The sequence below is a fragment of the Dendrobates tinctorius genome, unplaced genomic scaffold (genome assembly GCF_039654945.1).
Source record: "Dendrobates tinctorius isolate UK_male_01 unplaced genomic scaffold, ASM3965494v1 ptg000014l, whole genome shotgun sequence".
Taxonomy (NCBI): Eukaryota; Metazoa; Chordata; class Amphibia; order Anura; family Dendrobatidae; genus Dendrobates; species Dendrobates tinctorius.
Window position 1 is genome coordinate 5,697,978 of NW_027361682.1, and position 121,896 is coordinate 5,819,873.

The 121,896-nt window shown below is 46.3% G+C and overlaps 1 pseudogene; it reads right to left on the minus strand.

Annotated features, from left to right (window-relative positions):
• Positions 1 to 41,291: 41,291 nt before the first annotated feature.
• On the minus strand, positions 41,292 to 110,079 carry LOC141073689 (uncharacterized; annotated as a pseudogene).
• Positions 110,080 to 121,896: the final 11,817 nt, after the last annotated feature.

A 121,896-nucleotide genomic window follows, 5' to 3' on the forward strand; every position in this document is an offset into this window, starting at 1 on the left:
GGGGAATAAAAGTCGGCAGTGAGAGGAGGACAGGAAACACACCTACAGTGCCCATTTGAATGCCAAAAGCATCAATTCTTCTTACTTAAGCTTGTCAACCTTAATTAACTTCATAATACAAGTTACGCACTGAAAAATGGGGGTTATTTGGCTAAAGTTGTGTGGGGGGGGGGCTGGCTGCAGGTTTTCATGTGCCCTGGGCGAAAGAGCGCCCCTTTAACACATACCACAACTCATCATGCTACGATACGGCAGAGAAATAGCGGTATAGTACAATGAAAAATACCTCACTTTTTACATCTCATGACGAGGCCCATCTATTTCTCCATACAAAATCATTGGTCCCATATAATGTTTGAAACAGTATATGATGAGCTCCACATAATGCTACAGTATATGTTGGTCCCCATGGATGAAGCTCCACTGTCTTATGGGCCCAAATAATGCTCCAAACATAATGGGCCCCATTTCTAATGCTCTAGTGTATAATGGGCCCTGTAAATGCTGCTCCAGTGTCTGATGTCCACCTTTGGAATGTTCCAGTGTATGGTGGGCCCCATCTATCATTCTCCAGAGTATAGTGCTCCCCAAAAATTGCTGTCCCAACATTGTAAACAATCAAATAAGTCTCCTCGCTAGGGAATCCCTGTACTTGTCTGGACTCCTCGTCGTCCCCATCTTCCATCTCACTGCACAGTATTTCAACTTTGCAAGTGCTGTGATCCTGAGCAAGCAGGGGGGGCCCACTCGTTGGCGACGGCACTGGCACAGGGCCCCTGATAGTACGGTGGTGTGTCTGATGGCGGGTGGGCCGAACCTGCACTTTCATCTGCAGCTTCCTCTTTGTCACCGTGTAAGATGGAACTGTATATGGGAAGGGTAACCTGAGTTTCATCAGGGTCAGATTCAGGTCGTGTAGCGTGCGAGGGGAATGTAGTGGTCTGGGTCAATGTACCAGCAGATTCATCGAGCAGTGGCTGGGCATCAGTGCACTTGTGTCGCCCCCAGGAGTACGGTCGCCACAGTGGCATTACCTTCTTCCTAGGGAGTGTGATGTCATGCTTGGGAGCAACGAACGATCTCTCTAGCAGGTTAACTGATTGGGCGGCGTTATTCCCACGAGTCATGACCCTCCAAACAGCGTTCATGAAGGCAAAGTGTTTTACGTGGGCAGTATTGTTGCAAAGCTGAACCTTAAAGGAATGTCCAGAAGGGCACCACCAGGAGTGGAGCCTACGGTTAAATTCGACTCCACCTGGGAAACCTTAACCATGCCAGCTACAGAACAGATGCACACATTGCAAGCTTAATTCCGTTAACGAAAGAGACTCCGTCATGCCCCGCGGTCCGAGTCCGGCTTACTAGAGGGACACGTGAGGCTCTGGCACATGAGATTGGCCAATAACTGGTGTTTCATGCCCTTACATGTCCGTGGCTGCATGTGCGCTACACTGAAAAGGCCAGCGTTTGTCGCTTACAGGTGCAGATAACCCGCTGAACAACGTTAGTGATGGGGATCACTGAATACAATTATTACCCGCGAACAATGATTTCCCAGTAAGTGCAGGTCAACCGCAGTTCCGGAATTAGGCCTAACCGTCATTCCTGAAAAAATGAAAAACTTACGTGTGCAAACCACAGGTGCTGTAGCTTGCTTAACAGCTCGCCAGCCGTTCTCACGCCCAGTATGGATTACACGTGATTGCACAAAGGTGAGAAAGGGTACCGTATCCCCAGATAACATGTATGGATAGCGTACACATTCAAGTGTCATGCAAGTATCATGTGATTTTCATACGAGTACAATGCGATTTTTAGCAACTATCAACTAGCAATTTTAGCATGAGCTTTTACATAGAGAAATTCTCTTATTAAAATAATAGACCCCCCCAAAATGACGTAGGGTCCCCTAGAATTAACTAAAAACATCAGCTCCCTCTGCTGGTTATTAAAATATGGGGGATCCCAAGCCATTTTTTTTTAGAAATTAATTTATTTAGTAATAAAATACATGTACAACAAGCTGCACAAGCACTGTAATGATTATGCATTTGACTGACATCTTTATATCTATTCTATGTGTATATATATATATATATATATACACACAGGTGCATCTCACAAAATGAGAATATCATCAAAAAGTTAATTTATTTCAATTCTTCAATACAAAAAGTGAAACTCATATTATATACAGTCATTACAAACAGAGTTATATATTTCAAGGGTTTATTTTTGTTAATGTTGATGATTATGGCTTACAGCCAATGAAAACCCAAAAGTCACTATCTCAGTGAACTAGGATACTTTATAACACCAGCTTGAAAAAAGGATTTTAAAATCCAAAATGTTGACCTGCTGAAATGTATGTTCAGTAAATGCACTCAATACTTGGTCGGGGCTCCTTTTGCATCAATTACTGCATCAATGCAGCGTGGCATGGAGGCGATCAGTCTGTGGTACTGCTGAGGTGTTATGCAAGCCCAGGTTGCTTTGATACCAGCCTTCACCTCGTCTGCATTGTTGAGTTTGGTGTCTCTCATTTCCCTCTTGACAAGACCCATGGGTTAAGGTCAGACGAGTTTGCTGATCTACACCAGCAGATGACATGGCTCCTGAAACCATCATTGATTGTGCATACTTAACACTAGACCTATGAAATCAAGGTCCTAAAGTCTGGAGGAAGAGTGGAGAGGCCCACAATCAAAGCTGCTTGAGGTCTAGTGTGAAGTTTCCACAATCAGTGATGGTTTGAGGAGCCATGTCATCTGCTGGTGTAGGTCCGCTGTGCATTATCAAGACCAAAGTCAGTGCAGCCATCTACCAGGAAATTTTAGAGCACGTCATGCTTCCCTCTGCCGACAAGCTTTTTGGAGATGGAAATTTAATTCTCCAGCAGGACTTGGCACCTGTCCACACTGCCAAAAGTACCAATTCCTTGTTTAAAAACAACAGTATCACTGTGCTTTATTGGCAGTAATTGATGCCAAAGGAGCCCTGACCAAGTACTGAGTGCATTTACTGAACATACATTTCAGTAGGCCAACATTTCAGATATTAAAATAATTTTTCAAGCTGGTGTTATAAAGTATGCACCGGTGTATATATAAATATATACTTTATATATATATATATATATATATATATATATATATATATACAGTACAGACCGAAAGTTTGGACACACCTTCTCATTCAAAGAGTTTTCTTTATTTTCATGACTATGAAAGTTGTAGATTCACTCTGAAGGCATCAAAACTATGAATTAACACATGTGGAATTATATAATTAACAAAAAAGTGTGAACCAACTGAAAATATGTCTTATATTGTTATGGTCCCGGCTGCTGCGCTCTCCTCCCGGCGCGTCCCTGGGTCCCGGCGCGTCCCCACACCCGGCTTCTGGGTTCCCCGGCGTCGGGCACCCGCGCACTGTGGAGATTCCGGCGCTCTGCCTCCTGGGAATTATGATGCGGTGGCGTCACCCCTAACATGGCGGCGTCCACGGCTATTTAGGATTGGGGTTTAATCAGGTAAGGTGCCTGACTGTCGACTTCGGTGACGCTGTCTCCTGCAGCGTTCACTCTGTCCCAGGCCGTACCTCTTGTCTGCGCCTCCAGAGCTGTTTCTTGTGTCTGCCGCTATCTCTCCTGCCTTCCCTTGCCTGGTTGTTCTTCTGTGTTCCCCTCTGTCCGCTTGCCTCCTGCTGTGTCTCCCTGTCTTTGCCTTATCCATTTTCCCTCTCTATTACAGCCTCCCGTCTGTGCCATCCTCTGAGTCTGCTCGCAGTCCCTCCTCCACTGTTCCAGGTCCATTGCTGCTCTGATTATCTGTGTATCCTCTCCAGGTTTACCCCAGTCGCCCCTTTGGTTCCGGCCGTCACGGTTCTACACTCCGTGGGCCTGCCCCTAACATTCCCTGTATAGGGGGTGGTCATCACCTGGGCCGCTCGGTCATCACCTGGGCCGCTCGCCCTCGGGGGCTCTGGAACTGTGACCCAGAGGGTCCACTCCCGGGTTGTTCTTTATCGCCCCTGTAACAGCAACCGTAACATATATTCTAGGTTCTTCAAAGTAGCCACCTTTTGCTTTGATTACTGCTTTGCACACTCTTGGCATTCTCTTGATGAGCTCCAAGAGGTAGTCACCGGAAATGGTTTTCACTTCACAGGTGTGCACTGTCAGGTTAAATAAGTGGGATTTCTTGCCTTATAAATGGGGTTGGGACCATCAGTTGTGTTGTGCAGAAGTCTGGTGGATACACAGCTGATAGTCCTATTGAATAGACTGTTAGAATTTGTAATTATGGCAAGAAAAAAGCAGCTAAGTAAAGAAAAACGAGTGGCTATCATTACTTTAAGAAATGAAGGTCAGTCAGTCCGAAAAATGGGGAAAACTTTGAAAGTGTCCCCAAGTGCAGTGGCAAAAAGCATCAAACGTTACAAAGAAACTGGCTCACATGAGGACTGCCCCAGGAAAGGAAGACCAAGAGTCACCTCTGCTGCGGAGGATAAGTTCATCCGAGTCACCAGCCACAGAAATCGCAGATTAACAGCAGCTCAGATTAGAGACCAGGTCAATGCCACACAGAGTTCTAGCAGCAGACATATCTCTACTAGTGTTGAGCGATACCACCCGATACTGAAAAATATCGGATCGTATCGGGTATCGCCGATTCCGATCCCGGAAGTCCCATTCAAGTCAATGGAACAGAAATATCGGAATTAAAAAAAAACCTTTTTTCCCTGTAGGTTAATTCTACATGAAGAAAAACAACTAATAATAATGTAGAATGCATTGTGGGAGGTGTAGGAGACATTAAAGCCATAGAGGTTTAGCCCAATCAAATGGAATAGCAGTAATTTGTTTTTTTTTAAAGACGTTCGTAGTTACAAAGATATTAACTATGTTAAAGTCTTTAATATTTTGTCAGATATGTATGTTTCAATACTTCCATGCTCTTCACCTTCTTTTTTACTTCTCCCACACTTTCTCCTTCATCATCCTCAGCAGCATCTTTTTCATCAACTTCTTCTTCACTTTATTCATCTTCTTCTTCTTCACCTTCTTCCATTTTTTTTTTTTTTTACATTCTTCATATTCTTCTTATTCAACTATTATTCTTCTTCATATTCTACTTCTTCATCTTCTTCCTATTCTTCTTCTTCATCATATTCTTGTGTCAGGCATTCCTGTAGTTGTAATCTATAAAAGTTTGAAGATTACACCTTCCATTCAGCCTGTCACAAAAGATTTACAACAGGATTTGTCCGCGTTCAGTTTGGCTTGCAGCAGCAGGCCTTTTCCAGGGGCACCACGAAGAGGAACGGACTCACCCCCATACACTGCTTAGTCTTCTTCTGCTTATAAATTAGATAATATCATTTGCTCAGATTTTAATCTTATGCTTAATGTTCTTCTGCTTTTGGTTTTTATGCTTCTTGTTCTTCTGTCTCTTATTGTTCTGCATCTTGGTGGTTGTCTTCATGTTCTTCGTCCTCTTGGTCATCTTCTTCAGGGTCATCTTTTAGGTATTCTTCTGTGTGGTCTTCAGGGTCGTCGTCTTCAGGGTCATTGTCAGGGAGATCCAGAGTGAGAATCAAAAACCATTTCCACAAGCTTGAACTTGGAAAAGTAGCAGAAGGAAAAGAAGGCTGAGGAACTGCCGAGAACCAGCTGACGGTGCTGGAACCCGGATGGGTAGCAGAAGGAACAATAGCAAATGGAACTAGCGAGGACCAGCTGACGGTGCTGGAACCCGGAGGGGCAGCAGAAGGAACAAGAGCCAATGGCACAACTGTGGACCAGCTGACGGTGCTGGAACATGGTTACGAAGCAGGAGGTACCTGTGCTACAAAGCACTACCAAGGACCAGCAGACGTTGCTGGAACTCGGATACCAAGAAGGAGGCACCTAGGCCAAAGGCTCTGCCGAGAACCAGCTGACGGAGCTGGAACCCGGATGGGTAGCAGAAGGAACAATAGCAAATGGAACTAGCGAGGACCACCTGACGGTGCTGGAACCCGGAGGGGCAGCAGAAGGAACAAGAGCCAATGGCACAACTGTGGACCAGCTGACGGTGCTGGAACACGGTTACTAAGCAGGAGGTACCTGTGCTACAAAGCACTACCAAGGACCAGCAGACGTTGCTGGAACTCGGATACCAAGAAGGAGGCACCTAGGCCAAAGGCTCTACCGAGAACCAGCTGACGGTGCTGGAACCCGGATGGGTAGCAGAAGGGACAATAGCAAATGGAACTAGCGAGGATCAGCTGATGGTGCTGGAACCCGGAGGGGCAGCAGAAGGAACAAGAGCCAATGGCACAACTGTGGACCAGCTGACGGTGCTGGAACACGGTTACTAAGCAGGAGGTACCTGTGCTACAAAGCACTACCAAGGACCAGCAGACGTTGCTGGAACTCGGATACCAAGAAGGAGGCACCTAGGCCAAAGGCACTGCCGAGAACCAGCTGATGGTGCTGGAACCCGGATGGGTAGTACAAGGTACCCAGGAAAAAAACAAAGTTGCAAGGCCGTGAGCCGGCCACAGTTACCGAAACCCACAGTCCTACAGAGGGTGCTTGTCCTATTGGCACTACGGAACCAGCCTTAATTACCAGAACCCGCAGCCCACATAGGAAGCACCGAAACTGCAGGCACCATAGACTCGGCTAACCCGACCGCAACACGACAGGACAACGTATTGGTGGCAAATAGAGTTGAGCGACTTTTGGTTTTTTAGGGTCGCGTTTCGTTTCGTGAAACCCGACTTTTCCAAAAGTCGGGTCGAGCAAGATCGTCCGATTATAGGGAAAAGTCAGGGTCGTCCCGAAACACGAAACCCAATGTAAGTCAATGGGGAATAAAAGTCGGCAGTGAGAGGAGGACAGGAAACACACCTACAGTGCCCATTTGAATGCCAAAAGCATCAATTCTTCTTACTTAAGCTTGTCAACCTTAATTAACTTCATAATACAAGTTACGCACTGAAAAATGGGGGTTATTTGGCTAAAGTTGTGTGGGGGGGGGCTGGCTGCAGGTTTTCATGTGCCCTGGGCGAAAGAGCGCCCCTTTAACACATACCACAACTCATCATGCTACGATACGGCAGAGAAATAGCGGTATAGTACAATGAAAAATACCTCACTTTTTACATCTCATGACGAGGCCCATCTATTTCTCCATACAAAATCATTGGTCCCATATAATGTTTGAAACAGTATATGATGAGCGCCACATAATGCTACAGTATATGTTGGTCCCCATGGATGAAGCTCCACTGTCTTATGGGCCCAAATAATGCTCCAAACATAATGGGCCCCATTTCTAATGCTCTAGTGTATAATGGGCCCTGTAAATGCTGCTCCAGTGTCTGATGTCCACCTTTGGAATGTTCCAGTGTATGGTGGGCCCCATCTATCATTCTCCAGAGTATAGTGCTCCCCAAAAATTGCTGTCCCAACATTGTAAACAATCAAATAAGTCTCCTCGCTAGGGAATCCCTGTACTTGTCTGGACTCCTCGTCGTCCCCATCTTCCATCTCACTGCACAGTATTTCAACTTTGCAAGTGCTGTGATCCTGAGCAAGCAGGGGGGGCCCACTCGTTGGCGACGGCACTGGCACAGGGCCCCTGATAGTACGGTGGTGTGTCTGATGGCGGGTGGGCCGAACCTGCACTTTCATCTGCAGCTTCCTCTTTGTCACCGTGTAAGATGGAACTGTATATGGGAAGGGTAACCTGAGTTTCATCAGGGTCAGATTCAGGTCGTGTAGCGTGCGAGGGGAATGTAGTGGTCTGGGTCAATGTACCAGCAGATTCATCGAGCAGTGGCTGGGCATCAGTGCACTTGTGTCGCCCCCAGGAGTACGGTCGCCACAGTGGCATTACCTTCTTCCTAGGGAGTGTGATGTCATGCTTGGGAGCAACGAACGATCTCTCTAGCAGGTTAACTGATTGGGCGGCGTTATTCCCACGAGTCATGACCCTCCAAACAGCGTTCATGAAGGCAAAGTGTTTTACGTGGGCAGTATTGTTGCAAAGCTGAACCTTAAAGGAATGTCCAGAAGGGCACCACCAGGAGTGGAGCCTACGGTTAAATTCGACTCCACCTGGGAAACCTCAACCATGCCAGCTACAGAACAGATGCACACATTGCAAGCTTAATTCCGTTAACGAAAGAGACTCCGTCATGCCCCGCGGTCCGAGTCCGGCTTACTAGAGGGACACGTGAGGCTCTGGCACATGAGATTGGCCAATAACTGGTGTTTCATGCCCTTACATGTCCGTGGCTGCATGTGCGCTACACTGAAAAGGCCAGCGTTTGTCGCTTACAGGTGCAGATAACCCGCTGAACAACGTTAGTGATGGGGATCACTGAATACAATTATTACCCGCGAACAATGATTTCCCAGTAAGTGCAGGTCAACCGCAGTTCCGGAATTAGGCCTAACCGTCATTCCTGAAAAAATGAAAAACTTACGTGTGCAAACCACAGGTGCTGTAGCTTGCTTAACAGCTCGCCAGCCGTTCTCACGCCCAGTATGGATTACACGTGATTGCACAAAGGTGAGAAAGGGTACCGTATCCCCAGATAACATGTATGGATAGCGTACACATTCAAAATATATGTCTATACATCAGGAGGCAGGCTCAGACGGTGTTAGGCCCAGTATGGATTGCACGTGATTGCACAAAGGTTAGAAAGGGTACCGTATCCCCGGATAACATGTATGGATAGCGTACACATTCAAAATATATGTCTATACATCAGGAGGCAGGCTCAGACGGTGTAAGGCCCAGTATGGCTTGCAAGTGATTGCACAAAGGTTAGAAAGGGTACCGTATCCCCAGATAACATGTATGGATAGCGTACACATTCAAAATATATGTCTATACATCAGGAGGCAGGCTCAGACGGTGTTAGGCCCAGTATGGATTGCACGTGATTGCACAAAGGTTAGAAAGGGTACCATATACCCGGATAACATGTATGGATAGCGTACACATTCAAAATATATGTCTATACATCAGGAGGCAGGCTCAGACGGTGTTAGGCCCAGTATGGATTGCACGTGATTGCACAAAGGTTAGAAAGGGTACCGTATCCCCAGATAACATGTATGGATAGCGTACACATTCAAAATATATGTCTATACATCAGGAGGCAGGCTCAGACGGTGTTAGGACCAGTATGGATTGCATGTGATTGCAGAAAGGTTAGAAAGGGTACCGTATCCCCAGATAACATGTATGGATAGCGTACACATTCAAAATATATGTCTATACATCAGGAGGCAGGAAGACGGTGTTAGGCCCAGTATGGATTGCACGTGATTGCACAAAGGTTAGAAAGGGTACCGTTTCCCCGGATAACATGTATGGATAGCGTACACATTCAAAATATATGTCTATACATCAGGAGGCAGGCTCAGATGGTGTTAGGCCCAGTATGGATTGCACGTGATTGCACAAAGGTTAGAAAGGGTACCGTATCCCCAGATAACATGTATGGATAGCGTACACATTCAAAATATATGTCTATACATCAGGAGGCAGGAAGACGGTGTTAGGCCCAGTATGGATTGCAGGTGATTGCACAAAGGTTAGAAAGGGTACCGTTTCCCCGGATAACATGTATGGATAGCGTACACATTCAAAATATATGTCTATACATCAGGAGGCAGGCTCAGACGGTGATAGGCCCAGTATGGATTGCACGTGATTGCACAAAGGTTAGAAAGGGTACCGTATCCCCAGATAACATGTATGGATAGAGTACACATTCAAAATATATGTCTATACATCAGGAGGCAGGAAGACGGTGTTAGGCCCAGTATGGATTGCACGTGATTGCACAAAGGTTAGAAAGGGTACCGTTTCCCCTGATAACATGTATGGATAGCGTACACATTCAAAATATATGTCTATACATCAGGAGGCAGGCTCAGACGGTGTAAGGCCCAGTATGGCTTGCAAGTGATTGCACAAAGGTTAGAAAGGGTACCGTATCCCCAGATAACATGTATGGATAGCGTACACATTCAAAATATATGTCTATACATCAGGAGGCAGGCTCAGACGGTGTTAGGCCCAGTATGGATTGCACGTGATTGCACAAAGGTTAGAAAGGGTACCGTATCCCCAGATAACATGTATGGATAGCGTACACATTCAAAATATATGTCTATACATCAGGAGGCAGGAAGACGGTGTTAGGCCCAGTATGGATTGCACGTGATTGCACAAAGGTTAGAAAGGGTACCGTTTCCCCGGATAACATGTATGGATAGCGTACACATTCAAAATATATGTCTATACATCAGGAGGCAGGCTCAGACGGTGTTAGGCCCAGTATGGATTGCACGTGATTGCACAAAGGTTAGAAAGGGTACCGTATCCCCGGATAACATGTATGGATAGCGTACACATTCAAAATATATGTCTATACATCAGGAGGCAGGCTCAGACGGTGTAAGGCCCAGTATGGCTTGCAAGTGATTGCACAAAGGTTAGAAAGGGTACCGTATCCCCAGATAACATGTATGGATAGCGTACACATTCAAAATATATGTCTATACATCAGGAGGCAGGCTCAGACGGTGTTAGGCCCAGTATGGATTGCACGTGATTGCACAAAGGTTAGAAAGGGTACCGTATCCCCAGATAACATGTATGGATAGCGTACACATTCAAAATATATGTCTATACATCAGGAGGCAGGCTCAGACGGTGTTAGGCCCAGTATGGATTGCACGTGATTGCACAAAGGTTAGAAAGGGTACCGTATCCCCAGATAACATGTATGGATAGCGTACACATTCAAAATATATGTCTATACATCAGGAGGCAGGAAGACGATGTTAGGCCCAGTATGGATTGCACGTGATTGCACAAAGGTTAGAAAGGGTACCGTTTCCCCGGATAACATGTATGGATAGCGTACACATTCAAAATATATGTCTATACATCAGGAGGCAGGCTCAGATGGGCTTAGGCCCAGTATGGATTGCACGTGATTGCACAAAGGTTAGAAAGGGTACCGTATCCCCGGATAACATGTATGGATAGCGTACACATTCAAAATATATGTCTATACATCAGGAGGCAGGCTCAGACGGTGTAAGGCCCAGTATGGCTTGCAAGTGATTGCACAAAGGTTAGAAAGGGTACCGTATCCCCAGATAACATGTATGGATAGCGTACACATTCAAAATATATGTCTATACATCAGAAGGCAGGCTCAGACGGTGTTAGGCCCAGTATGGATTGCACGTGATTGCACAAAGGTTAGAAAGGGTACCATATACCCGGATAACATGTATGGATAGCGTACACATTCAAAATATATGTCTATACATCAGGAGGCAGGCTCAGACGGTGTTAGGCCCAGTATGGATTGCACGTGATTGCACAAAGGTTAGAAAGGGTACCGTATCCCCAGATAACATGTATGGATAGCGTACACATTCAAAATATATGTCTATACATCAGGAGGCAGGCTCAGACGGTGTTAGGACCAGTATGGATTGCATGTGATTGCACAAAGGTTAGAAAGGGTACCGTATCCCCAGATAACATGTATGGATAGCGTACACATTCAAAATATATGTCTATACATCAGGAGGCAGGAAGACGGTGTTAGGCCCAGTATGGATTGCACGTGATTGCACAAAGGTTAGAAAGGGTACCGTTTCCCCGGATAACATGTATGGATAGCGTACACATTCAAAATATATGTCTATACATCAGGAGGCAGGCTCAGATGGTGTTAGGCCCAGTATGGATTGCACGTGATTGCACAAAGGTTAGAAAGGGTACCGTATCCCCAGATAACATGTATGGATAGCGTACACATTCAAAATATATGTCTATACATCAGGAGGCAGGAAGACGGTGTTAGGCCCAGTATGGATTGCAGGTGATTGCACAAAGGTTAGAAAGGGTACCGTTTCCCCGGATAACATGTATGGATAGCGTACACATTCAAAATATATGTCTATACATCAGGAGGCAGGCTCAGACGGTGATAGGCCCAGTATGGATTGCACGTGATTGCACAAAGGTTAGAAAGGGTACCGTATCCCCAGATAACATGTATGGATAGAGTACACATTCAAAATATATGTCTATACATCAGGAGGCAGGCTCAGACGGTGTAAGGCCCAGTATGGCTTGCAAGTGATTGCACAAAGGTTAGAAAGGGTACCGTATCCCCAGATAACATGTATGGATAGCGTACACATTCAAAATATATGTCTATACATCAGGAGGCAGGCTCAGACGGTGTTAGGCCCAGTATGGATTGCACGTGATTGCACAAAGGTTAGAAAGGGTACCGTATCCCCAGATAACATGTATGGATAGCGTACACATTCAAAATATATGTCTATACATCAGGAGGCAGGAAGACGGTGTTAGGCCCAGTATGGATTGCACGTGATTGCACAAAGGTTAGAAAGGGTACCGTTTCCCCGGATAACATGTATGGATAGCGTACACATTCAAAATATATGTCTATACATCAGGAGGCAGGCTCAGACGGTGTTAGGCCCAGTATGGATTGCACGTGATTGCACAAAGGTTAGAAAGGGTACCGTATCCCCGGATAACATGTATGGATAGCGTACACATTCAAAATATATGTCTATACATCAGGAGGCAGGCTCAGACGGTGTAAGGCCCAGTATGGCTTGCAAGTGATTGCACAAAGGTTAGAAAGGGTACCGTATCCCCAGATAACATGTATGGATAGCGTACACATTCAAAATATATGTCTATACATCAGGAGGCAGGCTCAGACGGTGTTAGGCCCAGTATGGATTGCACGTGATTGCACAAAGGTTAGAAAGGGTACCGTATCCCCAGATAACATGTATGGATAGCGTACACATTCAAAATATATGTCTATACATCAGGAGGCAGGCTCAGACGGTGTTAGGCCCAGTATGGATTGCACGTGATTGCACAAAGGTTAGAAAGGGTACCGTATCCCCAGATAACATGTATGGATAGCGTACACATTCAAAATATATGTCTATACATCAGGAGGCAGGAAGACGATGTTAGGCCCAGTATGGATTGCACGTGATTGCACAAAGGTTAGAAAGGGTACCGTTTCCCCGGATAACATGTATGGATAGCGTACACATTCAAAATATATGTCTATACATCAGGAGGCAGGCTCAGATGGGCTTAGGCCCAGTATGGATTGCACGTGATTGCACAAAGGTTAGAAAGGGTACCGTATCCCCGGATAACATGTATGGATAGCGTACACATTCAAAATATATGTCTATACATCAGGAGGCAGGCTCAGACGGTGTAAGGCCCAGTATGGCTTGCAAGAGATTGCACAAAGGTTAGAAAGGGTACCGTATCCCCAGATAACATGTATGGATAGCGTACACATTCAAAATATATGTCTATACATCAGGAGGCAGGCTCAGACGGTGTTAGGCCCAGTATGGATTGCACGTGATTGCACAAAGGTTAGAAAGGGTACCGTATCCCCAGATAACATGTATGGATAGCGTACACATTCAAAATATATGTCTATACATCAGGAGGCAGGAAGACGGTGTTAGGCCCAGTATGGATTGCACGTGATTGCACAAAGGTTAGAAAGGGTACCGTTTCCCCGGATAACATGTATGGATAGCGTACACATTCAAAATATATGTCTATACATCAGGAGGCAGGCTCAGACGGTGTTAGGCCCAGTATGGATTGCACGTGATTGCGCAAAGGTTAGAAAGGGTACCGTATCCCCAGATAACATGTATGGATAGCGTACACATTCAAAATATATGTCTATACATCATGAGGCAGGCTCAGACGGTGTTAGGCCCAGTATGGATTGCACGTGATTGCACAAAGGTTAGAAAGGGTACCGTATCCCCAGATAACATGTATGGATAGCGTACACATTCAAAATATATGTCTATACATCAGGAGGCAGGCTCAGACGGTGTCAGGCACAGTATGGATTTGACGGCCCAGACTACACAGCGGAGGAGCAGGGAGAGGTAAAGATTGCAAATGCTGGGGCCCTGCCCAAGCAAGGGGGGCCCACTCGTGGGCGTCGGTACTGGCACTGGGCCCCTCATAGTACGGCGGTGTGTCTGACGGCGGGTGTGCACCACCACCGTCAGAGACACTTGATTGCACTATGAAGGACCCTGTGCCTGTGCCCGCGCCCAAGAGTCGGCCTACCCACCTGTCCAGGGCAACGGCACTCGCACGGTGTCGTGCGCTAGGTGGTGACCCCGGCCATGGGGGGGAGGCAGCACAGTTAGGGAGTTTTAGAAAGTGGCATATGTTGATGTTCGACATTCAGCTGATGCAAAAGGTGAAATAGGTCAAGTCCCAGGAAGAGGTGGACCAAAGCAAGCCATTTTTCTGTCACCCTATGTGTCATCAGGGGAAGGTGGGACAAAATCCTTGGAAACCCATGCGTGGTTCATTTTAATGAAGGTTAGATCATCCACATTTTGGGTTGACAGACGGGTCCTTTTTTCTGTCAGGATTGATCCAGCTGCACTGAAGACTCTTTCCGATAGCACACTTGCAGCTGGGCAAGCGAGCTCCTGTAAGGCATATTGTGCCAATTCAGGCCAGGTGTCCAGTTTAGCGGCCCAATAGTCAAAGGGGAATGACCTGTGTGGGAGAACATCGATATGGGAGGAAAAGTAGTTTGTAACCATAGTTGACAACTGCTGTCTCCTGTCACTTTCCATCGATGCAGTATTACCAGTTGTGTGAGCGGTACTTGAAAAATCAGTCCACAACATTGTCATGAAACCCCTGTCTCCAACGCCACTTCTGCTGTGTGCACCACGAACACCTCTGCCAAGCTGCCCCCGGCCCGTACGGCTCGTGTGAGAACCATCACCGCTGCTGTGTGCTGGGAATGCCTCAAGCAACCGATTTAGCAGAGTTGCTTGTTTATTAGCCAATATTAGGTCAAGGTTCTCCTGTGGCATGATGTTTTGTAATTTGCCTTTATAGCGTGGATCCAGGATGCTGGCCAACCAGTAGTCGTCATTAGAGTTGAGCGATACCGTCCGATACTTCAAAGTATCGTATCGGATGGTATCGGCCGATCTTTAAAAAAAGTATCGGTATCGCCGATTCTGATACCGGAAGTCCCATTCAAGTCTATGGGACTTCCGGTATCGGAATAAGAAAAACCCTTTCCTGCCCTTGTACAGCCTCTCTGGGGTCTGTACGGGCCTTTCGGGGGGCTGTGCCGGCCTGCCAGGGGGTCTGTGCAGGCTCCGGTGGTCTGTGCCGGCCTGCCGGGGGGCTGTGCCGGCCTGCCGGTGGTCTGTGCAGGCTCCGGTGGGCTGTGCCGGCCTGCCGGGGGGCTGTGCAGGCTCCGGGGGGCTGTGCCGGCCTGCCGGTGGTCTGTGCAGGCTCCGGGGGGCTGTGCCGGCCTGCCGGAGGGCTGTGCCGGCCTGGCGGTGGTCTGTGCAGGCTTCGGGGGTCTGTGCAGGCATCGTCCGATGGGACTACAAGTCCCATCGGGCGATGCCTGCTACCATGACAGTGATTGACACATTAGCCAATGATGGGACAGTAATAGTCCTATCATCCGGCTAATGTGTTGAATGTAAAAAAAAAAAAAAAAAAAATTACATGCTACATACATACAACATGCATACTACATACATGCTACATTCATACTACATACTACATACATGCTACATACATGCTACATTCATACTACATAAATACTACATGCAACATACATACTACATATACACTACATACATACTACATATATACTACATGCATGCTACATACATACTGCATGCTACATACATACCACATATATACTACATACATACTACATACATACTACATGCATGCTACATGCATGCTACATGCTACATACATAACACATATATACTACATGCATGCTACATACATACTACATGCTACATACTACATATATACTACATGCATGCTACATACATACTACATGCTACATACTACATATATACTACATGCATGCTACATACATACTACATGCTACATACATACTACATATATACTACATGCATGCTACATACATACTACATGCTACATACATACTACATATATACTACATGCATGCTACATATATACTACATGCTACATACATACTACGTATATACTACATGCATGCTACATACATACTACATGCTACATACATACCACATACATACTACATGCATGCTACATGCTACATATATACTACATATATACTACATGCATGCTACATACATACTACATGCTACATACATACTACATATATACTACATACATACTACATGCTACATACATACCACATACATACTACATACATACTACATGCTACATACATTCATACATATATACTACATGCATGCTACATACATACTACATATATACTACATGCATGCTACATACATACTACATACATACTACATGCTACATACATACCACATATATACTACATACATACAATACATTCATACAATACATACATAGACATACAGTACATATAACATAGAGTAACATACTTACCAATACTTGTCACATTGTTCCCCGAAGCCATTGTCTTTTCCGGAATAAATATTAACATAACAAACCACAAAAATACTCACCCACGATCCGAAGCAGTCCACGAGTGTGTCCCACGACGATCTTGGGTAGAGAACTGCAGCATCAGCTGATGCTGCCGTTCTCTACGGGCTGCAGGAATCCAATGACGGAAGGTAGGTATCCTTCCGCACTGTATTCCTCCGCCACTTAAAAAAAAAAAAAGTCCCTAGTCTCACTTTATGCCATTGCTGTGCGGGAAATTCCCACACAGCAATGGCATAAAGTGAGACTAGGGACTTTTTTTTTTTTAAGTGGCGGAGGAATACAGTGCGGAAGGATACCTACCTTCCGTCATTGGATTCCTGCAGCCCATAGAGAACGGCAGCATCAGCTGATGCTGCAGTTCTCTACCCAAGATCGTCGTGGGACACACTCGTGGACTGCTTCGGATCGTGGGTGAGTATTTTTGTGGTTTGTTATGTTAATATTTATTCCTGAAAAGACAATGGCTTCGGGGAACAATGTGACAAGTATTGGTAAGTATGTTACTCTATGTTATATGTACTGTATGTCTATGTATGTATTGTATGAATGTATTGTATGTATGTAGTATATATGTGGTATGTATGTAGCATGTAGTATGTATGTAGTATGTATGTAGCATGCATGTAGCATGCAGTATGTATGTAGCATGCATGTAGTATATATGTAGTATGTATGTAGCATGCATGTAGTATATATGTAGTATGTATGTAGCATGTATGTAGTATGTATGTGGTATGTATGTAGCATGTAGTATGTATGTAGCATGCATGTAGTATATATGTAGTATGTATGTAGCATGTAGTATGTATGTAGTATGTATGTGGTATGTATGTAGCATGTAGTATGTATGTAGCATGCATGTAGTATGTATGTAGTATGTATGTAGTATGTATGTAGTATGTATGTAGTATATATGTAGCATGTATGTGGTATGTATGTAGCATGTAGTATGTATGTAGCATGTAGTATGTATGTAGCATGCATGTAGTATATATGTAGTATGTAGTATGTATGTAGTATGTATGTGGTATGTATGTAGCATGTAGTATGTATGTAGCATGCATGTAGTATGTATGTAGCATGCATGTAGTATGTATGTAGTATGCATGTAGTATGTATGTAGTATGTATGTAGTATGTATGTAGTATATATGTAGTATGTATGTAGCATGTATGTGGTATGTATGTAGCATGTAGTATGTATGTAGCATGCATGTAGTATATATGTAGTATGTAGTATGTATGTGGTATGTATGTAGCATGTAGTATGTATGTAGCATGCATGTAGTATATATGTAGCATGCATGTAGTATGTATGTAGCATGCATGTAGTATGTATGTAGCATGCATGTAGCATGCATGTAGTATGTATGTAGTATGTATGTAGTATGTATGTAGCATGTATGTGGTATGTATGTAGCATGTAGTATGTATGTAGCATGCATGTAGTATATATGTAGTATGTAGTATGTATGTGGTATGTATGTAGCATGTAGTATGTATGTAGCATGCATGTAGTATGTATGTAGCATGCATGTAGTATGTATTTAGCATGCATGTAGTATGTATGTAGCATGCATGTAGCATGCATGTAGTATGTATGTAGTATGTATGTAGCATGCAGCATGTATGTAGCATGTATGTAGTATGTATGTAGTATATATGTACTATGTATGTAGCATGTAGTATGTATGTAGCATGCATGTAGTATGTATGTAGTATTTTTTTTTTTTAACATTTAACACATTAGCCGGATGATGGGACTACTACTGTCCCATCATTGGCTAATGTGTCAATCACTGTCATGGTAGCAGGCATCGCCAGATGGGACTTGTAGTCCCATCGGACGATGCTTGCACAGACCCCCGGACATCAGCACAGCCCCCCGGCAGGCCGGCACAGCCCCCCGGCAGGCCGGTACAGACCCCCACAGGGTGCACAGACCACCGGCAGGCCGGCACAGCCCCCCGGCAGGCCGGTACAGACCCCCACAGGGTGCACAGACCACCGGCAGGCCGGCACAGCCCCCCGGCAGGCCGGTACAGACCCCGGGCAGTCCACACAGCCCCCCGGCAGGCCGGCACAGCCCCCCGGCAGGCCGGCAGAGACCCCCGGAAGGCCCGCAATGACGGCGCATCATGATGCGCACACACCGCGCATCATGATGACGTCAGGCTGTCAATCAACTGAACTTCCGATTCCGATGCCGAATTCCGATATTGAAAAAATATCGGAAGTCGGTATCGGAATTCCGGTACAGCAAGTATCGGCCGATACCCGATACTTGCGGTATCGGAATGCTCAACACTAGTCGTCATCGTTCATCATTTTGGCAATGCGTGGGTCCCTTTTTAGGATCTGCAAGGCATAATCTGACATGTGGGCCAATGTTCCCGGTGTCAATGATGCACTGCGAGTGCTGGTTGGAGGAGCACTTTCTGGCAAATCCACATCCCTCCAGTCACGCACAAACCCTGTACCAGACCTTGCCACTCCAACATTTTCACTTGCCCCACGAGATGCATCCTCCTCCCCGAAGTAATCATCCCCATCATCATCCTCCTCCTCCTCTTCTTCCTCCACCTCGTCCAGGAGAGGTCCCTGAGCAGACAATGGCTGAATGTCATCAAGGATTCCCTCCTCCTCTTCCTCCTCATCAACATTGGCTGCAGACGCCTGCTCCTTAAGGTGCGTCAAAGTTTGCATGAGCAGACGCATAAGTGGGATGCTCATGCTTAGGATGGCGTCGTCTGCGCTTACCAGCCGTGTGCATTCCTCAAAACACTGAAGGACTTTACAGAGGTCTTTCAGCTTCGACCACTGCACACCTGTCAACTCCATGTCTGCTCTCAAAGTGCCTGGCCGTGTATCCTCCCACAAATGCATTATGGCCTGCCTCTGCTCGCACAGCCGCTCCACCATGTGCAGGGTGGAGTTCCACCTTGTTGCAATGTCGATAATGAGGCGGTGGTTGGGAAGGTGGAGCAATCGCTGCAGCTTCTGCATATGAACGGAGTGTACAGGCGACCGGCGGATGTGCGCGCACAGTCTTCGCATCTTCTGGAGCAGGGCTGTTAACTCCGGATAATTTTTGAGGAAGCACTGCACCACCAGGTTCAAGGTGTGAGCCAAGCAAGGTATATGGCTGAGTTTTGAAAGGGCTATGGCTGCCACAAAATTACGGCCGTTATCACTAACTACCTTGCCTGCCTCAAGATGTACACTGCCCAGCCATGACTCAGTTTGTCGCTTCAAGTACTCGGCCAACACCTCGGCGGTGTGTCTGTTGCCCAAACACATCATCTGCAACACAGCCTGCTGACGCTTTCCACTAGCTGCTCGATAGGGGGACACATCGTGTGCAACAGTGGCAGCTGCAGATGGAGTGCTCGTACGACTGCGCTCTGTGGACGAGCTTTCGCTTCTGGAGGAGGAGGAGGAGGAGGGTCGAACGCCTACAGCCAACTGTTTCCTATACCGTGGGCTAGGCAGCACTGTCCCACCACCGCTGTCCCCTGTGGACCCTGCATCCACCACATTAACCCAGTGCGCAGTGATGGACACGTAACGGCCCTGGCCATGCCGACTGGACCATGCATCAGTTGTGAGGTGCACCTTTCCGCTCACTGACTGCTTGAGTGCATGGACAATGCGGTCTTTCACATGATGGTGGAGGGCTGGGATGGCTTTGCGAGAGAAGAAGTGGCGACTGGGTAGGTCATAGCGTGGTACTACATAGGCCATGAGTTCGCGGAAAGCTGTGCTTTCCACCAACCGAAAGGGCATCATCTCAACGAGATTAGTTTGGCAATGTGGGCGTTCAAACCCAGTGTACGCGGATGAGAGACTGAGTACTTTCTTGACCTACTCATTGTGTCTGGGAGGGTGAGCTGGACTTGAGAGCTGCATATGGTGGAAGTAGCGGTGGACAGGGCGGACTGAGAGAGGGTTGATGATGGTGATGGAGTTGGTGTTCTTTCTGATGGCCTAGAATCAGTCTTTTGTTGATATAACAGTGGGATTCCCTGACTGCTGTGGCCTTGCAACGACACCTCAACATTTGCTGCTGTGCTAACCGGTGGGCTTACAGTGGGGGAAACAATGTAGCGTTGCTGACTACCTTCGTTGTGATCAGTTGCACATGTGGCACTTGAGGTTTGGTGTTGTGTCCACGCTTGCAAGTGCATGCTGGTTAAATGTCTAAGCATGCAACTGGTATTCAAATTTTTCAGATTTTTCCCTCGGCTAAAGGTCTTTGCGCACTTCTTACAGATAACCTTGGCCTGATCATGAGGATTTTGTTCAAAAAAGTGCCACACTGCACTCTTCCTACTTTGGCAGACATTTTGCGGCCTAGCACGCTGTGATCTTTTGACCCTCTGGACAAGCTGTCCAGCAACTCTTTTGATGTTTGGAACCTGTCTTTGGAGTGCTCCGGGCCTGCCAGATAACAGCTGTTGCGATGTCGATGTCTGCTGTGGATGCTCCTCATCTGAGCTATTGGAAGCAGCACCCTCTTCCCCCAATGGATGCCAATCTGGGTCAACAACTGGGTCATCCATCACCTCCTCTTCTATGTCATGTGCACCTTCCTCTGTGTCACCGTGTATGGTGGTATAGTGTGCGGGAAGGGGCACCTGAGTCTCATCAGGGTCAGAATCTGGCTCTGTACACTGCGAGGACAATGTAGTGCTCTGAGTGAATGTACCAGCAGAATCATCCATCAGCGGCTTTGCATCAGTGCACTCCATGTCAGATTCATCTTGGCCTGGGTAATTCACCATTTCACTTGATAATCCAGGCATGGTATGTGAAAACAGCTCCATGGAGTAATCAGTAGTATGGCCTGCGTCATCCTTCAATCTTGGTTGGGGTGAAGGACACAAGGAAAGGTGTGGTTCATGAACATGAGCCTCCAATGACGACTCAGTGCTTTTACTTTTTACAACTGAAGAAGAGGAGGCGATAGAGATGGAGGCTGAGTCAGCAATGTAAGACAAAACTTTTTCCTGATGCTCTGGCTTTAAAAGCGGTTTGCCAACTCCTAGAAAACTAAGCGTTCGAGGCCTTATGTAGCCAGACGATGACGCAGGCTCAACACCTCCTGCATTCGGTCCTATTTTGCTCTTGCCACTACCATCAGATCCACCACCAACACCATCATTACCAGCTGCCAACCCCCGCCCAATTCCACGGCCTCTTCCACCAGCCTTCCTCATTTTTGGTAGAAATGTAGACAAAATCCAACAAACTATATAGTAATGTAAAACAAGGTACAAGGTGTCTATAGGACAGGGGAGATTTTGAATTTCTGCAGACACTTGTGGACACTGGACACTTTTGGATTGTGTGAGGCCCACTGATATCTGAGCGCTATGTCACAGGCTCGATGGCACAGCTGTGACAAAAGTGACGAGAGGATAAGGGAGATTTTGAATTTCTGCAGACACTTGTGGACACTGGACACTTTTGGATTGTGTGAGGGCCACTGATATCTGAGCGCTATGTCACAGGCTCGATGGCACAGCTGTGACAAAAGTGACGAGAGGATAAGGGAGATTTTGAATTTCTGCACACACTTGTGGACACTGGACACTTTTGGATTGTGTGAGGGCCACTGATATCTGAGCGCTATGTCACAGGCTCGATGGCACAGCTGTGACAAAAGTGACGAGAGGATAAGGGAGATTTTGAATTTCTGCAGACACTTGTGGACACTGAACACTTTTGGATTGTGTGAGGCCCAATGAATATCTGAGCGCTATGTGACAGGCTCGATGGCACAGCTGTGACCAAAGTGACTAGAGGATAAGGGAGATTTTGAATTTCTGCAGACACTTGTGGACACTGGACACTTTTGGATTGTGTGAGGGCCACTGATATCTGAGCGCTATGTCACAGGCTCGATGGCACAGCTGTGACAAAAGTGACGAGAGGATAAGGGAGATTTTGAATTTCTGCAGACACTTGTGGACACTGGACACTTTTGGATTGTGTGAGGCCCACTGATATCTGAGCGCTATGTCACAGGCTCGATGGCACAGCTGTGACAAAAGTGACGAGAGGATAAGGGAGATTTTGAATTTCTGCAGACACTTGTGGACACTGGACACTTTTGGATTGTGTGAGGGCCACTGATATCTGAGCGCTATGTCACAGGCTCGATGGCACAGCTGTGACAAAAGTGACGAGAGGATAAGGGAGATTTTGAATTTCTGCACACACTTGTGGACACTGGACACTTTTGGATTGTGTGAGGCCCAATGAATATCTGAGCGCTATGTGACAGGCTCGATGGCACAGCTGTGACCAAAGTGACTAGAGGATAAGGGAGATTTTGAATTTCTGCACACACTTGTGGACACTGGACACTTTTGGATTGTGTGAGACCCAATGAATATCTGAGCGCTATGTGACAGGCTCGATGGCACAGCTGTGACCAAAGTGACTAGAGGATAAGGGAGATTTTGAATTTCTGCACACACTTGTGGACACTGGACACTTTTGGATTGTGTGAGGGCCACTGATATCTGAGCGCTATGTCACAGGCTCGATGGCACAGCTGTGACAAAAGTGACGAGAGGATAAGGGAGATTTTGAATTTCTGCAGACACTTGTGGACACTGGACACTTTTGGATTGTGTGAGGCCCACTGATATCTGAGCGCTATGTCACAGGCTCGATGGCACAGCTGTGACAAAAGTGACTAGAGGATAAGGGAGATTGGATTGCTTTTTAAAAAGCAGTTTGCAGAGCAGTGGGTAAACAGCAATGCCAGCCTGTCAGGAAGCCTTAAAAGGCAGCCCAACAACCAACACCACTGATACACCACAATATAGCCTCCTCTTGCACTGCACACACAGTGACTGGTGTGTTGTGCAGGCCAAATCGCTAGCAGCAGAAGCAGTTTTTTTTTCTTCTCAGCAGGACAAAAAAAAAAAATTGGGATTGCTTTTAAAAAAGCAGTTTGCGGAGCAGTGGGTAAACAGCAATGCAGGAATGTCAGGAAGCCTTAGAAGGCAGCCCAACAACCAACACCACTGATACACCACTATATAGCCTCCCCTTGCACTGCACACACAGTGACTGGTGTGTTGTACAGGCCAAATCGCTAGCAGCAGAAGCAGTTTTTTTTTCTTCTCAGCAGGACAAAAAAAAAAAATTGGGATTGCTTTTAAAAAAGCAGTTTGCGGAGCAGTGGGTAAACAGCAATGCAGGAATGTCAGGAAGCCTTAGAAGGCAGCCCAACAACCAACACCACTGATACACCACTATATAGCCTCCCCTTGCACTGCACACACAGTGACTGGTGTGTTGTGCAGGCCAAATCGCTAGCAGCAGAAGCAGTTTTTTTGTCTTCTTCCCTGCCTAACGCTCTCCCTACAGAATCAGCAGCAACCTCTCCCTATACTGAGATCGGCAGAAGTAAGATGGCGGTCGGCGTGCACGCCCTTTTATACCCCCTGTGACGCCCACCAAAGCAAGCCAATCACTTGCATGCCCTTCTGAAAGATGGTGGTGACCCCTGCCTATGTCATCACGTTGCCCACAGTGTCCGTGGATCCTGATTGGCTGAAAAAGAGCGCAAAACAAACTTTTGAAACGCGACCTCGTGGCCGACCTCATCCTAGGGTCGGGTTTCGTTTCATGAAACCCGACTTTGCCAAAAGTCGGCCACTTTTGAAATTTTTCAACCCGTTTCGCTCAACTCTAGTGGCAAAGTGACGTTGACACTACCCGGAAACAGCAGGCGTGCTGGAACCAGGCTGGGCTGGAGGGAGTGCCTGTGCCAAAGACACTTCCGAGAACCAGCTGACGGTGCTGGAACCCGGATGGGTAGCATTAGCTACAAGTCAATGGAACTACCGAGAACCAGCTGACGGTGCTGGAACCCAGAGTGGCAGCAGAAGGAACAACAGCCAATGGCACAAACGTGGACCAGCTGACGGTGCTGGAACACGGTTACTAAGCAGGAGGTACCTGTGCTACAAAGCACTACCAAGGACCAGCAGACGTTGCTGGAACTCGGATACCAAGAAGGAGGCACCTAGGTCAAAGGCTCTGCCGAGAACCAGCTGACGGTGCTGGAACCCGGATGGGTAGCAGAAGGAACAATAGCAAATGGAACTAGTGAGGACCAGCTGACGGTGCTGGAACCCGGAGGGGCAGCAGAAGGAACAAGAGCCAATGACACAACTGTGGACCTGCTGACAGTGCTGGAACACGGTTACTAAGTAGGAGGTACCTGTGCTACAAAGCACTACCAAGGACCAGCAGACGTTGTGGAACTCAGATACCAAGAAGGAGGCACCTAGGCCAAAGGCACTGCAGAGAACCAGCTGACGGTGCTGGAACCCGGATGGGTAGCACAAGGTACCCAGGAAAAAACTAAGTTGCAAGGCCGTGAGCCGGCCGCAGTTACCGAAACCCACAGTCCTACAGGGGGTGCTTGTCCTATTGGCACTACGGAACCAGCCTTTATTACCAGAATCCGCAGCCCACATAGGAAGCACCGAAACTGCAGGCACCATAGACTCGGCTAACCCGATCGCAACACGACAGGACAACGTATTGGTGGCAAAGTGACGTTGACACTACCTGGAAACAGCAGGCTTGCTGGAACCAGGCTGGGCAGGAGGAAGTGCCCGTGCCAAAGACACTTCCGAGAACCAGCTGACGGTGCTGGAACCCGGATGGGTAGCATTAGCTACAAGAGTCAATGGAACTACCGAGAACCAGCTGACGGTGCTGGAACCCAGAGTGGCAGCAGAAGGAACAACAGCCAATGGCACAACCGTGGAGCAGCTGACGGTGCTGGAACACGGTTACTAAGCAGGAGGTACCTGTGCTACAAAGCACTACCATGGACCAGCAGAAGTTGCTGAAACTCAGATACCAAGAAGGAGGCACCTAGGCCAAAGGCACTGCCGAGAACCAGCTGACGGTGCTGGAACCCGGATGGGTTGCAGAAGGTACCCAGGAAAAAAACTAAGTTGCAAGGCCATAACCCGGCCGCAGTTACCGTCACCCACAGTCCTACAGGGGGTGCTTGTCCTATTGGCACTACGGAACCAGCCTTTATTACCAGAACCCGCAGCCCACATAGGAAGCAACGAAACTGCAGGCACCATAGACTCGGCTAACCCGACCGCAACACGACAGAGCAACGTATTGGTGGCAAAGTGATGTTGACACTACCCGAAAAAAGCAGGCGCGCTGGAACCAGGCTGGGCAGGAGGGAGTACCCGTGCCAAAGACCCTTCTGAGCAGCAACTGGCGATGTTGGAGCCCAGGATCAATCATGGAGCAGGCTGAGGCCTACTTGGAGCAAGTTTTAGATCGGTTGTACACTACAACTCATTGTAACCGTGCTCCACTTAGGCCTCTGGCTCTACTGTCTCTAGTATTTCCCCTGGCCTCCAACTCCGCAAGTTGATGCTCTGAAGTGGCGTCTGCCCAATCCACACTTGTTCCTGGGTTACAGGGGCTCAGTCACATCAGTGGATCCCCTGATGTGTGTCCAGCAAGGTTTCCTGCTCAGTCCTCATTCACACTACTAGTAATGGGAATGTGGACAGAGCAGGAGACATTGCCGGACACACATCAGGGGATCCACTGACGTGACTGAGCCCCTGTAACCCAGGAACAAGTGTGGATTGTGCAGACGCCACTTCAGAGCAGCAACTGGCGGGGTTGGAGGCCAGGGAAAATAATAGAGACAGTAGAGCCAGAGGCCTAAGTGGAGCATGGTTAAAAATCAGTAGCAGTGTGACTGTGTAGGCAGCAGGAGACTTTGCCATCCACACAGCAGGGGAGCAGCTGGCGTTACTGAACTCCACTGACACAGGAGCGAGTGTTTCTATCTGTGCGGACAGCAATTCCAAGCTACAACTGGCTGTGTTGGAGCCCAGGATCAATGCTTCGAGCAGGCTGAGGCCTACTTGGAGCAAGTAGAAAATAAGATGATGCGTGATTTTGGAGGCAGCAGGATACTTTGCCATCCGCACAGCAGGGGAGCAGCAGGCGTTACTGAACCCCACTGACACCGGAGCGAGTGTTTCTATCTGTCCGGACGGCACTTCCAAGCTACAACTGGCTGTGTTGGAGCCCAGGATGAAGCATGCAGCAGGCGGAGGCCAACTTGCAGCTGGTTTTATAGAGGTTGTAGACTACTACTGATTGTAACCTTGCTCCACTATGGCCTCCGGCTCCACTGTCTCTAGTATTTCCCCTGGCCTCCAACCACGCAAGTTGCTGCTCTGAAGTGGCGTCTGCACAATCCACACTTGTTCCTGGGTTACAGGGGCTCAGTCACGTCAGTTGATCCCCTGATGTGTGTCTGGCAAGGTTTCCTGCTCAGTCCTCATTCACACTACTAGTAATGGGAATGTGGACAGAGCAGGAGACCTTGCCGGACACACATCAGGGGATCAACTGACGTGACTGAGCCCCTGTAACTCAGGAACAAGTGTGGATTGTGCAGACGCCACTACAGAGCAGCAACTGGCGGGATTGGAGGCCAGGGGAAAAACTAGAGACAGTGGAGCCAGAGGCCTAAGTGGAGCACGGTTAAAAATCAGTAGTAGTTTGAATGTGGATGGAGCAGGAGACATTGCCGTCTACACAGCAGGGGAACAGCTGGCGTTTCTGAACCCCGCTAACACAGGAGCTAGTGTGTTGCTCTCTGGGAAGACGACACTGAACACCAACTGGCGCTGTTGGAGCCCAGGTTGAGGCATGGAGCAGGCTGAGGCCTGATGTTTTGGGCATGTGGAGGCAGCAGGAGACTTTGTCGTCTACACAGCAGGGGAACAGCTGGCATTACTGAACCCCACTCACACAGGAGCTAGTGTGTTTTTCTCTGTGAAGACGGCACTTCTTAACACCAACTGGTGTTGTTGGAGCCCAGGTTGAGGCATGGAGCAGGCTGAGGCCTGATGTTTTGGGCCTGTGGAGTCAACAGGAGACATTGCCGTCTACACAGCAGGGGAACAGCTGGCATTTCTGAACCCCACTAACACAGGAGCTAGTGTGTTGTTCTCTGGGAAGACGACACTTCTGAACACCAACTGGCGTTGTTGGAGCCCAGGATGAGGCATGGAGCAGGCTGAGGCCTGATGTTGTTGGCATGTGGAGGCAGCAGGAGACTTTGCCGTCTACACAGCAGGGGAACAGCTGGCGTTACTGAACCCCACTAACACAGGAGCTAGTGTGTTTTTCTCTGTGAAGACGGCACTTCTGAACACCAACTGGCGTTGTTGGAGCCCAGGATGAGGCATGCAGCAGGCGGAGGCCAACTTGCAGCTGGTTTTATAGAGGTTGTAGACAACTACTGATTGTAACCGTGCTCCACTTAGGCCTCTGGCTCCACTGTCTCTAGTATTTCCCCTGGCCTCCAACCCCGCCAGTTACAGCTCTGAAGTGGCGTCAGCACAATCCACACTTGTTCCTGGGTTACAGGGGCTCTGTCACGTCAGTGGATCCCCTGATGTGTGTCCAGCAAGGTCTCCTGCTCTGTCCACATTCCCACTACTAGTAATGGGAATGTGGACGGAGCAGGAGACCTTGCTGGACACACATTAGGGGATCAACTGACGTGAATGAGCCCCAGTATCTCAGGAACAAGTGTGGATAGTGCAGATGCCACTTCAGAGCAACAACTGGCGGGGTTGGAGGCCAGGGTAAATACTAGAGACAGTGGAGCCAGAGGCCTAAGTGGAGCACGATTAAAAATCAGTAGGAGTTTGAATGTGGATGGAGCAGGAGACTTTGTCGTCCACACAGCAGGGGAGCAGCTGGTGTTACTGAACCCCACTAACACAGGAGCTAGTGTGTTTTTCTCTGTGAAGACGGCACTTCTGAACACCAACTAGCGTTGTTGGAGCCCAGGTTGAGGCATGGAGCAGGCTGAGGCCTGATGTTGTTGGCATGTGGATGGAGCTAGAGACTTTGCCGTCTACACAGCAGGGGAACAGCTGGCATTTCTGAACCCCACTAACACAGGAGCTAGTGTGTTTTTCTCTGTGAAGACGGCACTTCTGAACACCAACTGGCGTTGTTGGAGCCCAGGTTGAGGCATGGAGCAGGCTGAGGCCTGATGTTGTTGGCATGTGGATGGAGCTGGAGACTTTGCCGTCTACACAGCAGGGGAACAGCTGGCGTTACTGAACCCCACTAACACAGGAGCTAGTGTGTTTTTCTCTGTGAAGACGGCACTTCTGAACACCAACTGGCGTTGTTGGAGCCCAGGATGAGGCATGCAGCAGGCGGAGGCCAACTTGCAGCTGGTTTTATAGAGGTTGTAGACAACTACTGATTGTAACCGTGCTCCACTTAGGCCTCTGGCTCCACTGTCTCTAGTATTTCCCCTGTCCTCCAACCCCGCCACTTACAGCTCTGAAGTGGCGTCAGCACAATCCACACTTGTTCCTGGGATACAGGGGCTCTGTCAGGTCAGTGGATCCCCTGATGTGTGTCCGGCAAGGTCTCCTGCTCTGTCCACATTCCCACTACTAGTAATGGCAATGTGAACAGAGCAGGAGACCTTGCCGGACACACATCAGGGGATCAACTGACGTGACTGAGCCCCAGTAACTCAGGAACAAGTGTGGATTGTGCAGACGCCACTTCAGAGCAGCAACTGGCGGGGTTGGAGGCCTGGGGAAATAATAGAGACAGTGGAGCTAGAGGTCTAAGTGGAGCACGGTTAAAAATCAGTAGGAGTTTGAATGTGGATGGAGCAGGAGACTTTGCCGTCCACACAGCAGGGGAGCAGCTGGCATTACTGAACCCCACTAACACAGGAGCTAGTGTGTTTTTCTCTGTGCAGACGACACATCTGAGCGACAACTGGCTGTGTTGAAGCCCAGGGATTATAGTTAAGGTGGTAGAAACATGAACACAACAGGAGACCTGTTGGTTGCCAACCAATTATTTAGTCGGGAAGAGGACTGGCAAATTCTGTAGAGATCCAGGCCTTGTTCATTTTCAGCAAAGTAAGCCGGTCAACATTATCGGAAGATAGTCGTGTGCGACGGTCTTTTAGTACACCACCTGCGGCACTAAAGATGCGTTCCGATAATACACTGGCAGCAGGGCAAGCCAGCACCTCCAATGCATACTGGCTAGCACTGGCCATGTATCCAGCTTAGAGACCCAAAACTTGAAGGGGGAAGAGCCATCTGGGAGTACACTGACAGGGCAAGACATGTAGTCTGTCACCATCTGACAGAAACATTGCCTCCTGCTTACTGGAGCCATCTGTGATGGTGTAGACAATTGTGACGGACACACAAAACTTTGCCACATTTGGGCCATCGTGGTCTTGCCTTGTGCTGAGGCGCTGCCTCTGCTGCCTCTTTGTGCCGAGTTTCCTCCACTGCCTCGACGCACAGAGCTGCTTTGTAAAGCACTAGCACCACTGCTGTCAGGTGGAATGGAAAACATGATGGACTGCACCAGTGTGTCTTGGTACTCCCGCAGTTTACGCTCCCAGTTTAACGTTGGTATGAGGCTTTGTAAGTTGTCCCGGTAGTGAGGATCTAGGAGGGTGTACACCCAATAATCAGCCGTGTAGAGAATGTGGGCGATGCAGCGGTCGTTTCTCAGTCACTGCAGCATGAAATCAACCATGTGCTGCAGACTCACAACTGCCAAAGAACCGCTGTCCCCTGCTTGAGACGTGATCTCTGCCTGCTCTGCATCACCCCACCCTCGCTGTATATACTGACTAGAGCTTTGTGTACCTCCCTCCTCTGGAGAGATGTCTTCCTCCTCCATCGACTCCTCCTCATCCTCCTCACAAAGTGTCCCCTGCCCAGGCCTTTTTGAGGAACCACGTAGTGCAGACTGTCCAGAAGCAGATGGCATTTGGGACTCCTCATCCTCCACCTCTTCCAAAACCTCATCCCTTAGTGCTTGCAGTGTTTTTTGAAGCAGGCAGATAAAGGGGACAGTCATGCTGACTAGTGCATCATCTGCACTCTCCATCCGCGTGGAATCATCGAAGGCACGCAAAACGAGGCAGTTGTCCTTCATAGAGGCCCACTCAGTGGTGCTGAAGTGTGACCGGCGCACAGTGCGACTTGTTTGCGCATGATGCAGCTGCTACTCCATGACTGCTGCCTGCTGCTCACACAACCGCTCCAACATATGTAACGTTGAATTCCACCTGGTGGGTAGGTCACATATGATGCAATGTTCCGGAAGGCGTGATCGGCGCTGCAGAGCAGCAAGGCGTGATGTTGCTGTGCTGGAACGCCGCAAGTGAGCGCACTCAATGCGGACCTTGTGCAGCAGTGCATCAAGATCCGGATAGTCCCTCAGAAAGCTCTGCATGACCAAGTTCGGCACATGTGCCAGACATGGGATGTGAGTGAGGTTGCCTAGGCCAAGAGCTGCCACCAGATTTCGGCCATTGTCACACACTACCAAGCCCGGCTGGAGATTCGCTGGAACAAACCACATGTCGCTCTCCTGCTTGATGGCATTCCAGAGCTCCTGCGCTGTGTGGCTTCGATTCCCCAAAGAAATTAATTTGAGTACGGCCTGTTGACGTTTGGCCACAGCTGTGCTCATATCGGTCGTAACAGGCTCCTGCTGCTCTGTTTCTGAGGAACTTGAGTAGGAGGAGGAGTCTATGTGTACAGACTGGATTCCTGCAATCTGTGGAGTTGGCAGAACACGTACAGCGCCACTCTCCAGATCTATAGAATCATAGAATCATAGAATCATAGAATCGTAGAGTTGGAAGGGACCTCCTGGGCCATCTGGTCCAACCCCCTGCTCAAAGCAGGATTCGCTAAATCATCCCAGTCAGATGTCTGTCCAGCCTCTGTTTGAAGACTTCCATTGAAGGAGAACTCACCACTTCTCGTGGCAGCCTGTTCGACTCATTGATCACTCTAACTGTCAAAAAGTTTTTTCTAATATCTAATCTGTGTCTCCTCCCATTCAGTTTCATCCCATTGCTTCTAGTCTTTCCTTGTGCAAATGAGAATAAAGTTGATCCTTCTACAATGTGACAGCCCTTAAGATATTTGTAGACAGCTATTAAGTCTCCTCTCAGTCTTCTCTTTTGCAAACTAAACATTCCCAAATCCTGCAACCTTTCCTGTACCAGGCTCCACAACATTGACCCAATGGGCAGTGAGGGAAAGGTATCGTCCCTGTCCATGGTTACTGGTCCACGCATCGGTGGTCAGGTGGACCTTGCTACTAACGGCGTTTAGTAGCGCATGTTTTATTTTTCCCTTCACATGTTTCTGCAGGGCATCTATGGGAATAACAGATGGACAGAACTGGAGAGGTGAGTTCTCTGGAAATGTCTGTAGTGAGATCTATTAATGTGTCTGTTAGGCGTCGGGTTCCTGCAACTGTACAGCAGGGATCCAGAGCCTCACATCCTCTGGATTCCAATTTTCCATCGACCGCAGAGGAGCTTGCTTAGCAGCCCCGTTGTTCCCAACACTCTGCTCAGACCAGCTCTATGGGTCTGGCTGTTGCTGCCACCTCTGGGCCAGCAATAGCAGCACAGGCTGATCAGCAGCAAGTCACTCCAGAGGTCCTTCAGTCGTTCCACTGAGCATGCTCACAAGACAATCTCCCATTGGAGATCAGGAGTCACATGCTCAGGACCTTCTCCAGATCTGATTGGTCCATCTCAGAGATCTGGAAGCTTCCGGAAGGTCCTGGCTATAAAAGGTTTGCAGGGCCGCTCGGCCATGCGCTAGTATAGATTCTAGTTGCTACCTGTGTGATGACGGATGCATGAACCTGCGAATGACTCATTAAGATTCCCCTCCCTCTGATATTATGTGTGTGGATAGGGACTTAGTCTTAGAGTCAGCGCCAGTCAGTGGCACGCTACAAGCCACAGTTCATATCTCCACAGAACTAGCATCCAACAGTGCGCCCTCTCCTGGGCATTGTCGTATAGCGGCGTCAATTGCCGCGCTGCAGTCAGCAGCACTTGTCGGCGTCCGCGGTAGCGACGCCGCATGCACGGTAGGTCTAGTCGGACACTGACCCTGTGTCTTGGGCCCTAGTCCTGTGACCATAAACCGTGCGTGCATTGCGCTGAGACCTGTGAGTCCAACAGGCTCGGTATTTATGTTTATTGCTTTGGCGCCTCTGTGAATCAACAGAGTACGCCCAGCGCACACCGGGTGACGTTCAACCCACGTGCGATATACCACCATATTGTCGGCCATTACCTAGCAGCAGAGTAACACCTTCTGTACGGTGGACCCCGGGCGGCGAACACACTTATTATTTAGTGTGTTACGCCGTCCCTAACAGTGTCTCTCCATAATCAGGATTACACAGTAGTGAAGAAGACCTCTAGTGAGCGCTGTCAGGCCCCTGTGTCTGAGGGATGGGGAAGACCCCTGAGCCCAATCACAGAGCCTCCACCTCACCCCCTGATACATGAGGACATCAATGCCCAGAAGAGAACTCACCTACAAGATGATTGAGCTGCTGACTGGAGAGGTGACACTGCTGGGAATGCTGGGACATTATGCAGTAACGCTATGGAGGGATCGGGAGATAACGGTATCATTGTATGTGTCAGGTTCCTATAAGGTGTCAGGATGTCACCGTCTATTTCTCCATGGAGTGGGAGTATTTAGAAGGACATAAAGATCTGTACAAGGACGTCATGATGGAGGTTCCCCAGCCCCTCACATCACCAGGTAATATGTAAGAAATCTATCTGAATGCCTCCGTGAAAATAAAAAAGCCTTTACTCATGCTGACCCATTGCAGCGGTGTTGGCACTCACATTTTTCCTATATCTTTTCTTATAAGCACTGTACATTTTATATTAAAGCTAAAAACTTTAAATAGTTTGGTCCTCGTATTCTCTGAAGAATCCATACCCTTTCAGAGAGTCTGACCTTTTTGATTGTCAGATAGTAGTATATCTCGCGGACTCATCACCCCATGTCTTTGATGAGTGGTGGCAGCGTGTTGTGTAGCCGGGGTGCGTTCACTTTGTCGGGGTGTGTTCACTTTGTCAGGGTGTGACTTATACTCACTTTATACTCTGACAGGTTGAGTGCTGAATTCAGTGAGGAGATAAACCCTTTCAGGCACACTGCACATCACGTGATGAGAAGTATGTACATGACACGTAGTGATGAAGAAATAAATCATTTATTTTTTTCTCTATAGTTATGTAAAAAAAGTAAAAAGAAGCAAAAACAGAGACAGCTCATTGCCACAGGTAATTACTTGAACAGTAAGAAACTAAAATATGATAGTGTTGGCCTCTCAAAAATAATTTGGAAGAAATGAGGGACTAGGATGAGGGAAAGGCCAATTTGCTGAACGCCTTCTTCTCTACAGTATCTATATAAGAAAATTCCTCGACAGATGACATGATCAGGGCTACCAGAAATCTCCATTAAATGTCACCTACTTCACCAAGAAGGAAATACAGCATCACCTCAAAAACACGAAAGCAGAAAATTCACCCATCCCAGGCTGGAGCGGCAGGTTGGTGGTGCGGGGGCTCCGCTGACATTTTGTGAAAGCCTGGGGTCCCCATACTTCCATTGCTGAAATATGGTGGCTTCCGGGAAAATGGCCGCCGGTGGCGGCACAAGAACATATTGAAATCTGAACAGATTGAAATCTCGGCAGACGTGATCTCAACCTGAATGTGTGGTGCCTCCGGCGGGCCATTTTCCCAGAGGCCACCATTGTAGCAATGGATCTGCAGGGGCTTTCACAAAATGTCGGAGGAGCCCCCGCACCGCCAAACCTGCCACACCAGCCTGGGAGTCAGATCACCGGACTACCGAACACCTCCTGTGACCCAGCTCCAACAGCGCTCTCAATCTCCACCCCCGGTAAGCTGACTCAGGACTCCAATACGGACCCCAATTCGACGGATTAATTTTTTTTCCCCTATTTTCCTTCTGAAAATTTGGGGCGAGTCTTATGGTCCGGTGCGTCTTATAGTCCGAAAAATACGGTAAGCACCACCACGATAGACAGACCATTATTTCTAATATTCAAATATTCTATGATAACAGGGTCTCTAACATAATAACAGGGTTTTCCATAAAACAAGGAGATAGTTATTTTAATAAAAAAGAATGAATTTTGGAGATTTTGCAGGAATTTGGTATTCATGGTGGTGTCCTTCCGTTTGGTATTATCAGTATTCAAACTGCAGGACACCATCAAGAATATCAAATTCCTGCAAAATCTCCAAACTTATAATAAATAACAAAGCAATCAAAATACACAAATATAAACCTTTATTCAGAGTACTGTCGATTATCACGACAAAGTGCATACTTTCAGGTCCATAAAAAGTATTTTACGAGTGTTATCTTTATATGATAACCAGAAAAATTATGTTTGCTCCCTTTCAGAGCACAGAGGCTCCTTCCTCAGGCCGGTTTATAAAAGGATTTACATTGAATTTTCTGTCTAAAACGGACCACAATACACTTTATTATTTCACAAACTGGACCCTGACTACATTTTTTGTTCCATAAATTTCTGTTATTCTCCAATTGTAATTTTTGGGAACATATAACTCAACGTATTGTTCATGATTGAGATGGTTATCAAGGCCACTACCAATGGTATCTGCATCTTCAGGACATAGATCCAATTGCAAACAATGGTGGAACAGGGATCCCTCAGCTTGTTGCTCCATCATTCAGCCAGCATGTCTAAGTTTTGGCACTGCAGGCAATATCATTGTGCCTTCTTTGTGGAGCCTCAGTCCTCACACAGCAGACTGGAGCAGCACATAATGGGGACAAGGCTAGGTGATTTATTGTGTCTGTACATTTTCCAGCATGAGGAGAAGGGACACAAATGTATTGAGGACTATCTTTTCCTTTGTCGCCTCATGATGTCTATGTACGGCCCTGGTCTCATCTAATTATAAGGTTATTCTATTAATTGGATGAGAAAAGTGGGGAATTAAATGGTTACTTTGGCAATTGTCCTAATTATGTATAGCATCATCCCTCCATGTTCAATGTCAAATAGGATGGAAGAAAGCATCAGACAGACAATCCTTTATACCAGGGGTCCTCAAACTTTTCAAACAGGGCGCCAGTTCACAGTCCCTTGGACCATTGGAGGGCCGGAATATAGTTTAAAAAAAACGATGAACAAATTCCTATGCACACTGCACATATCTTATTTTGAAGTAAAGAAGCAAAACAGTAACAAATACAATATTTAAAATAAAGAACAAGTAAGGTTAAATCAACAAACTTATAGGTATTTCAATGGGAACTATGGGCCTGCTTCTGGCTATTGAGATGGTCAATGTTCGGTTCCATATTTGTCACTGCTAGTCGTAACAAGTGAAGCAATTTTTCTCTTTCTTGATATAATTGTTTCTTAGGAATTCCAAATTGCTATTAGTAAAATACCAATATATATACAGCGCTTCAAAAAAAATATACCAGCAATAAAATTGCCCACACAGAGTCACACAGACTGCACTGCCCATCAATGCCATCTGATCAGTGCCCATCAATGCAGCCTTGCCAGTCCATATCATTTCAGCCTCACCAGTGCCTATATTGGTGGAACTCAGCTTTACCCTCGGGCTCAGACTGGTGTGGTGTGAGAGTTCCCAATAGGCAGGTAAATGTCCCCAATAGGCAGCATAGGTCTTCAATAGGCAGCATTAATAATAATAATTTTTATTTATATAGCGCCAACATATTCAGCCGCACTTTACAATTAATCGGGGACATGTACAGACAATAAATTCAATACAAGTTAAGACAATTTAAACAGTGACAGTTAGGAGTGAGGTCCCTGCTCGCAAGCTTACAATCTACAAGGAAATGGGGGGGACACAGTAGGTGAGAAGTGCTTGTTAATTCAGGTCTGGCAATTATAATAGGGATTTTTATATAAAGCTGCATGATCCGGTCATCAGCCCGTGTGTTTAAGTGCAATAGTCAAGTATCAAGTGCAGTTATCACGTGCATGGAGGGTGTGGAGACAGATGAATAGTAGGGTGCAGATTCAGAATATTTAGGAGGGAACAGGGCAAAGTTAGTTTACTGAGTAGTTGATGTGGTAGGCTTGTTTGAAGAGATGGGTTTTCAAAGCGCGCATGAATAGGTCGGGGCTAGGTATCAGTCTGATCGTCTGGGGAAGTGCATTCCAGAGAGCTGGAGCAGCACGACAGAAGTCTTGGAGACGGAGATGCAAGGTTCAGATTACGGGGGGATGTTAGTCTTAGGTCATTTGTAGAACGGAGGGCACGTGTAGGGCGATAGACAGATGAGAGAGGAGATATAAGGCGGTGCAGAACTGTGGAGAGCTTTGTGGGTGAGAGAGATGAGTTTATACTGTACCCTGTAGCGAATAGGTAGCCAGTGTAATGACTGGCACAAGATGGAGGCATCGGTGAAGCGGCTGGACAGAAATATGACCCTGACTGCCGCATTCAAGATGGATTGGAGAGGAGAAAGTTTGGTAAGAGGGAGACCGATCAGAAGAGAGTTGCAGTAGTCCAGAAGAGAATGAATAAGAGCGACAGTAAGAGTCTTAGCAGTTTCAAAGGTGAGAAAAGGTCAGATTCTGGAGATGTTTTTAAGATGCAGGTGACAAGAGCGAGTGAGTGATCGGATACAGGGAGTAAACGAAAGTTCAGTGTCGAATATGACCCCAATACAGCGGGCATGCTGCTTGGGAGTTATGGTTGAACCCTCCAGGGTTATTTTGATGTTAGGTAGAGTGAGGTTAGTAGAGGGGAGAAACACGAGAAGTTCAGTTTTGGCGAGATTTAGTTTCAGATAGAGGGAGGACATGATGTTAGAGACAGCAGACAATCCTTGGTATTTTGAATAAGGGTAGGGGTGGAAGTGTATAATTGGGTGTCATCAGCATAGAGATGATACTGGAACCCAAATCTGCTAATTGTTTGTCCAATAGGGGCAGTGTATAGAGAGAAGAGGAGGGGGCCTAGGACAGCCCTGTGGGGACCCCGATAGTAAGGTGACGAGGAGAGGAAGAGGATCCGGCAAAAGATACAGTGAAGGAGCGGTCAGAGAGGTAGGAGGAGAACCAGGAGAGGGCTGTGTCCTTGAAGCCTATAGAGCGGAGCATAGTGAGGAGCTGGTGATCCACAGTGTCAAATGCGGCAGAGAGATCCAGGAGAATCAGCAGGGAGCAATGACCTTTCGATTTAGCTGTTATTAGATGATTAGAGACTTTAGTGAGGGCAGTTTCAGTAGAGTGTAAAGAGCGGAAACCAGATTGTAAGGGGTCGAGAAGAGTTATCTGAGAGATAGCGGATTAGACGGGAGTGGACCAAGTGTTCCAGGAGTTTACCAAGTGTTCCAGGAGTTTAGAGATGAAGGAAAGGTTAGAGACAGGTCTGTAGTTAGCAGTGTAGTTCTGGTCCAGGGATGGCTTTTTAAGTAAAGGGGTTATGATGGCATGTTTAAATGAGGAGGGAAATATACCTGAAGAGAGAGGTTAAATATTTTAGTCAGGTGAGTGGTGACCACTGGTGAGAGACTGCAGGAGCTGTGAAGGAATGGGGTCACTGTTGCAGGTTGTAGGCCGAGCGGAAGCGAGGAGCTTGGAAACTTCTTCTGAAACAGGTTCAAAGATATCTAGTGAGCTTGAGGTGCGGCACGGAAGGGGATCCAGGCACTGAGGAGATTGGGCTGAGATATCCTGATGGATGTGGTTGATTTTTTTCTAGGAAATAAGTGGCCAGATCCTTACCGCTGAGGTTAGTGATGGGGGTCTGGACTTTAGGTTTCAGGAGGGAGTTAAAGGTTTCAAAAAGTCGTCTTGGGTTGTTGGATAGTGAGGTGATGAGGGTGGTGAAGTAGGATTGTTTGGCCAGATGAAGAGCAGAGTTATAGGTTTTGAGCATGAACTTATAGTGGATGAAGTCTTCTGCTAAGAGAGATTTTCTCCACTGCCGCTCTGCACACCTTGAGCAGCGCTGAAGAAAGCGTGTTTGCATTGTGTGCCAGGGCTGCCGTTGTCTGTATCGGGTCTTTCTGCATGTAGAAGGTGCTGCTTGATCTAGGGCATTCTTCAGTGTATTATTGAAGTGTGACAATGCTAAGTCTGGACAGGAGAGGGAGGAGATGGGGGATAAAGATGTGTGGAGATTGTCCATAAGTTGCTGGGTATTAATGGTATGTGTATTCCGATAAGTGTGGTAAGTGGGGGTGTCCCGGGTGAGGAGACAATTCTTGACTGAGAAGGAAAGAAGGTTGTGGTCCGAGAGCGGGAGAGGGGAGTTAGTAAAGTCGTGCAGTGAGCCGGAACGAGAGAAAACCAGGTCCAGAGTATTCCCGTCTTCATGCGTAGGAGAATTAGTAAACTGTGAGAGGCCGAATGAAGAAGTTAGAGAAAGAAGATGAGAGGCAGATTGGGAGAGGGGATCATTGATAGGGAGTTAAAGTCTCCCATGATGAGTGTGGGGATGTCACAGGATAGAAAGTGAGTAAGCCAGGTGGTGAAGTGGTCTAGAAACTGGTGGCAGGAGCCTGGGGGGGCGATAGACAACCGCCACCCATAAGGAGAAGGGCTTAAAGAGTCTGACGGCGTGGACTTCAAAGGAAGGAAATGTAAGTGAGGGAACCGGGGTATGACCTGGAAAGCACATTGTGATGAAAGGAGCAAACCAACACCTCCACCCTGTCTGTTCTCAGGTCAAGCAGTATGTGAAAATTTCAGCCCACCAAACGAGAGAGCGGCAGCAGCGGTGGTGTCTGAATGCTGGATCCAGGTTTCTGTAATAGCCAGAAGGTTAAGGGAATTAGAGAGAAAAAAAATCGTGAATGTAAGTCAGTTTGTTATACATAGACCGTGCATTCCAGAGAGCACATTGGAAAGCGATAGAAGGCATGCACTGAATGTTAATAAGATTAGCAGGGTTTCTATATGCAGCTGGAGGAGAGTAATGTATGCTGGTGGAGGGAGGCCCAGGGTTGGGGGAGATGTCGCCTGCAACTAGTAAAAGGAGAAAAAACAGAAAGAGCAGGTGGTGGTGTGAAGGGTTAATACTAAAATCAGAGCTTGAGTTTCACTTCTCCATTTCTCTGTAAGGTTTCGTTTCTCCGTTTTTGTTGTTGTAAGATAAATTTTTGTAATTGGCATGGGCTGTCATGAAACCAGACTGTTCTCATCTGTATAAGATAAGGGAGGCGGGGGTGTAAAACTCTGAAGAATATGCCATTATACTACTTTCTACGCTATTTAGGTACGGACATATATGTAGTTTCCGGTTTTCTTGCAATATTATTGGCTTACAAAGTTAAATGATTTTATTGGTACTTGAGAACCTTGCATAATTAAGCAAAAGATTATAAAAGATGTGACTAAAATAAAGGGGCTTAGTGATCTGCCTCGATCCTCCAGTACAGAGACCCCAGTCTCCGTGTGGTCATTTGAGTTGCTGGCAACACTGGAATAATTTGGAAATCACAGGCTCAACCGTGAAGGGTTAATTTAGCCCTCCCAAAATAGCTACCTCGACAGTGGGATGATTTGTATGAACGTTTTGAGTGCTGCATGGAGGTATTGGATGGTTTGGAGTGGGTAAGAAATGTTAGTAGAGCTTCAGAGTTATACATGGGAGAGGGGAGAAGGGAGGGGTGGATATGCAGAGAGTGCACAGAATGTGTAGAAGGGCGGGCGAGTTGTGAGAAAGCAGAAGTTAAGACAAACCAGCAGCAGGTTGATATGATCAATGCATAATGTAGTACGACTGACCAAGATGCATGTTTGCATGAAAAAGTTATGCACCTTACCTGTCTCCTGCCCTGTCCAACTGCATTTTCTAACTGCAAAGCACTTTATCCTGTTGCACTTAATATCTGTTGCATGCGTGAGCCCGCACACGTGCTATCCGAGCCAGAGCTAAATATATATGAAATTAAATGTCTGCTAGCTTCAGCCACCAAATGGCTCTAATGGCTCAGCATTCATCTCTAATAGGCAGGTAAATGTCCCAATAGGCAGCATAGGTCCCAAATAGGCAGCATTGGTCCCCAATAGACAGCATTGGTCCTCAATAAGCAGGTATATGTCCTTATAGGCAGCACTGGTCCCCAATAGGCAGCATAGGTTCCCAATCCCAATAGACAGGTAAATATCCCCAATAGGCAGCATAGTCTCCAATAGGCAGCATAAGTCCTCAGTAGGCAGCATAGTCCCAAATAGGCATGTAAATGTCTCCAATAGGCAGCATAGGTCCTCAATAGGCAGCATAGGACCCCAATAGATAGCATAGGTCCCCAATAGGCAGGTAAATGCCCCCAATAGGCAGGTAAATGTCCCCAATAGGACCCGGCGTTAAAAAAAAAAAAACAGTACTCCCCTATGTCCCCCGCTGCTCTGAAGGGGCACCGCTTGTCTCCGACTTTTTCAGGCACAGGCGGCATGACGTCATCAGGCCGCGCAGGCGGCGTGATGACAATCATGTCGTCTGTGTGTGCTCGCTGCATACGGAGGCCTGCGCAGCGCCTTTCCTCAGCGGCTCCATTCTTCGCCCGCGATTACAGGGTCCGCCGGCATTGAACTGAAATGAAGTTCAATGTCAGCCGGGCCCAGGGGGGGGCGAATAAAAGTCCTCAGTGGGCCGCATGTGGCAACGGGCCGTAGTTTGAGGACCCCTGCTTTATACTGTAGTTGTACAAATGTAAAATACATATTTTATTCAAATATAGGTGTTTTATTTTATACTTTTTCAATAACAAATGGTAATGGGTAATTGTATAATTTTCTAATTATCATTTAGTGCACTAAATTGCTTTCCCTTTCTTTTGTAGATGAGTGACTTTACCATAACTTATGTTTTTCTGCTACGTCAGTGAAACAATTTAAAAAATAGCTACTTCCCTGTGTGAATTCTCTGATGTGTGATAAGTATAGCTTTCCAACGAAAACATTTCCTGCAATTTGAGCATGAAAATGGCATTAACCCGTGTGAGTTCTTTGATGAATAGAAAGTTCTGATTTATTCCTAAAACATTTCCACATTCTGAACATGAATATGGTTTATCTCTTGTGTGACTTCTCTGATGTAGAGCAATTTACTAATGACATTTTCCCACATTCTGAACATGAAAATTATTTCTTGCCTGTGTGAGTTAACTGGTGTGTAACAAGATTTGATTTTGGCCTAAAACATTTCCCACACTCTGAACAGAAAATGGTTTCTCCCCTGTGTGAGTTAACAGATGTGTAACAAGATCTGCTTTCTGATGAAAACATTTCCCACATTCTGAGCATGAATATGGCTTCTGCCTTGAATGAATTTTCTGATGTCTACGAACATCTGATTTGTATGTAAAACATTTTCCACATTCGGAGCATGAAAATGGCTTCTCTCCTGTGTGAATTCTCTGATGTTTTACTAGAATGGATTTCTCAGTAAAAGTTTTCCCACATTCTGAGCATGAAAATGGCTTCTGCCTTGAATGAATTTTCTGATGTCTATGGAGATCTGGTTTGTATGTAAAACATTTTCCACATTCGGAGCATGAAAATGGCTTCTCTCCTGTGTGAATTCTCTGATGTATTTCAAGTTTTGCTTTCACATTAAAACATTTCTCACATTCTGAACATGAAAATGGCTTATGTCCTGTATGAATTCTCAGATGTACAGCAAGGTTTGTTTTCCGGTTAAAACATTTCCCACATTCCGAGCATGAAAATGGTTTTTCCCCTGTGTGAATTTTCTGATGTGTAACAAGGCTTGATTTACGACTGTAAAGTTTCCCACATTCTGAGCATGAAAATGACTTCTGCCTTGAATGAATTTTTTGATGTCTACCAAGATCTGATTTGTATGTAAAACATTTTCCACATTCGGAGCATGAAAATGGCTTCTCTCCTGTGTGAATTCTCTGATGTATTTCAAGTTTTGCTTTCACACTATAACATTTCCCACATTCGGAACATGAAAATGGCTTATGTCCTGTGTGAATTCTCAGATGTGTATCAAGATTTGTTTTCCGGTTAAAACATTTCCCACATTCTGAACATGAAAATGGTTTTTCCCCTGTGTGACTTCTCTGATGTAATACAAGTTGGCCTTTCAATCTAAAATATTTCCCACATTCTGAGCAAGAAAATGGCTTCTCTCCTGTGTGAATTCTCTGATGTTTTACAAGTATGGATTTCTCATTATAATTTTTCCCACATTCTGAGCAAGAAAATGAGTTTTCCCCTGTGTGAATTTTCTGATGTGTAACAAGACTTGATTTACGACTGTAATATTTTCCACATTCCGAACATGAAAATGATTTCTTCACTATATAAGCCATTTCATTTTCAACAGCACTTCTCTGACTTTCATTTTGCATTTTTGTCTTTGATGGAGCAGAAGAGAGAACCTGCTGAAAAGGATCAGGTGTCAGATTTTTTCTTAGATGACCTTGAGGTGTATCTGCAAAAATTACACGTTCTTCACATGTATCAGATGTGCTACTATGATTAGCAGCTGCAAAATCTGAGAATATCACATGTTCTTTGGAGCTCCTGCTACAGTCACCTGCCGAAAATAAAATGGATTTAATTATTTTTATATAACACTGAATTTAAATTATATTAATATGTATTTTGTTACATACTTTATAACAATTCCATACAAACTTTAATAAAAATTCAATTATGAACAAAATTGAGGTTGATAGTTCATGGTGTTAGGTCACCAGGTTTTGCTCTTTCAAATTTCCATTTCCGTATTGTTGCCATCTTCTCTGTAGGTTCATGTTTCACTGTGTTTGTCACCAATCATTTACAGTTACATTTTCTTTTCCAAAGATTTTATTGTTTAAACATTAAACAGAAGGGGGAGGGAAGAGATAATAGGGAATTAGGGAACAAGTATCAGTTGACAAGGGATGCAACCCTTGAATTGTAAACAAAGTCAGCATTATAATCTGAAGCATAATACAAGGGTATTAACTAAGGCAATGCAGATTAAACCGCATAAGGAGAGAAACAATTTTACAAGGTAATACAAAATAGCGGCTCTGTATAGCAATATGTAGTTTAGATTGTGTAACGGTGTAGAAATAAAGATATTGCAATATAACACTAATGGGTCTTAGGAGAGAAATAAATCCAGTAGGTAGATAGGACTGAATTCTAACATGGAGGGTTTAAGTGATGGGAGATGGGAAGACTTGGTCCCATTTTTGCCATTTACTAAAAAATGATTTGAACTGATTGTTAGACAAAGCGAACTTTAGTTCATGGGAGCGATGGCGAGAAACTAATTGTATAATATCATTAGAGTTAGGAAGTGTAGGTCCCTTCCAGTGGTACGCAATGGAGTTTTTTGCTACCATGCAAATATGTAAAAATAATGGTTTTAAAGAAGGTTCCCATTCTGCTATGTCTAAGGAAAGAAGTGCAGATTGTGGACTTACAGTCATAGTAGAGCCGGCAAGTTTGCTTAGAATAGAGAAAATCTGAGTCCAAAAGGAGTGTGCTATTGGGCAGCTCCAAAATATGTGAAATATGTCTCCTTTTTGCCCACAGTTTCTCCAACATTGAGCTGAGTTTGACAAACCAAAATGGGCCATTCTGGCCGGAGTATAATACCAACGGGAGGACACCTTGTAATGCGCCTCCTGCAAAGGCATGGATAAAGTGAAACTATAGGTTAGAGAAAGGGAGTCTTCCCAGTCTTCAATGGAGAATGTGTGATTTAGAGTTTTTCCCAGTTGAACATGTAAGGGTTTTTTTTTAAATTGAGTCACAGTTGAAACTGTCATATAAGAAGCTATGACTCCAAAATCTTGGATGACCGCAGTTACATAGTGTTATGCTGTAGAACTGAGGGGAACCAGAAGTGAACCCGCAGGACCGCGACGACGAACCTGCTCGAGGCGAGCTGGCCAAGTGGACCACCCCCTATACAGGGAGCGTCTGGGGCAAGCCTCGGAGAGACTATCGCCGCGGAAGCTGGTACCCGGGGACACAGTAGGGAGAGAACAGGGATAGCCACAAGGTTAGGTTAGGCAGATACGGATCCAGGCAGACAGAGGTAGACCCTGCGGCGGGAGCTGGAGACCGGTGACGAAGCAGACACTAGGGAAAAACAGAGGTAGCAATCACAAGAGGAGACTGGGCACAGAGAAAACAAGACAAGGCGCTAGGCTGGAGAAGTGCTGAGCAGAGGGGACCTGAATAAGCCGTGCTAGGCGCAATGGATAGTCAGGCACCGGGCAGGAGGCGGGACTGCTAGATATAGGGCGGCAAGCAGCGCTTCCGGGTCAGGAGGGGACAGGAGGTGGAGCAGTGGAAGCAGGATTAGTGGCGCGCAGTGCGCAGGCGCACCCGGCGGGCCCGGAAGGCCGGCAGCGGCGGTGGAGGAGAGGACGCAGGAGGATGCGCGCGCCTTCCGGGAGCGCGCCGGGAGAGGAGAGCGCTCCGGTGTTCGTGAGGCGGAGCAGAGGACGCGGCTGCGAACGGCACAGCGGGAGCAGCGGGGAGCGTGGCAGCAGGTGATGTAACAGTACCCCCCTCTTTACGCCCCCTCTTCTTGAGACTGGCAAGGAATCTGGCTAGAATGCGGGGAGCCTGGATGTTTTGCCGGGGTTCCCAAGACCTCTCCTCGGGACCAAAACCTTTCCAATCAACTAAGAAGAGGGTCTTCCCTCTAGATCTCTTTACGGCCAGGATGTCCTGGACCTCAAAGACATCCTGGCCAGAGACCGGCTGGGGAGAGTGACCAACAGAGGCATGAAACTGGTTAAAAATGACAGGTTTCAGGAGGGACACGTGAAAAGAATTGGGGATTCGCAGTGAGGCGGGAAGTTTTAGTTTGTAGGCAACGTTATTAATGCGGGCCATGACCTCAAAAGGCCCGAAATACCGAGGGCCTAGCTTATATGAGGGGACTTTGAGGCGGACAAACTTGGAGGACAGCCACACTTTATCTCCGGGATGGTACAACGGAGAATCCAGACGCCTTTTGTCTGCGTGTCTCTTCATTCTATCCTGTGCTAGCTCGAGTGCAGACTTGGTTTCCTGCCAGACCCTGGAGAACTTCTCGGTCAGAAGGTCGGCTGCCGACACACCCGAGACAGGGGGTACCGGCAGAGGTACACTGGGATGTTGCCCGTAGACGATGAAGAAAGGAGACTTAGACGAAGACTCGTTGATGTGGTTGTTGTAGGCAAATTCGGCCCACGGGAGCAGGTGGGACCAGTCGTTGTGGTGGGCGTTGGAGAAGTGGCGAAGATAGTTTATAAAAATCTGGTTCGTGTGCTCAGCCTGACCATTAGTTTGGGGATGGTAGGCCGAGGAGAAGTCCAAAGTGACATCCATGCGTTTACACAGGGCTCGCCAGAAGTGTGAAGTGAACTGAACTCCTCTATCCGAAACGATATGCTGAGGAAAACCGTGAATCCGGAAGACATGGGAAATGAAGATTCTCGCCAGTTCAGGAGCGGAGGGCAACCCAGGCAGGGAGATGAAATGTGCCATTTTGGAAAATCGATCTACAACCACGAGGATGACTGTGTGACCCGAAGACCGAGGTAGATCGGTAATAAAATCCAACGCGATGTGCTGCCAGGGAGCCGAAGGAACCGGGAGCGGGTGAAGAAGACCAGCGGGTAAGTGTCGAGGAACTTTATTCTTGGCACAAGACGGACAAGAGGCGACAAAACTTCGGATATCTTGAGCAAGAGAGGGCCACCAGTAATAACGAGAGACGAAGGCGAGGGTTTTCTTGAGACCACCGTGGCCAGCTAGTTTGGAGGTATGACCCCACTGTAAGACTCGCCTCCTATTGTTCTCTTGAACAAACGTCTTACCCGGAGGCAATGAAGTCAGGTTTACAGGAGCAACCACCATGACCTTGCTAGGATCCACGATGTGCGAAGGCTCTTCGTCACAGTCGGTAACCAAAAAGGACCTGGATAGGGCATCTGCCTTGAGGTTCTTATCGCCGGGGCGAAAATGGAGTTCGAAATCGAACCGAGCGAAGAACAGAGACCACCTGGCTTGACGGGGATTGAGTCTTTGCGCCGTCCGGATGTACGCCAGGTTCTTGTGGTCAGTGTAGATCCTGACGGGGTGGACCGCTCCCTCGAGGAGGTACCGCCATTCCTCCAAGGCCAACTTGATGGCGAGCAGTTCTCTATCGCCAATGGTATAGTTTCTCTCCGAGGTGGAGAAGGACTTTGAAAAGAAGCCACAGGTGACCAATCGACCAGAGGGTGCCGTCTGGGAGAGTACTGCACCGGCTCCGATGGCAGAGGCATCTACTTCCAGAGTGAAGGGTTTGTTGGCCTCTGGGCGATGGAGTACGGGAGCCGTTGCAAAAGCTTGTTTCAGGGAGCGGAATGCGTCTTCGGCCTCAGGTGACCAGAAGTGGGGATTAGCCCCCTTACGGATCAGAGCGGAGATAGGGCTGGTCAGGGAGGAAAAGTGTGGAATAAACTGCAGGTAGTAATTGGCGAACCCCAGGAATCGTTGGATGGCCTTCACTCCCTGGGGACGCGGCCAGTTTAGTACGGCCGACAATTTTCCCGGATCCATCCGTAGACCAGTATTAGAAATGATGTAGCCCAAAAACGGTAGAGAAGACTGTTCAAAGGCACATTTTTCAAGTTTGGCATAGAGACGATGCTCTCTTAGGCGCGACAAGACTTGACGGACGTCCTTTCTGTGAGAAGACAGGTCCGAGGAAAACACCAGAATATCATCCAGGTACACCACCACACAAGAATAGAGAAGGTCCCGGAAGACATCATTGACGAATTCTTGAAACACGGCGGGTGCGTTGCATAAACCAAAAGGCATAACCAGATATTCATAGTGGCCATCGCGGGTGTTGAAAGCCGTTTTCCACTCATCTCTGGAACGGATGCGGATTAGGTTGTAGGCTCCCCGCAAATCCAATTTGGTAAAGATTTGCGCCCCTCGGAGACGATCAAATAGCTCCGGGATGAGAGGAAGCGGATATTTGTTTTTAATTGTAATATCGTTGAGTCCCCGATAGTCAATGCAGGGACGCAGGGTTCCGTCCTTCTTCTTGACGAAGAAAAAACCCGCACCCGCGGGCGAGGAAGACGGGCGAATGAAGCCTTTGGCCAAGTTTTCTTGAACTAATTCGGACATGGCTTGGGTCTCTGATGGCGACAGCGGATAAATCCGACCTTGGGGAGGAGTAGAGTCGGGAACGAGATCGATGGGACAGTCGTAGGAACGGTGAGGGGGCAGAGCCTCTGCCTCTTTCTTATTGAAGACATCCGCATAGGCCCAATAGGCCGAAGGTAAATCTGGAGATACCGATGTTGGCCGAGAGGAGTCTCTTGGCTGGACAGAAAGCAAACACCCTCTGTGACAGAACTGTCCCCACCGTACGACGTCACCAGACCACCAGTCCAAGATTGGCTCGTGTTTTCTTAGCCAAGGAAGACCCAACAGGATAGTGTGTGATAGGGTCGGCAGCACATAGAAGGCAATCTTCTCCAGATGCAAGGCGCCGATCTGAAGGTCCAATTCTTCGGTGACCTGTGTAACGGACACCCGCAGGGGTTGGCCGTCAACCAACGCAATCTGCCGAGGAGTCTCCAGGGATCTGACCGGAATACAAAGCCTCCTGACTGCCTCAAGCTGAATGAAATTTCCAGCCGCACCTGAATCTATGTAAGCCCACTCGGAGAAACGCTTGGAACCAAGGTGCAAGAGAACAGAAAGAGTCAAGGGTAGAGAGGAGTCGTTGGTACCTAGGGAGACCTCTCTTACCTGTCCTAGGCGGAGGCGTTTCCCGGACGCACAGGGCAGGAACGCAAGAAGTGTGATGCACTCCCACAATACAGGCAAAGACCCTGAGTGAACCTCTCCTGGCGGCGTTGCTCCACTGGCTTGAGGCGATCTATTTGCATGGGCTCAGGTGCGGGGGATGCCGACGCCAGGGCAGGGCGTGAGCGAGGTGGGCTGCGGGCAGCGGTTGGAACACGAGGAAACCTCCTATCCCTGGCGGCCTCTCGAGAACGCTCCTGGAAGCGCAAGTCGATGCGTATAGCCAGGGAAATTAGATCCTCCAACGAGGTTGGAGTGTCCCGTCCTGCTAATTCGTCTTTAATTCGACCTGAGAGGCCCCGCCAAAAAGCTCCTACCAAGGCCTCATTGTTCCATCCAACCTCGGAGGCCAGGGTACGGAAGCGAATGGCGTATTGACCCACGGAGAGCGAGCCCTGTTGCAGGTTAAAAAGTGACTCGGTGGCAGAGGCTACGCGACCCGGCTCGTCGAACACCTTGCGAAAAGAGTCGAGGAAGGTGGAGAGTTGGGAGACCAAGGGGTCATCACGCTCCCAAAGGGGGTTTACCCAGGCTAAAGCCTCACCCTCCAAATGGGACACGACAAAGGCCACCTTGGCTCTGTCGGTGGGGTACTGTAGAGGCAATAGCTCAAAATGGAGCTGACACTGATTTAAAAAACCCCTGCACGACTTAGAATCGCCACTATAACGCGGGGGTTTTGCCAAACGGGGCGGCGGATGGGATACCGCTGCCTGGGCCGGGGTCGAGGCTACAGACTGCAGGGCAAGGAGACGATTATCTATGGAAGCCATATAATTCAATATATGGGCCTGGGTGTCTCGCTGCTGAGCCAGCTCCTGTTGGAGACTGCCCAGCTGGGAGGCGGTCCCAGGATCAGAGGCCTGTAGAGATGACAAGCGGGTCTCCATGGATTTAAGGAAGGACATTATCCTTGCCTGATTCTCCCTTAAGAATAGGAGCTCTTTTTGGGTTGGGGTCGGAGCACCAGCGGGGTCCATGGCCTGACTATACTGTTATGCTGTAGAACTGAGGGGAACCGGAAGTGAACCCGCAGGACCGCGACGACGAACCTCCTCGAGGCGAGCTGGCCAAGTGGACCACCCCCTATACAGGGAGCGTCTGGGGCAAGCCTCGGAGAGACTATCGCCGCGGAAGCTGGTACCCGGGGACACAGTAGGGAGAGAACAGGGATAGCCACAAGGTTAGGTTAGGCAGGTACGGATCCAGGCAGACAGAGGTAGACCCTGCGGCGGGAGCTGGAGACCGGTGACGAAGCAGACACTAGGGAAAAACAGAGGTAGCAATCACAAGAGGAGACTGGGCACAGAGAAAACAAGACAAGGCGCTAGGCTGGAGAAGTGCTGAGCAGAGGGGACCTGAATAAGCCGTGCTAGGCACAATGGATAGTCAGGCACCGGGCAGGAGGCGGGACTGCTAGATATAGGGCGGCAAGCAGCGCTTCCGGGTCAGGAGGGGACAGGAGGTGGAGCAGTGGAAGCAGGATTAGTGGCGCGCAGTGCGCAGGCGCACCCGGCGGGCCCGGAAGGCCGGCAGCGGCGGTGGAGGAGAGGACGCAGGAGGATGCGCGCGCCTTCCGGGAGCGCGCCGGGAGAGGAGAGCGCGCCGGTGTTCGTGAGGCGGAGCAGAGGACGCGGCTGCGAACGGCACAGCGGGAGCAGCGGGGAGCGTGGCAGCAGGTGATGTAACACATAGCAGTTTCAAAGAAGTCTCAGAGAGGGTAGGTTTCTTATTCAGGAACAGCCTTAAGTTGTTTTTTAGAATCAGGAAATCCATGAATAGTGACAAGGGGATATTGTACTTATTCTTGAGAGAGCTGAAGCTTAGAAAGTCTCTACCGTTGAAGATATCTCCTAATTTCTTGATATTCAAATCTGCCCAAGTAGGCGGAATAGAATGACCAATTATTGTATAGGATAAAGATAAAGGGATGTCTTGCAAAATTTTTGTTTTTGGAGTTTTATCATCAGGTTTTAAGATTTTTAGCCAGGCAGTAGTTATTGCTTGGAAGACGGGATATTTTTGTTGATTCTGTTGCCTACGGGTTACTTTATCCAGTATTAAAAATTTAAGGGGTTTGTTATTGTTAATAGCAGTTTCAAGATCAAGCCAAGCCGGGTCGAGTGAATTAGAAAGCCAAGACAAACTGTGTTTGAGTAGGAGGGTGAGGTAATGTGCATTGAGATTGGGAAAGCTAATTCCTCCATGAGATTTTTTCTTATACAGGGACCTGGTGTCAGTCCTTGATCTTTTATTACCCCAAATAATTGAGTTTATTTGTGTTTGAATGTTCGTAAGGTACATGGTGGGGATGTGTAGGGGTGAGCATCTCAGGATGTACAGAATTTTTGGCAAAGTAAATAATTTTACCGCAAGATTCCTTCCCCACCAGGTCAAGTCTTTGTCCTTGAAAGATCTGCTGTCTTTAAGTATTGATTCTTCTATTTTTTTAACGTTGGATTTGACTGTTTCCGATAGGTCTTTATTAATGATTACGCCTAAATAAGTGAACTCCTTTTCGCACCAATTCAATGTGGTTACAGCTTTGATGGTTGTGATTTGTTCTTTTTGAACATGAAGTGGAAGAATGTTTGATTTTTGGTGATTTATTTTGAAGTTGGAGAGAATTGAGAATCTATTTCTCTGGGGGCTTCAAGAGTGGAGAGTTCAGGCCTTGTAAGAGTGAGTATTAAATCATCGGCAAATAGACTCAATTTATGTTGGCGGGTATGGGTGGTAAGACCTGTTATGTTAGGATTTTGCCATAGGTATTCTGCTAATGGCTCCATGGCCATATTGAATAGTAAGGGGGAAAAGGGACAGCCTTGTCGGGTACCTTTGGAGATCTCAAAAGTCTCAGAAATATGGTTATTGCATATAATTTTTGCCTTAGGGCACTAATAAAGAGCCATAAAGGTAGTGATAAGGGCTTCATTAAAAACAAATTTGTTTAGGGTATATTTTAGGTAACACCAGTTCAAGCGATCGAACGCTTTCTCAGCGTCAACTGATATTAGAACTGTAGGCGTTGTTGTCATATTGGCTAATTTAATAGAGCCAATTATCCTCCTAGTAGCATCGGCCGGCTGTCTCCCCTTCGTAAACCCCATTTGGTAATTTTTTATTAATTTTGGCAGTAGTGGGCTAAGCCTGTTCGCTAGAGTCTTAGAGAATAATTTAACGTCTGTATTTAATAATGATATAGGGCGGAAATTATCTAAGGATTCAGGATCTCCCTTTTGCTTTGGAATAAGCGTAATTGCCGCTTCTAGCATCTCCGGGGGGAAGAAGCCTTTTTTTTCTAAATGTACTTAAATGTCTCAGCCAATTGTTGTGACAGGGTGTCGTCAAAAGCCTTGTAGTAGGCGTTGGTGAACCCGTCTGGTCCGGGGGATTTGTGCATTTTTAATTCCTTTATTGCTCCAGCTATTTCTAAGGGAATGGAGCTGACAAACTTATAAGGTCTTCATCATTCAGAGAGGGTAGGTTTATTTCTGAGAGATATTTGTTAATATCATTAGGATTAAGCTGTAGGGGAGAGGGGGCAGGTTTCAGATTGTATAGTCTGTTGTAGTATTTGGCAAATTCATTTGCTATCTCCTGTGGATGGGAGAGTTTGGAGGCTCCGTTAAGAGCTTTACTTCTGTTTATTTTATTATAAATTCTTTTATGTTTGATATGATTAGCCATGTCTGTTTATTAATAGAAGCGTATAGCTTATATTTCGAGGAACTCAATGCTGCTTCATATGGGGAATGCAGGATTGATCTTAGCTCCTGTCTTAATTGGGTTAGTTCTGACTGTATTTGGGGGGGAAGGGAGTGCCATGCCTAACAGGGAGTTCTCTAGACTGCGTATAGAAGATTGAATTTTTGCTATTTTTTCTCTTTTTTTAGTTTAGAGGACATGCCATTGAGAACGCCCCTGATGACTGCTTTATGGGCACACCAATTCAAAGCTGGATTTGTGGCTTCAAATTTGTTTTCAGCAAAAAAGTTGTCAATAGCAGTTTTCAAGGTCTCTTTATTGATGGGGTCGTGTAGTACATAAGAACTGTATTTCCACAGACCGGCTCTATTCAAGGGGAGACCTAGGGACAAATCTGCAAAGACCGGGGAGTGGTCCGAAATTGATCTATGTCCAATAGAAACTTTTGTGATTTAAGTGAGGGAAAAAATGTCAGCTATGATTAGATCGATCCTTGAAGCAGATTGGTGAACTGTGGAGAAATGTGTGTATTCTTTAGAATTTGAATTTAAACACCTGAAGGAGTCGAATAGCTCGTTTTTATCCAACCAGGGATTTAAGTTATCAGAGGGAGGTCTTTTGTTGCAGGAGGAGTCTAAGGAGCTGTCTGGGGTGATATTAAAGTCTCCCAACAGTAGCAGAGCCCCTCTTTTCACTTCTGATATTTTCTTCATCAGTTTGGACAAAAATCTGATTTGGTTTCTGTTTGGGGCATAGATGTTTACTAAAGTGCATTCTGTACCATTGATTTTACACACTAATATGTGGTATCTACCACTTTCATCCCCATATTCCTCCAGGGCTTCGAAAGGAGTAGATCCACTGATGGTCGCTACTCCTGCCTTTCGTTTCTTGTATACAAGCTATATCGGCTTTAGCATTTAAAAGTTCTCTCCAAAGGGTGTGTCTTTTTTGTGGGCTGTTCAAACCCCTAATGTTGTAAGAAACAAGTGTAAGACTCAACTTGCTAACATAATATTGACAAAAAGTTAACCAGTGAAAATATGTTAAGTTATACAACAGCTATAACTCGTCAATGCCTACATAAGCCCTAAAACCTTTGATGAGTCTAGAAAGGTAAACAGTTATGCAGAAATATGAATTATAAAACAAAGAAAATGTCAACTTTCAACAAATGAGTATAGAGTTGAGCATTAACGTTACAAGAAGGGAAACTGTTCAGGAAGTCCACGTTAAGAGGACTGCCTCTTATTACTGGGGGTATTCCGTGCCGAAGGGAATACGAGGAAAAACCTCAGAACTGTGGTGGAGGTCGAAGAGCCAGCCAACAAAGTAGAGGAACAAGATTAAGTTTAGGTTCATTTGCCATTGTGAGACGAAACTCCACCAAGTGATCTGATGAAATCAATTCCATCTTCCGGATGCAATATTGGGATTGTTCTCCCTTTATGAAAGGCCAATAATTTTGTGGGGTAACCCCACTTATAGGGAATGTTTCTGTCGCGAAGAGCTGCAGTAGTTTTGCCGAAGGACTACAGTTACATTTTCTAAAGAGACTCCTAAAGAGGCCTGTAATCAGTTGTGTTAGGTGATTCCATCTCATGCACTCTCTGACAGGTACAAGCACTCTATCATGGAGGAAAGCACGTGGGAAGAGTACTGACTGGTCATGAACACATTGTTATGTATGTCAGAGGCCGCAGGCTCAAATAAGCCACCTTGGCTGGACTTGATGCAAGCCACTTCATCTGGCACATTCCAGAGGAACTACGGCCTTCACCCTTATCTCCTGTACAGCAATCTGGTCTTACAGTTGAGTCAACTGGAAATCTTCTTGAGAAGAGATGCTATATGGAGAAGCGAACCAGATGCAAGAGAACGATTGGGTAGCCCGGTCAGAACCAGGAAGTTTGTGTAGTGACAAAATCATAAAGAAGAATAGTAAAAAGTCAGGAATTACAGCACCTGCTTTTCACCGACTGTCCGTAAATTTACGGACTGTTGGCAACCCAGTCTATATCTCCCAGCCTGGGTGGAACTGCAAGTCCCAGAGGACACAAAACTAGAACTGTTTCCCTGCACTGCCCGCAACTAGAGAGTGGTGCTGCCTGGGGATAGAAGCAGAAAGCAGGGCAGGCAACCCCAGCTCAATGCAACGCAGGATTCACTAAACCATCTCAGACAGATGTCTGCCCAGCCTCTGTTTCTCTGGCAATCATCGATCGTGTGAGCGAGCCCTTAATGTTATAACCGCATAAGGAAAAAGGTAAAGGTGTTGTCCAGTCAGGAGATACTAATGTTCATTCCACAGGATTAGTCATGAATGTAAGATTAGTGGGGTCCGACACTCAGCACCGCCACCAATCACCTGTTATTTTTATGGCAGCTGACAGAGGTAAGCACGCTTAATGGAGCTGCTTAAAACTACAGAAAGGCTTCTGATCCAGCGGCCAAAACATATTCATCAAATTTACCTCCAGCAGGTGCCATAACAAATAACATCTGATTACTGAGGTGTTGAGCGTCAGTCCCCCACGAATCTCATATTGATGACTTATCCGGGGGAGGGGGTTATCAATATTTCCTGACTGGACAACCCTTTTAATCCCTTAACGACCGCCAATACACCTTTTAATGGTGGTCGTTAAGGGAACTTATTCCTCAGAATCACTTTTTAACGGCGCTGAAGAATAAGAGTATAGCAGCGATTCCGCTACTGTCAGCTGTAAGTGAACACTGTAAAAACAAATATAAAACACGCCAAAAATGTTGCTTTTCATCATAGTGACTCACAAAAAAGTGAATAGAAAGCGATCAAAAAGTCATATGTAAAATGAAATGGTATAGATGAAACCACCAAACCATCCCAAAAAAAAGATTAAATATGGCGCTTTTGGCAAGAAAAAAAAAAATTTACAGCTCTCAGAATATGACAATGCAAAAACAAATTCATTTTGCTAAAATATTGGTTTTAGTGTGTAAAAACAACAAAGAATAATAAAAAAAAAAAATATAAATCTGGTATCGCTCTAATCGTACTGACCCAATAAACAAATCGGTCTTATGACTTTTATAGCACGGTGAACGCCACAAAAAAATATTTAAAAAAACCCTGAATTGCTGGGTTTTATTAATTTTGTGTCTGAAAGGTGTGAATAAAAAGCGATCAAAAAATATTATGTACCCCAAAATGGCACTAAAAATTCTGCAACTCGTCCGGCAAAATATAAGCCCTCACACAGCTCTGTTTGCAAAAAATAAAAAAAAATTATAGCTCTCAGAATATGGTGACAAAAAGATACTTTTTATAAAATTTTTACTGTGCGATAGCAGCAAAACCTAAAAAAAAATATATATAAATCTGGTATTGTTGTAATTTCACTGATCCGAAGAATAAATCCACTTATAAACGCACGGTGAACCACGCAAAAATAAAAAGAACTATTCTTCTATTACTGTCTATTTGTTCATTTTACCTCCCAAAAATCAGAATAAGGCTTGGCTCACATTTATCCTGCACTCTTCGCTGAGCGATTAAGTCGGGACTTCCGTGTAAATTCCCCCAAACCGTGATGGAACCACTTATGAGACAAATGGAGTCACTTTGGACTGGTCTGTGTTCCACCAGCGTCCCATCATTTTTGGTGTCTTTTTAGCGCACAAGTTTGGGCGACCACAGATCCGAAGCAGATGCCAAATGGAAGATGAAGCGTTTCCATCTGCCTCATGGTGGGTAGTTATGTCGGAGGTTGTGTCTGAATGGCAATTTTGTGGGATTTACATGGAAACCCTGAGGTAAGTGCACTGTGTATAAAACAAGAATGAGATCTAGCCTTATTCTGAAAGCAAATGAAAAATATTATGCACCCCAAAATGTTACCAAAAAAAATGATAACTTATCCCACATAAAACCAGCCCCCACTCAGATCCGTCATCTGTCACTGGAACTATAGGGTGTTCCCATGTTACTGGTAGAACAAATACTACAGGGGCTCTTCAAATGCGACATAGCATTCACAATCTATCCCAGGCAAATAGCTTTTTCCTTTCCTATCCTTGCCATGTGCCCAAGCATTTTTTGACCACAGAGGGTATACTTGCAGTCAGGACAAATTGCGCAACAAATTATGGGGTCAGGTTTCTCCTTTTATTCATTGTGAAAATTACAAATGTGGGGCTAAAACAACATTTTGTGGAAAAAAATGAAAATTCTCAATATAACAAACTAATATTATCAAATTCTGTGTAGTACCTGTGGGTTCAATATGCTCACTATACCCCTAGATAAAATCCTTGAGGGGTGTAGTTTTCAAAATGATGAAAAAGGTAGGGAGAGATCCAGCGGTAGGCGGAGGTAGTTAAAAAAAAAAACGGATTACTTAACGTTAATACTCTTTTATAGAGTCCACGACAGCACCCACTGAGAGAGGGGATCCGCTCCTAGGAACAGGAAACCCTATGGAGAGATAAAAGGGGCGGCCCCCCTCACTCCCGCAGTTGGATTACAGAGAATTAGAGGATCCGCCCACAATTAGAGGGCTATCCAAATATTACAGTGCTGTGCAAGGCACTCACACTTGTTCAAAGCAGTTAAAACTTGTTTGAATCACTGACTGGTAACCAACTTACGATTTTACTTAAAAAAATGCTTTGTACTAATTAATTTGCACAGCACTGTACTATGTACACTTATTTGTACCTTTATAACCTAGGTGTATGAAGCAACCACCATTACTAGTGAAATATGTGTCACCCTTATTAGGGAGGGAAGTGAGTGGGGTGCTGTTGTGGACTCTATAAAAGAATATTACCGGTAAGTAATCCATTTAATTCTCTTGGCGACGACAGCACCCACTGACAGAATTCCAGAGACCATCACCCGGGGGGGCCACCGTGTCAAGGATTGATCTACCAAAGCGCGAGTCAGTATTAGAAGATAGGACCAGTCTGTAATGACTGTAAAAGGTGGAAGGTGGAGACCAGGTTGCGGCCTTACGTATGTTTGATGGGATCATCCGCTCTTTCAGCCCAGGATGACGCTATAGCCCGAGTGGAATGTGCTTTAACATTCTGCGGTGCGTCTTCCCCTTTTGTTGAATACGCTGAGGCGATCGCGTCTCTAATCCATCAGGACAGTATACCTTTAGTGACTTTTGAACCTTTCTTGCAGCCCTGGGAAGAGATAAAGAGAGCCCTGCTCTGCCTCCAGGGTTTAGTCCTATCCAAATACGTAAGGATGGCCCTCTTCACATCTAATGTGTGAAGTCTTTCTTCCTCCTGATTTGTGGGGTTATCGCAGAAGGAGGGAAGAAATATCTCTTGAGACCTATGGAACCTAGTAGGCACTTTAGGAAGGTACGAAGGGTCTATTTTTAGAACTACTCTATCCTGAAGGATTGACAGAAAGGGGGGGGATCTATCGATAAGGCCTGGATGTCACTTACCCTTCTGGCCACTAAGGCCACCAATAGGGCTGTTTTAAAAGGCATACTTTATTGGGGCTGAGTGTAACGGCTCAAACGGGGCTTTTGTTAGCGCCTCTAGTACCAAGTCGAGATCCCAAGGTGGCGTCTGGGGAATATGCACTGGGTTTGTTCACTGACTTGCCGACACAAAGCGAGCTACCCATTTGTTTCCTGCAATGTTGTAATTATATAAGGCTCCTAGGGCCGAAATAAATCTGCACTTTTAAGGTGTTAACTGAAAGGCCTAACTCCCGCCGCTTCTGCAGGAACTCTAAAATAGCAGAAATGGGTATTTCTGTGGAAGGGGCTGCTGAACAGAATGTGAGGATTTTTTCCCATACGCGTGCATAAATTTTGGTGGTGGTTCTTTTCTGCTTTGTAAGAACGTATTGACTAGATTTTCAGAAAATTCTCTTAGCCTCAGTAATCGCTTCTCAAATTCCAGGCTGTGAGCCGTAAGCCCTTCACGTGAGGGTGGTAGAATGGCCCCTGAGATAGCAGGTGTTTATCTCAAGGAAGGATCCATGGGTCTGAGCCAGGAGAACCACGGCCTCCGGGGCCAAAATGGGGCTATTAGTATCACATTCGCCTTTTCCTCCGTTATCTTCCTGATGACTACTGGAAAGATTATCATTGGTGGAAATGCGTATGCCAGGCGGAAGGTCCATGGGGTCTGAAGAGAGTCGAAGACATCCGGATTGTTCCTCTTGTGTAACGAAGCGAACCTTCTGACCTGCCTGTTGCTTCTTGTTGCAAAAAGGTCTCTCTCTGGTACACCCCACATTTCTGATATCATTTCGAACACACGCCAGTTGAGCACCCACTCTCCTTGGTGCAGGGTGTGGCAGCTGAGGAAATCTACCCTCGCGTTGTCTATACCCTTGACATGTAGGGCCGACAAGGATTAAAGGTATCTTTTGGCCACTGTAAGAATTTTGCCCGCGATAGACATGACAGTCCTCAATCTTGTACCTCCTTGATGGTTTATGTATGCCACCGATGTTAACACCCTTGTATGGGTCCCTCGTAAATGTGGGAGAAATTTATGTATGGCATGATAAATGGCCTTCAACTCTCTTCCATTGGACTAGTCGCTTGCCTCCCTGAGCGACCACCTTCCCTGAACCATCTTTTCTCCTAGATGTGCACCCCAACCCATAGGGCTGGCATCTGTAAAGACTATCATTGAGGGTTTTATTACCCAAGCGACTCCTTCTGAAAGATGGTCTGTCTCTATCCACCAACCTAGGGATTTGACTACCTCTGTTGATAGGCTAATTGGATTCTCTAGATGGCCTTGCCATCTCTCTTCCTCCTGTATGATGGCTTTTTGGAGTTGTCTGATATGGAACTGAGCCCATGGGACTGCCGGAATACATGACACTAAGGAACCCAGAAGAGACATACCCTGTCTAAGGGACAATGTGGGGTTGTTAACTGCTACCCCTACCTTATTGATTATTGTTAATTTTTTAGTCTCTGGAAGAAGGCCCTCAAATATGACATCTCCTCTGACATCAGTCTGGTGAAGACTCTGGGGGCCACGAACAGCCCAAAGGGTATTGCTGTGTATTGGAGATGACAAATTTGCCCCTCCCACATGACCGTCACTCAGAGGTATTGTTGATGCTCGGGATATATTGGTAGATGATAATACGTATTGTAAGGTAGCTCTTGTTACTCAGTTAGGGGATACTCGCTTGGCAGCCAAATAACTAGATCCGGCACGGGTATTTCATAAAACATGAACAGTCCATGCGGTTTATTAATCAGCATAAACCAGATACTGCAACAGGCTTAATTTCAGCAACCGAAAGTTCAGGATAGAGCTCCGCTGTCTCAAACCTGTGGTCACACAGGTTGTGCAATGTCCAGCTATCAGGCTCTCTAGCCTCACAGTTATTTCCCCATGTCCGGGTTACCTCATAGCTGCTACTCAGTCCTAACGTTCATTCCCTCTCCTGGGAACTCTCAGACATATGCAGCCATTATACACAGCCTCTCTACGTGCTGTCAGGAAGGCAGACACGTCAGCCAGACGAGACTTTCCATGCGGACCAATCGGGTCCAAGCATTCCCCCCATGTGACCAGACCTCAGGTACCTTATAAGGTCCATAAACACACCCACAGGTGATCACATGGCTATGACCTCACTAAAGGTCCTATTGCACACAGCCACACACAGGCTTCCTTGACGCATTGTAACAGAAACCTCAGCAGTACCTCTGCTGATCAACCCTTGAGCCTCCATCCCAAAGCCACCCACCTTGAGATACATAATGGTCATTTATCCTCCTGCTCCCATTACGACAATGGAAATACCTGTATGACCGTCCAGGGACACCCAGACAGCGCCCCCCTAGCGGACACCGTGGTCACTACACCACATACCTCCCCCTTCTGTTTAAACTTGTGGGGTTGAACACATGACATCACCCTGGGTTCTCGACACCGGGCACCCATGTCACCTTGCCCTACAAGTCGAGAGGACCAACTATCTGTTTTGTTCGTCATCTCTACATTAGGCCTCCCTCGCCCCCAGCGGTCAGAATATCAGCCTTGGGCTTTGGCCTTCCCGTCAAAGTCTGTCTGTGTCATCAGACACTGTTTAATCTCCATCCTTTCCCTGTCTGTTCTGTTCCCCGACCAGCTCTCCTGGTTGGTGCGGTCATAAGTCTTAGTCGAGCCTACTGTCTGGCCTGAGTCTGACTCATTCAGTGACTCACAGGAACTAAGGTCTCTCAGCCTCGTACCGCCCGTCAAACTGCCACTTGCAGACGCTTGCTGTCCTGGCCTTGTTGACCTTCTTCGGCCCCCTGCCATGTCACTGCTTGGAGGAACCCTTCGGGTCCTTACATCTTGGGTTGAAGGCGGCCGCCACCTGATGTTCCACACCTCTTTATTTATCTGCAGACGGTCCAGCCTCAACTGCTCAATCTCTTGCAGGTACACCACTCGATACTCCAAGAGCATCCGAAAGTTTCTCAGGCTTTCCATGGAGCCAACCACAATGATGGGAACCGTGGCCTCCTCACCCGACATCTGGACCTCATCATCCGGAGGGATCCTCACCCTTACCACACCGGACATATATACAAGGTCTTGCATTACCTTCCCGAGTCTTCCAATGATTCTCCCAATCAGACCTCTGGGTACGGGAATTATATCTCCCCCCAATCCCAGCCGTTTCTTTGCTTCCCTTGCTAGCTCTAGGCGTCGAGCAGCTTTCATATTACTCCGTCCTACCTGGCTTACTGTGTCTTCCCTGGCTGATATTATCACCAGCTGCCGAGTCTCAGGTGCCCAGTGCACCTTACACGCTTTGATGGCCTTTTTAAAAGCCTCATGCACACCATCCTCAGTGCAGGCTTCTTGCATGTCTTCAGGTACATCAATCACAGACTTGAAGGTCGTGGTCTTGCTCTCTTCGTGGACAGAAGGCTCTGGGTTTACCACGGACACTTCCCTCACTACAGTTGTCCCGACCGGGTGATTGTCTTCTTCAGCTCCTGGCTCCAAATCTTCATGAGATTTAGCCTTTTCAAGACCCTTTGCCAATATGGGTACTGGCAGTTCCGTCTTATCATCACTCGCGCTCGGCCGCTGTAAGTCGTCGTCCAACCTCTTCTCCGAACGAAGACCTCTTACTGCTCCTCTGAGCTCTTCCATCTCTTCCCTAAGGGTCTTGTTCACACTTTGCCACGTTGATAGGTGACCTCTGAGCTCCCAGACTTCTTTCTCAAGCTCCTCCACCCTGTGCTCGGCCGTTTGTCTCAGGACCCTTTCTCGTTCGACATGTTCTTCCACTGCCCCTTTGATCAGCTGTATCTCATGATCCTGTTCCCTTTTGGCCAGCACGTATCGCACCACTACTTCTTTATATTTTCAACGGGTACCACTGGGTCAGCCCCATTAGCTGACTGAACCCTCCAGTTACAGTCTAACTGTGTTTCTACTCCAGTTGTCTTGTCAAGCAGGTCACCATCAGTCCTGTTACGAGCCATCAGGTCCGTCAGTTGGGCAGATGCACCCCCTCCTCCAGTCATTCCTACAGCTGACCTGTCCACTTTAGGAGGTGTCACAGTCTCAGTGTCTGCTATCCCAACAGTAGAAACGTCTCCATCTTGTGAAGCACTGTCATTCCCTTGTGTCTGAGTTTCAGTCTGCACAGCATTAGACTCAGTCCTAGTGGTTGCTACTGACAACAACACGTCAGAGTCACACCACACAGTACGGTGAGCCCCAAAGATACTCTCTATCCTGGTGTCAGCTCCGCTCTTTTTATTTACCACATTATCAGTCACACTGTGGTACCCTTCAGGTGACGTCTGGTCAGTAAATTGGGCAGATGCATCCCTTCCTTCAGTCGCTCCTACGTCTGACCCATCCATTGTGGGAGGTGTTATTGCCTTAAGGTACACCACTCCATCACTAGAGAGGCCTCCATCCTCCTGCTGTAGAAGAGTTCCCCCCATCCCACATGTCTGAAAACAGCCTAGAGTCCCGGCCTACTATCACCGGACAGGTTAAGTTCGGGACTACAGCGACATCATGGTTTTTAATGTCCCTGTCTGTCTCGAGTATCACCATGGCTACTACATAGTCCTTAGTGCACCCATGGATGCAGGTGACCGCAATCTTCCTTTCGGACATTATAAATTTCTCTGGCACAATCCTCACTAGGGTCACCGACCCCCCAGAATCAACCATTCCAAGCACATCATCCCCATTCATCAGCAGGGCACATCCCCAAAGCTTCTCACCGGGTGGGCAATTCATATAGCAGACTGGACACATATAGCCCACTTGCCCCGGGCAGCAGTCTGTCTGCGCCACCCTTTAAACTTTGGGAAGCTCTGCCCCCTTTTGGGTTACCACTCCATTTTGGGATACCGCCCCCTTTTGGGACTCGACCCCTTTTTGGGTTACCACCCCGATTTGGGTCCCTGTCCCCCCTGGGATTACACCCCTTTTTGTGTTACCACCTCCCTCGGGGACTCCACCCCTTTTTGGGTCACCACCCTGATTTGGGCCACCGCCCCCTTTCGGGATCTCCCCATGTCCTTTCAACAGGCCTCCTTAGGCCAGAGTTCACACTATACAGTTTATGTCTGTTACGATACCACACCAGCTCCTGCTTGTACCAAACACCGGCACCTCCGGCTGCCGCTCACAAACAGCTGCAGGCATCACCTTCGTAACCCCGCTGAGTTACAGCAAGCTGCTTGTCACCTTCGTAACCCCGCTGAGTTACAACAAGCCGCTTGTCAACTTCATGACCCCGCTGAGCCACCAGAAGCTGTTTGGAGAGACAAAAGAAAAAAAACACACAACACAAAAACACAAGTGTCCTGTCTGCGTGCTATTCAGGTTGTCTGTCTCCTCCTGAAACCGTTCAACATACAGGGCGCACCGGGTGCTATTCAGGGAGCAGACCCTCCTCCCAAGGTTTCCCAACACACCGGCCTCACCAGGTCCAAGGGTTCAGCGGGTGCTATTCAGGACATCAGTCTCCGCCTGAGATGGTCCAACACGCCTCATCAGGTCCAAGGTCACAGCACGTGCTCCAGGGATCCGATTCTTCTCCCAGAACCTCCCAACACTGACCCTCCAGGACCTTGCACACTGAACCATCCAGGTACACAGTCTCTCTCACTGACCCCGGTCAGTACAACACAGACTCCTGTCTGTTACCTGTTGGTGATGGCCACACAGGTTCTCGGACCCCTCTACCGCAGAGGTGTCCTATAAATCTCTTCCACTGACCCCGGTCAGCATATCACAAGGTTTTCAAGACTGTCCGCCCTCCTGGCTCAGCGTTGCCAGCACTGCAACATGCGCTTTTGGAACTGTTGCCCTTAGCAACCGAATTTTGCAGACTTCATCCGTTGCCCCTAGCAACAAAGCTACAACAGTACCCTTCGCATTCTCCATCAATTGTAAGGTAGCGCTTGTTACTCAGTTAGGGGATACTCGCTTGGCAGCCAAATAACTAGATCCGGCTCGGGTATTACATAAAACATGAACAGTCCATGCGGTTTATTAATAAGCATAAACCAGATACTGCTCAAGTTCAGCAACCGAAAGTTCAGGATAGAGCTCCGCTCTCTCAGACCTGTGGTCACAGAGTATTTCAACAATATGTCCAATAGTACAAAAAAAATGGCACTTCAGTATAAATGAGAAACACTTGGTGGCAACAATTTAATGAGCTCACCGCTAAGAAGCGAACCAAAACATGAATTAAAAAAGAATCATAGAATCGTAGAGTTGGAAGGGACCTCCTGGGCCATCTGGTCCAACCCCCTGCTCAAAGCAGGATTCGCTAAATCATCCCAGACAGATGTCTTTCCAGCCTCTTTGAAGACTTCTATTGAAGGAGAACTCACCACCTCTCGTGGCAGCCTGTTCCACTTATTGATCACTGTCAAAAAGTTTTTTCTAATATCTAATCTGTGTCTCCTCCCATTCAGTTTCATCCCACTGCTTCTAGTCTTTCCTTGTGCAAATGAGAATAAAGATGATCCTTCTACAATGTGACAGCCCTTTAGATATTTGTATACAGCTATTAAGTCTCCTCTCAGTCTTCTCTTTTGCATGCTAAACATTCCCAAATCATGCAGCCTTTCCTCATAAGACAGGGTTTGCAGACCGGTCACCATTCTGGTCGCTCTTTTCTGAACTTGCTCCAGTTTGTTGATGTCTTTTTTAAAATGTGGCGCCCAAAACTGGACACCGTATTCCAGATGAGGTCTGACCAAAGAGGAGTAGAGGGCAATAATGAATTCACGTGATCTAGACTGTATGCTTCTGTTAATACATACCAGATTGCATTTGCCTTTTTTTGCTGCTGCATCACACTGTTGGCTCATATTCAGTCTGTGATCTATTAGTATACCCAAGTCATTTTCACATGTGCTGTTGCTTAGCCCTATTCCTCCCATTCTGTATATGCTTTTTTCATTTTTATTTCCCAGATGTAGTACTTTGCATTTTTCCCTGTTAAAAACCATTCTGTTAGTTGCTGCCCACTGCTCCAGTTTATTTATATCTTTTTGAATCCTCTCTCTTCTCTATTATTAGCTATCCCTCCTAGCTTTGTGTCATCAGCAAATTTAATCAGTTTACCCTCAATTCCTTCATCTAAATCGCTGATAAAGATGTTGAACAATACAGGGCCCAGGACAGAGCCCTGTGGTACCCCACTTGAGACATTCTTTCAACTGGATGTGCAGCCATTTACGACCACTCTTTGGAGGATCAGGAATTCCTATGTTCCATAGATATCAGGGAAGCCTACCTACACGTCCCCAATTTTCAGTGACATCAGAGGTTTCTGCGTTTTGGTGTCCAAAAGCAGCATTTACAGTTTGTGGCCCTGCCATTTAGCAGCGATGGTAGCTATATTAAGGGTCAGAGGCATAATACTGGTACCATATCTCGACGATATTCTCGTCAAGGCGCCCTCCTTCGCTCAGGCCCAGGAAAATCTAGCGGTAGTTTTTAACATGCTGTTCCGGTTTGGTTGGATCATAAACAGGGAGAAATCCCACCTAATGCCAACACACCACCTAGAATTCTTAGGAATGGTAATCGACACCTGCCGCTCAAGGGTCTTTCTCCCAGGAAGAAAGTGGATTACCCTCCAGCAGGGAATTTGCTCTCTGTTGAAATTCCGGCTTCTATCCTTTCACGCTGCCATGAGAGTCCTGGGAAGAATGGTGGCAGCTTCAGAGGCAATACCCTTTGCCCTGTTCCGTTCCAGGATACTGCAGAGGAACATCCTCCTTCAGTGGGACAGGTCCATCTCTTCGCTGGATCGCCCCTTCCATTCAGACCAGGGAGTCCCTCAAGTGGTGGCTGACCTCTCCCTTGTTCATCTGGGACGGCCTTTTCTCCCTGTCCACTGGCAGGTAGTAACTACAGATGCCAGTCTCCTGGGCTGGGGTACAGTATTCCTTCACCTGACTGGCCAGGGACGATGGTCGAGGCAAGAATCCTCACTATCAAAAAGAAATATTTTTTTATTTGCAAAGTTAAAGTTCCAGAGAACAAAGGGGGTTCATATGTTGCCCAATAAAGTGCTATTAATGCCTCAATATACAATATCCCCATATAAAGTGCGGCTAGTGCCTAATATATCTCCCACAATGGGGACCTCTGGAGAAAAAAGGTTTAAATATTACCTAATGGAATGCTGGTGAAGTATCCCGCTGTTGTCCCCTGCGCATTATATAGAGGCATTAATAGCACTTTATTGGGCAACATATGAACCCCCTTTGTTCTCTGGATGCCCCACTGTGGGATATATGCAAGCATAGACCGCATTTTATATGGGGATATAAAGCATTAATAGCACTTTATAAAATAAAATATTTTCCTAATGAGGCCCTAATCTAGGGATAATGAGGACATGCTGATGAATATTCTACATTGATTATATGAAGCTTTAGGGTATTAAATAAGATTATTTTAAGATAGATGCTTATATTGGCACTTACTAAATTGGCACTTCATATATGGATGTGTTGTGGATATTTTGTGATATATGAGATCCGTGTATACCTTTAAAAAGACTATCAATGAATTTGTATTTTTCTGCTGCTGCCCCCTTTTGGGGTATGCTCTGATGGAATCATGGACATGGTCCTTTTTATATATTTAACTTTGCAAATAAAAAAATATTTCTTTTTTAATTCATGTTTTGGTTCGCTTCTTAGTGGTGAGCTCATTAAATTGTTGCAACCAAGTGTTTCTCTGCGGTCACACAGGTTGTGCAATGTCCAGCAATCAGGCTCTCTAGCCTCAGTTACACTCGTGTCTGGGTTACCTCATAGCTGCTTCTCAGTCCTGACGTTCATTCCCTCTCCTGGGAACTCTCAGACATATGCAGCCATTATACACAGTCTCTCCACGTGCTGTCAGGAAGGCAGCCACGTCAGCCAGACGAGACCTTCCATACGGACTGATCAGTACCTCTGCTGATCAACCCTCGAGCCTCCATCCCAAGGCCACCCACCTTGAGATACATAATGGTCATTTATCCTCCTGCTCCCATTACGACAATGGAAATACCTGTATGACTGTCCTGGGACACCCACACAGCGCCCCCTAGCGGACACCGTGGTCACTACACCACAATATCTTTGAGGTCTAGGACCGCCATAAAGCACCTAGGAAATAGAAGTTTTATAGTTGACCGTATTGACTCCATTTTGAAGGTGTGGTTCTCTAAATATGTGTTAAGTCGCCTTAGGTTTATTATGGTTCTATAAGACCCATCTGGCTTAGGTATCAGAATCAGAGGGGAGTAGAATCCCCTCTCTCTTTGATCCGCTGGGACTTCCACCAGAACCCGTTTAGCTAATAAACTTCTTATTTCTGTCTCCAAGGCTCTTTGTTGGGATTGTGAGCTTAGAGAAGTCAATAGGAAGGTGTCCGGGGGGACCCGGGAGAATTGTAATTTTAAGCCTGATGTCACTAGACTAATAGCCCATGAGTTGGATGTTATCCCTCTCCACTGTTGACAAAAAAAGGGACAGTCTCCCACCTACCAGTAGGTTGGGATTAATGTGGTTTTTTCCTCTGTCCTGAAGGAACGTTTGCCAAATAAGGCACCTCTCTGTTTGGTATCTCTTTGGCGCCAGCGGTCCTGGTTTCTATAATCCTTCCTTCTGGTGAATGAAGGTTTCCGGAAGGCCTTCCTATAAGATGGAATATAGGAATTAGGGTATCCTTTTTTCCTCTCATCTGCTTTAATGAGAATGTCATCCAACTTTGTGCCAAACAGGTACTCACCCTGGCATGGCAGGTTGCAGAGCTTAGATTTTGTCTGCGCACCCCCCTTCCATCCCTTTAGCCATAAAGCTCGGCGAGCTACATTGGTTAACCACGCCGACCTGGCCGTAAGGCGTATCGAGTCGGCCGAGGCGTCTGCCAAAAAGGCTGCCGCACCTCTGATTAGAGGGAGAGGGGACATCAACTTATCCCTGGGTAGGCCTCCGTTTATGCCCTCTTCCAGGTCATTCAGCCACAATAACATAGACCTTGCTGTAAATGTGCCTGATATAGCTGGTTTCAGTGCACCTGTACATGACTCCCAGGATCTTAATAATGCGTTCGCTTTGCGGTCTAAGGGGTCTTGTATGGTCCCTGAATCTTCCACTGGCAATAGGGATCGCCTCGAGGTGGAGGCTACAGCCACATCCACTTTAGGGGCTTTCATCCATGTGGATAAATCATCATCATCAAAAGGATAGCGAGGGTAGACCTTTCTGCCCATTTCTCCCATTCTCTCTTGACCAGGTCTTTAATTGCTGGAATCACGGAAATGCTTTCCTCTTTTTCCCAGAGATTCCTGTGAACCTGATATCCTGGGGGGTTTCAGATCTTTTGGTTCCGTAATCCCCATAGTTTTCCGGATTGACTTTACTAAATTATTAACGCTATCAGCTGGAAAACATGTCTGTTGCTCTTCCTCGGAGGAGGGATATTCCCGGGAGTCTGAGCCAGTTTCGGCGACCTCTGAGGATTGCGGTGATCTTGGGGAGTCATACTCTCTGATTGATCTTGAATCTTTAAGACTGCTTGAGCTACCTAGGGCCTGCAACTCTTCTGGGATCATTAATGTAATATCCTCAGCTCTCATTGAGGATTCCTCCTAGAGAGTCTGTCCGATACACATTTGGCTTAGTCTTTTGGGGTAGTTGTCCAGAAGGGGCTGTAAACTTTTCAGTCCTTTTGGCCTAGGGGTATACAGAAAGAGGGGGACCATCAGCATAATAGGAGCGATCATAACACTCACCCAGTGAAGCTTTTTTGTTGATATGGTACCAGTTGCGGAGGTTTAGGTGCGGACTTAGGTGTGGAGTGTCCAGACTTCCTGCTTTTCCCGCTTTTAACTGTGGACTCACTTCGCTTAGAGTATCCACTGCTGCTTCTGTGGCTGCCTTGTTTTGATACCGCCGTCTGTTGTGAAATCGCTTTCTGGCCTCCCTCTGGTTATTACTGAAGGTAGTGGAGCTGGTCAGATTGACAGAGGGGCTGCGAGTTCTCTTTCTGGGCTCCCTCTGGTGGTTACTGGAAGTAATGGAGCTGATCTGATTAACAGAGGCTTACCACCTGATAATGAGGACGATGATTCTGGGGTTTCAGATTGGGATTTAAGACAGCCGACTCCCTCTATCCCTGCTGGTGATTTTCTTCTGCCTCCTGAGGTCTAATGTTTCCAGCTCAGTCCCTGCATGTTCAGTTAAGTGTTCATTTGCTATTCTGTTTGCATTTAATCTGGTTTTGTCTATCTCATTTTTGTGTGGGATAGCCAACTCCGGCTGGGGCTGTGCTGAATCACCGTCCATATGTTACTGCTTGTGCCAGTTTGTTTTTGTCTCTTATTAGATTGGCCTCTTTTTGCTCTGCTTTCAGAATATACCAGAGTGCTGATATAGTGGGCGAGGTCGTGCGACTTCAGTGTTTTTTGCATCAGACGTGTTGGACTTTTTGCAGGGTTTTTTGCGTGATTGCAGACAGCGTCTTTCCTTTCCTGTCCTGTCTAGTCAGCGTGGGCCCCATCATTTGCTCAGTCTATTTTCCTGCCTGTGTTTGTGTTTTCACCTTGTCTCACCAACAATATATGTTTGGGGGCGATCTATTCCTTTGGGGTCTGCTTTGGGGCAGTTTAGATTTCCCCTTTCTTGCTTTAGGCTTAGTTAGCTCTCCGGCTGTGCCGAGGTGTCTAGGATCATTGTAGGTATGCTCCACGGCTACTGCTAGTTGGGTGGATAGGATCAGGGGTCTGCAATCCGCTTAGTTACCAACCTCTCTGGCTTTCTGTGGCTTAGCTTGGGCTTGCTCTCCTCCTCGGTGACCCATTCATAATAGAATCACCAGCCTAACAGTAGACTCTAGGGTACTCTAAAGTAGGAAAGAATTTAAAAAAAAAAAAAAAAAAAGTGTCAGAATTTTTTTTTTCTTGTATATTTTTCCTCTTTTTTTCCTGCGACTGCATGAGGAGATTTTTTTTCTTTTTCTAAATGGAAACTAAGCAATTGTCTGATCGTGTTGAGCAGCTCGCTGCTGAAGTGCGGGGAATTTCTGCCTGTCTCGCTCAATCATGTGCTGTTGAATCAAAAATCCCTACTCCTGATGTGTTTTTTGGGGATCGGTCTAAATTTTTGAATTTTAAGAATAATTGTAAACTATTTTTTGCTTTGAAACCTAACTCATCGGGGAGCTCTGTGCAGCAGGTTAAAATGGTCATCTCCCTGCTGCGTGGTGATCCCCAGGATTGGGCCTTTTCTTTGACACCCGGAGATCCCATTCTGGCTAATGTGGACACATTTTTTCAAGCCTTGGGGTTGTTGTATGATGAACCTAATGCTATTGATCAAGCTGAGAAAACCTTATTGGCATTGAACCAGGGTCAGGATTCTGCAGAGTTATATTGTCAAAAATTCCAAAAGTGGGCGGTCGTTACTAAATGGAATGACGATGCAGCTCTCTTTCAGAAGGGTTTAGCAAAAACCGTAAAAGATGTTATGGTGGAATTTCCTGTTCCCTCTGGTCTAGACGACTAGGTCATTGGTCATTCAAGTTGATCGGCGGTTACGTGAATGGAAAACTACACGAGAGGCGTTGCCGCCTTTTGAACTAACGTCTAAACCCATGCAATGTGATAGGGTTTTGTCTAGGGCACAACGTCAGGAGTTTAGAAGGCGTAATAAGCTGTGTTTTTCTGTGGGGACGCCTCTCATACTATTTCTGTCTGCCCTAAATGAGAAAAGCGTTTTGCTCACACATTTGCTGTGGGCAGTGTACAGACTAAGTTCCTTTTGGCAATTACCCTGATCTGCTCCTTGTCTACATTTTCCGCTAAGGCTTCTGTAGATTCAGGAGCAGCTTTGAATCTGATGGATTTAGACTTTGCTAAACGTTGTGGTTTTCCTATGATACCCCTGTGGACTCCTATCCCTTTGAGGGGTATTGATGCTACTCCTTTGGCGGAGACTAAACCCCAGTTTTGGACCTAGGTGATAATGCGGGTTGCCCCAGACCACCAAGAAAATTGTAAATTTTTGGTGTTGCACAATTTGCATGATACTATTGTTCTGGGTTTTCCTTGGTTGCAGACTCATAATCCTGTTTTGGATTGGAAATCTGTCTGTGGTGAGTTGGGGTTGTCAATGTGTTCTTAGTGACACTCCTCTTTTCTCCACCTCTCCCCAGTCTCATGATATTCCTGACTATTTGGCTGATTTTTCTGATGTATTTAGTGAGAGTAAGTCTGCGTCTTTGCCTCCTCATAGGAGTTATGACTGTGCAATTAAGTTAATGCCCGGGTGTAAATTTCCCAAGGGTCGACTTTTCAACTTATCGGTACCTGAAAATTATGCTATGCGATCTTATATCAATGAGATGTTGGAGAAGGGTCATATTAGACCATCCTCTTCACCTTTAGGTGCTGATTTTTGTTTTGTGGCCAAGAAAGATGGTTCATTAAGGCCATGTATTGACTATCGTTCCCTTAACAAAATCACTGTTAAATATCAGTATCCGTTACCCCTGATTTATTTTCCAGAGTTAAAAGTGCCTGTTGGTTTGCCAAGCTAGACCTCAGGGGGCATATAATCTTATTGGCATCAAACACGGGGTCGAAAGGAAGATGGCGTTTAATACTCCGGAGGGACATTTTGAGTACCTGGTGATGCCTTTTGGGCTCACTAATGCCCCTTCTGTCTTCCAAACTTTTATGAACGATATTTTCCGGGACTTTGTGGGTAAGTTTTTGATTATTTATCTGGATGATATTTTGATTTTTTTTCCAGTGATTGGGATTCTCATGTGGAACATGTCCGGACTGTGTTCCGGATTTTGAGGGAAAATTCTCTGTATGTTAAGGGATCGAAGTGCCTCTTTGGTGTACAGAGGATTTCATTTTTGGCATTCATTTTGTCCCCATTTGCTATTGAAATGGACCCGGCCAAGATACAGGCCATATATGATTGGGTTCAGCCCACTTCTTTGAAGGCTCTCCAGAAGTTTTTGGGTTTTGCCAATTTCTACCGTAAATTTATAAGTAATTTTTCTGGTATTGTTAAGCCACTGACTGATCTGACCAAAAAGGGAGCTGATGTGGTGAATTGGTCTCCAGAGGCAGTCTCGGCATTTCAGGAGCTTAAGCGGAGATTCATTTCTGCTCCGGTTCTACGGCAACCTGATGTCTCACTCCCATTTCAGGTGGAGGTAGATGCTTCTGAGATTGATGCAGGAACCGTTTTGTCCCAAAAAGATCCGGTGACTTCTAAGATGAATCCCTGTGCCTTCTTTTAAGGTGGACGCCCTTTCTAGGAGTTTCTTTGCGGATTCTCTTAATGTGACCGAGCCTACTACCATTCTAAATGAGGGTGCAGTTCTTTCCGCCATCTCACCTGATTTGAGACGTGTCCTGGTGGAATTTCAGAAGGTCAAACCATATCTGCTGATCAGGATGACTGGGTCTCATTTTTGCCCTTGGCCGAATTCAAGCTAAACAATAGAGCTAGTTCTGCCACTCTGATGTCGCCCTTTTTCTGTAACTTTGGGTTTCATCCTTGATTTTCTTCAGGGCAGGTGGAATCTTCGACCTGCCCAAGTGTGGACACTGTGGTAGAGAGAATGCAGCAGATTTGGGACCAAGTGGTGGATAAGTTGTCCCACTCAGGAAAAAGCCCAACGGTTTTCCAACCGACATAGGATCATTGGTCCCCAGTTTAAAGTGGGTGATATGGTTTGGTTGTCTTCAAATTATATTCCTATGAAGGTTGCGTCTCCAAAATTCAAGCCAAGATTCATTGGACCTTATAAGATTTTGGAGATCCTTAATCCCGATTCTTTCCAATTGTCTCTTCCAGTTATGGAGAAGGACTTGGGGATCCTAGTTAATAATAAACTCACCTGGAGCAGTCAGTGCCAGGCAGCGGCTGCCAAGGCAAACAGGATCATGGGGTGCATTAAAAGAGGTCTGGATACACATGATGAGAGCATTATACGGCCTCTGTACAAATCTCTGGTTAGACCGCACATGGAGTACTGTGTACAGTTTTGGGCACCGATGCTCAGCAAGGATATAATGGAACTAGAGCGGGTACAAAGGAGGGCAACAAAATTAATAAAGGGGATGGGGGAACTACAATACCCAGAGAGATAAGCAAAATTAGGATTATTTAGTCTAGAAAAAAGACGACTGAGGGGCGATCTAATAACCATGTATAAGTATATAAGGGGACAATACAAATATCTCTCCGAGGATCTGTTTATACCAAGGAAGGTGACTGTCACAAGGGGGCATTCTCTGCGTCTGGAGGAGAAAAGGTTTTTCCACCAACATAGAAGAGGATTCTTTACAGTTAGGGCAGTGAGAATCTGGAATTCCCTGCCTGAGGAGGTGGTGATGGCGAACTCAGTCGAAGGGTTCAAGAGAGGCCTGGATGTCTTCCTGGAGCGCAACAATATTGTATCTTACAGTTATTGTTAGGTTCTTTAGAAGGACGCAGATCTGGGAATTTATTCTGACAGAATTTTATAGGCTGAACTGGATGGACTATTGTCTTTTTTCGGCCTTACTATGTTACTATGTTTAAGATCCATAACGTGTTTCATAAATCTTTGTTGAAGAGGTTTGTGGAGCCAGTAGTTCCTATGGCGGTGCCTTCTGACCCTGTATTGGTTTAAGGCAATTTGGAATATGAGGTAGAGAAATATTGGATTCTCGTTTGGCTAGACGGAGACTCCAGTACTTGGTCAAATGGAAGGGTTATGGCCAGGAGGATAATTCTTGGGTCTCTATTTCTGACATTCATGCCGAAAGATTGGTTCGTGCTTTTCACTGGGCCCATCCTGATCGGCCTGGTGGCGTGGATGAGGGTTCGGTGACCCCTCCTCAAGGGGGGGTACTGCTGTGAATTCGCTTTCTGGCCTCCCTCTGGTTATTACTGAAGGTAGTGGAGCTGGTCAGATTGACAGAGGGGTTGCGAGTTCTCTTTCTGGGCTCCCTCTGGTGGTTACTGGAGGTAATGGAGCTGAACTGATTAACAGAGGCTTGCCACCTGATAATGTGTGGGTCAGCCAGCTCCGGCTGGGGCTGTGCTGAATCACCGTCCATATGTTACTGCTTGTGCCAGAATTTTTTTTATCCCTTATTAGATTGGCCTCTTTTTGCTCTGCTTTCAGAATATACCAGAGTGCTGATATAGTGGGCGAGGTCGTGCGACTTCAGTGTTTTTTGCATCAGACATGTTGGACTTTTTGCAGGGTTTTTTGCATGATTGCAGACAGCGTCTTTCCTTTCCTGTCTAGTCAGTGTGGGCCCCTTCATTTGCTCAGTCTATTTTCCTGCCTGCGTTTGTGTTTTCACCTTGTCTCGCCTACAATATATGTTTGGGGGCTATCTATTCCTTTGGGGTCTGCTCTGGTGCAGTTTAGATTTCCCCTTTCTTGCTTTAGGCTTAATTAACTCTCCGGCTGTGCCGAGGCGTCTAGGATCATCGTAGGTACGCTCCACGGCTACTGCTAGTTGTGTGGATAGGATCAAGGGTCTGCAATCCGCTTAGTTACCAACCTCTCTGTGGCTTAGCTTGGGCTTGCTCTCCTCCTCGGTGACCCATTCATAACAGCCTTCTCCTCCAATGGGCGCGTAGTGGTATCTCTAGGGGATGCCATGCTGCACACTGGTAGGGCTCTGGCTGGTGGCTTTATGCCCCACCTACCGATGGACACAAGAAGGAACTTCCTGTTTTTTTTCCTCTTCGCCCGGAAGTGACATTTCACCTCCAGGCAGGTGCGCACTGACTGCGCCTGTGCGGCTTCGCCACTCTATACTGCCACCTTCTCTAATCCTCCTGGTACCCCCGGAAGAATTACAGAATTACATTTTTTGGAGGAAAAAAGTGTGCCTTATAGTCCAAAAATACAGTACTTGTAATGGCATGATCACTCTGTTTGGCCGCCAGCATCGGAGAATCCCCCAAGCGTGTACAGTGCACGATGTGAGGATTCATAAGTCTCCCGTTACATTGAGTAACTGCCGACTGTCATGATAAACCTGGAAAACCCCTTAAAGAACTTGTTTGTGATTATATATCACTTCCCATGCAGCTTTATTCCTTCACTGTCCCCACACCTATCGCATACAGAGGCTGATTGCAGCATAAACAAAATATTGGGGTCTAAAGTGAACTTTGTAGCGGCTGATATGTCTTCTATGAGGCCTGGAAAAACAGTTCCAATAGAAATATCTTCTTGGCCAAATAATTTCCTGGTGCAAAAACTAGCTGGCTGTTATTGGTATGGGGAAATATAGTTTTTATGAGCCCAAGAAGTCAGCTACCAGCCAGTGCTGGACCAGAGGGGGGAAACATGAATATGTAAAGGTGTTTTACACTACGTTAACATTGATGAACTATCCTTAGGACATTAATATTTGATCTGTGGGGGGGCGTGGCCTAGCACTCGATGTGAGCAGACGGCTCCTGTGACCTCTCTGCTGTATATCTTCATTTATCCTGTTCTAAGTCCCTCTGGAGTGCTGATAAGGATCCCAGCTGGTGGAGGAGGAGAGTGAAGGCAGATCCTGACACATAGGCTGTGTTGTGGTGACCCGAGGCCATGGGAAAAAGACGGCAGCAAGATGCAAGGACAGGAGCTGGGAGCAGGGCTGAGGCTGCAGTCGACAGCTTGGAGGCTGCTGGAAGGGCAAATGAAGCAAATGCCTCCTATGCACGGAGACTCGAGATAGCAGCTAAATTGGAGAAGTTTGCAAGGCTGGAAGGAACAGCAAAGGTGATGTTTGAAGGGGGAGAAGGGGAGACCGAGGAGAAAGAGAAGGAAGACTCAGACGCTGATTCGGTACAGGAGGGGTTAATGGGTGAGGATGAATGGCGGGAAAAGGAGAGTGTGGAGCAGGAAGACATTGTGGAGCCTGTCATAGGGAAACCCACATTGAAAGATGTATATGACTTGGTTAGATTCTGTAAGACTGCACTAACAACACTTACACAGAGAGTTGATGGGGTTAAAAAAGAAATGTCCAGCATGAAGGCAGCCATAAAAAAAGCTGATGCCAGGGTGGGGGCAGTGGAGGGGAGAGTGAGTGTGCTGGAAGATCAAATACAGAAGTCTCACACTCAATGTTTGCAGAGATGTGCTGCCATGGCTGATAAAAATGATGACTTGGAAAACCGCTCAAGGCGGAATAATGTGATAATGTGAGATTAGTGGGCATCCCCGAGAAGGCAGAAGGAACTGATCCTACAGCATTTATTGAGGACTGGCTCCGCACTAAAATTGGCGCCGGTAACTTGACCAAACTTTATGCGGTGGAGAGAGCGCACCGCGTTCCCATGAGACCCCTCCCGCCGGGATCCCGCCCGTACTATCCTTGCTAGGATCTTTAATTATAGAGACAGAGATATTATACTAAGGAAAGCAAGAACGGCCAAAGATCTGCGCTTTAATGGCCAAAAGATTTCCATTTATCCTGATTACTCAGCTGAGGTGCAAAAGCAGAGGATGCAATATGGTGCAGTGAAGAAAAGACTGAGACTTGGCTTTGGCTTACTCAAACTTATATCCGGCAAAGCTCAGGGTTGTGGCCCTGGGAACAGTGCATTTTTTCCAGACACCGGAGGAGGCCGTGAAATGGCTTGACTTAAACAACAAGCGGCTCCAGGGGATAAGGACAGAGGGAAGTGAGCGGAGTGAAATGCCGCGCTGTCATGTCGTTTTTTGATAAGGAGAAACTAAAAGACGGTGCTGTTATATGGAGGTTTCTGGTTCCTGCATATTAACTGATTTGAACTATGGAGGGACTGATTGTAATAATAATGTGTATATGCATATGAGGAGGAGGTGTGGGAGAGTTTTATATAGATAGTGGTTCAGAAGTAACGTTTATAGGGTAGCTAGACGTTGGAGTACCCACTCTCAGGTAAGAGAGGGAAAAATACAACGGGAGAACTGTTATGGTTTGTTAGGTTACTGTATATGGGGGGAGGGGTTAATTGTTTAGGGAAGAGTTTTATTGCATATGGAGAGCTGCAACATATTTTCAAGGGTCGGGAACTTGTATGTATAGAACTGTATGATGGGTGATAGAATTAAAATCCTTAGTTGGAATGTAAGAGGACTGTCAGAGGGAACACGAAGAACGGCGATCATGGAATATGCTAGGGAGAGGAGACCGGATATTCTATGCCTCTAGGAGACTCATTTACTACGGGAAAAGATGGAGGTGTTTAAGAGGCGGTGGATTAGGAGAGCATATCATTCCACATATTCTTCATATGCTAGAGGGGTCTCTTTATTAATAGGAGCGTCTACGCCATTTGAAGAAATTGAAAGTCATGTTGATAGTGAAGGACAGTATATTTTTGTTGTTTGTAGAATCTATGGGCAATCACTATGTATAGTAGCTATGTACATACCACCGCCATATAGCGGGAAAGAGTTATGTGAGGTTATGGATTTAAGCGGAGTACGGGATTACCATTACTTATTATTGGTGATTTCAATAATGTTATAGATGAGGGGTGGGACAGACATAAACAGAGTGCAGGTAAAAGCATTAGGAAATTGACGGCATTTGGGAATTATATTAAAGAGATGGAATGATGGACCTGTGGTGGGTGAGAAATGAGAATGCGGTGTGCTACTCTTGCTATTCTGCGACGCATGGGTCTCTCTCACGAATAGATATGGCACTGGGAAATGAACTAGTAATGACACAACTGGTCTGTGGAATGGAATACCTCCCAAGGGTGATTTCAGACCATAAGCCTATAGAATTGTCCATTAGACGGATGGGGGGGGAGATTGGGAAGGGAGGTGGGCGGAAGTTGAACCCAGTGTGGCTGGAATATATTGATATGAATATTATAAAGGAAGAATTGGAGGAGTATTGGCGGATTAATGAAGGGAGTGCTGATAGTCGGGTGGTGTGGGACGCTATGAAAGCGGTCCTAAGGGGTCTTTTGTTTCGAGAAATTTCCAGGTGTAGGTCGAAATCTCAGCAAGAAGACAGGAAAATAATGAAAACCTTAGAGAGGGTGGAGAGGGATATGGTACTGGACCCGTCAGCAGAAAATCAGAATAGGCTGAGGTTAATAAGGTGTATCTGAGGAAAGCAGAGAGGAGGAGGGCCTTCCAGAAAGCGCAATTTTATGATGGTGAAAAAGTGGGGCATCTGTTGTCAGTGGTGGTAGCGGCACAGAGGGAATCGCCTTATGCATATAAATTGAAGACTGATGAGGGAAGGGAGATGGGGGACACAGTGTATTTTGGAGGAATTTAGACAATTCTATAATCAATTAAATTCTTCGGGATCGGGGGATTCATTTGGGGACATAGAGGGTTTTCTTCAGGAAGCAGGGCTCCTGAGGATTAAAGACAGTGATAGGGGGAGACTAGAGGTGCTCATAACAAAAGAAGAGATAGAAATGGATATTACATCTATGGCTAATAATAGGGCCCCAGGGGCAGATGGTATCCCGAGTGAAATTTACAAACAATTATTTGAGATGGTAACACCCAGACCGCAAAAGGTTTTTAAAGAGGCTCTTCGGGAGGGTGAATTACCGGCATCCATGAGGGAGGCAGTGGTGGTGGTCATTCCAAAAGAGGGAAGAGATCCGAGGTTTGCAGAATCTTATAGGCCCATCTCGTTGCTGACGGTGGATGTAAAGATTTTGGCAAAAATTTTGGCTAACCGTTTGGCGGGTATGGTTCAGGATCTTGTCTATCCGGACCAATCCGGATTTATGCCAAATAAGTCTACGGCGATTAATTTGCGTAGACTTTTTCTGAATTTGCAGCTGCTGTCGGACAATAGGGGCAGTAGGGTTGTGGTTTCATTGGATGCGCATAAAGTGTTTGATAGTGTTGAGTGGCAGTATCTTTGGAGGGTATTGGAATGCTTTGGTTTTGGGCTGACCTTTATTTCATGGATACGGTTGCTATATACTTCCCCGACCGCTAGGGTCAGAGTTAACAGGCAAATGTTTGGGAGTTTTGCGCTTCAAAGGGGGACTAGGCAGGGGTGTCCGCTGTCCCCGCTACTTTTTGCTTTGGCAGTGGAGCCCCTGGCGCAGATAATTAGGAGGACGGCTTCGGTTAAAGGGTTCAGATATGGCTTGGTAGAAGAAAAAGTATCACTGTATGCAGATGTGTTGCTTTATTTGGAGGACTCCGGAGAGTCGTTGTTGAGAGCAATGGAAATTAAAACATTTGGGTCTATATCGGGATTAGAAATTAACTGGGAAAAATCCACTGTCATGGTTGTAGATGATTGTGTTGTTGATTTGCCAGTGTCTGGAGAGGATAGTAGGTTTGCAGTGTTGCGACAGTTTAAATACCTGGGCATTCAGGTGGCACTTCCGATTTCGAGCTATGCAGATTTGAATCTGATTCCACTGCTGAGTAAGTTTAGGAGTAAAGTAGGGGCGTGGTGTAAACTGTATATTTCAGTAGTGGTAAGAATTAATCTGATTAAGATGATTTTGATGCCCCAACTGCTATACGTCTTGCACAATGCCCCTGTCTGGTTCCCTAGGCGGTGGTTTCGTACTATTGACTCTATATTTAGGGATCTTGTGTGGGGACAAAAGCAGCCAAGGATAAGACTTGAGATATTGCAGAGCCCAAGGATGGAGGGGGACTGGCGCTTCCGAACCCTTGGATTTACTACTTAGCTGCTCAGGGCCAACAGATGAGGGGGTGGAGGGATGTGTCTGGGGCTGGTTCAACACAAAGGGTCTTGGTTCAGGTGATGGGGAGGGATCCCTTGGTTCAGGGGTTGGAGGCAGGAAGTTTTAGGAAGTTAGGTTTGATGTATCCTACTTTAGCGCCGATACATAAAGTCTGGGAGGCAATTAAAAAGATTAGGGGTTTGGAACACTTGACAAATTTTTCCCCGATATGGCAAAACGAGACTCTACCGGAATTTGTTAAAATGGGAGAATTTAAAAATTGGATGAGACTGGGAATACAGTACATGGTTCAGGTGCAGGACGCGCAGGGACTGGTGCCCTTTGGAAAGTTGCAGGAAGATTATGAGCTACCGGAGGTCTGCAGATTTCAATATAGGCAGTTTAGGCATGCTTATGTTACGCAGAGTAGGACGATGAATATGGAGATTCACAAGGATATATTGAATGATTATATATGCAGAGGGGGGAACAAAAGGTTGGGTAGTGTTGGGCATTTATAAGGATCTAATGCATACTTTTTTAAATAATTACCCTATTAGAGCACAGGGAAAATGGGAGGAGGAGTTGGGTAGAATAGAGGAAGATAAATGGGAAGTGATTATGGAATATATACCCCAATTATCGCTGAGTGAACCGGGCAGACTCTCGCAGATATATGTACTCCATAGAGTATATAGTACTCCTGAACGGCTGTATAGAGCGGGTCTGAGACAGACTTCTTAGTGTCCTCGGTGCCGAATGGAGGGGGGCTGGAATTCTCCATATGTTATGGCAGTGTCCAAATCTGAACCCGTATTGGACGGCGGTGCTTAATGCCATAGGAGGCGCGTATGGTTGTAGGATTGAGAGGGATCCCGTGGTGTGTATACTGGGATATGTGGAGGAGGTCCAGGTACATAATAAATATAAAGTGGCTATAGCTACTTTATTATATATTGCACGAAAACTGATCGCCAGATACTGGATAAATGAAGATCCGCCGACATTGATGGAATTTTTCAGACAGTCTGACTATATTGTGAATATGGAAAAAGATATTTACATTAAGAGAAAAAGCATAAGAACATTTGAGACACTGTGGACACCTTGGGTGGAGAGAAGATGACCCTGATCTTAGGTTACACCATGCATTTTTTGCTGCTCTTGTATGTAATGGGGAGAGGGGAAGGGAGGGAGGGAATTTCTGAACCTAATGACCATTGTTAATGTTTTCATTGCCATTTTTGTTCTATTGTTTTGTACTTGAATTTGGTTAAATAAAAATTTATCTGATTTAAAAAAAAAAAAAAAAAAATTTGATCTGTGGCGGTTCAACACCAGGCACTCCCCGCTTGTCAGTTGTTCTTGGTACTGGTTGGAAATGCTAAGTTACAGAGCTGCACAACACAACTCCGTTGTCTACTATTCTGTGGCCACCGCCGGGTACTGCTTTGGGCAGGGGGGATAAGTGACAGGGTCACTGGTGCTGCATGTGAAGGGAGATATTTCTCACGAAGATTGCTATCGTCTGTGAAACCCATAACTTTCTCACCAGCATGCTATGTGCTGAGGGGTTAACCTGCCATTATGAGGGTTTGGGTTTTTTGTGATTAAGTGTAAGAAATAAGTGGGATGTTTATTCACCATATTTCCCCCTCAAGGGTGTGGTTGGGAAGTTAAATATACAGCTAAAAATTTTTTCTATGTGTGTGTTTGGAGACAGGCAAGTCTCCAGGTGGTAGCTCCAAGAGGAGCTGAAGATTTAGTATATCTTGAGAAGGCAAATCCTGCAGTCTTATGAACTCTGAAATACGTTATCTTTTGCTTTGCCGTTATGCCTGAAAGACCATTTTTGTTTTGTTAAATCCTGTTAACCTCTTCACGACCGCCCACAGTAGATAAACGTTGGCGCTTGCTGGGCTTTGTGCAGCGCCAATGTTTATCTACTGTTGGCGGTTTTGTGCCCCCCGGGACCCCCACATACCTTACAACGCGGGGATCACAATGCATGCTGGGACCCCCGACGTCATCGAGACCTGATTGGTTCAGGTCCTGATGACGTCAGCGTCACAGCAGCCAATGGGAGCGATCGCTGGGAAAGCTGCTTGTTTCCCGGCGATCTCACCCTTTGTAACGCGGCTTCTCCCTCTGATCTCACTGACAGATGATCAGAGGTGAAGCAGCGTTACTGTGTGACTAGATCGCTGCCTGGCACAGCTGTGCCAGGCAGCGATCTTGTCACACAGTAACGCTGCTTCACCTCTGATCATCTGTCATTGTGAGATCAGAGGAGAAGTCACGTTACTGTGTGCCAGGCAGCGATCTTGTCACATAGTAACGCTGCTTCTCCTCTGATCATCTGTCAGTGAGATCAGAGGAGAAGTGGCGTTACTATGAGTCAGATCACAGCGCAGCGATCTTGTCACAAAAATAAAAAAAAGTAAAGAAAAAAAAAGAAAAAAGCAGGTACACAGGTTAGGGCTAGGGCAAGGGCTAGGGTTAGGGCTAGGGTTAGGGCTAGGGTTAGGGCTAGGGCTGGGATTAAGGTTATGGGTGTGTTGGTGTTAGGTTTGTGGTTAGGGTTATGGTTAGGGCTGAGATTAGGGTTAGGGGTGTGTTGGGGTTAGGGTTGGAATTAGAATTGGGGGTTTCCACTGTTTAGGTACATCAGGGGCTCTGTAAATGCAATATGACGCCCACAGACCATTCCATCAAAGTCTGCATTTCAGAACGTCACTACTTCCCTTCCGAGCCCCACCGTGAGCCCATGGGGTACCAGCGTACTCAGGACAAATTGGACAACAACTCTTAGGGTCTAATTTCTCCTGTTACCCTTGTGAAAATAAAAATTGGGGGCTAAAAGGTCATTTTGTGGAAAAAAAATGATTTTTTTATTTTCACGCCTCTACATTGTATACTTTACTGAAACACTTGGGGGTTCAAAGTGCTCACCACACATCTAGATAAGTTCCTTGGGGGGTCTAGTTTCCAAAATGGGGTCACTTGTGGGGGATTTCCACTGTTTAGGTACATCAGGGGCTCTGCAAACGCACATGACACCCGCAGACCATTCCATCAAAGTCTGCATTCCAGAACGTCACTACTTCCCTTCCGAGCCCCACCGTGTGCCCAAACAGTAGTTTTCTTCCACATATGGGGTATCAGCGCACTCAGGACAAATTGGACAACAACTTTTGGGGTCCAATTTCTCCTGTTACCCTTGTGAAAATAAAAATTGGGGGCTAAAAGGTAATTTTGTGGAAAAAAAAATGATTTTTTATTTTCATGGCTCTATGTTATAAACTTCTGTGAAGCACTTGGGGGTTCAAAGTGTTCACAACACATCTAGATAAGTTCTTTAAGGGGTCTAGTTTCCAAAATGGGGTCACTTGTGGGGGGTTTCCACTGTTTAGGTACATCAGGGGCTCTCCAAATGCGACATGGCATTCGATCTCAATTCCTGCCAATTCTGCATTGAAAAAGTCAAACGGCGCTCCTTCCGTTCTGAGCTCTGCCGTGTGCTCAAACAGTGGTTTAGCCCCACATACGGGGTATCTGCGTATTCGGGAGAAATTGCACAAAAAATTTTGTGGTTCATTTTCTCTTTTTACACTTGTGAAAATAAAAAAAAATGGTTTTGAAGTAAAATGTTTGTGAAAAAAAGTTAAATGTTTATTTTTTCCTTCCATATTCCATTCATTCATGTGAAGCACCTGAAGGGTTAATAAACTTCTTGAATGTGGTTTTGAGTACATTGAGAGGTGCAGTTTTTAGAATGGTGTCACTTTTGGGTATTTTCTGTCATATTGACCCCCCAAACTCACTTCAAATGTGAGGTGGTCCCTAAAAAAAATGGTGTTGCAATTTTTGTTGTAAAAATGAGAAATCGCTGGTCAACTTTTAACCCTTATAACTTCCTAAAAAAAAAAAAAATTATGTTTCCAAACTTGTGCAGATGTAAAGTAGACATGTGGGAAATGTTATTTATTAACTATTTTGTGCGATATCACTCTCTGATTTAAGGGCATAAAAATTAAAAGTTTGAAAATTGCAAAATTTTCTAAATTTTCGCCAAATTTTGATTTTTTTAACAAATAAGCGCAGCTCATATCTAAAAATTTTTACCACCATCATGAAGTACAATATGTAATGAGAAAACAATGTCAGAATCAGTAGGATCCGTTGAAGCGTTCTAGAGTTATGACCTCATAAAGTGACACTGGTCAGAATTGAAAAAATTGGCCCGGTCACGAAGGCAAAAACAGGCTCGGGTGTGAAGGGGTTAATGTTTATGTTGTGCTTTAATAAACCCACAGGTGTTTGACCCAGGTGTTGAGTGACTCAACCTATCACAATACACACACAGACTAGATAGATACAAAGATGGCAGTTACATATATAACTAGTCCAATACTAGTTTAGCTTACTATACATGTACTTTTTTTTTTTTACATACTAAATTATTTTCTGATTAAAAATGACGTGAGATTCCCCGACATTTTATTAACCAGCAGAGGTAAAATGGACAGCTGGGGGCAGTTGTTTAGAGCCTGGGAAGGGGGTAAAACTCATGGAGCTTCCCAGGTTATACCCAGAAGCTCTAGTGAAAATAAGGCAGCCTCTTAACCATGCCCCTCCAGGGTAAGCCCGGTCCGAGGAGCAGTGGGTCCACGATCCGAAAGTATGAAAATCTGCAACAACTGAAAAACGATTATGGTACAAAAAATAGTACCATAATGTGCTGCTTATTTTTAAACACTAAATCTTTAAGTGTAAGGCTATGTGCACACACTGCGGATTGGTCTGCGGATTTTTATCTGCAGAACCGCAGGTAAAATGACCTGCGGTTTGCCACCTGGACAATGGAATAGATGGCAAACTGCAGCAGAATCCGCAGAAACAATTGACATGTCAATTGCTTCTGCAGATTCAAAACCGCAGCTTTTCAGCAGTTAAAAATCCGCAGCATGTGCACAGCAGAATGTTAATCCCATAGGATAACATGCTACTGTACACTGTCTGCAGAACTGCTGCAGTCCTGCTGCGGTCAAAACCAGTGGAACCGCAGCAAAAACCGCAGCGTGTGCACATAGCCTAAAATCCACAAGAAAAGCCTTACATAAACAAACCCTAAAAATATTCCATACATAAAGAAATTCTACAAGCCAATGAACGAGAAGTATCTGTGACTTCTCTGCAGTTAGTGGTCACTACTCACCTGTGCCGTTATCTGTAGGAATCTCCTCCTTACATCGCTCATCACCACTCACATATGTCTCTGTAGTATTAATATGGGGCAGATCTTCACCCTGAAACAAAGATTGTAAAATCACAGATAGATGGGGAAGAAGTTATGTGGAATGACTTAGAAAACATAAAAGATCATAAATTAACATGAAATCCAAAAAATTACACTATAGCAGGTGTCCTGCATAAATCGGCTCCTAACTAACCAGCAGTCCCCATAACATTAAAATTGTTAGAAGATCCAGACAACATCTAGTGTGTATGACCAACTTTACATCAATTTTAAAATATCAGCACACTGGCATTGTTGCAAGTATATACCACTGCAGTATGCAATGCTGGTTACAAGAGAATGCCAGACATGGTGGCGTTCAATTGTGCAGCAATACAATCTTCAAAAATTCCAAAATAATAAAAAAAAAAAAATGTGATACCTTTATTGGCTAAGCATAAAAAATATATTTGAAAACTTTCAGAGGACAAAGGCTCCTTCTTCAGGCATGTTTACAATAAGACAAGAGCACAACATGTTCATGAGGTGAAAGGGGTGATGCCTCCTAAAGATAAGCCAAGGACATCAAATTAGGGTTTTTGCTACAAATGAAGAAATGGAGAGGCGGTGGGAATGCTCCCTTAGTTATCTAGAGTCCATCTGGTCATGGTGTGAATTGTGTCCTCGTAGATGTACATTCAGGTGTTAAATTGAGTCCTATTGCAAAGAATCGAACATCCTTATAAGTTTGAATTCTTCTCTGTTTTCCTTAAAATTACCATTTAGTATTAAGACTTTAAAATCTGCCACACAGTGTCAAGGTCCAGAGAAATGTTTTCCCACAGGCATGTCCAGTTCATTCCGGTTTGGGTGTTTGTGTAGCTTCATCCTTGTTTGTAGTTTTCACATGGTTTCCCCAATAAAGATACAATGTACAAGGTGCCCTGGAGGAATCATATACACTCACTACATGGACACAATTAACACCTCCACCAGACGGATTCCAGATGAGAATAACCCCTTTATGTATAACACTGGTGGATAAAACAGGACCTTCACAGCTTTCTACACATGAAACGGAAGATCTCATGACACCTTCATTCTTCTTCATTTACCTGATGACCCTGAGGAACAACGGGATCTTCTTGTTTAGAATCCTGTGGAAGAAGAGGTCGGGGACATCTCTCTGGTGTTGTCCTCTCACTGGATAGAACTGGAGGAAACACATACAGGGACTGAATTCATTCTTTACATACAGATAATTATAGGCCGTGTGTATTTAGTCCTGTCTATTACCGGGTGATGTGAGGGGCTGGGGATCCTCCATCATGACGTCCTTGTACAGATCTTTGTGTCCTTCTAAATACTCCCACTCCTCCATGGAGAAATAGACGGTGACATCCTGACACCTTATAGGAACCTGACACATACAATGATACCGTCATCCCCCGATCCCTCCATAGCGTTACTGTATAATGTCCCAGCATTCCCAGCAGTGTCACCTCTCCAGTCAGCAGCTCAATCATCTTGTAGGTGAGTTCTAGGATCTTCTGCTCATTGATGTTTTCATGAATCAGAAAATGAGGGGGAGGTCTCATGATTGGGCTCAGGGATCTTCCCCATCCCTCAGACAGAGGGTCATGACAGCGATCACTAGAGGTCTTCTTCATGACTGTGTAGTCCTGGTTATGAACACATTAATAAATCTCACTACAGACATGTACTGAGTCCTCACCTCCAGCTGTATCTACTTTGTTATTCCATTTAAAACAAATGTTGCAATGTGTTGTCATCAGAATCTCTCACCTCTCCAGTAAGTTGGAAAAGAATCTCTAGGGTGAGGTGAAACATCATCTCCACCATCTTGTCCTTGTCCGTATTCATCCTTGAGGTATCAATCAGGAAAATCTCCACTGAGAGGATCCGATGTTGTATGAAACTGAATGGAGAGAAGATGAACTGATATAAAATCATAAAGATGCCATGTAAGAAATCTCTGGAGCTGTTACAGGCTAAATCCAGTCATGTTCACCGTCGGTCAGGTCAGGACGATCATGTGCACCGTCCTGCCCTTGGTAGGTCAGGACGTCATTTATAAAAACAAAACCCAAAATAAAAACAAAATGAGCAAATATTCTGCAGTAAATAAGTAAATAGCAACAGTGCATGAAAATAACATAGGATACTTGGTGAACTTAATTTTGAACACAAAAAAACGTAAAAGCCATCCAACCACGTCACAGTGACAATATTCAGGACAGTCCTAACCTCTAGTATTAAAATCCTTAAGGTCCTTAGTCATATTTACACCATTTGACATATGGTAAGGTTTTAATATTAGAGGTTAGGCCTATCCAGAATAAGGTCATCATGATGTAGTGGGATGGCTTTTACTGTTTTTTTATCAAAATTATGTTAACCAAGTACACTTGCTACTTATTTACTGCAGAGTATTTGCTCATTTTGTTTTTATCTCAGGTTTTGTTTATTTAGTGGTCAGTGTGAACATGTATCTACACGTTGCATTTATAAAAACTTATATTCCAGTTAATTTCTTTAGGTTTTTGTTTCAGGCTTTCACTTAGCCTCCTCTCCCTCTACTCCTACTTTCTTACCATTAAAATTCCACTTCATAAGTATGCAAAAGAACATCTAATCAAACCTGATGCATTTTGGAAACAAGTCCTGTGGACCGATGAGGTTAAAATAGAACTCTTCGGCCACAATGATCAAAGGTATGTGTGGAGAAAAAAGGGCACAGAATTTCAGAAAAAGAACATCTCTCCAACCATTAAGCATGGCGGTGGTTCAATTATGCTTTGTGGTTGGGTTGCAACCAATAGCATCGGGAACATTTCAAGGGTAGAAGGAAGAATGGATTCAATGAAGTTTCAACAAATTCTTAATGCAAACATAACACCATCTGTAAAAAAGCTGAAGTTGAAAACAGGTTGGCTTCTACTAATGGATAATGATCCTAAAAATACACATCAGAATCCACAATGGACTACCTGAAAAGGTGTAAGCTGACGGTTTTACAATGGCCCTCAGTCCTCTGATCTGAACATCATTGAAAATCTGTGGCTAGACCTCAAAATAGCAGTGCATGCAAGACGACCCAAGAATCTCACAGAACTAGAAGAATTATCCAAGGAATAATGGATTAAAATCCATCAAACATGAACTGAAAGACTCTAAAGCTATGTGCACAATGCAGATTTGTTGCGTTTCCGCGGCGTTTTTTCCCAAATGGAAATGTTCCAAAACCGCAAGTGATTACTGAAGCAATGGTAATCAATGACAATCCTGAAGTGTTGTGGAAGTTTCCATCCTTAGTTGCAGCATTTTATTTTCAGAAGCATGTCAATTCTTTTTGAGGATCTGCAGCACTTCTGCACCCATTGACTTCCATTGAGTCAGTCAAATCTGCAGCAAAACCACAGGTGTAAAAAGGGAAGTGGATTTGCTGTCAAAAATGCTGCAGAAAAGGAGATGTCAGAAGGAGGAAGAGTGTATGGGCGGAGAATATGTCTGCGCCTGTGTGCGCTAGTCTGTGTACCCATGCGACGAACAGCCCATAGTGATTGTACTACTCCCAGCTGGCTATGTCTGCTGTCACATATAACAGAGACAGAATGAGCCAATGATTTAAGAGTAGCCTCATCATCTGGCGTCTGAGTTCAATTGTAAAAAAACAAAAAAAAACAAAGCATTGACATAATCACAAACACAATACATACTCACCGAACACCTAACCCCCTGACGCCCGCAATCAATCAAAAATAATAAACCAACATATACTCCCTGTTTGCCGTAGTCCATTTAATACCGAGTGTCCCATGTCGATTTCACCCGGCGATACACTGACAGGAGGTAATCGCTTCCAAAGTGTATCACTGAGCGGCTGTGAGTTCACTGGAGTACATCAGCTGATCAGCTCCATTGCTGTCACTTACTTATTGCCGTAAATGAGAGCATCAGAGCTGATGAACTCCAGTGAACTCTCACGACAGTGCAGTGATACACTGACAGGAGGTAATCACTCCCAAAGTGTATTGCCAGAGGCTGGGTAGAGCAGTCACATCTCCAGAAGTGACGGTTCTACACATGAGATAGTCGTGGGACACTCGGTAAATGGACTACATCAGAAACAATAGTATTATATGTTGGTTTATTATGTTAGTTTTGTTGCAGGAGACACGGGTGTCAGGGATTAGGCATTCAGTAAGTATGGTAAATTAAAATTCAATAAAGGAGTATGTGTGATTATTTCAAATAGAGGACTTTATTCTGGCTGTGTCTTTACCATATAACTATAGGATTAGTAATGGATAGATGTCTTATATACGTCTCTCCATTACTAACCTGTGGGCTTACATGCCATGTTATATTTGTTTTGTGTGTGTAAATACTTGAAATTTTAAGTGAATATCTATATACAGTATATAAAGCTGAGTGTTATGTGTGTTATCAAGCCATGCCCACTCCACATAGCCCTGCCCACTCTGCATAGCCACACTCATTTCACACGCAAAGCCCCGTATAATAAATATCTAATATATATATTTCATTGGCACATCTTCTTGACCACAACAAGTTACACTGCCTGTGTTGCCCATAGCAACCAATCACTAAGCATCTTTCATTTCACCAGAGCTGTTTAAAAGATGAAAGCTGAGCTGTGATTGGTTGCTATGAGCTACAGGTTTCCCACTCCACAACACCTCAGCAGACACTGACTGGGTGTGAGAAATCTAGCATCCCCGGGAACATAAGCTCCCAGCCATTGTCCGCCCTCCAGAAAGAAGCAAAGAGCACATAACAGAAATGAATCACCCCCTCCTCTATTACTGCTACGCTCTGTTGTTACCGGCGTAGAAAATCGCATCATCAGCGGCCGGACAGAGCCGCACTGCCAGGTAACATAACAGCACATCTTCAGTGCAACCCTGCTCGGGACTATGAGATGGAGGATGTGTATGATGGGTATATGGGCACTGGACTATGGGATGGAGGATATGTATGATGGGTATATGGGCATGGGACTATGGGATGGAGGATAGGTATGATGGGTATATGGGCACTGGACTATGGGATGGAGGATATGTATGATGGGTATATGTGCACGGGACTAAGGGATGGAGGATGTGCGATGGATATATGGGCACTGGACTATGAGATGGAGGATAATCATTATAATTTGTCTTCCGCTAGTATAATATAAACAAAGAAACTACCTCTATAGAATCATAGAATCGTAGAGTTGGAAGGGACCTCCTGGGCCATCTGGTCCAACCCCCTGCTCAAAGCAGGATTCGCTAAATCATCCCAGTCAGATGTCTGTCCAGCCTCTGTTTGAAGACTTCCATTGAAGAATAACTCACAACTTCTCGTAGCAGCTTGTTCCACACATTGATCACTCTGTCAAAAAGTTTTTTCTAATATCTAATCTGTGTCTCCTCCCATTCAGTTTCATCCCATTGCTTCTAATCTTTCCTTGTGCAAATGAGAATAAAGTTGATCCTTCTACAATGTGACAGCCCTTTAGATATTTGTAGACAGCTATTAAGTCTCCTCTCAGTCTTCTCTTTTGCAAAGTAAACAATCCCAAATCCTGCAACCTTTCCTCATAAGACAGGGTTTGCAGACCGGTCACCATTCTGAACTTGCTCCAGTTTGTTGATGTCTTTTTTAAAATGTGGTGCCCAAAACTGGACACAATATTCCAGATGAGGTCTGACCAAAGAGGAGTAGAGGGAAATAATGACTTCACGTGATCAAGACTGTATGCTTCTGTTAACACATCCTAGAATTGCATTTGCCTTTTTTGCTGCTGCATCACACTGTTGACTCATATTCAGTCTGTGATCTATTAGTATACCCAAGTCTTTTTCACATGTGCTGTTGCTTAGCCCTATTCCTCCCATTCTGTATATGCTTTTTTCATTTTTATTGCCCAGATGTAGTACTTTGCATTTCTCCCTGTTAAAAACCATTGTGTTAGCTGCTGCCCACTTCTCCAGTTTATTTATATCTTTTTGAATCCTCTCTCTCTCTTCTCTAGTATTAGCTATCCCTCCTAGCTTTGTGTCATCAGCAAATTTAATCAGTTTACCCTCAATTCCTTCATCTAAATCGTTGATAAAGATGTTGAACAATACAGGGCCCAGGACAGAGCCCTGTGGTACCCCACTTGAGACATTCTTCCAACTGGATGTGCAGCCATTTACGACCACTCTTTGGGTCCGATCACTAAGCCAGTTATGAATCCACCTAACAGTTGCCTTGTCCATTCCATAGTCATTTTTTCAATAAGGATTGAATGAGATACTTTGTCAAATGCTTTGCTGAAGTCAAGATATACTATATCTACAGCATTTCCTTGATCCACCCAATCAGTGATTCCTTCATAGAAGGAAATTAAGTTAGTCTGACATGACTTATTAGTTACAAACCCATGCTGACTCTGTTTAATCACTTCATTCTTATCCAGGTACTGACATACATGTTGTTTAATAATTTGTTCAAAGATCTTTCCTGGTATAGAAGTCAGACTCACCGGCCTATAGTTGCCTGGGTCCACTTTCTTCCCCTTTTTGAAGATAGGAACAACATTTGCTCTTCTCCAGTCTTCTGGGACTTCTCCTGTTCTCCAAGAATTTTCAAAGATTATGGAGAGGGGTTCAAAAATTTCTTCTGCTATCTCCTTCAGTACTCAGGGGTGTAATCTGGACCTGGAGACTTTAATTCATTTAGGTTAGCTAAGTGTTTCTTCACTATCTTTCTGTTTATAGATATCCTGGATTCTTCTATTCCCTTAATAGGACAGTGAAGAACAATTGATGTTATATTTCCTTTCTGAGAGAAAACAGATGCAAAATAGGAATTTAAAAGTTCAGCCTTCTCAACATCCTGTCTTACCATTTCATCATTTTCATCCTGTAAAAATCCTATAGCATCTTTGACTTTTCTTTTACTTTTGACATATCCCCAAAATCCTTTATTATTGCTTTTGACATCTCTTGCAAGCCTCAATTCATTGTCAGCTTTAGATAATCTGATTTGTGCCCTGCAGGTTCTGCAGACAGCATTATATTCTTCTTTAGATATGCCTCCCTCTTTCCATTTTATAAACTTTTTTTCTTCCTTTTTAGCATGTGCTTAAGTTCTGTGTTCATCCATCCTGGCTTCCTTAAATGCTTCCTATTCTTCCCTCTTTTCGGAATTGTTAACAATTGTGCTTTGAGAATTTCATTTTTCAAGATTTCCCATCCTTCCTGGACATTTTTGTCTTTAAGGATATCTAGCCATTGGATCCCTCCAATTCTCTTTCTGAATCCCTTAAAATCTGTCTTTCTGAAATCTATCCTTGACGTCTGAGTCTTCACAGGTCTTCCACCTCTAGTTATCCAAAATTCTAAAATAGCATGGTCGCTACCGATATACCTATATCACTGTCAGTATCAAGAATGTAATAAACTCAAACAAGTAGGCTATATTAGTAAGTTGGTTGAAAGCCTGCTAATAATTGTGTGTAACATCAAGAAATGACATCAATTATTCTTTTTATGATATAGATAATAAATTTTCTTTCTATAGTGCCAACATATTCCGCAGCACTTTACATTTTAGAGGGGACTTGTACAGACAATAGACATTACAGCATAACAATAATCACATAAATCCACAGATACCAAGAGGAATGAGGGCCCTGCTCGCAAGCTTACAATCTATGAGGAAATAGGGGAGACACGAAAGGTGAATGGTAACAATTGCTTTCCTTGTTCGGACCAGCCAAAGTGTAGGTAATCGGGTGTTCCTGTAATGATGCCTGAACCGGTTATCAGCTAGAAAATGTAAAAGTACAGACACAGAGGGCTATTAAATGCATAAGTTGTATGAGAACATGATATGAGGAACCTGGTTATGTTAAAAATTTTGAATGTTCAACACAGGGATAGTTAGGTTAATGTGCTGAGGCGGTAGGCCAGTCTGAAGAAGTGCATTTTTAGTGCAAGCTTAAAATTGTGGGTATTGGGGATTAATCGAATTAAGCTGTGTAGTGCATTCCAAAAAATTGTTGCAGCACGTGAAAAGTCTTGGAGATGGGAGTGGGAGGTACTAAGGTATAGATAATCCTAAACTGCAAAAGTATATATAGCAATACCCATAATTCAAGAAAAACGGGGTACTAAATATAGATAAGCAGGATGCAATAATCACATACTCATCTGATTGTCCTACTGGGGTTTGTAAATCCAATAGCAGGGATTTCCATTATGTTCAAGCCTCAATCAGGCACCATTCATAATTAGATCATATATAATAATACTCACGGGCCACATAGAGGATGCATGATGTGAAGCCATTGGTGGTACGGTACTGGTGTGGAACATTATTCTCCTTCTTCCTGGGTCCACACATGGGAGGATCCTTCATTACACATGCACGCTGCCCCTTACTCCCGTCAAATATTGTATGTGATATATTACATATATGATATGAATCTTGCCTGAAAGATGTAACAGTCACAGGTGTTGCTCATTTGGTGTAGCAGCCATGTGCTCCCACTAAACTACATTCTGATTTTACATAGTAAAGTGGTGTGTGAGGTGGCAGAGGTGGAAATCATGTGCTAATGGTTCTACAAACAGGCTACAGGAATGTCTGAAAGTTTGTAAACCCTTCAAAAACATATTTCTAAAAGTCTGACCTAAAACTACCTCAGTTTTTCAGTCCTAAAATTAAATAATGAATAAAATCAAAACAAAAGCGTGAAAATAATCCAATATCACATGTTTGTGTGAGACAAAAGTATGTGAACTTTTAGGATTAGCAAGTGACACTGTTCTAAAACCAAGTTGGTTCAGAGAGAAAAAACAGCTGAAAGTAGCTAATTTTGTGGTGCTGAAAGCGAATATGATGCTTAAATTTGTTGATTGGCTCTAATATTCAAGATCCAGAGGAGGATGCAATTACTTATGACACCTTTAATGTAGGTTTACAGAAAAATTACATCTATTATTTCATAATTAGTGATGAGCGAGCAATAAAATGCTCGGGCGCTTGTTGCTCGGGGTCATGCAAATTGGAATACTCGGGTACTTGACCCGAGCAACGAGCCCAATGTAAGTCTATGGGAAAACCGAGTATTTTTACCTCCACCCCCCTCCTGGGGGTCCTTCTAAAGTCTAAAAACATCTAAAAATGATGGAAACAGTGCTCAAATGACATGGAAACATCATGGGGAAGACCCCTGGAAGCATTTCTGACTCCCAGGTCACAGTTGTGAACAATTTTGTCAGAGTCTTACTCCATTTTTACAGGCGCACCAAAAAATATACAAAAACGAAGCCAAAATGGATTTTACTGGGAAATATGTTAAGGAACATCCTTTCCATAGTATTCACTTTTATATAAGGCAAAATAATTAACCCAAAACAAAAATTTTCAGCCACCACTTGGGCTATGTTCACACGTTGCATTTTTGATGCGTTTTTCAACTTTAGCCTTGCTCTCTAACAAGAGAAATGCATTCACTGGGAAATGTCGTTTTAACAGTTTACCTTCTTTGGCCATGTGGGGTGTTTCACTTTTGAAGGAGGAACTCTGAAAGTCAAAGTCTATTTTTAGAGGGCCAGCAATCGGCCCTCACTATTCTTAGAGCAGGGATCCTCAAACTTTTTAAACAGGGGGCCAGATCACGGTCCCTCAGACCATTGGACCATTTTGAAGTAATAAAACAAAACAGGAACAAGTACAATATTTAAAATGAAGTAAAGTTAAATCAACAAACGTACTGATTTTTTTAATGGGTTCTTTGAATATTCTACACTTCGAATCAATTAAAACTATACCAGCAATAATATTGCCCACACAGAGGCATACAGACTGCACTGCCGATCAATGCAGTCTGATCAGTGCCCACCAATGCAGCCCCACCAGTGCCCATATTGGTTGAACTTCACTTTTACCTCAGGCTCAGACTGGTGTGGTGCAAGAGTCCCCCCAATAGGCAGGTAAATGTCCCCAATAGGCAGCAAAAGTCCCCAATTGGCAGCATAGTCCCCAATTGGCAGCATAGTCCCCAATAGGCAGGTAAAAGTCACCAATAGGCAGCATAGGTTCCCAATAGGAAGCACAGGTCCCCAATAGGGAGGTAAATGTCCCCAATAGGCAGTTAAATGTCCCCAATAGGCAGGTAAATGTCGCCAATAGGTAGCACAGGTCCCCAGTAGGCAGGTAAATGTCCCGAACAGGCAGCACTATGTCCCCCGCTGCTCTGAAGAGGCACCCTCTCGTTTCCGTCTTCTACTGGCACAGGCGGCGCAGGCAGCGTGATGACAATCACGTCGTCTGTGTGTGCTCGCTGCATACAGAGGGCTGCGCAACGCCTTTTCTCGACGCCTTGTTGTTCCGCACGCGATTACAGGGCCCTCCGGCATTGAACTGCAGTGAAGTTCAATGTCGGCCGGGCCCATATAAAAGTCCTCGGCGGGGCAACAAGTGGCCCGCGGGTCGTAGTTTCAGGAACCCTGTCTTAGAGAGCCATCAGCCGACTATGCTTTGTTGTTACCATTATTAAACAGTGGGTCTCCTATACTGTTATTGGATATGCAGTGAGTGGCAGGGCTGCCCAAAATTTGGATGCACCCCAACAACCCATTGAACAGACGTCATGGATGACCCACATGCAACCATAGTTCCCAGTATTCATTTGATACTCCCATACTTTATGCTTATGCATTGAATGCAAGGCCTGACCTGCACCAAAGTTACACGCATGTCAATAAGCCTTTGAACACACATACTGGATGGCCACATACAACCAAATTCCCAGTATTCATTTGGTACTCCCATAGGGTTTGCTTATGCACTGAATGCAAGGCCTGCCCTGCACCAAAGTTACATGCACCCCAATAAGCCTTTGAATACAAGTACTGGATGGCCACATGAAACCAAAGTTCCCATTATTCTGATTTTTTTAAGTCACCCAAAGTATGTCCATGACGTGAATACAAGGTCTGCCCAAAATTTGCACACAATCCAATCCCCCAAGGAAGAAATGTGGAGGATGGTCTCCACAAAATGTTTTCCCAGCTTGCAGGAGTGGGTCTCCTATACTTGTAATGCAAACATTTCCTCCTGGGGGGTACACATCAACCTACTCGGTAAATGTTTTTTTTACCGCCATCATAAACACCCTGGCAAAAAGTATAGCGGCTGTTGCATCATGGACCATGATTACCCTGGTGATCTAGTGGTGGTGTCGGAAGAGACGTGGAGGATGGCCTACTAAAACTGTTTTCCCAGTTTACAGGAGCGGGTCTCCTATACTTGTAATGCCCATATACTAAGTGTATGGACTGACAAACATTTACCCCTGGGGAGGGGGGGACATCTCAACATAGAGTATAAGTGTAAACATTTTTGGAACGGGCATCATAAACACCATTGAAATAAATTACTTGGCTGTTGCATCACAGAACACGTTCACGCTGGTGATCTAGTGGTGGTGGATGATGATGAGAAAGATAACAGCAAATATCCGAAATCAGGAAGCGTATACCCAATGTGTGGGTGTGAATAGGTGCTTGGGAATATACTCACAAAAAAGACACTGGATTTGGGGTTAGGTTTCACTGTTATCATGCGGTGGTGTACAGACGTCTACCCCAATCCAGCCCTTGTTCATTTTTATAAGACTCAGCCTGTCCACTTTTTCAGTGGACAGGCGGATGCGCTCATCAGCGGCACTAAAAATGCGCTCTGAAAAAACGCTAGCGGCAAGACAGGCCAGGACCTCCAAGGCGTAGAGAGCCAGTTCATGCCACTTATCCAGCTTTGAAACCCAATAATTAAAAGGCACAGAGGAATTTTGGAGGACGTTGGTACGGTCAGCAAGGTACTCCCTCACCATCTTCCAAAACTTTGCACTCCTTGTGAGAGTACGCCACGCATCATGACCACTGCAATGGAAGGGTCTGAGAAAGCTCTCCCACAATGTTGCCAATGTTCCCTGCCTCTGCTGGATTGGAGTTGTGTCTCTCTCGCCTGTACTCCTTGGTTGTCCAACAAACTGTGACCTCTGCCGCCAGAGTTTTCAGATGGGAATTTTTTTAATAATTCCACAAGAAGGGTGGTCGCACTATATTACCACCAATATTCGGTCAGTGTAGTCCTCTATGCTTAACCATACCCACTTATTGGCTCCCTCTTCCTTAACAACCAGCACAGCACTTTTGGAGTTACCATCGCCTGACTCAGTAAAGCACCCTTGTATAGGACCTCCACTAGCCGTCTCTTTCTCCTTGGAAGTTTGTTGATGAAGTTGGAACATATATTTTGTCATGTCTTTTGCTAGTATGTATTTCTGTGATGATGCAGACAGCAATTAACATTTTGTTTTTGTTCTCCTTTTGTATGTATATTTCAGTAAACAAGATTGTTCTGATGAAGGTCCTATAGTGGACCGAAAACGTTTAACCCTTTCTGTCTGGATGCACGAAATAAAAAGTATCTGAATATTTCACACATTGAGTGCCAAGATTTTTGTCATTTTGTAAATTCAGCGGTGTCAGCCACACATCTGCCTGCTCTTTCAGAGCTGTCCAACAACTCTTCAGCATTCAGCATTGTGTGGTTTGTCACCTAAGCATATTAGCTTCAGTACAGCTAGTTGACGTTTGGCAGTGATTCCAGCTTGTGACTGATGTGGTCATTTCGAAGATGGAGATTGAAGAGGAAGAGGAGGATGAGGTGCAGGAGCTGTAGACTGGGGGGGGGGCAACCCTGACTGTCGTAGGGCCCGCAATCCTTGGCGTCAGGAGGATGTATTCCATTCTAAGGTCCGTCTGGGTCCCGGGCTTCCACTATGTTAACCCAGTGTGCCGTTAGCGAGATGTAGCGTCCCTGCCCACAAGCACTTGTCCACATGTCCGTGGTTGGGTGGACTTTTCCAGTAACAGCATTGCTCAGGGCACAGGTAATGTTGAGGGACACAAGCTTGTGTAATGCTGGGACGGCTCACCAGGAGAAATAGTGGCGGCTAGGGACCGAGTACCTTGGGACGGCCGCTGCCATCAGGCTGCGGAAAGCTTCCATCTCCACAAGCCTAAAAGGAAATCATTTCGAATGCAAGCAGATGAGAAATGTGTGAATGTAGTACTGCGGCCTGTGGGGCATAGGCTGCGTATTTACGCTTGAGTTTCAATGACTGAGGTATGTACAACTGAGGGCTGCGCTGGGACAAGAATGTGGACGTGCTTGATGATGGTGGTAGTTGAGTGTGGGCAATGACAGATGCAGGGCAGGAGCCATCTTCGCATGCACCGTGGACAGGAGATTGGCTTGCATGCACAACAGTAGAAGAAGCAGGGTTTTCACCTACAGACACTGTTCCTGGAGACTGGGGTTCGGCCCACTAAATCGGGTGCTTTCCTGCCATGTGCCTGATCATGCTGGTGGAGGTCAGGCTGTTAGTTTTGCTACCCTTGCTGATGCGGACATGGCAGGTGGTGCAAATGGCCTGTTTGGGGTTATCGTCAGAGTCTTTAAAAAAAACAACCAGACTCGGGATGACCTAACAGTTGTACTGCCAACTTCCGTCGTGTTGGTGTTAAGAGGGACGGTTGCCGGCCTTCTGTCTGTGGCCACCACATTGCTTCTTCCTGCCTGTTGGGGTGCTACCATGTGTGTTGCTGTCCTTGCTCTGCATGTCCTAGTGCCAGGTTGAGTCAGTTAATATCATCCACAACCTCAGCTTTCACTTCCGCACCCTGGTCCTCCTTCTAAGGCTGCTTTCACACATCCGGTGTGTTTGTTCCGGCGGCGTGCGGCGGAAAGCCGGACCACCGGATCAGGCCTGCAGCGGTGACACCGGATGCAGATGCGGCGCCTGATCCGGCTTGGAAAGCATTTAAAGGAGCCACACCAGGGACGAGATGCAGCGGTATGCGGGAGGAGGGGGGAGAGAGAGATACGCGTGCGCTCGCCGGGCGCTTATGGGTTTAACCTCACAGTGACCGCGCATGCGCTGTAGAAAAAGCCGTTCCGGCGCTGCAAAAGAACGTTGCAGGCAACGTTTTTTGCTGACACCGGACGGCACAGGTTTGCCGTTTCCAGCTAATAACGGAGGCGCCGCATGTCCATCCGGCACGATGCGGCGATCATTAAATTCTATGTGCCAAAACCGGATCCAATTCCGGATCCGGTTCTCACACTTTTCGCCGCATCGTTCCGGATTCAAAAAGACGGATGTGTAAAAGCAGCTTATCTTGCTGGCAATTTTGTCTCATCATCGTCCACCTCTTGTGACACGTTCCCATCGTTGCCTTTGTGTGACCGTGGCTGCTCAAATATTTGGTCATCGCTACATGTGATCTCATCTTGCCCCGCTTCAAGTGGACCGGACAAGAGGCCCATATCTATAAATGGAAAAGTGAACAGCTCTTTGGAGTGTCCAAGTGTGGGATCAGTTGTCTCCAGGCACTTGGCATGGTGGGAGGAAGGAGGATCAGGGTGAGTAATATGTGGCTCAGACTCACAGCTACTCAGACTTGACCATGTGGAAAACAGGGTGGTAGTGGTGGCAAACTGACCGGAATCATTATCCGCTAACCAATCAACAACGATTCACACTGCTCTGGTTTCAAAAGTGATGTCCTGCTGCAGGCCCCTAGTAACTGAGTCATGAAGGTCGAGAGAGAACATGCGGGTGTTTGTTATGGCACAATTTTAGCTTGCCCACGGCCTCGGCATGCACCATCACGTCCACTTCCCAGTCCTTTGCCACGCGCCTTGCCCATTTTAAATGGACTACAATATTTTCCACCTTCAATACAAATTGCTGAATTGGTAGCGAACTTGTTTGTGATCCGTGTGTGGGAAAACCACACTTTAAAATATCTGGACTGTAGGTAAAAAAAATATTTTTGGTTATCAAACTGGTGTCAATAACTAGGTTAAGACACAGCAAAAACAGCAGAACGTAGGCCTGAAATGCCTCAATTTGTAGCCCGCAGAGCAGGCATCAGAAGGAGATACCAGACTGTTCAATATGTGGCCTGAATTTTTTTAATTTTTCCCCTAATATAGTGTATCGAAATAGTGTAAGACACAGCATAAGAAGGTGAATGTAGGCCTGAAATGCCACAATTTGTAAGCCAAAGGTAGATCAGGCTTCTGACAGAGATACCAGACTGTTCATTATGTGGCCTGTATTTATTTTTTACCCCACAAATAGTGTATAGATCTAGGGTAACAGACAGCAAATACCATAGAATGTAGGACTGCAATGTCTCAATTTGTAGCCCACAGATAGATCAGGCTTCTGACGGAGATACAACACTGTTCAATATGTGGCCTGTATCTTTTTAATTTTTTGCTCAGCTAAATTGTGTCAACAAGAAGGCTAAGGTAAGACAACAAAAAAAATTCTATGGAGGCCTGAAATGGCACAGTTTTGAGTGCACTGATATGCGATCCGTGTGGTGGACAAAATATGGTGTAAAATATCTGTCCTGTAGCTAAATATTTTTTTGGCAGCAAAATGGTGTCAAGAAGTTCTATAAGACACTCAAAAAAAATTTAACAGTACCACAAAAATGTCAGAAATTTCTGCGCATTCAGATGTGATGGCTGGTGTTAGGCGTCAGGTTTCTGCATTTGCTCTGCAGGAATCCAGAGCCTCACATTCTGCGGTCTCCTGCTGTCTATCTACCGCAGAGGAGATTGCTTTGCAGCAGATCACTCCAGAGACTAAGTCCCTTTGTCCTCCTACTGGGCATGCTCACGAGACGATCTCCCATTGGAGATCGGGAGTCATGTGTCCAGGTTCTGCTCCAGATCTCATTGGTCCATCTCGGAGATCTGGAAGCTTCCGGAAGGTCCCGGCTATAGTATAGTCTCTAGTTGCTACTGTGTGAATGATGATGAATGTATGAACCTGCAAATGACTCATTAAGATCCCCTTCCTCTGATATTACGAATGTGTACAGGGACTTAGATTAGAGCCAGCGCGTGGCAAGCCTCAAGCCACTACAGCATCATCCACAGTGCTGGCATCCGACATTGCGCCTGCTTCCTTGCTTTGTCGACTAGCGGCAGCGTCTTACGCCGCGCTGGAGTTGCAGCCCTCTTTTGGCATCCGCAGTAGCGACGCCGCATGCACGGTAGGTCTAGACGGATGCAGCTCGTCTGTCTAGGGTCCTGCTCCTGTGACCAGATACCGTGTGTGCATTTACCTGAGACATGTGACACTAACAGGCTCAGCCTTTTGTGTTTACCTCTGCTGACACCTCTGTAAGTAAACAGAGATTGCTTAATGCACTTGGGTGACGTTCAACCCGCGTGCGCATTTCCGCCATATTGCTCGTCTGTCACTACTTAGCAGCAGTGTTTACACCTACTGCACGGTGGACACCGAGCAGCGAATGCACTTTATTATTTAATTAAGTGCGTTCCGCCGTTCCTAACAGCTGGGATGGGCAACCCCTTTTTTTTCCAACAGCAGGATTTTCACGCTGTACTATGCAAAGTCTCTGACTGTATTCTGCTGTGTCAACAAGCAAATGGAGGAAAAAAAAGGGAGCACTGGATTGCTTTGGAATAAAATAACCCACACCAACTAATAAAAGCACAAATCTCTCCCTATCTCAGCAGCAGCTCTCCCTACACTGTGATTCCAGAGGCGACTGGGCCGAGCAGAGCGACGCCAGGTCTGATATAGACCTGATGATGTTGTGACACACTAACAGCAGACAATGGCTCCTGCAGTGCATCACTGAGTTACCGGAGTTCAGGCTCTCACTTTACAGCAATGCTGCGTGAAAATTAGGGTTAGGGTTACGGGACTTCTTTCCCGGCGGTGGAGGGATACATCGCGGAGGATTACTTCCTCCTGTCAGTTCATCGTCGGAGCACCCGATGTAAGTGTTCTACACAGGAGATCGTAGTGGGACACTCATTATCTGGACTACGTCGGAAAGGTAAGTATAGGTTGGTTTATTATTTTTACTTTTATTAGGAGATCAATGGCTTCGGGGAATTAGGTGTACAGTATATGGTATGTACTCTATGTAATATTTTGTATGCACTGTCTGTAATGTATGTGTACATGTACTATATGTTCTTTGTTCTTTTTTTTTTTTTTTTACACTTGACATGCATTGTCTGATGGGACTAGTTTCCCATCATCGGCAATGCAGTAGTCCCATCAGACAATGGCTGCTTACACAGCAGACACACACACACACATTCACGCAGACCCCCGCCCACACATACATGCACATAGCTCCGCCTACACTCCGCCAACACACTTCCCTCCTCACGATCTGCAGCGTTTCTAGCACCCACATCTGCAGCAAATCCACAGATCTCTTTTACATCTGCGGTTTTGCTGCGGGTGTGCCTAACTCAATGGAAGCCAATGGGCGCAGACACGTTGTAGATCCGCAAAAAGAATTGACATGCTGTGGAAAAAAAATGCTGCGTTTCTGCACGGATTTTTCCACAGCACGTGCACAACAAATCTCCATTTCCCATAGGTTTGCACTGGCTGTGCACTACACTGCGGATTTGATGCGAATCCGTTCGGCCAAAACTGCTGCGGATCTGTATCAAAATCCGCAACGTGTGCACATAGCCTCACAGCTATGAAGCGGCCGACAGTGATTTAAAGGTACAAAGTCGCTAATGCACCAGCGGCCCTGAACTGCTGCTAAGGGAACAGCCCCACTGCCCAAGCAATCTCTGGTCACTGCTGCTGCTCTACTTGCTGGCTTCTTATTTAGCACGTATCTGCGCTGTCATCAGCACTGCTGCCTATGTCACCACAGGAGAGTGCTGTCAGTCATGGCAACTCTGAGCTCCGCCTGACGCCGCTTACACCCTGGGTGCAGATTGCTGAACACTGCTTCTCTTCTCCTCTGAAGCCGTGTTCAGCAGTCAGTCTGCAGCGTGCCTGATGCTGGAGCTCAGGATGTAAGCGGCATCAGGCAGAGCTCAGACTTACCAGGACTGACAACCAGGCCCGGTTTTAGACAAATTGGGGCTCTAGGCAAAATTCAAAGTGGGGCACCCATGTTCTTATAAAACACGTACCGTATATACTCGTGTATAAGCCGAGTTTTTCAGCACTTTTTCTGTGCTGAAAATGCCCCCTTGGCTTATACATGAGTCAATTGTCCAGAAAGCCGGTGGGGGAGGGGGAGCAGCGGGTCACAGTCGGCAGCTGTAACTGTGCCCGCTACTAAAGAGAAATGAATATTAATTTCTCTTATAGAAGTGCAAAGTGACAGCCGTTGGCATCCAGAAGACATCCTACTCACCCACCAGTGTGCCCTCGCAGCGTCTCGGTGGTCACGGAGTCTTTGCAGCACCTCCATGGTTCCAGCTTCCAGCAGCTCTTCCGACGCGATCAAGTGGCGCCACTCACTAAGGTAATGACGATGCACACATCTCCACTCTCATAGGTGTGGAGTGCATATTCATTACCTTAGAGAGCGGCGCCACGTGATCGCGCTGGAAGAGCTGCTGGAAGTCGGAAACATGGAAATGTTGCGAAGATGCTGGGACCACCGAGACGCTGCGAGGGCATGCTGGTGGGTGAGTAGGATAGGGGATAAGGAGCCATGCATACTAGGACGGGATGGAGGAACCATGTACAGCAGGACAAGGACCGGGGAGCCATGCATAGCAGGACAAGGACCGGGGAGCCATGCATAGCAGGACAAGGACCGGGGAGCCATGCATACAAGTGACAGGGACCGGGGAGCCATGCATACAAGTGACAGGGACTGGGGAGCCATGCATACAATGACAGCGATGGGGGAGCCATGCATACCAGGACAGGGACAGAGGAATTATGCATACCAGGACCGGGATAAGGGGACAATGCATACACGGCTTATACTCAAGTCAATAAGCTTACCCAGTTTTCCGTGGCAAAATTAGGTGACTCGGCTTATATTCGGGTCAGCTTATACTCGAGTATATACAGTACATGTTACACCGAGCTTGGTGTCAGCAGTGTTTTCAATCAGTGTGCCGTCCATGTGCCATCCAAATTTTTCGGGTATGGATAATGGAAATTAAATTACAAAGCTTCTCATATACTTTCCATGTTAAACACGGACGGCACATGTACAGCACACATACTGTACGGCTTACGTACGGTACATGGACGGCATGTTTACACGGACTCAGACTTGTATTGGCCTTTGTCATCTGTGCTGCTGGAAAAACATGGAGTGCAGCCCCATAGGTCAAATAGGGGACACGTGGCATCTGTGAAAAACATGATAGGTCCTGTGAAGGGGCTGTACAGTCACATAATAGAAAACAGCAGAATTGCCGTCTTTTTCTACATCCACCTCATAAACTACAGAATAAAAAGCGAATAAAAAACAAGTCCTACATGTCCCTCAAACTACTCTGCTAAATCCCATGTGGCTCCGTAGCCGATGGTTTGGGGGCCCTGATGGTTATTATTCACTTTGCAGCTATAATGTAAGGTGAAGCCACAAGACCCCTGCAGCCCAGTCCTAAGACTGGGGGAGACCCCTGGAGCCACAAGACCCCTGCAGCCTAATGCTAAGACTGACAAAGACCCCCAGAGCCACAAGACCACTGCAGCCCAGTGCTGAGACTGGCGGAGACCCCCAGAGCATCAGTGTTGGATCTGTGGGGGATTTATCATGTCATGCTAATTTTTTTTACATTTTCAGAAAACCCCTGTAGTGTCTGTTCACATGAACCATTTTTGCTACGGATTGATCGTCAGTCTTGGCAGGAAATATTCAGCGTTCTTGCAGCCTTTTCATTTTCATTTTTGTGTCCCATTCATTTGAATAGAGAAAAAAAAAGCTGCAGAAAAGCTGAAAGACTACAGGAACAGATTTAGTAAAATAAAAAAATGTAAAAAAAAGTGTCTTCTGGCCGGTGTCAGTGTCTGGCCGGTGTCCGTGTCGGGTCGGCGTTCGTGTCTGGCTGCTGCACTGGGACAGCGCGGAATAGTATAGTGGACTGTACTATTCCACCCAATAGGATATTAAGCCCTGTTCACACTGCGCTTCTGCAGTGCGTCCGGGGGCTCTGCCTGAATACCCCTAAAATAGGATTCACATAAATCCCAGACGGGGCCACGGACGGCACTGACAACAAGCAGAGGTCAAATGAATATTTTTTTTTCTAAAATTGACAGATTTATTTTCTTAGGCCAGGAGCACACGATCAGGAATTGGCAGCGCTTTGGACGCAGCACATGTCCGCTGCTGGCTATTGAACGCAGGTGACTCCACATGTGATCACTGAACTATGCGGATTCACTGTGTCCAATACATTGTACGGGTGAGATTTATTGCGTCTCCACAAGATAAATAGACATGTTGCGTTCTGGAAAGATGCGCCGTTTATCCGTCTCCACGGGTGATCCTCTGGCGTATGTGCACTAGGGTGACCGCAAAAAATCGATGTCGGAATTTTGTCCGTCTGGACCCCACAAAACGATTCCCCTTTCCAGATATTGAGATAGCCAAAATTTGAGCTCGATCAAACGACGTTAACCCGTGCCGCTCGTCGCTCAAAGCTTGAAAAAATCCAAATTGAGGTATTTTAAGATTTAGGTATTTTGCATAGTCTGTTAGACTATAAAGAATGTGACAACAACATTGCAGAAATAGCCCTGACCAAATTTTCGAACCATTTTTGGTATTTGAATGCAGAGTTGGTGGGATTATCGTTTTTTGATCCCACCATTACAGACAATGAAAAGTTGTTAATGGCTAATAAATTGCTCAGTAGCACAGATGAACCATCAGAGCACGCTAGGGTTGTAAATCCAAAAGTTAGGAAAGAAAAATTAAAAGAGGTAGGAAGTAACCGACTTTAACGACCTTCTGACAAAAGATGAAGAACAAAAGCAATATGTCCTGCAAGTTGTAAGCAAATGCCGAGCATTATATTCTGACGTTTCAAAAACTACTTTAACAAAAGCTCTAGAATAGATTAGATAACTATGTAAAATTATCAACTCATGTAGGTTAGCGTGCTCTGATGGTTCATCTGTGCTACTGAGCAATTTATTAGCCATTAACAACTTTTCATTGTCTGTAATGGTGGGATCAAAAAACGATAATCCCACCAACTCTGCATTCAAATACCACAAATGGTTCGAAAATTTGGTCAGGGCTATTTCTGCAATGTTGTTGTTTCATTCTTTATAGTCTAACAGACTATGCAAAATACCTAAATCTTAAAATACCTCAATTTGGATTTTTTCAAACTTTGAGCGACGAGCGGCACGGGTTAACGTCGTTTGATCGAGCTCAAATTTTGGCTATCTCAATATCTGGAAAGGGGAATCGTTTTGTGGGGTCCAGACGAACAAGATTCTGACATTTTTTCCCCCCATATGAGATCCGGTCACCCTAATGTGCACGCATAGTGGACATTCTATTTCTTTAGATCCCATCCACTACGCTGTAACATCTGGACGCTGCACAAGTACACAGCGTCCAACCCGCAGCCATTACTGATCATGTGCACCTACCCACATAGTCTGTTTGTGTTTTTTCATCTAAAAGTGTCTACTTTTCTGTGGCTGTTGGAACAAACAGACTCTGAAAAAAAACATCACATGTGGGATTCATGTGAGCTCCATTCCTGTCATTGCAATCTATGGCTCTATAGGAGATTCAGGTAGAAAGTGTGAACAGGCCCTAATGTAAGACACAGGCATTAGACATACCGTATTTTTCGGATTATAAGACACTTTTTCCCAAAAAATTTTTGGGGAAAATGAGGGTGCGTCTTATAATGCAGATATACCTTACCAGCCGCGGTGGAGCATGGTCCCAGGGTCTCTGAAGGCTGGGATGAAGGGGTGATCGCATGTGCGGTGCGCCGCTGCGGGTGTTTGGTGCACTGCCGATATTTTGTGAAAGGCCAGAGCCCCCGCAGTTGCATAGTTTCCTATGGGGTGGACTCTGGGAAAATGGCTGCTGGGGGCGGCGCACGCGCAGATGGAGATCTCGGCAACACCATTTTATTAATAAAAAAAATTTTTTTTCCTATTTTTCTCCTCAAAATATGTGGTGCGTCTTATAATCCTGAGTGCTTTTCATAATCTGCAAAATATGGTAAACTACTGATTCCTATTATGGCGACACTACAATTACAGAACTATATATGCAGCACATATACACACTATACATGTACACACTATATATACTTTATAAATAAAGAAATATACACTATATACTTTACATACAGTATACAGACAGTGTTTACAAGCACATATATAAAGTATATACAGTATACAGATGCATAAAGTATATACACACAGAAACATTCAGTTTATATACAGTATGCTCACATACGTATACAGTTTAATGTTTATAAAATATAGAGCACACATGCAGTATACGAATATAATATACATACACTATATACAAATATATATATACACACACATATATACACTCACATGCACCACAGATATACACAATCTTACTATATACTGTATATACGCACACATACTATATAAACATATAGACACACACTGTATACTGCACATGTACACACACATACACATGTATACTTACCAGGTTCTGTGGCTTCATTTGTACAGATCCATTCCCAGGACAGTGGCTTATGAGCAGCCATGATGAGGACCACAGGAGATGATGACACAGACACACAGGGCTGCAGGCATCTTCCTGGCCCGGCTCTGATCTCTGCTGTGCTATAATCGGCCCCTACCCCTCACTCTCACCTTCTAACCTGACTGCAGGGAGAAAGAGAGAGGGGGCTGTAGAGGGGTTTTGGGAGAGACGCTCTGGGGCTACAGAGGATGCACAGCGTTATTCACTGCGGTACACCCTCTGTGCATTTCATAAAGGGGCCGCAGATGCAGGGGGCCCCCTTTATGAGTGAGGGCCCAACGCATCTGCCTGGTCTGCCTGTCCCAAATTCCGGCCCTGTCAACGACACTCTCCTATGGGTGACATAAGCAGCAGTGCTGATAATAGCACTGATATGCTCTTCAGGTTAATAAGAAACTAGCGCTACGTGACCAATGGCGGACTGGTGTAGATTCATACAAATTTAAAAAAAAAAAAAAAAAAACATTTTTCCTTTGATATTACATCCCTTCCTGCTACACCAGAGGTGGCGCCCTAGGCAGTCGCCTATCCTGATCTACTCCTTGTCCCGGCCCTGATTGCTACCGGCGTCGCTTGCACTGACCTTACTATCTGCCCCACTGGGAGATGACAGAACGGAAAAGTTTCAGAGTTAATTGACTGCATGGAGCCAAGAGGCTGAATTATAGCTCGAGTACATTTGACAAGATTTCATTAATGCAAATGATGGGGAATACAGACAGGGAGTCACAGCATGATCCCTCTCACCAGGACTTCCATAGATGAGACCCCCAGACGCAGTATAGGTATTGTTACATCAGTCACTATAGATCCAGGTGTATTCTGCCATATAATTCCCTGCTTTACACCGCACACTCCACTATAGATGAGAGACCTCTGTCTCCTTCCAGTCTGAGCCTGCTGGTTCATGAATATAATGACAGAACTACAGTAACCACCAGGGCCGCCATCAGGGCATGACAGCCCGTACAAGTGTATGGGGCCCGGTGATTAGGGGGGCCCGACCACACTGGCAGGCCGGTCTGCGCTAGGACCCCCCTACATTTTATTCAGGCTTCTCCAGCTTTATATTAAATGAAAACCTATTGCCTGCTGGGCCCCCCAGACCGTCCCCCCCCGCACCATGGTCCAGCCAGCACCGCAGTCACCCCCCTGTGCACAATGGTCCAGCCACAGTTCCGCCCTCACGTGATGTCACACTGCTCTGCTCCACTTCCTCATTTGGTGTGCCATGTGGGACTGGGAGAGGTGATCCGGGGGCTCGGGGCAGACTGTGAGACGGGGGCAGAATGCTGGATGCTGGGGCAGAATGCTGGAGACTGGGGCAGAATGCTGGAGACTGGGGCAGAATGCTGGACACTGGGGCAGAATGCTGGACGCTGGGGCAGAATGCTGGACGCTGGGGCAGAATGCTGGAGACTGGGGCAGAATGCTGGATGCTGGGGCAGAATGGTGAATGCTGGGGCAGAATGCAGACACATGTGTAGAATGCTGGACACTGGGGCAGAATGCAGACACGGGTGTAGAATGCTGGACACTAGGGCAGAATGCTGGACACTGGGGCAGAATGCAGACATGGGTGTAGAATGCTGGACACTGGGGCAGAATGCTGGACAATGGGGCAGAATGCAGACACGGGGGTAGAATGCTGGACACTGGGGAAGAATTTTGAACGCTGGGGCCGAATGCAGATACGGGGGCAGAATGCTGGACACTGAGGCAGAATGCTGGACACTGGGGCAGAATGCAGACACGAAGGCAGAATGCTGGACACTGGGGGCAGGATGGACGCTGGGGGCAGAAATCTCCTGTGTATAATGGCACTTATGGTCATAGTATTGTTTTTTTATTAATGGTCAGTATTGTAGTATTCAGTCACCATGTGGTGGTAATATGTGGTCTGGGCAGGGTGTGGTGGTATTTGTCCCTTGTATGTGCTATTATTTGGTCACTTTGTGGTGGTAATATGTGGTCTGGTCATGGTGTGGCGGTATTTGTCCCTTGTATGTGATATTATTTGGTCACTTTGTGGTGGTAATATGTGGTCTGGTCATGCTGTGGCGGTATTTGTTCCTTGTATGTGATATTATAGGTCACCATGTGGTGGTAATATGTGGTCTGGACATGGTGTAGCAGTATTTGTTCCTTGTATGTGATATTATTGGTCATTTTAAAAATTGAAAAATAAATAAAAATATCCCTAAATTGTATTGGATATTTTAACAAATATTTAATAGGTTGCAGTACAGTAGGGCCTAGCCAAAAGTGTCTACCCTGTTATGGTGGCGGCTTAAAAAAATCTTTTGGCCAAAGCAAAAGTTGCTGGCTATATGTGTGATCTGGTGATGGGAACTGTTAATGTGTGACTGGTGAGAAGTGGAGTTTTTCCAAGAGAGAGCGGTGGGACTGTGGACAGTTTGAGGGGTGGAGCCTGGGCAGAGTCTCAAGGGGGCCCTGAAAATTTTGCCAGTATGGGGCTCCAAAATTCCTAGTGGCAGCCCTGGTAACCACTGACACAGTAATGCGCCTCTGTACACAGGACTCCTCTCTGACACCGTGACTTACTCCGCGCTGACACAGGAGCTGATCTATTGTACATATATTGTGTATGGCCGTCACCTTTATATCCAGTCTCTGTATCATGGAAATTCCTCTTATTTGATGTCTCCACAGACTTAATTCCAAAATATGGAAAATTCTAAGGAGTTCCCGACCTTTCAGGCCCCGCTGTATATTCTAGGGGTCAGAGAGCCCCCGGCCTTCAGCCCATTAGGGTTTAGTCCTGTTCCCCCATCACACACTCCCTGCCCCCTCATTACCTGTCACCAGCGCAGACTCTTCTCTTATATAGTGCCCCAACCTACACTTCCTGCAAAATGGAGACTGGCTCCTCCCCTCCATGGGACTGATCACATGACTGTGACATCATCACAGGTCCTGTGCGCACTGAACAGTCATATATGAGGTCTGTGGAGATTCCCCATCAGTTTCCCCTCGGACGTTCTCCTCCTCAGTAATAAGTATCTCATTGTATTATTACATAGATCTTTATGATGTTACATCATCATTGTGAGAGCAGGACTTATTTATCTATATTGACTCCATTTTGGTTACTCTAGATGCATCTCCTCTTCTGTAAAATGGAGTCGGAGCCGGTATATATGTCAGCTTCAGCCAGGTTGGTTGTCAAAAATGGGGAGGACCACTCTATTCTTGATAACAAGCCCTGCTGATAGCCGAGGATTGCAGCCCCCAACTATGAGTTTTGCCTGGCTGGTTATAGAAAATACAGGGGAACCCATGCCGTTTTTTTCATTTATTTATTAAGGCTGTGTGCCCACGTTGCGTTTTTTAAGCGTTTTTGCTGCGAAAACGCTTAAACTCATACTGAATGTGCCCCATGCATTCCTATGGAATTCCGCGCATGCTGTGCTAATGATGCATTTTTTTCCGCTGCAAAATTGCATCACGGAAAAAAACGCAGCATGCTCATTCTTTTTGCGGAATCACCACGATTCTGCAAAGAATTGCCGCGATTCCGCACCCATAGGAATGCATGAGATCCGCTTACTTCCCGCATGTGGCTATGCCCACCATGCGCAAAGTGAGCGTCTCATGTGCGGATGGTACCCACGGTGTGGAGGAGAGAAAACTGTCCTCCAGGCCCTGGGCACCATATCCCTGTAAAAAAAAAAAAAAAAAATCGGGTTATATTCACCTTCCGGCGTCCCGCGCAGCATTGCCGGGCCTCAGCAATGCTCATGTTCCCAGTAATGCCTTGTGAGTCCTTTGATGTCACGGTCCCGCGATACTGTAGCGGTCCCTATTCCTCGCGAGACCGCTATAGTAACGCAAGACCTCATGTCATCAATGGTGTCGCAAAGCATTACTGGGAACGGAAGCATCGCTGAGGCCTGGGAAGTCTGAGCGGGACGTCAGAAGGTGAGAATATCACGATTTTTTATTTTTTTAGTATTTTTAACATTCTATCTTTTACTATTGATGCCGCATAGGCAGCCTCAATAGTAAAAAGTTGGTCACACTTGTCAAACACTATGTTTGACGAGTGTGACCAACCTGCCAATCACTTTCCAAGCGATGCTTCAAATCGCTTGGAAAGTGCTTGAAAACGCATGGATAAAAAACGCGCGTATTCTGGGAAGGAGTCCGGTTTCAGGTGTCAGGTTTTAAATGCTACGTGGGCACATAGCCTTATAGCACAGGCGGTGGCTGATGAATACCCCCATCAGCCGCTCCTGCTATCACTGTTATTAGCAGCAGGGGTAGGCTGATGGGAGTAATAGTCCCATCAGCCGCCGCCTGTTGTCTCTTTTAGCACTTAAATGTAACTCTCATCATTCTCCCCTGCTCGTGCTGATCGGCAGCAGAGCAGTTTGAGAATGATGAGAGCCATCTTCAGCACCAGGCGCCGGGGAACGGCGCTTACTGTACCACTGCTTGTCAGGCGCCGGGACGTGTCTCACGGATGACATCCCAGAGTCTTTTTGTGCAGGCACATTTTGCTGTCCGTGCTGCCAGTGAAAAAACGGACATGTCTATGTGTGGGTCACACAGACACACGGTTTGTGGAAGCACATGGACATGTGTACAGCAACCTAGATTTCAATGTATCTACATGTGTCAGTGTCTCTATTACGTGTGAAAACTGTCACCACACGTACTCGAGACACAGATGTGTGAAAGAGCCCATAGAGATAACACATAGGAAAGTGAAAGTTAAAGCCCCGTTACATACAGCGATCTCGCTAGCGAGATCGCTAATTTTGTGACGCCACAGCGATCTCGCCAGCGAGATCACTGTGTGTGACGGGGATCAGCGACCGGCCCCCCTGCCGGTTATTGCTGATCGTGCAGGATCGGCCTGGGCTGTTTTTCGATTGCTGGTCTCCCGCTGGCCAGCACGCATCGCAGCGTGTGGCAGCGAGAGACTAGCGATCAGCGACGCTGGTTTCTAATGTAAACATCGGGTATCCAGGAGCCACGGCTCCTGAATACCCGCTGTCTACCTTGGAAACCGGCGTACACGCTGGTTTCCAAGGTAAACATCAGGTATCCATGAGTCGCGTGGCTCTTAGATACCCGGTTTACCTTGGAAACCAGCGTGTATGCCGGTTTCCAAGGTAAACAGTGGGTATCCAGTAGCCGCAGCTCCTGGATACCCGATGTTTACATTAGAAACCAGCGTCGCTGGTCCTGATCGCTGGAGGGGCTGTCTTGTGAAAGTTCACCAGCGATCAGCTTAACGATGTCCCAGCGATCCCATCATGTCAGATCGTTGGTGGGATCGCTGGGACATCGTTATGTGTAACAGGGCCTTAAGAGGTACCACTCCTAAACTCTTCAGCTGGGGGTAGACATGATTAGCTTTAGCCAATGAGATGTGTGTATGCTAATGACAGCACATATGTAGAGATAAGCTGAGCAAATTAAATTGCTATAATGTTTGTCCAGAGAATGCCTATAGAAAAACACTAACCTATGATGTAATAAAGAGAGATCTGCTTAGATGCTCAATCTATCAGTGTGGTTCTACCGTGCACTTATTTAGATTCTACAATTTAATTTGGAGCAGACACAAAGTCTCAAAAAGTTCCACATTACCTGGTGACAACATCATCTTCTCTCCATTTAGATCCCTATAGTATCGGATCCTCTCAGTGGAGACTTTCTATATAAGGGCTCATACCCATCATCATAAAAATAACAACATTCCAATGTTGGTCAAGAAAAGTGGGACAAGTGTCATGCGATTTTCATCAACATGAGCCTTTACATAGATTATTGCTCTTATTAGAATGACATAGGGTCCCCCTATAATTAACTAAAAACATCAGCTCCCAGCCGCCCCAGAAAAGTCACATCCATAAAATGCGCCATTTCTGGTGGTTAGCCTCGCTCTTCACACTTTCCCTGGTGCATTGGCAAGTGAAATGATAGTTTTGGGGTAGTGTCTACTTCATATTGGCAAATAGATAATATGGATGCGCCTTTTCTGGATCAGCTGAGAGCTGATGTTCTTACTATGGGATGGGGCTAATATCCATGGCCCCCTTCCTAGCCTGTTAATAACAGCCCACAGCTGTCTGCATAGCCTTTGCTGGTTATTAATTATAGAGGTACCCTACGTCATTTTATTGGGAGGGTCCCCATTTTAATAACGAGTAAAGGCTACGTATACATCTGTGAGCTGATATTAATATCCTGGGAAGCTTCATGATTATTACCTCCTTCCCAGGCTATAAACATCTGGCCCCAGCTGTCCGCTTTCCTTCTGCTGGTTATTAAAATTTCAGGAGATCCCACATCTTTTTTTCAGAAAATAATTTAGTAATAAAATACATGTACATTAAGCTACACAAGCACTGCAATAATTATATATTTGAGTGACATATGTATTCTATCTATTCTATTTTGTCGGGTCACGCTGTGATTTTACTGTATGTGGCCGATAAAGTATTGGGTTTTCAAGGACATGGGTGGGTAAAAATCAGACGGCACTCGCACGATCTGAGTGCTGTGCATTTTTTTTTATCAAACTCTGACTTGCATTGGCGAGTCTCGTCGAAGATTAGAGGTCAATCGCAGTATACTGCAATTTTTTCTCAGGCTGATCTGAGCTGAGAAAAAAATCACAGATGTGCAGGGACTCATAGATTAAAAGAGTGCAATTCGATTTTTTGGATTGCATGCGTCCATTTTTCCTACCAATGAGTATGAACCCTGAGAGATTTTTCCTGATTTGACCCGTCAAGGATAGATAGGGACAGGGAGAAGATGGCGGAGAGGATATTACACCTCATCCTAGAGATCCTCTTCCGGCTTACTGCAGAGGTGAGAGATTCTGATGACGTCACATTACATCATTCTTATCTATGGGAATAACAGATGGACAGAAATGGAGAGGTGAGGACTCTGGAAATGTCTGTAGTGAGGTTTATTAATGTGTCTCTCCATAACCAGGATTACACAGTAGTGAAGAAGACCTCTAGTGAGCGCTGTCAGGACCCTGTGTCTGAGGGATGGGGGAGACCCCTGAGCCCAATCACGGGGCATCCACCTCACCCCCTGATACATGAGGACATCAATGACCAGAAGATCCTAGAACTCACCTACAAGATGATTGAGCTGCTGACTGGAGAGGTGACACTGCTGGGAATGCTGGGACATTACACAGTAACGCTATGGAGGGATCGGGGGGATGACGGTATCATTGTATGTGTCAGGTTCCTATAAGGTGTCAGGATGTCACCGTCTATTTCTCCATGGAGGAGTGGGAGTATTTAGAAAGACACAAAGATCTGTACAAGGATGTCATGATGGAGGTTCCCCAGCCCCTCACATCGCCAGGTAATATGTAAGAAATCCATCTAATAAAAAAAGCTTATACTCACCATGCTGACTCCGTTGCAGTGGTGTCAGCACTCACATTTTTCCTATATCTTTTCAAGTAAGCACTGTACATTTTATATTAAAGCTAAAAACTTTTATTCTCTGAAGATTCCATAGACTTTCAGAGAGTGTGTGACCTTTTTGATTGTCAGATAGTAGTATATTTCAGGAACTCATTACCCCCTGTCTTTGATGAGTGATGGCAGCGTGTTGTGTAGCCGGGTGAGTGGACTGTGTCGGGGTGTGACAAATACTCACTTTATACTCTATAACAGAGGTTGAGTGCTAGATTCAGTGAGGGAAAATAAACCCTTGCAGGCACACCGCACATCACGTGCTGAGATGTATCTACGTGACACGTAGTGTGTAGAGATGCTGGGGCGATCTGGGGGGTGGTCCCTCTTTATACCGCGCAGAGATGTAAGAGAGACAATGGAGGCAGATGTCAGGTACAACAGGTCCAAGCTTTATTCTCTGGCCGCCCACTTGACAGCCTCCGCAGTACACCACACTTCAAAGCTATTCACTTTACTTCGCTTCACTTGTCGGCCCTCCGTTTCCAGAGCCGTTTCCCGCACACCGTACTTTACACTGGGACGTGTATGCATACACCGTCCCCCCTTCACTCGTTGACACTCCTGTCAGATCCGTCACTGTGGCCGCCCTAGGCCTGTAACCAACAGTACTTTTACTGAACAGTAGTCTCTCTCAGTACGGTATGCTTTACCTCGATGCCTCGTCTATTCTGCGGTACTTTCCTGTCAGGACCACCCCCCTGACGTTCTCTCTCCTCAGTCCCCCTGGTTTGGTTTTCCTCAGAGTGCACAGACTGTCGCAGTCCTCCTGTCACTTGAGCTCCCCCTGGGGACTGGACCCTTCTGGAACCCTCCCTCAGTATTTATATCTCTCCCGGTCCCCTGTCACTGTAGCTCTGCCCCCATGACCAACGGTTTCTAAAGCCCTAAGCTGATGTCAGGTCCTTTGCTCACACTCCTCCCTGCCATCTAATGGTCAACCCAAGGTACTGCACGTCCACTACACTTTCCTAGCTGTTTTCCCACTGTAGTAACTGACACCTGTCTAAACTGTGCAAACCTATCTTTCTCTATTCTGACACGTCCGTCCGTCCGTCAGGTCACGTTCCCTACACTCCCTCTTCCTTTGTCTATTGTCCTCGACAATTCGTAATCCCTGCCTTCGTCGTTCTGAAGCTTCACCTACACTCTGTTGTCGAACCAGCTGTTGGGCCAAACCCACTTCCTGCGGGGGCCGAACCAAACTAGGAGCACATGCTCTGAGCAGCCTACTGCTATCCACCAGCGCGCACGCCACATGACGTCTTTCAAATTGGGCTAGGTGCACCCATATTCTTTCCATGGCGTGTACCTTCCCCTACTCTCCCCTACTGTCACCTTCCACTATTCGGTACGCTATAATTGAGGTCTCACACATACGAGATCATTACCAGCACCCGCCTTCCTCTTTCAGGGGTGTCCGTGGTGTCGGGGACCTGACCTAGGATGGCTGTCTTTCTCACGTCTTCCATCTTTTACCTTTCTTTCAGTTACATGTTATGGTCGGCGTCTTGGTCTCTCAGACCTTCTCAACACATAGACCCCTTCCAGATCTCACATTTCCCTTTGGTCCCTCAGACCTTCTCTTGCCCGGACCTGTTGCATTTACTTGTGCATATTATACAACAAAATAACTTTACAATATCACAAGTACCCCATTTTTTTTTATATATTTTTTTTCATTTTCTTTTGCTTTGAAACTCAACATACAACAGTATAACATCCCAAGTTCTCCTCCCCCCTTCCTTGGACCTGGACACTCTCCCACTTCTTCGTACCCCCCGCTCTGTCAGGCAAACATTTTTCCTTTTTTTTTCACATTTTCCTTTAACAGAGATACAGAGAAGAGAAAGAAAGAAAAACAGAATAACAAATAACACCAACAATATTCTCTCTCTCCACGTAGCTGTCCATAAGACATGCACAACGGTGCATCGTACTCCTGGGGGAACCGAGAGTGTCCATACCAGTCCTTCTCACGGGGTTCGCCTTCCTCGGGCTCCACCAGTACTGCCACCGCATAATACCCACGGGGGCAGTATTCTTTATAATAGGAGACAAAGTCCCCTACTTTCAGGGCCTGGCTGTGACATATGGAGGCTACGTTTACATACACTTTTTGGCCAGACTGATCACGGATAAAACCATACCCCCTGTCCACATTGGTGTATACCAGCCGTCCCTGGGATCTTTCCACTGCCATGTCAGCCTCCCCCTTTGAGTGAAGCAGGCTCCATACCTCCTGCTCCCGGATCTTCTTCTGTTTTATCACCTCCGCGACCCAAACGAAGGGTGCCGCGCCAGTCCCAGAGTCTGGTGGGCGGGACCTTGCAGAGAAAGGGCATGGGGCAGAAGCGGCCGATGATATCTGCGGCCCAGCAGCCGCTGGGCCTGGGTGGTGGAAAGGAGCAGCCGTGTTTCCGGGGGACTGGTTTGCAGGGCCTGTCAAACAGGCCGCAGCCAGTTCTAATGTTGGCATAGCCGCGGCCGCAGGGTAGGCCGCATCCAAAACCTCTGACAGGGCCAGGGTGGCGGCCGGTTCTAGTGATGGAGCTGTTACCGGCCGAGGTAGCACAGCCGCGTCTTCTGTAGCCGAGCTCCGCGCTGGTGACTCCGGGCGGGACGACTTTTGGACAGGGGCAGGGGCTTCACTCAACTCCACGTACACCATAGGGCCCTCCGCAGCCAAACCTTCCGGTACGCTGGAGACTGCATGGTCTGGCAGAAAGGTAGGGGCCGCTTGTGAAGCCGCCGGCAGGGCCGGGGGAACTCTCACCTTCCCCGTTGCCGCGGCCTCCGTCACGTCACCACGCGGCTCCTCCCGCAGTCTCCGGTCTCCAACTCGCTGCTCAGCGGGCCTAGCCTGCAGGCTCAGGGGCTCCGCGGGGAAGTTCTCCGCCGGTATCAATGGCGGCCGCTCCTTCTGGCCCAGCACGGGCTCCGCACAGGCTCCGCTTCTTGTCCATGGACCCGAGGATGACGTCTTCTGGCTCAGTTCATTTTCCCGCCGCCACTTCCACTCCAGGCGGCCGATGCCCCAACACCCGCAGCGTCTCATACCGACCGGTGGGCAGCAATCAAATGGCGCCAAGCAGCCGCACCCAAGCTTTTCTTCGGTGTCACTCCCTCTGTGAGGTGGGGCATCAGCAGGCCTCTCCACCCACTTGTCAGGGTCCAATATATGGCAGTGTTGGTCTCCGGGCACATACAGCTTCCCTTTGGGGTACGTTGGAGGGGATCCCAGTCCATTCTGAACAACTGCAAACACCCGGACCTCTCCTCTGCGCTGAAGCAATACCGCCATACTACACAGTACCTGGTACCGCCCTGGATCCTCTGCTGGCCACACAGCTCTGTCACAGCGCTCCCAATGCATATTCCACAGGTAAGTAATTTGTAATCCACAGGTGTTTATAATCCAAGCAGCATAGTCCAAGTCCTTCTCCATTCTTTAAGGCAGGCCTGCCGCAGAAGATGATGTATTAGCGGTGGCGATCCTGCCGACTACGCCAAATGTAGAGGTGCTGGGGCGAGCTGGGGGGTGGTCCCTCTTTATACCGCGCAGAGATGTAAGAGAGACAATGGAGGCAGATGTCGGGTACAACAGGTCCAAGCTTTATTCTCTGGCCGTCCACTTGACAGCCTCCGCAGTACACACTTCAAAGCAATTCACTTTACTTCGCTTCACTTGTCGGCCCTCCGTTTCCAGAGCCGTTTCCCGCACACCGTACTTTACACTGGGACGTGTATGCATACACCTTCCCCCCTTCACACGTTGACACTCCTGTCAGATCTGTCACTGTGGCTGCCCTAGGCCTGTAACCAACAGTACTTTTACTGAACAGTAGTCTCTCTCAGTACGGTATGCTTTACCTCGATGCCTCGTCTATTCTGCGGTACTTTCCTGTCAGGACCACCCCCCTGATGTTCTCTCTCCTCAGTCCCCCTGGTTTGGTTTTCCTCAGAGTGCACAGACTGTCGCAGTCCTCCTGTCACTTGAGCTCCCCCTTGGGACTGGACCCTTCTGGAACCCTCCCTCAGTATTTATATCTCTCCCGGTCCCCTGTCACTGTAGCTCTGCCCCCATGACCAACGGTATCTAAAGGCCTAAGTTGATGTCAAGTCCTTTGCTCACACTCCTCCCTGCCATCTAATGGTCAACCTAAGGTACTGCACGTCCACTACACTTTCCTAGCTGTTTTCCCACTGTAGTAACTGACACCTGTCTAAACTGTGCAAACCTATCTTTCTCTATTCTGACACGTCCGTCCGTCAGGTCACGTTCCCTACACTCCCCCTTCCTTTGTCTATTGTCCTCGACAATTCGTAATCCCTGCCTTCGTCGTTCTGAAGCTTCACCTACACTCTGTTGTCGATCCAGCTGTTGGGCCAAACCCACTTCCTGCGGGGGCCGAACCAAACTAGGAGCACATGCTCTGAGCAGCCTACTGCTATTCACCAGCGCACACGCCACATGACGTCTTTCAAATTGGGCTAGGTGCACCCATATTCTCTCCATGGCGTGTACCTTCCCCTACTCTCCCCTACTGTCACCTTCCACTATTCGGTACGCTATAATTGAGGTCTCACACCTACGAGATCATTACCAGCACCCGCCTTCCTCCTTCAGGGGTGTCCGTGGTGTCGGGGACCTGACCTAGGATGGCTGTCTTTCTCACGTCTTCCATCTTTTACCTTTCTTTCAGTTACATGTCATGGTCGGCGTCTTGGTCTCTCAGACCTTCTCAACACATAGACCCCTTCCAGATCTCACATTTCCCTTTGGTCCCTCAGACCTTCTCTTGCCCGGACCTGTTGCATTTACTTGTGCATATTATACAACAAAATAACTTTACAATATCACAAGTACCCCATTTTTTTTTTATATATTTTTTTTCATTTTCTTTTGCTTTGAAACTCAACATACAACAGTATAACATCCCAAGTTCTCCTCCCCCCTTCCTTGGACCTGGACACTCTCCCACTTCTTCGTACCCCCCGCTCTGTCAGGCAAACATTTTTCCTTTTTTTTTTCACATTTTCCTTTAACAGAGATACAGAAAAGAGAAAGAAAGAAAAACAGAATAACAAATAACACCAACAATATTCTCTCTCTCCACGTAGCTGTCCATAAGACATGCACAACGGTGCATCGTACTCCTGGGGGAAACGAGAGTGTCCATACCAGTCCTTCTCACGGGGTTCACCTTCCTCGGGCTCCGCCAGTACTGCCACCGCATAATACCCACGGGGGCAGTATTCTTCATAATAGGAGACAAAGTCCCCTACTTTCAGGGCCTGGCTGTGACATATGGAGGCTACGTTTACATACACTTTTTGGCCAGACTGGTCACGGATAAAACCATATCCCCTGTCCACATTGGTGTATACCAGCCATCCCCGGGATCTTTCCACTGCCATGTCAGCCTCCCCCTTTGAGTGAAGCAGGCTCCTTACCTCCTGCTCCCGGATCTTCTTCTGTTTTATCACCTCCGCGACCCAAACGAAGGGTGCCGCGCCAGTCCCAGAGTCTGGTGGGCGGGACCTTGCAGAGAAAGGGCATGGGGCAGAAGCGACCGATGATATCTGCGGCCCAGCAGCCGCTGGGCCCGGGTGGTGGAAAGGAGCAGCCGTGTTTCCGGGGGACTGGTTTGCAGGTTTTAAATGCTACGTGGGCACATAGCCTTATAGCACAGGCGGTGGCTGATGAATACCCCCATCAGCCGCTCCTGCTATCACTGTTATTAGCAGCAGGGGTAGGCTGATGGGAGTAATAGTCCCATCAGCCGCCGCCTGTTGTCTCTTTTAGCACTTAAATGTAACTCTCATCATTCTCCCCTGCTCGTGCTGATCGGCAGCAGAGCAGTTTGAGAATGATGAGAGCCATCTTCAGCACCAGGCGCCGGGGAACGTCGCTTACTGTACCACTGCTTGTCAGGCGCCGGGACGTGTCACACGGATGATATCCCAGAGTCTTATTGTGCAGGCACATTTTGCTGTCCGTGCTGCCAGTGAAAAAACGGACATGTCTATGTGTGGGTCACACAGACACACGGTTTGTGGAAGCACATGGACATGTGTACAGCAACCTAGATTTCAATGTATCTACATGTGTCAGTGTCTCTATTACGTGTGAAAACTGTCACCACACGTACTCGAGACACAGATGTGTGAAAGAGCCCATAGAGATAACACATAAGAAAGTGAAAGTAAAGGCCCCGTTACTTACGAGATCGCTAATTTTGTGACGCCACAGCGATCTCGCCAGCGAGATCACTGTGTGTGACGGGGATCAGCGACCGGCCCCCCTGCCGGTTATTGCTGATCGTGCAGGATCGGCCTGGGCCGTTTTTCGATTGCTGGTCTCCCGCTGGCCAGCACGCATCGCAGCGTGTGGCAGCGAGAGACTAGCGATCAGCGACGCTGGTTTCTAATGTAAACATCGGGTATCCAGGAGCCACGGCTCCTGAATACCCGCTGTCTACCTTGGAAACCGGCGTACACGCTGGTTTCCAAGGTAAACATCAGGTATCCATGAGTCGCGTGGCTCTTAGATACCTGGTTTACCTTGGAAACCAGCGTGTATGCCGGTTTCCAAGGTAAACAGTGGGTATCCAGGAGCCGCAGCTCCTGGATACCCGATGTTTACATTAGAAACCAGCGTCGCTGGTCCTGATCGCTGGAGGGGCTGTCTTGTGAAAGTTCACCAGCGATCAGCCTAACGATGTCCCAGCGATCCCATCATGTCAGATCGTTGGTGGGATCGCTGGGACATCGTTATGTGTAACAGGGCCTTAAGAGGTACCACTCCTAAACTCTTCAGCTGGGGGTAGACATGATTAGCTTTAGCCAATGAGATGTGTGTATGCTAATGACAGCACATATGTAGAGATAAGCTGAGCAAATTAAATTGCTATAATGTTTGTCCAGAGAATGCCTATATAAACACTAACCTATGATGTAATAAAGAGAGATCTGCTTAGATGCTCAATCTATCAGTGTGGTTCTACCGTGCACTTATTTAGATTCTACAATTTAATTTGGAGCAGACACAAAGTCTCAGAAAGTTCCACATTACCTGGTGACAACATCATCTTCTCTCCATTTAGATCCCTATAGTATCGGATCCTCTCAGTGGAGACTTTCTATATAAGGGCTCATACCCATCATCATAAAAATAACAACATTCCAATGTTGGTCAAGAAAA